The sequence below is a fragment of the Ammospiza caudacuta genome, chromosome 1 (genome assembly GCF_027887145.1).
Source record: "Ammospiza caudacuta isolate bAmmCau1 chromosome 1, bAmmCau1.pri, whole genome shotgun sequence".
Classification (NCBI taxonomy): Eukaryota; Metazoa; Chordata; class Aves; order Passeriformes; family Passerellidae; genus Ammospiza; species Ammospiza caudacuta.
In genome coordinates this window covers 116228788-116355090 of record NC_080593.1, presented here as the reverse complement: position 1 = coordinate 116355090, position 126303 = coordinate 116228788, and the positions used below count along the sequence as shown (strand labels likewise).

The 126303-nt window shown below is 40.4% G+C and overlaps 4 protein-coding genes across 5 annotated transcripts; 3 read left to right on the top strand and 1 right to left on the bottom strand.

Annotated features, from left to right (window-relative positions):
• Window positions 1–27173: 27173 nt before the first annotated feature.
• LOC131558751 (short-chain dehydrogenase/reductase family 16C member 6-like) lies at window positions 27174–38025 on the top strand. 2 transcript variants are annotated; one of them, XM_058806770.1, is made up of 8 exons: window positions 27174–27277; window positions 30629–30972; window positions 33521–33652; window positions 34623–34722; window positions 35505–35649; window positions 36200–36325; window positions 36897–37024; window positions 37333–38025. In XM_058806770.1, the coding sequence occupies exons 2-7, from the start codon at window positions 30652–30654 to the stop codon at window positions 36988–36990; spliced, it is 918 nt and encodes a 305-aa protein (XP_058662753.1). In that variant the 5' UTR covers window positions 27174–27277; window positions 30629–30651; the 3' UTR covers window positions 36991–37024; window positions 37333–38025. The 2 variants fall into 2 exon arrangements, with proteins under 2 accessions (XP_058662753.1, XP_058662744.1); XM_058806761.1 differs by having other exon boundaries at window positions 36897–38025.
• Window positions 38026–56541: 18516 nt separating this feature from the next.
• Window positions 56542–62005, bottom strand: CHCHD7 (coiled-coil-helix-coiled-coil-helix domain containing 7). The gene is made up of 4 exons (XM_058806728.1): window positions 61763–62005; window positions 58966–59043; window positions 58295–58393; window positions 56542–57554 (listed from the first exon to the last, which is right to left on the bottom strand). Exons 2-4 carry the CDS (start codon window positions 59017–59019, stop codon window positions 57453–57455), a joined length of 255 nt encoding a protein of 84 aa, XP_058662711.1. The 5' UTR covers window positions 59020–59043; window positions 61763–62005; the 3' UTR covers window positions 56542–57452.
• A 181-nt stretch (window positions 62006–62186) lies between these two features.
• PLAG1 (PLAG1 zinc finger) lies at window positions 62187–110220 on the top strand. The gene is made up of 4 exons (XM_058817125.1): window positions 62187–62312; window positions 103478–103577; window positions 107336–107694; window positions 108291–110220. The coding sequence occupies exons 3-4, from the start codon at window positions 107453–107455 to the stop codon at window positions 109552–109554; spliced, it is 1506 nt and encodes a 501-aa protein (XP_058673108.1). The 5' UTR covers window positions 62187–62312; window positions 103478–103577; window positions 107336–107452; the 3' UTR covers window positions 109555–110220.
• A 12939-nt stretch (window positions 110221–123159) lies between these two features.
• Window positions 123160–125487, top strand: MOS (MOS proto-oncogene, serine/threonine kinase). Its single transcript, XM_058814898.1, has one exon. It carries the CDS (start codon window positions 123171–123173, stop codon window positions 124218–124220), a length of 1050 nt encoding a protein of 349 aa, XP_058670881.1. The 5' UTR covers window positions 123160–123170; the 3' UTR covers window positions 124221–125487.
• Window positions 125488–126303: the final 816 nt, after the last annotated feature.

Sequence of the window (126303 nt, the reverse complement as noted above, 5' to 3'; positions counted from 1 at the left end):
TATATACGCGGCTGTGAAGAGTGTTAGATTACTGCCTTCAAACAATAGGCCATGAAAATATTTGAATACAAACAAGATTACAATTAAGTGAAGAATTAATTTATTTTTTTTTAAAAGAGAGATGCTTTTATAGAGCAGGTATAATTTCTTTCCTCTCTAAAATCTAGTTTTCTCAATAGATTCAAGTGTAAAATGAATTTAAAAAAAAAGTCATAAGAAATAAATTATGGCCTTGAAGTTTCCTGGCTTTAGCCAAACTTAATTTATTTTGAACAAGTATTCTAAAAATGTCTTTTTTCCCTAATTACTTGTAGCTTCTTTAATTACAGTGGGGTACAAATAAATCACAAAAAGAATTCCTTGCATTTTGGTATTCGACTGCAAATTCTGTATCGTTGTGTGGACATATGTACAAATTTAAGCACGCAGTCAAATAACACACACACTGAATTCACATTTAAATCCATAGAATGATAATTCCTCTCACAGAGTATTCTGGATGCTTAAAAGTAACTGAACACAATCCCAATGCAATGCACAGTTCATCCCAGAATAAAGAAACAGTGTCCCAGAAAACTTCTGAAATATATTTGCAGTTTCTTGGTATTTTGTGGATCTCTGAAAAGAGTAGCAGTGGATGTCTGGAGAAAATGGTCCTTGTAAAATCAAAATCTTGCCTCTGTGAAGGGCAGCAGACACGTTTTCACCTGCACCTGCCTTTTGCTAACATGCCTCTCAGCTGCTCCATCCCAAACTTAGTCCCACACCTGAAGAGGCTGGGAAGCCAAGACAAACATGCAAACACAGTGCTTTGCATCAGCATGGGATGGTGGCTCCAAGCACATGAGGCAACTGAAGGCTTCATAATGAGACCTGCTGAGGAAGAACAAGAACATACAAAGCATAAAATATATCCAGTAGTGGCTCTGGAAGTTACAAGGAGTCTAAATGAAAGTAAGCTTCAATTAATATTGGGTAGACATAAATATATAATTTTTTAAAGAAAATGTGGTGTCATTTATTATTGGTGTTTGCTCAGTACTGTCTGCAGTGGTCAAAATTACCCATGACCTCTAAAAAGTGTCCCTTTAGAGGTAAAGTTCATATTTAATTATATGTTATGGAAAATGAAACATGGAAATTAATTTACTCCATGTCTTCCATGAAACTTTGACACTAACCTCTTCCACAGGTTTCCAAGATGCTGGTTCCACTGCAAGTATTAATGTATTTTAGTGCATGTCACTAAAATGCCTTACAATTGAAGTGTTAGGTATTTTAAGGTTTGCTGAATTCTCAAGAGGTATTGATGAAGGAAGATGAATTCTCATAAAGGCAGAACAAAAATAGATGGGCACTACCTTCATTTAGTTTTATTGCTCTATCAGTATTTGGTTTTGCACTTTCCTATCAGTATGATAATCAGGTTCTTAGCTTGTGTGTTTATGTGTTTGTTAAGCCAGCCTAAGAGCTCTCGTCATGGATAGGAAATCTGTAAGCTTAACAAAAATTTGGCAGCTGGCAGAGGGAGTACAAGGTGGAGTTCATGGGTTAGGAGTCTGAGGCTGAGCACAGAGAACTCAGGGTATTTTTGCAGGGTCTGGGCCTCAATCTTTAAAACTTAAATAAGAGAAAAATACCAGTTCTGTGTGTCACGTCCCATGACAGTATTGCAAATGTTCAAGTAGCAGAACCAAACGCATTTGAAGAAAAGAGTGTGCTTACTTCCTCAATGCCATTTACATGTTGCCCAAAAAAGCAGGTATCAAGGTTGCACCAAAAAAACCCAAAACTTACAGCATGGGAATTAGGCTGTGAGCAACTGTCTGCTCAGTTTTGCAAGAGTTCTTTATACCTCACTAGCATGGCATTGGAAAGTCATTCCAAAATACATTAAGCAGCATGACTTCCTGCTTGCTGCATGCTGTTTGTTCTCTCCTCTTCTTCCCAAGGGAAGATGCTTGGGCAGTGAAGTCTCGTCTATTTGGTACAGTTGGTTTGATTATAAACAATTATGTTGCCTCAGTATTTTTCCTAGAAGTCAAATAAATATCCCTTGAACTTTAATTGGGAGGTCAGGTTTGTGACTGTCCTTAAATCCCAGGATATTAATTTCACTGTCTCAGAGTGGTCTCCAAGAACATTCTGTCTCCTAGACAGACAACTTTTATGACAGCATTTACCCCTACTGAGGTGGAGATAGGGAGCAAAGGGAACAGTCTGCATGGACAGATAAATGCAGTTGTCAACACCAAGCTCTAGACACTTTTTTGGCCATTGTGGAAAAACCCCACGGCGATGAGAAGAACCATCTTCTTGTGGGGAGGGATTGTAGACAGTTGAGGACAGGTCTGATGATACACTCAAAATAAACAAAATGGCTGAGGGTTTTTTATTGTAGGTGAATTGTTCTAAGTGTTGAAAGCCTGGTGACCAAACACATCAGACTCCTGTAGTCCAGCCAGGAAGCAAGTGAAGCATGAATAACTGAGTAACGTGTCATCGTCTGCCAGCATGGGATGGGATCTTCTGGCCAATCAAAGCTTATAGAAAGCATTACTCATGGGCAATGCTATGTCCAAACTTAGCACAATCAAGGAATGCAAAAGGACTTCTAAATTATAGATTCAGCTGATCAATCACAGATGTGCAGCGACTAACTCCAAAGTAGACTGCACTCTTCAGAACGGCTTTCCTCACATCATGATTCTTGCATGGGTTCGGTTTCACACAGATGTTTTTCATCCTTGGGCTGACTTTGTCCAACTACAGAGCCGACAAGGCAGAAACAGCAGCACGGTTGTATGGAGTAAGGAACAGAGCGGTATCTCATCTACCTTTTTCTAGTGCTTGTGTTTATGTCACCTGATGAGCTTCACTTGATGATAAAAAGACCCAAGAGACATCCCTCTTGAAAACCACATGTGAGCAGCCTGACAGTATCTAACAATTATTTATCAGTGCAAGCCTGCAGAAAGGAGTCAAAGCAATTTATTACATTCTCCAGCATCCTTCCCTTTCAGAGGAAACAACTCATTTTCATGGCTGACCATCTTGAGTACTGATATGGAAAGGATATGAGAGGGTGTGAACATGCTAGCTCTCTCTCAGTAGTCCTTTCTCTTCATGTTCATGACATGTAGCCACTCAAGATCAATGGCTCTGCAGGTCAGTGTCCAGACCTGAGATCAAGTAACCTTATTTCTTCTGCAGAATAACCCACTTTCTTCTGCTTGTGGGAACTCACTGGGGGCTGAGATGTCATCCACACCTTAGCTCTGTAATGCCTGACATTTCATTTTCTTTAGCTAATTGACCACAATGAAGACTGAAGGTTTAGTATTTAAATATGAGTCTGTCAGTATTTCCTTTTCCTAATTCTTTTCCAGTCATGACAGTCCTTTACTTTCTTATTCACACCACAGAACAAACTAGTGCTTAGTCAAAAGAGACTTTCTGTAGTATTGTTTTATGTGTTTCAAATCTTCATTGCAATGGAGTAGGAAAAAAGCAATAAATCTCTTTGGGTAGTTGCCTCTGCATAAGGACTCGGGAAATTGCTGATGCTAAAATATAAGTTCCATCAGCAATATTTCTTGATGGAGGAAATTGTGAATGGTAGATGTGCAATGTATACATTGCTGCAACTTTATCAGAAGATCATTAAAGCAGTGCAAACAACCTAAGTCAATTATATATTCCAATATCTTTTTTCTGAATGGTTTCAGGTGTCCATTTCCACTCATATCATTCAATGTATCTCTATCTATATTTAGTAGATCTGTTTTCTGCAAATGACTGACATCAGAAATAGAGAATAAATGTAGAATTTAATACACTTTAGGAAAGCCACTGCATTTGCTTCTCAAGTAACCAAGAAGCCTACAAACAAGGGAGAAAAATATAACAGTGTATATAGATTCAAAAAGACATTTGACAAGATTTTTAAAAATTACCCTGACAAAGGCTAGCAGGAAAACCCCTTGTGCTATTACAGTTGATCAAAAAAAAAAAAAAAAAATAGGAGTAAATGCCAAGTGCCACAAAGTGCAGGGAGTTCTGATCCAAAGTGTTCATCATATCCGAAATGACCACAAAAAGGTGTGACTCAGAAGGAGACATGGTGTGCTGCTGATGTGGTTATTCAGCATCATGAGGCCTGAAAATGAACCACAGAAAAGCCTCAGGAGATTGAGTGACTAAGTACAAATAATACCAGAGGAAATCACTTTTATGTAAACAAATGTAAAATGACACATGAAAACACAATCCTAACTTTGCAAACAAATCTAATTATGGTCCCAACTTGACTATTACTACTAGAGAGGTTTTATAGATAGAATACACGTTTACGTAAAAATATCACAAATAAGATGCCACAGTTTTTAAATAAAGATTTTTTATTAAAAACTCAGGAAAATGACATGAACTATTAGGAAATGAATACTGAAAAAGACAAAAAATGTCATTATGCCACTGGATAAATTCAATTATATGCATTATGAATACCAAGACCATGACTGAAAGGGCATATCAGAAATGAAAAGGTAGAGAAAAACCTAGCAAGGGTAATTTTGACCTGCAAAGTGCCTTTGTATAAGGAAGAGATAAAATAGAGTAGGATTAACAAACCTGGTGAGCAGACAGCTGAAGAATATAAGAGGTCAAGAAATCAAGGGTGGCATGAAAACAGTGACTAGAGAATCTGTACTGAAACATCTGGGAAACATCAAATCATACTAGCAACAAAATCCACTGTAGATACAAATGTGTAAACTGTTACCATTTCTTTTCATCAGAAGAACAGCTGCAAGCTCTTAAATAATGTCAGACACTAGATGAGCAGTTCTTATGGTACTTGAATTTACTAGCCACATTTCAATGATTGAACATCTGACTGAATCTTCTTTATGTCTAGTGAGACACCTGAGAAGCCTCAATCTCTTATTTGATTCCTCGCAGATACATAAAATCTCTGACATTTTTATGTTGCAAAAAATAATAAGTAGGATATCTACTCACTGAAGTCTAAAAACCTAAATTATTTTCTCAAAGTGGGTTGGCCTCAGTGAATGATTCCTGGCCTGTACTGTCCTTCTAACCATGACCATGCACAGTTTAGGGGAGGGCTGACTGATAAGGACAAAAGCCACTAAAAGTGGATGAAGACAAAAACCAAGGATATGATGCATCTTCTCACAATCCCAAGGGAGCTAGGGAAGTCTGTGGTGACTGATCACTTCTTTCTTGTGACTCATGGGCCACTTGCTGCAGAACATTTTTAAAAACTCACAGTACAGAGGTGCTCTCTATTCTTATGGAGCACACATCTGCAAATAACCTGGGATGAGGACTGTAGGTGCATCATAGATATTTCTGTTATAAATTTGTGCCATATAGACATATATCGACAGCCAAAGAATGATAGCAGAGATTCTGTGTAACCATTGTACAATTCAGAGCTGTGTGAATGATGTCACTGTGTTTGGAATAATTCCTAAATCACATGAAAAATACTCATGGGCTGTACTAAGCACAATTGAACTTTGCCAGATTTGATTTCAGGCAGGCAGAATTATCTTTTTCATAAGACTTATCACAGAATCATAAGCACATCAGCTGGAAGGTTTCTCTGGGGGTTTCTAACCCAGCTTTCCACTCAACACTACAGGGTAGTTTCTATTTGAAAATTGGAAAGAGATTTCTCCATCTCCCTGGACTCACTCTAGGGCTACACTACCAGTGTAGTAAAGTTTTCTCTAGTGTCCATCCTGAACATCCCAGGCCAAAGTCTTGTGGTTATTGTACTTTATTATTAGATGTGCAAAACAACTTCCCACAATTTGCTGGCAATGATCTTCCCAGTGTAGCTACTATGCAACTGGCTTTATTGTGCACCAGAACACAGTGTTTGTCCAAATTTGACTTCTATTTGTCCATTGTAACACCCACGTAATTAAAAAAGGACAGTTTGCTTTTTCCACCACATATTCAAACAATGAATACAATCCAGCAGTGGTCTCCAACAGCATCACTAAAACCAGAACCTCTGAAGTTAATTTTCTTGGGAGGATAAGATCAGTCATATACTGTTTTAGGCCACATATATATATGTGTGTGTCACGCACATCAAAGTGCATGGCAAGATAGAATTACATCAGACATATTTAACAGTTTTATTTCTATTCTAGTATCCCTGTAAGACTTTTAAGATGGGTAATCCAAAAACACATATTATTATAATGTGTGTCATAAATTAATTAGAATCTACTTATGCATGGCATTCTTCCTTAAATTAAGAAAACAATACTTCAACCTCAACATTCATCTTTTAAATGCATAACCTGTTTTGGAATGAGTTTCTGTGGTTTATGCAAGAAAGTTGGCCAAATAAATACTAGTTTTATGAAAAAATAATTATGCCAATGGCATGTGGAAAAAGAGTAATCCTAATTAAACAAAAGCTTATTTTTGCAAAGTACATTTTGGGAAGTTGATACCCGGGAAAAGCTTTTGATTCCATCAGCACTTAATTTTTTTTGTAAAACCGACTGCATATCAGAGCCAACACATTACAGGTGATATCAAACACTACTCAACAACAACAAAAAATCTTATTTCATGAAAAGGCTTCATATTCAACATGCAAATGTTATATTTCAGTGCTGAAAATTATGTCTCAACTAAAACATGAATAATTTTGAGATACAATGAATCAAATGCAAACACTAAAAGTAGAAGAAAACTGCCATGACTGGAGTTCTTACCTGCAACAATAATTTAAGATATTTTAGATAGTAAACCTTCCTCCACAAGCGTCTGCATTACTTTTATTCAATACTACTTGCAGTTTCAAGGTGCAGTTCCCAAGTTTCAGAAGACTTTCTATGGAATATATTAATCCAGCACTACTACTGTCTTTTCAAACAAAGAATGAATTTACCACATAAGCTGTGGGATGTGGGATATTCTCAAACTGTACAAATTGCTGGTCTCCTTATAAGATATCAGACAGTTGTTCCCTGACATGACAATGTGTGCTTCATCTAACTCAGACAGACAAAAGCCACACAGTTGATATTGTGAGTATATTTGATTATACTGTATGAGGCAGTGATGACATTATCACACTGATAATTTTGTTCCGGAAAATGCCAAGTAACACATATGATGAAAGCTAGACTTGGTCTTTGCAGACCAGTGAAAGATCAGCATATTGCTTTCAGCAGGGAAGAAGACAGAAGAATTTGAATACATAATCCATTCACTAGAAACTGGAAACTTTTCTGAAGAAAAAATAGTGCACAAAAGATCAGCAACATACTGAAGCCAGAAAAAAAATTGAATACATCCCTGCAATTCAGAAGCCAAGCTTACCAACCATAAATCTGCTGCTGGAAAACCACACAGCAGACTTTCAGCCTTGACAGTGCTTGTCCCTGATTCTAATGTTTCAGCATCAGCAAGCACAGGACACTGCTCTGATACTCTGGGTGGCAAATGGAGTCTCTCCCTTATCATTTGTCCTGAGAGTATTTGTTTTACTCAGACTTCTCTACTCATCGATATAGTCATGTCTGTAACACGCCTGTGTTGTTGTATTCAAGTTGTGAAATAAGCTCTTGAGCTCTGTATTCTTCACTTCTATTTAGTTACAAAACAACCAGAAACAGAAATCATAACAACTGGGGCCAAAATTGTCCAGGTTCTTACTGGAAAACCAGGTTGATCTCTTGCCCTGTCCTAATGGATGGAAAGTCCTCTTGCTTAATGGAGGTTTTCACATCTGACTGACCTGTGCATACAGGCTGAAAGGAGGCGATGCACTGTGCTCCCTCCAGTGCCATCACCTGCAGCAATCTCACCAGGTAGGCCTCGGCCAACCCTGTCAGGAAGGCTGGAATTTCTCATTTTCCACAAAGTTCAGTTCTATTTCTTTTCTAAATTCCATCACCTTATTTGTCTTGACATGTTCAGCAATGGGGCAGCCTGGAAGTTAACTTCCTTTTCATTCCACTCAAAACCATTTTTCTCAAAACCCACAAAGCCTGCTTCTGCTTCACCCTCTGACATACCAAAGCTCATCTCTCACACCCCTGATTCCTTTAAAACCTGGTGTTACCATAAGACATTTATAATAATTAGTTGCTATAGATTGTATTGATACAGGTGGTAGCACTGTGAATTTTGCACTGAAATCAGTGGCCAAATTTCTATGCATTCTTTAGTCATTCATGCTTTTCCATACCAACAGAAGTAAGGGCTGTGGAAAGTAAAAGAAATGGAGATGTGCCTAAAAGATAGGGATCTTCTGGTGATGGCATTCCGTCTTCCAAAAACAGTTTACTTTTTGACAGATTTTTGCAAGTGCAGAAAAGATCAAACATCAAGAATCTTCAGCTTGTACAAATCTTTCAGCCTTTCCATCAGACTACACTTATACCAAGTTCTGCCAAAGGCATTGCTGAAAGTGTGTCAGTTATTCATACTGCCTTGACTGCAAGGATATTTCTAGGGTGCAAAGACTTTCCTGGACTGATGAACTTGCTCACAAACAGTGTTACCCTAAAGCCAAAGAATAAATACTAAATTTGAGAAAAGAAAATCATTTAACAGAATTAGATAAGAGCAACACCTTTTTACAAAGCCTAAGAAGTACTAGCATGCCAATTTTACCACCACCTTCCTCCCAAAGCAACTTTGCTTTGCATTGCCACTAACAAATCCAGATAGTACGTTCATTGTAACGAATAAGTTAAAAGAAATAACATGGGTATTTAATGCTCATAATTTCCAACATCACACTCAAGAGATAAAAATGCACTTTTTTGTTTGTTTGTTTGTTTTTGGTTTTAAGAGCAAGATAGTTTTCCTGCTTTGCTTTGGGCTCCTGCCAACAGAATCTGCAGCTTTTCCAGCATTTGCTCTGCTAATTCAATAACAACCAGTAGGTGGCCTCAGTGTATAATCTATTTCTTTTCTCTTTTTCCAGTGATTTCTCCTGCTTTTTTCATTGCAACAATTTTATCTCAGTTAGAATCTCCTGTGTTTATCCCTTATTTTCCTCGAGGCTTAGAGAAACATTTACTTTAGAGAATATGAATATTATCCAGGTCCAGACAGACATATGACCTGAAAAATACAGCAGTCTTTAGAGTCTCAAGCTCTGGATCTTTCAAAGAGTGATTGCTGAGTCTCGTGGTTCTTCTGCATCTCCACCTTCAGAACATAACTGACTTCTGGGAATCAGTCAGCCCCCAACTATGAACAAGGATATCACCTACATATGTCATCCTATGGGAATGCCCTTTCAGGTAAAGAAAGGGAAGATCTTCTGATACAAAAAACGTGAAATGAATTCTTAGCTGGATTGAACATCTTAATTATCTTATTTATTGCATTTAAGTATTTAAGACATATGAAATTCATTTATCTACCCATTATCACAAAATAGGAAATATTGAGCTCTGACAGTTAGTGGGGTCGCTTCTACAATATTTTACACAAGTTTCTGTATTCAGTCTGCCTTGCTAAACAGCCTACAGATAAGACCAGTTGACATTTTCACTGTGACTTCCTACACCGAAAAAAGTGCCATGCCTTTGTGAAAAATATTTATCAATTAAGTATATTTGTCTGTGATGGAGTCCCCAAATTTTTTGACCTGATTTTTGTCGTCAATTGATATGTAAACTCAGTCTTTGGCAATTGCCAGTAAGCTAGTAAGACAGACAGTCCTATAGTTTCCTTACCATAATGGGGCCTGAAACCAATTTGGCGGAGATCAAGGAAATACGAAGCCTCCAAATATTTCCGGAATTGCCTCACTATAAACTTTTCCAAAAAGGCAGATTGAAATGTGCTATAATAGATGTGCCTGTCTGCATCAAGAAGGAGATATTTTTAGATTTGTAACAAGAGCTTCCTATGGAGAAGTTGATGGTCCTATCATACCCTAACACCACTTTCAGCTAAGCTTGTGGCCTTTGTTGCCCAACAATGTGACTCCAGTACTGTCTTCACTTAAGGCTTCATTCATATGGGGCACTAAGGAAAATATCTGCTCAAGAAAAGTAACCAGACAATGTATATAAGTGAGGCTTTATCCATTTTCGTTTAGAAGAAGGGCAGTTTAATTTTTTTAGTAGGCTAAATATGGCGACGTATGTTACAATGACTGAGAACATCCACAGAGGAGTTTAGTGCAACTTAGCATATGTGCAGTAATTTATTTCATTTTAACATTCCAAAGTGTCCAAGTGTAGGCAAGCCCTGAGAAAACAACATTAGCCAAAATGAAAACCTGGGTTTGCATTTGTTCCCTCCATAGCCTGCTCTGCTACCATGGAGACAGACAGCTCTGTCACATCTAGTAATCTCATCTTCAAAGAAAAAAAAACATTCTTGGTGAAAGAGCCTGCAAAGCTATATTATTGGTCCTAAATGTGATCTTGCACCCTTCACTGAAATCCCACTTCATCACAAAAGAAAACAGAACTATTCTCTGCCACCCTTGTTTTCCTCTCATCTCTTTCTCTCAACTGTAATCAGAGCTCCCAAATTTTTCCATGGGCAGCACTACTAATTGGCCCTGCACAACACCCTGCATGACCCCAGCAATACCAACACAGCACCCCGTCCAATCTCTCATACCCTTTCCTAACCCTTCCAATTCTTCCCCATCAAGGCAGGACCCTGCCACACCTTCAGTCAACCCTTGCATGCCTACCTGAGGCTATCTGGCTCACACCCTTGATGTGTGCTCTCCATAGCTCCTGCTAGTTTGGCTGGGGACTGAGAGCACCCTGCTCAGACAGCACTGCAGGGCTGGCCAAGCATTGGCTGCCTCTGAGCAGGCAATGACTCAATTCTTCCTACAGTTCTCTCCGTTCAAATCTCTTCTCTCCTACAATTCTTCACAAGAAGTATGGAAATGAAACTTCTATGCCATTCTGCCAAATGTTCCTAATGATATACTGGCAGAGACATCTTGGTTAGTAATGTGGCGTTGTGGTCAGAAACCACCCTCATGAGACGTGGGTTCTGGGGTCTCAACACATACTAAAAACCAAGTTTCACTGCGCTCCCTACAAAGGGACCCCACTCCTCATTTCTTAGTCTGTTAACAGAAACATGAAAGAGCCTATTAAAACTAAAATTCAGAAAGGTGTTGGGAGCTTAGACAATGGTTGTATATTGGCATACTGATGTTTTTTAGCACTGAAGAAAGAACTGACTAGGTATTGTAGTTCTCAAGAAAACACTGAAATAAAGAAATTAAAAGTACATTCAAGTGCTTGGGGATAATTGTAGTTTGGGGGGTATATTCTGAATACCAAACATAATTTTGCAGGAACTCCAACTATTTCTAAGGAGAGAAGTAACACATGGAAGTTATTTTCATGTTAGCTGGAGAGACATCGAAGGAAATGCAAATTTAACCCTCAGACTGGGAAGGGCAAAACTGCAGCACATTCCACTTTCATGAGACTTAAATAAGTCTCTTCACTACAGACAAATAAAGCTCTTACAAATTAAGCAAATCACAGATCTCAGCTCTGCTCCTTCCAGAAGCCACTGCCAGAAAATCTTGACCTCTTATTTCTTTTAACCATGTGGTTATACATGATTTGGGTGACAATAGCAATCACAAGCTCTTTGTTAACATACCAGCACTGTGCATAAAATACTGAGGAGTCAATGACCTGGGCTCATCTTCTGCCCAAGGCACTGATATATCCAGATCAACAGAGTGATTTAACTGCTGCAATGCAATCACTATTTTAATCAGATCTTGGTATAAATTCACTAAGCTGAATATAAAAAGAGTCTCAGCCTTTTCTTTTCGAAGAAAAATAGTGAAGCTAATGACACCATTATAAAGAGGCACCTGCAGGCACATAGGATACCTCAGGTAACCCAGAACTCCTGAACCCCAACTGACATTTATGGCGCGTCCAGCAACATAAAACGTGAAATGGAAAGCATCAACTTTTCACATGCTTGCATTGCCACCTACAAGACTTCAACAGGAATTAAAGTGTGAGCTGGGAATGCTGTCTGTCATAAATCTGGTGTCTTTGGGGGGAAAGCGAGCAGGTAAGTAGAAAGGAGAAGGATGTCCCCAGTATGCTGAAGAGATTTGGCAGTTGAATTTTTTTGTTTGTTTGTTTCTCTCAATGGCCCTAAGATATTTTAGCTATTGTGAAGTATGAGCATTAGCCCTCTTCTCCTATAGAGTGGTGTACAGGAAGAGGAAGGCTAAGAATAAGGTCATATACCAACCATGCTCTGTGTTCATTGTCACTCAGATTTTTGAAGATAAGCAATAATGAGTTAAGATGTATGCCAAAATCACCTAAATTCTTCTCTCTTTGAGCATCTGTAGTTTAATTAACATTAATATATTTTGCCTGTGAAGGTACCATTCTAGAATTGAGGCTCTGATACTGATTCCATCCCATTGCTAAATCTAAGCACATGTCTACATAAGACATATTAAACCAAGCATCCCACACAGCTGTGCACTCAAGCTTTTAGTTGTGTGCCCAGAATTAACCCTGTTAAATTTGATAAACTGGTATTTTGTTCTCAGCCACACTAACCCTTACACAATGTTATCCTTTCACAGGCCTACCATGGACCCCTACAACACACATGGACCCTGTTTATCAGAAGCCCTGACAAGAACACAGGAATTCACCACTGATGCATGCTATAAAACTTGGTTCTGGCCATTCTGGATTGCTTAAGGAATCCTGGGAATCTCTCTTGTCTTCTTTTGATCACATAAATGGGGTGGATCATAGAATCATAAAATAGTTTGGGTTGGAAGGGGCTTTTAAAAGTCACCTAGTCCAGCTCCCCTGCAATGAGCAGGGACATCTTCAACTAGATCAGGTTCTCAAAGTCCCATCCTACCTGAAAGTTTCCAGGGACTGGGCATCTACCACCTCCTCTGGGCAACCTGTATCAGTGTTTCATCATCCTCATCTCAAAAAATTTCTTCCTTATATCTATTTTTAATGTACCCTCCTTCCATTTAAAATGTTTGCACCTCTTTCTATCACAACAGGCCCAGCTAAGAAGCTTGTCCCCATTTATTTTACAAATGCTACTTAAGTATTCAAAGTCTGCAGTATGGTCTCCCTGGAACCTTCTCTTCTCCAGGTTGAACAACCCCAACTCTCTCAGCCTTTCCTCAGAAGGAGATGTTCCCTCGTTCTAATCAACTTTGTGATCATCAATTGGACAGGGTCCTCAAGGGAGCCTTCATCCTATATCCTGTACTGAAGGATGAATCATCTCATGTCCAATTACAGCTTTCTCAAACCGTTCCAGCTAATCCCCTAATCCCTCAAATCAGCATCTTCTAAAGATGGGGATAGCATCAGGCAACTCCAAGTGATTATCATCTGTTCAGTGAGGAAGAGCTAAGGTTATATTAGCATCTACCTTGATTCCACATTCCAGTTTTCAGGGATCAGAATGTTATTGAACTGCACATCCTACAAGAGCATGAGACATTACAAAACAATGTTGACAATGTGGTAACACATTTTCTGCAGTGAAACCCGTAGGACTATTGAGCTAATGGCCAAGCTTTTTAAATCACAAGGTCAACCACTTCTTCCTCACCCCCTCTATGCAATCCTCTCTTCTGTCATGTGGTAATCAGGTTCAGAAAAATTAAAGACATCTTATCACTCAAGAGTCTTTGATGCAGTGTTGGCCCTGTTCTTCTGGTTTAAGAGCTTATGAATGGTGTTATAGTGAGCTGTAAACTCAGTCATAAGCCTAACAAGCTTGCATTTTATCTATGCAAACTATCCTGTAGAGTACAAACAATGTATACTTTCTTTCCACAAAAATAAATATTATTATGATTATTTATGCTTTAAAAATATGTGAAACTGATGTGGAATAGTGGAAAATGACATCCTGCAACGATTGTGTTCATTTTAGTTTTGACCTGCAAGTGTGATTTTAAGTGTTGCAAGATAGACAAAGCAAAACCTGGACATAGACAAACTTGAAAAGTTCATGAGGTAAATAAATCTATCTACTGATGATACAAAGTTATCTTATCTGTACGAGGCAACATACTGACTGTTTAAAATATAAAGTGGCCTTTTGACTTCTTCCTATAGTGAGCTTCAGTTCATATTCTACTTTTGAGCCGTCTCATCTCTGGTGTTCATTCAACTCCAGATCTTTCAGGCCTTGAGAGATGGTCATCAACAACTGAAACTGGAGTGAGGTCTTACCTAACCTTACACAGCAGGATGGCAATCATTCCTGCTCCGTTCCACATGTGTGTAATTGCTCAAATATGAAAGCCCAGGACTTCCTTATTACAATTGTCCTATTTTTCTTCGTAATAAATCAAATTAAGGTGTCATTTTATTATGTATCAAATATCTTGGTGTGTACCTTTTACTGTGGTTGCTACATGTCCTAAACAAATGAAGGAATGCAACATTACAGCTTCACAAGAGCTGGCAGGACACACAAGAAGAAATTAAAAAGTTCACAGGATACAGTGATAAAGAAGGAGACACAAAATGAAAGTAGAAATTTGCTTCAAGGACTTTCTACAAAGGGACACCAGCGAAAAGAAGATTAGAACAGTGAGAAAAATACTGGCTCCACTGGAAGGACTGACTAGTGCAGGAATTAGATCTGAAAACCAGGCACCACTGGTTTGAACTCAGCTGTTCAGGACAGTCAACTGTTGGCTCAACTGGTCAAGAGTCACATGCCCTACATTGCACACATTTTTCGCTTAAGATTCCATGATCATAGAGATTTAGCAGTAATATTAAAATTACACACAGAGGAAATTTCTCTACACAAGCATAAATAGATCTACTTTAAAATGAGATTGTTTTGAGAATCATATTAACCTATTTAACCTGAAACCTCTGTACTGCACCAAACTTTGTACATGCAATAGTCGAGTAATATCCAGAAACATCTGATGGCTATCACCTCTTCAAACATCTACTAGGTCTGAATTATGACATTCAGGAAATAATTACTTTTTTAAATTATAGGGCTATCAGGAAATAATGTTGAGTATTATAAAATTTTCTATGGAGCATGTTAAATAATTCAGAGGAAAAATTAGAAAGATCATCTCATTTCAAAGTGGTTACAGTTCAATTTTCCACATATGAAGTAAGCTTGCCAAACATGAAAGAAGTTTACAGGAAAGCAAATGAAATAAACCCTAGCAGGTTTCATTTTCTATCACACCTTAACACCATGATGGCAGAATAAATATCTGGCAGAAAAAGAAACACAGACCTCTTCCTGTAAAAGAAACAAAACCAACCAACCAAACACTCAAAGAAAATGAGCAACCCACTGAGTGAATTGTTCTTGAGCACTTTGCCTCCCAACCAAATTTCATTTGTAATTCATTACATGCAGAAGCAGTTCTATGGTAGTAGATACAGCAAAAACTGAATTGATAAAGAAGTGGAAAACAAACCTCAGCAAATTGTGGAGGTGCACCTAAATATTTGAACATTTAGCAAGATCTAGAAAGTATTTAAGTCAGACATTATTTGTATGGGTTTGGAAAGAGTTCTGCCTGTGGCCAAGGTACTCCTATAATTTCTTGTGAGAGAAACTTTGCATTTTACAGTAATCTTTTAGTAAGTTACAATGGATAGCTTAGTTCATGCTTGGCATTATTCAGGCCAGAACCTTCCCAGTGCCAAGGAAAAGAAGTCAAGCAGCCCAGGTGCCAGCATAACACGGCTGCTCCCCACTAGCTCCAGTCCCAGCCCAGGCAGCAGAACCTCTCTTATACTGCATTTCTAACATTCCCATGTGCTTCGCTATCCTGGCCTTGACTACTGTTGCTTCACCTCAGAGAAGAGGCTTCTCTGAGGGAGCAGCTCGAGCAGCTTCTCCTGTCCCTGCTTTCCAGAGCTAACACAGAATGAAGACAGAAACAGATCCCGTGAGTCATTAACAATGCATTCTCCATTCTTACATCCCTTTTGCTTAAGAGGGTCTCTAGCTTTGCTGTATTGGGAACTGATCTGCTAGCAGCCTCTCATAATCTTCTGCACATTTCTGTGTCTTGATAGTCAAGTGTCTGGGCAACCTCCTCTGTGGAAGTCTTTTCTTAGACTTCTGAAGTTAATGAAACATGGATATTATTTTAATGTTGCAATTTGCATGTGAAGGATTGATTTTTAAGATTTAAAGAGATAAAAACAAAATTGAAGAGAATAGTTAAGGGTAGAAAGAACAAAATAGTGGTCAGCTGGCTGAGTAGGAAGTACTGTATAATTTTAGGGGTGTTTAAGTTAAAAATGCACAAAAAGGGAGCGGTGAGAAGAGCTAAGAATCTGGCCATAAAAAGGTGTGTGTATGACACCCATCCAAATGTCAAAGAGGTGATACTTGGGAGACTGATAAGATTACAACATGTAGTAATTATGGGTTGGCTAAGGCCCTCCTCAGGGTAACTAGATAGGATTCTCATAAAGGAGAGCACGTGATCTGCTTCTGATCCCAAAAGAGTTGAGGAGAGCACACCACCGCCAAAAGAAAGGCTGTGGGGAAGACAAGGCGAGCCAGTAATTGTGGATGACTTGAGCTTTTAGCATCACGGACATGCAAAAAAGAGATTCCAGACCTGGTGACATGGAGAAGCAGGTCGGGTTGAAACACAGCCTGTAACACTGAAACCTGCCACAACTGAAACATGAGCACAGGGTACAAAACCGCTCGCATGTAAGCACCAAGGCGTGTTTCCTGTTATGAGTAGAAAAGTTGCTCATTTTTTAAAAGGTTGCAGAGTTCACAGGTTGGGCTAGCTGCTGCAAGGGTGGAGTTCTGTTTGTTGTTTTATTCACCTGTCCTTTTCATTAACTACCCGTTGTTGATGGTTGGGGAATGCCCATTTTGACCAGTGGCACCGTGCTGCTTCCTGGAGGATGGCACCCGGACGGTGAAGAGGAGGAGATATTGGAGTTGGCATGCTCATGACATCAAGGCTAGCATGCAAATGAAGAACTTCCTCACCAAACCTAGCAAAAAAACCCTAAAAACAACAAGCCAACACGGAATTGACGGATCAAAGTGATGTCTAGATGTGAGGAACAGAATCCAATAGCTGCTAACACCCTTTTTACCCCTCACCCTAACTTAAAGAAGTTGGCTGGACAGAGGAGGTCGAACATCAATCCAAAACAGCGGCAATCTCCTGATGCTCTGGTGAGGATGGAACCCCCAGCTCTGCCCACAGACCTGTGGACAAAACTGCGGTTTTCATCCTCCTCCGTGCCACTTTTGGGAGCAGCAGTGGCGTAAGCCCGACCCGTGCGACCCGCGGGTTCTTCCCACTCGGGCTGGTTATTAATAAAGGCATTGAAAAGGAAAAAAGATCTTCTGCCCTATTTATTTCGTTTCCCCACCCATGGAAACATCGTTACAGGGGCACACCTAAGCTCGAGGCTCAGAGAAAACGTTTCGAGAGCCGCGTTGTTGTATCAGGTGCCTATTGCTCTTTCAGCCCTCGTTGCTTAAGTGCCACCATTGCGGCAACGAGGCCCAACGCCCTGAGGGACGAGGCCGCGCCGGGCGTTCGATCCGGCAGGTGCCATTTTGAGCCACCTCAGGCTCGATCCGCTCCCGCGGCCCCCGTGGGGCTCCCCCACGGCCGTCCCCCAGTCCAGGAGGCTGCGAGCGGAGGCACGGCGGGGACCTGCGCTCCGGCTCCGCCACGGCCGCCCCCGGGCCCCGCAGGCCGGGCCGCCCCCGCCCGCACTACATTTCCCGGCAGCGCGGGGCGGGGGCCGGCTGGGCCCGGCTGGGGCTGCTGGGAGGGCCGGTGCCTCGCCTGCTGGCTTTCCGGAGCGTCAGCAAGGGAAGGGTTGTTGGGGGGTTTTTAGTGTAGGTGCAAGCCGAAAGGGGAAAGCTCCGCAGCCTAAAAAAAGCATCGCCGCTTCCTCAGTTCGCAGCGGGAGCGGTAACGGCAGCGCCAGTCAGTGGGGGCGGCGGGGAGCGGGCTCCAGCCGCTTCCCAGGTGGTTCTACGAGGGAAGCGGTTCCTTCCTCCGGAGGGCTGTGGCGCTTCAGAGGTCGGGTTTGGAAATCATTTATTTAATTTATGGTTTCTGTAATCACTTCGCAGGCATCCTGGAGACCAACAGCTCTTGGGGGATCGTGTTGGCTCCGGGCTGGGACTATTTGTGGGTGTTGGTTCCAAATGCAGAGTCAGGCGCTGTGAGGCTGTAGCTGTACACCACTGTACACCTTGGTAGGAAAAACCAGGAATGTGAGGTTGCCATCTGGGCCATCTCTTTGGCCGTACCTTCCTGACCAATGTTTTGTTTCCCAGTGTTACGCCAGATGAAGTTACGTATGAAGTTACATAAACATGCAAAACAAAACTCTACCTACCAGTATTTGGGAGTGCACACAAACAAATGCAGATGTGAAAATAAGAACAGAATCGTTAAAGCTCAGGCTTGGTTTTGGTTGCTTCTAAGTGAAAACTAGTGCCCAAGCTGGCCTGTGCATTTTCTTTGCTTAGCAGATTGACAGATCACTGCTTTTCTTCAATAACTATAAGTGACCTGTCAAAAAAAAGAAAAACAAAAAAAACCAAGAGGTCTTTATTGAACATGATGGAAAGTATTTTCCCACCTTCCTTACTAACCTTCCCTTCCTAATATATTTTTCAATCTCAGTTTTCAGATGTCTAGAAATTTTCCAGTGGAGCTACATGTCCCCATAAGGAAAATTTAAGCCCAGTGGAAAGTTTACTTTTTAAGTTACTGTTGACATATGTTAGGCATGATCCACAGATAAAACAATCCATGGATCACAGCTTAAAATGCAACAGGTTGGCAGATGTATATTGTTTACCAATTTAGTGGTATCGTCAATCATTTATAGTTCTTCTCATTGCACAGTATAAATATTATGTGCCTATTCTCTAATACCTACAAGGGCAGGTAAGTGAGATAAAACCCCAAGACTTTAATTATAGTACATGACATACTAACATGGATGGACCAAAAACATGCACCTTACATATAAAAGGTCTTTTTCCCAAGGGAAAGTTCACAGGCATTATCTAGAGATCAAAAGGCATAAAAGCAACATTTCCATAATTATTCAGAAGCTGCTGTAATGCACAAGCATGTCAATTATATTTTCTCCATTTATCCATCAGAAGCATTAAATGCAAAACTGTTTTCTGTGGCTTAGGAAGCCCCTGAGTCTATATACACTGAGGGAGCCCTTGTTTGCTTTCCCTGTTCTTACACTGTTTGCCAAAGTACGTGCTGCTGGCTGCATGAGGAGTAAAATACAAGGTTAAAGAGATGTTTTGACTAACACAGTATGGCTCTTCTGCAGTGAACAGTGTTGCTGCCAGTGCTGTATAGGTATCAGACATATCAGATCTGGTGTGTAATTTAGCTTTCTGAAATGAAACACTTCTTTCTTGAAACTGCTGCTCTGAGCAATAAGACTGTTCTCCACAATCACTTTGCAAAGTGTCCAATACTTATTACATACATACATAAAAGACTGTTGAATCTCTGAAATGGGACTTCTAGTAGGCAATCATTAAAAACACTGGGTTTTAATACACTTTTTCTTGTGTATGTATTCATTTTATAATCAACCTGCATAAAATAATTACAACTTTTGTCATGAAAATCAGTCTGCTGTCCAGGACTAAGGGTGTAGAGGGAAAGGGCAGTTTCTTTCATTTACACCTCGAGGATGCCAGTCACTTGTTGTCACCTGCTTGTTTATTGTGAGAAACTGAATAAGCATTCAGTTCATCCACACTATTTGGGATGTTATATTCCTTTATCACACCTCTCCCCTCTCAATTCTTCCAGGCTGTTGAAATGTTTCTTAGGCAAAAACTATTGCACACTCTGAGAGCCTGTTCACTCTTTGGTACATCTTCCAAGTTGTTCTAGATCTTTTCTGATATGGGAGTAGAAAGCAGGGGAGTTAGTTCTCACTTAGCATGGAATATGTGGGTGCATGATGGATTGATCATGGTGTGATTATTGCTTTGTATTTCCATATCATTTCTTCCCTGAAAAACTATTACATCACTTTGCATGTTATTCTGATATATTTCCCAATGCTTTCCAAACTCTTTCCCTTCTTTAGAGACCATTGATTTGGGTTTAAAAAGCATATTTTGAAACAAAATCCAGTCAAAAACTAGGTGGTCTTGTGGTCTTGTTTTCTCCAAGTGTAATTTTCAGAGACAGGAAGGAGGTTGAGGAAGATAACGTTGGTGGAACTCTCCTTCAACCACAGGAAATTAAATGGGCAACAATAAAGCATTTTAAAAATGGCTTTCAGCTATGGAATTAACATGTTACAGATTTCAAGTCTAGTACAGAAAATTTCAGGAATTCAATTTCAGAAATTTCAGAAATTAAGGGAGCAATAGTGAGGAATACAGACCTTCAGAAAACATAAGGGACTTACTTTATATTCAGATATATGAGAAATGACACTGTGAGTGCTCAGATAATATCCTGCATTCAAATGGAAGAAAAATGGGCAAAAAAGTTCTGTCTCTGTAATACTGAGATGATTTCATAAGATTTCTGTGGGTGAGGTTCCACACTTAGCAAGTGATGTTTTGGGGAAAAAAAAAAAAATCACAAAATCAAAATTTCCCATAGCTATTCAGTCAGCTGTGGACAAAAGTTTTAATTTCTCAATTTCTAGTATAAAATACAGTGACAAGTAAAGGACTACAAACACAGTGATAAGTTTTTTTCCTTAGGTTAACTGAGAGTAAAGATCTCCTGGACAGGTTTCCTTTCTTCACAAAATTCTTTGAGACTTTTTCATCACACCATTTTGTGCTGCTGTGGCATCACATGCATCAGCCTTTTGCCACCTACCAACATGATTGATACTCAGTTTAATCCATCAATAGCTAGCTACTATAGGGATTACAATCAGAGCTGAAATGGGACAACAATGAATTTTAAAATAAGAATCTTACATATAATACTCAAAGATACAGAAGTTTATTGTAGGAAAAATGCATAAACAAATGCATCAGATGCATTTCAAACAAGTGTAGGCAGAGGGATATAACAAAATCCTCAAAGTGTAAATATAGTAATAAAATAAGACAAAATCTGCAACTTAAAAAGGGCTTGTGAAGTGTGATTAAAAGAGCTGGACAGGATTTTTCTATCTCCTTTAGGATTTGAAATATCTTTTTCCTTATTCTCTATAACTTTCTAACCTACAGAGTACTGCATAGGTCAATAGACTCATTAGTACTCAAGACCTCAAAGCACTGAATATAAATCATCTCCCTAGTTTAGATCAGAATTTTACTGCTGTTTGCACTGCATGTTGTGTCATGTGTACCATGCAGCATAAGTGTGTAGCACTGAGGCACGTCTAGAACCTGTGCAAATCAGGCCTGTACACTCTTAGCTTCTTTTGGGGAGTTGTTCAACTTAAATGTTAAGTGGACTATTAAGTGGATCATAGAAATCCAGATCTGCAGATGAGAGAGAGTGACATTTAAGTTTGAATCAAACCTGGCAAAGCAGAGGTGATTTAATCTCTGGTACCTCAGAAATCAGCTGGATCACTCCAAAAGCAGCAGGTTTGTAATAACTCTTTTGAAGTAACCAGGGAAACACAGTGAAACATTATCCAAGCCAGTACTCCTGTAAATGTACACACTTCATGCTCAATGTTCATGAATTTATACGTTCTCTGAGAAAATAATTTCACCAACATGTTTATGTGTGGATTTCCTCTGTAGCTGAAGACCCTAATAACTTAAAAATTGTAGAGAAAAGGGCAAGTTAAAATGCAAAAGAAAAAAGTGCTGTGATTTTGCATGTAGCAGAGACATGAGGTTAATGTCATTGCAACCAGCAGCTAAGTAAGATATCATGGACATAAAAGTTAGCAAAAAAATATAATCAATTTTTCTTTTCATAGCATTTATTTCCAATTTACAGGCCAACAATGCAGAGTTGGCCTGTAAATTGGAAAAAAAATCACTCTTTATTTTCTTCACAGACATTAGCAGCATTATCTCAGCTTTTGAGAAATACAGTCCAAGCCAAAATCAACCATCACAGGACATGGCAAGTATATTCTGGCAGTCACAAAGTTTTACTGAGGGACAGAGGTACTTTCTGTCTTATTGAGATGCACTTACATGAGAATAGGCAAAAATCCTTAATAGTTCCATCAGCTGATACTCTAGAAAGTATGGTACGGAGCTGAAAAACCCCATCTCCTTCAGGCCTACAAAAAACAAAGTAACAGAGGAGCAAAGGAGCAACTTTTCTTTTCATGGTAGCTTAGAGTGATACAGGTATGGAATGAAGCTGAACGCTCAGAATTAGTGGCCACATGTTACAGAGTGCATTAGAATAGACTAGAAACTCTGCACCTCATTCTCCCCAGGCTGTTAAATATCTAAAACAAGGCAAAAAGCAACAGAATTTAAAAAGAAGGAAAAGCAGAGAAATGAAGATTAGGTCTGGCCTAATAATGGTCTGAACCATTATTCATTTCCTTCTCCCCCTATCATTTATGTTCACTTCTAGCCCCTACCTGCATGTAAGGCTGCCCGGGCTTTCCATAAGGGCACAGATCTGCAAGCCCAGATGAGATATTCATGACTGCCACACTTGGGAGTCCTCCCTCCAGCACATGGAGGTTTAAATTAGTTCTTTGGTTACACCTTGCTGTTTCCATTCTGTGTTCTCCTCCAATCCCTACATATTCCTGTACTAGAACACACTCTCCAACCCACTGCTTTCCTGTATATTCAATTAATAAATTAAAACTTTGCTAACTTTTCTTTCTGTTATCTGGATATCAGCCTTGCTGCTTCATTTCCCAGACATCAAACCTTCTTTGGTGGTTTTGCTTCCCTGCTGTGTCTCTAATTTTTCCACATCAGAAACCTTGCATTAGTCTTTATTAGAAAGCATTTTTTCCAAGTCCCAAATGGTAGGAAACTGCCCCATTCTCTTTACTATTCAGCAAAAATTATTAATTACCTTTTTTTTTTCAACTTCTCCACTTAAATCCATCCTGACAGCCTGTACATCATAAATGATGTTTAGCCCAGACTCCTCCAGTAACTATTCAAAAATTATTTTTTCCCTGAAGAAAGCAGAAAAATCTCTTGTGGGACACTTCCTCCTACAGTACAGGCAGGTAAGTAAGGGTGCTAATAAGAACACACCATGGGCACACAGGGGAGCATGCAAAAGGTCTGAGCAAACAGCTACATAGCAGCAGTCTCTTGGCAGCTGCTTGTGGCAGCCAACAGATTACCTGTGTCATTGTGCATAAAGTTACAGCTTACACATTGGCAAATAAAATCCTAGTGTGGGATCAGAAAACATATGCTGCTAAACAAAGCTGATTTATATTTTATATTTATATTTTTATATTTAGAGCTGTCCAGCTCTTGGACACATAATAATATTTGATATTTAATATTTAAAATCTGAGCATATGTGGTAACATTTCTGCATCACACTAGAATGCACTTTTTTTTTTTATTCATCTCACTGTTCTGAATAGAGTGGGTTAACTCTGGAGATGGGAGGTTAGCCAACACTGCCTCATTACCAGACTCATGTAACAGGCATTCATGTGTGGTAAAGAACATAATTTCACACACACCCCTGTGTATAATACTACCTGTTGCCATGGTTAGAGGCAAGAGCACCCATACCACACTTTCTTATGGCATGAGAACCCCAGTTAAGTAGTCATATTTGGCAAGCTTTCACTCCTCTTGCCACACAATCCTCTGCACTGTGTGAGCATACAATAAATTTCACCACAGAGCTGGCCCATATCAACACATGCAAATAATGCTTAGGGAATTAAAAACAATCTATCAGGTCCTGACATTGGAAACACATCTTAACAGGCACTGAACTATGGGACCTGAGCATCCAGTGGCTAAGTCATGGTGATACTTAGTGCTGGCATGTTACTATTCCAATGAGAATTTGTCCCTCTCCTAATGTCTGAGGAACACCAAAGCTGCTGGTGTATTTGCTGTGTAGTTTGTAAATACTTTGAACAGATGTTAATGCAGCACATCTCAGCCCCTCACCCTCCCAAAACAGGACTTGGCACTTTTCCCAGATGAAATGAATAGGGCACCAGTGAGGAACAGTTTGTCACTTTTACAATTCCTCTATTTTTAAGTCTGCTAATACACAGAACTAGAATTCCATAAATCTCCATTAGACAGTAAAAATTACTCAAAGGAAATGCACATAGTAAATGAAAATTCAGAATGCCACTTAGTCTTATGTGTTCAGAATGATAATCCTTCCTCTTGACTGGAATCTCCTTTGCCCCAGCTGTTTGTCTTCTGCAGGAATAAAAAAGGAAAAGTCAATTTTGAGGAACTCAATTTTGAGGAACTCTGGCAAAGTGGTGTTTGTCCTGTTTACTTCAGAGGCAACACAGGACACATATGACTACTATGAGCAATGCACTAGGGTTTTTATGAAGACCACTCCTCTCCTAGAAGTTGCAATGTGTGACTGAGGACAAGTTTGTGTAGGCTGCAATTGCAGTGACATACCTACAATTGCTAAAGCAGCTCATACTGCCAATGAAAACTTAACCATAGAGTTACAGAATACACTGAGTTGGGAGGGACCCATCAGGATCATGAAGTCCAACTCTTGGCCCTGCACAGGACACCTCAAGAGTCACACCATGTGCCTGAGAACATTGTCCAAACTTGATTGCACCAAGCTTCTTGAGCTTTGTGCTGTGGCCGCTTCCCCAGGGAGCCTGTTCCAGTGCTCAGCCACCACCTGGGTGGAAAATCTTTTCCTGAGATCCAACCTAAAACTCTCCTGACTCAGATTCATGCTGTTTCCTTGAATCCTGATGAGAGTGAAGGGATCAGTATCTGCCCCTCTGCCCCTCCACTTCCCCTTGTGAAGATGTTGAAAAGTGCAATGAGGTCATTTTAGAATTCTACAGTAAGCATTCAAAGAAAGCAGAAAGATCAGACTGTTTACAAGCATGTTACAGTACTCCACTTCAACAGCTGGGGTACATGGGGGACAACTGATGCTTTAGTATCAAAATATTTATTGCATTTTGAGTGTTCTGATGGGAAAAAAAAAGAAATAATATGAGAGCTTTTAAGAGAATACGGCTCCAACAGCATGACAGGATATTCTTGTTTTTTACTCTAAAGTGAGGATGACTGTTCTAATCACCATGCAAATGCATTTATCCAGCTTAGACCAACCTTAACTCTCTATTTGCTTTATCCATGCTTCTTGTGACACATCTATAATCAAGATGAAGTGGTAGTGAAGTCAGGTGAATGTAATAAAACATCTACCACAGATTCACATAAACAGCACTCCGAGTGGTACTGGGTACACTGTTCCAGAAGAGGTGCCATTATCTACCCAACAACAGTTGCCAAGTGCTTTCCTGAAGTAAAGGAAGGCCAAAATACAATACAGCCCTCAGTAAAAAATGCTACAGACTAGTAGTACACTTATACAGCATAAGTACTACAGAGAAGCAGAAGTGACAGCACTTACAAAGCTCCTCAAACATGTTCTTATGACTTGACTGACCTTGGGTTCCTTTGAAGACATCCAGTGGGACGTTACACAAAACAAACAAACAACACCAGTCCCAGTTCTACACTCCTGGAATTCTGACAGCACTCAAAAATCAGTCCAAAAGTAACATGTGGCAAGAGGGTGACATCCTCATCTGATACAAATGAGCATAGTTCCATTTCTAGACTAGAATCAAGAGTAATGATTCCATCTGTGTATTCTCAGACACAAGACACTGAAAGATGAAATCTGACAGTCTTAAAAATAGTTTCTCTACAAACTAGTTTTAGTCTTTCATAATGTAGGCTAGTAAAGTGAAGCTGTCTGGTGAATTTTGTTTCAGCAAGTTTTATTCAGCACATTTCTTACATGCCCAAAATCTTCATACCAGGTGGGGAAAGGGGATGTGTCTTCCATCTTCTAGCCTCCAATGCCAATCATAAGGTCATTCTCAATGTTAAATACTATTAACTTCCAAGTATTAATGCAAAGCTCATATTTAAACACCTTTAAAATTAAATAACTGGGGTGGGTTTTTTACACTTTGTTGTTTTAAGTGAGCCACTTTAAAAAGAATTTTTTCTAAAAAGAAAGCAGCAGCAGCCACTGTCACTGTTTGACTATCATTATCCTCCTAAATATACTGCTTTAATACAATAATACTGGAAAGTAGGCATATTAGCAATCATGATAATGATTTGCCAAGCAAATGCCTTCAGTCATATTTTTTCTGGTGGAACTAAGTGTCCTCTCATCATACAAACTTTCTTTGAAGTTGTGAATGGTCAGCAACTCACAGTTCAGAGCTCTGCTGCCTAAGGATAAGCATATGGTTAAAAAAACCCTCCAAAACAATGCTGCCCTAAGGGACTTATGTAAATATATAGCAGAAGAGCATTTCACTGAATTAGCAAACCAAATACTCGTCTGGGTAGAGCCAGAACTCATTTTTTAAACTGAAGTGTCATTCATTCCCTCAAAAGGACACCACCCTGAAAGGGTCACACTCAGCCGGTGAAGCCACTTCCGTGCAGCATGGCTTCAAACAGGCTAGGTGACCTCTTTACATCAACCATGCCTTTAGGGGCAGGTTTCAGCACGGACTGATAACCACCTCATGTGTATAAATACTTTTTTAAAACAAACAAAAAACAACAACACAACAGAAAACAACCCACGGAAAGTGCGTGGGGAGTTAGGGCGTTGTCCCGAGGGCCTCCACCCGGCAAACTACTCCGTCCTTGGAGCTTTTGACCTACTCCGGTCTCAGGAAGAGCCCACAGGGCATAAGCGTCCCACGGCCGCCCGGGGCTGCAGCTCTCCTTCCCGGGGACGACCCCACAGCTCCGAGCCGGGCCCGCTCCCCCCGCCCGCTGAATCCCATCCCGGCGGCCGGCAGCCCCGGGCGGAGCGCGGACAGCGCCGCACGCCCAGCCCGGCCGAGCGGGCACCGGCCCTGCCCCGGGCATCCGCTCAGCCCCGCGCTGGGGCGGGCTGCCGGATAAAGGCAGGGCTGTCAGCGAAGGCAGGGCTGCCTGGCTCCGCCCCGCTCTGCTCCCTTCGCACCGCTCTCGCCCGCCCGCAGAGCCGCTGGGCCACGGTGGGCGGCGGTGGTTCCCTGTCTGTCCTCCAGGCCGGCAGGAGAAGGTACCTCCGGTGCTGGGGCGTTGTGGGCCGGGCGGGCGCTGGGAGACGGGACGGGACAGAACAGGACAGGGTATGCGGGCCGTATGTGGGAGGACCGAGGCCGTGGGCAGCCGGGCGCTACGGGGCAGTGGTGCGTCCTGGGCAGGCGGCCTGAGGGCGGTGAGCTGGGCACTGCTGCTTGTGGGCTTTCTTATGCTGCTGCTTGGGTTGGTAGGCGCGCTGTGCCAAGCCAGAGTAAGGTTATCCAGCATCCCCCGGGGGCTGAGGAATTTACTGCTGCGCTTGGGCAGCCTCAGCTACAGGACTGCTGTACTTCTGTGGGATCGCAGCTCTCCCGGTACAGTGAGAAAATTGCATCCTTGCCAAACGCCGCTCAGGTGATTGCGTGATCAACCTTTAGTCCTCCCACTAGCAAGGGTGGTGTGCGTTCAGCTGGCAGCCTCAGTCCTGGCTCTGATTCGGGAGCAGTGATGGTCTTTAAGACTCTCTCAGGTCTGCAAGAGCCTGTCGGTGGTGAGTGTTGGCATGTACCAACAAGCCTTTGCTGGCCAAATTATCTACACTCGAAGTCTGTCTGATAAAATGTGGCAGCAGTGCTCTGGCCACAGAAAGAAACAACTTTCCCAGGCATTGTCCTGGGGGAAAGTCTGTGAGAAGATCAAAGAAAAGAATGAGAAACAATTCTTACCTTCACTTGCTGCACGTGTTGTTGTGAACATGTGGAATGCGTTGTGGAGATTTGTTTAACAAAGGGTGGTTTCTTAATTAGCCAATGGTGATGGTGTTTGGATTGGTGCACCAGTTAGGTCCAGGTGTATCGTAACTGTCTATAAAAGCAATGGATTTCTTATTAATTAAATATATAATAAAGAGATTGATCAGCCTTCTGAGTGTCATGGAATCAATGCTAATTATTACCCAGCTGGGGGCCTGCAACCACAATAAAACGTAGAGCATCTGATAATTTCTCTACTGCATAAAAGCACTCCACACTTATGTCTCTGTGGACAGAGGCATACTAAAAAAACAATACAAGGTATCAGAAGTGATTTGAGATATGTGCCAAAGGCCCCCTTGGCAAATTAACTTGTAAATACACTCCTGCTCACTTTAGTTGACAAACCAAAATTGGCCAGGTGAGCGGCCAATTTAATTGTCTGTATGGATATGCTTGGTTACAGTAGCTGGTTTAATTAGCAATACTGATGCATTGAGTGAGATTGGAGGCCTAGTCAGATTTGTGTTAGGGGAGAGATGTGGCTGTGGAAGTTAAGCATCTTGTTGAAAGATGCAGAGTTGATCTTCTAATAGGAAGTCTCCTGTGATCTGCATGCATAAACAACTCTGCTTCGTTAAGTGATAGGCATACTTTTCTGCAAGATCTAATGTGCCTCTGACCTATATAAGCTTAATTCTTACTTGAAGAATTACTGTCATAAATTTTCAACTGAGTTCAAATTGTGTATTGCCTCTGAAGGCAATTGCCTCACTTGGTTTTCCATAGGGATTAACTTAAACATCTTTATCTATGCCAGAGATACCAGTCTCCTTGCATGCAAATGGAGGGTTTTATGTTAAGTGCATTAAATTAGTGCAATCAGGTTAAATTCAGAAGCTGAATTTATTTTAAAGACTTTTTTCTTCTGTTTTAGACTCAACAAAGAACTTGGGCTTCCAAAAGCTGGCACATTTTTATGTGCATTGAATTTAATAACATTTTTCTTTTATAACTCTATTTTTGCTTAGAACTGTAATGTCTGTATAAATAAGAGAGCCTGTTATAGGAAATGCTAATATTGGCTCTAGAAAAATGTTTCAGTGCTGTTTTGTTATTTGTTTCACTTCTTACTGGAGTTACTGCCTCTGCACCCATTTTGTCACATTTTAATGAGACTGAAGAATAGAAAGTACTCAACAGGAAGCATTCACCCCCTGCCTTTGCCAGAAAGAACTTGTTTCCTACCCACTACATCTGTGGCAAATGTTTTTTTTCTGTTACCAGAACAGTTTTAAGATGTTCCAATGTTTCTACCAGAAAACTTTCTGAAATAACTAGCTCTGCTCTAGCAGAGGCCTGTTTCTTTTCAAGACCGGCCCATGTAGAAAACCTGAGGCTCATAGTAACACGTGTATGTTCACATGCTCAATTTCATGAACTTTGCTCAGAGTAGCAGAGACCCAAGTTACTTATCTCCTGGCACTTGTCAAACATGATTACCTATACACATGGATAGCAACGTTAACTAGGAGATGTAATCAGGCTGGGTATGTCTAAAGGTTGCTAAAGATGCTAAATGTCTAAAAGTGCTAAAGGTTGAAGTGTAGGTGCCAGCATGCTCTATCTTTAGCTGAGAAAGAAGATGTTATTGCTTCACAATGTTGTTAGTCAAAGATTAAAACCTGTTTTTAAGCAAGGATTAATTTCTTGCACAGCTGTTGTATGCTGGAAAATGAAATAACATTCCTCCAAGGATTTAAGGCCTGCTTGGTGTTGGCTTTACTGGGATGTGTACAGATTGTGATGTTAAACATGTACCTGAGATGGTATGATTCATGCCTATGGCATTTGCTTTATGAAGGGAGGTGAAGAGAAAAAACTCAACAGCTTTGCAGTGCATTGCCAAAGAGCTTTGTTCAACTGCAGAAGCAGGCTCTCCTCAATAATGGTACTACAGGTAGCTGAAAAGTCAGTAGTGACACACAGGTATTTACCTAGTGTGCTTTGGAGATTTACAAGCATATTGTCTTCTGAAGCTCCTTATACTCATGTTTTTTCAGCGTAATTGGGACTGTGACTTGTTCTGCATATAATTTCATGGTGACAGGGCGTGCCTATGAAGCAAAACATTGTGGTCCTAAAAGGAGAATTTTTCCTGACCTATAGCACTAGTGTGTGAGCACTGAAGTTCTTTAATTAAACCATAAGTTTTGATTTGTAGTTGTCATGCATTTCTGTTTGAGATGCTCAGTGGGCAGATTTTTATTAGTAGTAGTAGTATGTATTTATTTATTTTAAATTTTTGTCCACATTCTGTCAGAGCAGAGAATGAAACCTGTGGCATGAGGGATGGGGAATTTCTAAAGCAGATGAGGGCGGGTATTTCCTATTGCTGCTGAATGGTAAATGAATTGTATACTGCATCCTAGAGGAAAGTGGAAGCAACCTGGAGACAGAAACAGGACAAATGGATTACATATGCAGGTGTATGCCTGTATATTTCTTTGAAACAATACTCAAAAGCAGGGTGGAGAATATTTAGAATGGATCTGAAAATGTTTTTGCAATGTTGACGTTTGTGTTTTCTCTATGGTTTACCCTATCTGGTAAATGTTTTGGGTTTTTTTAATCAGATATCTGAAGAAATAGCCTGAAGATGAACTTCTTCCTGGAAACATTAAAAGTGATTGTACTTCTTGTTTACTACTTACTGGAGTCACTGGTGTTCTTGGTTGTTCCTGTACGGAAGAAGAATGTTAGTGGTGAAATCGTATTAATAACAGGAGCGGGAAGTGGCATTGGAAGACTCTTAGCGGTGAAGTTTGCCAGCCTTGGAGCCACGGTGGTCCTCTGGGACATTAATCAAGAGGGGCTCAAATGCACAGTAGGACTGCTCAAGGAAAAAGGAGCAGGAAGAGTACACTCTTATGTCTGTGACTGTAGCAAAAGACAGGATATCTACAGAGTAGCTGACCAGGTAAAGTATATTTGTGGCTTTGACATTATTCCAAGATGAGTGCAAGCATGGGTGTAAGATGCATGAGTAAGTTTTCTAGTGGATTCAAAGCAAGAGATTACAGTTAATTAATTCTGAATGTATTGCTTCCTATCTATTTCAAGAATTCTTGATTTTAGAGTTGACTTGTGTATCTCTATTCCTTAAAAAATAAAAAGAGCTGGCTCTTTTTTTCAGTAGCTCATTTTAGCTGAGTAGCTTCTTATTTATTCATTCAATGACCAAGCAGGCCCTTAATCGTGAAGTGCGGAAAATCAATTTATTGAAGCTAAAGCAGTATTTCAAGTTCTGGCAGCCTTTTACCAAAAGACCATACATTGTAAAAAGGATTAACTGCTTAGGCAATTTTCACATATTTCCATTGCTGTGAAGAGATTTTGGCAGACTTACTTTATCTGAATTAATAAATGTATCTTGATGTCTTAAATACTTTCATTTTTGAAGAGCTTTGTAAACATAGCATGTGGTTAAATAATTTGGGCAGACTAGCAGTGTTGCCAAAAGCTAATATTGTTAAACAGTTTCAAGTCTAAGAACCTGTTCTCATTCACTTAAAATTTGCTAATCTTAACTGTTGAACTAAGAGATTTCCGCAGTGTGTCTTGCTTGGGGATGATTTTTTTTAATAAAAAGTTCAGCTGTCTTCAGGAACATCTTTTGGTTGAAGTAATGTTTTATTGCTCTTTAAGAAGCTCTAGCTTTCTGTCTTTTTCTGTCTGTGCAAAAATGACTATGATAGGCTTTCTGATACATGAAGCTTGTGTATGAATTGCAGCTCATTAGAGGCTGGTGCTATTGGTTTTGTATTCCAGTAATGCTGATCAGCTTTGGTCCCCCTTGCAGCTGTTAGACCAGCTGAGCTGGACATCTGCTGTCCTTGCAGAGAAGTTGCATGTCTCTCCATAGGCCTGTAGCTGTGCTTCCTATTGAACTGGGAGAGCTGGAGGAGGAATATTGTAGTGTGAAGGATACTGGAATGAAGCAGATGAAAATTAACCTTTAGGTTTGAGAACTTGAATTGAGGGCTAACACTCTGGGCCCATGGAGAAAAGCAGTGGCTGAGCCATGCTGGTGAAACTTGAAAAAGAGAACTGAGTGTAGATTTGTGTGACATGGGTTCAGGATGATGCAAACAGAGCTTGCAGGAACAAAGAAGTTGCGGTAGGGTCCAGTGTGTGGTCCCTCACTTAAAACCTTTTGTCAGCAGTTCAGCAACTCAGATTCATTAATAATGCTCATGCTAATCTGCATGGTAGAAAACACTACCATTATTTCAGAAATGTCATGTCCTGCTGATGATGTAGAATTATCCAATCTTACCAGTTTCAAAAACACTTTAGTACAGGTGGTGCTTGGTGCCACTGCTTAATTCATGCAGCGTAGTAGACTTTGGTTCTTAGTGTTCATATCTTTGGGAGATATGACAGCATGGTTCCAGGTCCTTTTTCCTCTTCTGGTGATTCAGCTTTATGCAGGCTTGGAGTTTTGCAAGACTATGGTCTTGCAAACTAAATTTATGCTGGTAGGGCAGGATGTGTTTGAAAATTTTGCTCCTGATGAAACAGTTTTATAGCCAAAATGAAATGTATGTGGATCTTTAATATGTGCTTCATCAGCCACACAGAGACAGCATGAAAAAGTTACTTCAGTAGGAAGAAAACCAAAAGGCTCTTCGTGTATCATGTCATTGTTTCTTTCCTGTACCAACAGATGAAGGACAGCCTTTTGGCTATTAAAACCGATAGCTTAAAATTTATTTCTAATGTCTCTATTCCAGAAGTACCCAACTCCTAAAGCTTAGTTAAAAAAAATAGACAAGATTAGAGCAATTTTAAGGAATACGAGGAAGTTGAACTAGAATAAAGGATAGGTGATAAATTATTCTTTAATTCTTCGCTGTGTTACCCATTTCATTTTTCCCAGGTAGCTCAGATCAATGACTTGTATCTCAAATTCTGTTTTAAATACGTTCATTCTCCTTTGGAGAGCTGACATAATATCTTGCAATCAGCTGGCCTACACTTGTTCTCTCAAATGGGTCTGTTCATGAAGGCTCTCAGTCTGAAGCTAAAATGAAAACTGTACCTCCTCTTACTGAGTTTAATGTATATGTATTATTTCTTAGCCAACTTAATTTCTGGGGTAGAGCGTACCAGATTCTAGTCCAGAATTACTATTTAGTTTTAAGATGTGTTTACTGTAGAAAAATACTTGTTGTATTAGTTAAGCTTTCTCCATTGAAGACTTATCTGGAACATTTGTCCTCAGAAACAGAGGTGCTGAAAGCAAAGCTTGTGTGGAGCTGTTGAGCTCCACAAATCTGAAGAAAATCTGTTTGAGAGCTCACATTTAAAAAGGCATCAGGTGAGACTGCAAGAACCTGAGGTGTTTGGATCCATAACAAGTTCAACTTATTTAAATGTGTAATATTTCTGTTAAGTTTTCATCAATAATACTTGGGAAGAATGTCTGGATTTATTGCACATTCTCTTGATGCTTTTTGTTTTAGGTTAAAAAAGAAGTTGGTGATGTCAGCATCTTGATCAACAATGCTGGTGTTGTAGTTGGGAAGAGATTTCTTGATTCTCCAGATTCACTTGTAGAAAAAACCATGGAAGTGAACATAATGGCACACTTCTGGGTAAAACCTGTATTTTGCATATACATACTAAGACATCCTTTTAACATGTTTTCAATGTATTTTGCCTTTTAGAATTGAGGAAAACATATAGATGTCTTTGGAAGTTCAGTCAGAAATTAGACAAGAAAGTATTTATTTGCTCTGGAGTGGGTCAAATTTTTTTTAAAAGCGTGGAAGAATGGATTCTTTGGGAATCTCTAGTGTAGGCAGGTAGAAGCACTTCACATTTAGAAATTCTCTTAAGAACTGAAGTCCACCATCTGCTAAATTCTGAGGCTAGACATAAGTCAGTGTCTCATTATTAACTGACATGAAGCAGGCCCATGTTAATAGTGGCTGCCCTGAGAAATGTTCAGTTCTACTTCAGTTCTTCTGTTCTGTTAATGTTCTAGTTGTTCTGTGGCTGTGATAATTCCAGTAAGAAACACACACATTGTGATAATCCTCTTGATAATAAGTGAAGCTTTTGTCCAGAATGAGTAACCTGGTGTGCATTTTCTTCCTTTCAGTGAAGGCTGGTCACCTATATGGTGTTTCTATCATAAAGAATTGTATAAAAAATATTCAATCATGTGTCAGTTTATTTAGAAATAAATTTAATCATAAAGATGTAATGAATTTAATGGAAGGAAATCTTTGCCATTTCACAAAATTTGCAGTGAGCACTTAATTCTCATTTGAAAGAAACTTCATGACTAGATTAAGCCATATATTTAGCTTTCATCAAGTTACCATCTGTCTTGGGTAGTACAGGTAGGGTAGGAACTCGCCATTTAAATGGTTGAAGCTTGGAGTTCAAACAACATGCAGTTCAAGCTCCACATACATACACACATCTTTCCACAATGGAAGGGGAAAGCTTATTTAATCTGTTGGGAGAATTTCTCTAAAACCATCAACACCTTCAAAATATTGTGGCGTGTAACTTACTTAGTAAAATGTTACATTGCAGCCCTGATTTACTTTGCAGACTTACAAAGCCTTCCTCCCAGCAATGGTTGCCGCCAACCACGGACACTTGGTTAGCATAGCAAGCTGTGCAGGACTCTGTGGAACCAGTCAGGCTTCAGGTAGTGTATTGAAGAGGATTAAAGCTAATATTAATTGAAGTAATTAATTTTATTTTAAACTGTGCGGCCAATATCTATGGGGGGGAAAAAAACCTAACTTATTTTGAATTTTTGGATCTTTCCATAGAGTTAAAGCCAGTAGTCAGACTTTCAAAACAGCTGCCTTTAAACAGATCATTTCTTTGCAAAGCATTTTCCAGAAGCTCAGCAGTGCTGTGAAACAAATTTTTCTGCCAAGGCAGAAGGATCTAGAAGCCATATAGAGCTTTGGAAGCTGAGAATCTCAGTGTTGTTAAAATTTACTTGCAGGTTTCTGATAGGAGAGAGGCCACATTAGATTTAGAGGGAGCTCAGAAGGCATTTCTGGAATATGTATACAAAGAGGGCAGAATATGAAATAAGGTGACATAGCAGTAAAAGAAATCTAGCTCCAAGAGAGTTTCAAGTTGAAACCACATTAGAGAGTCTTGAAAATGTGAGTTTGAGGCATAACAAGTGAGTGCATGGATTTAAAGAAAAAATGGTAGAAAAACAATTTCATTTACCATTGTTCGTAGAGAGTGAGAAAATGGTAGCAGAGATGTCATGAGAAACTCTGTTTGCCAGTCTAGAACAACAGTTGATTTAGGAGAGGAAAGAAGAGGAATGAATCAGATCAAAAGCAAATTTTAACCTAATCCTGAAAACCATTCCTATTCTGATGTGAAGTGGTTTAGTATTAGACAATAAAGTTTAATTTTTAAATTTAAATATTTAACTGCAATTAATGTTTTATTTTACAGATTACTGTGCAAGTAAATTTGCAGCAGTTGGTTTTGCAGAGTCAATTGATATAGAGATGAGAAGTCTGAGAAAGACTGGTGTTAAAACCACAATTGTGTGTCCTTACGTCATAAACACGGGAATGTTTGATGGTGTTAAATCCAAGTAAGTAAACTCTTGTGAGGTTTTTATGAAAGTTGCATTTTTAGCATGTTATAAATCCTTATTTCCTTTATAAAAATCATGAGCCAGGCTTTTTTCTGCTTGTATTGTTTTTAAGACTTCAGATGGGTGTTATCCAGTGACTGGGCAACTCAAACGGCCTAGGTACTTTACTATTCATTTAAGCTGAAATGTGAAACGTAATTGGTGTCCTTTCCTTTGCAGAAGCCAAATGCTCCATTTGTCCTCTCTGGTTTCTAAACCCCCATTCTCCTCCTGAAATTGATGATATAGCTTTGCTCAGTATGCATGTATAATGACAAAGTTTGGGAGCCAAATACAAGTCTGGTGTGTCCTAATGGTTTTGTCTTATGAGAGGTCATACAGGGGAGAAATAATCATGTCCACTCACTCTAACATACTGAAGATTCTGTTGTTCTTAGGACTTGTGGTATTTATTTCTTTTTTTAGTTGAATAACTGTAAAATTGAGATTTCTTTGAAGAAAATGTGAATCCAAAGCAATTTGTATGATAGCAATAAATATTTTTCAGGTGGCCACGTTTAATTGCTAATCTGGATCCAGAGTACGTGGCCGAGAGGATAGTCAGTGCTGTTCGGCAGAACCAAGAAGTTGTGCTTATGCCACGCATCGCTTATCTTTTACTTTTTTTAAAAAGGTAAGTTATATTTCTTTTCCCATCTCTCTTTTCTGTTTGGGGATTCTTAAAGTATAAAAGAAGTTTCTACTTGCTGGTTTGAATTTTCATTAAGTTATGCACATTTTTGGAAGGGTTTTGTTTGTTTGTGTCTGTGGGTTCAGTCTACCCTTGGGCCATAGAACAATGGCAGAAATGTCTAACTGTGCCTTTCTGACTCCACTGGGGGGCAGTTTTACTGGGGGCTGTAGAGACCACCTGCTTCTCCATAACTGCAGTCAGAGAATTATCGGTTGGAAAAGACCTCAAAGATCACCGAGTTCAACTGTAAATCCATCTGGTGTCTTGCTGTAGCATTTGGGCACTTTTGACTCTGTTGCAAGCCAGGCTGGAATACTGATCTGTCTATAACTCAGGTTGCCAAATGAGTGTAAAAGATATTTTGAGAGGACCAGTGGGTCTGTATTCTAAAGAGTATACTGCCTAATACTACCAGTTTTAGCCAGGTTAAACTAATTCTGTGATAAAACTGCACAACTCTTCTGATATCTCTTTGTTTCTTCTTGTCTTCTTCCATGTCCCTACCTTACAGCTTCCTACCAGTGAAAGCAACAGTTCTCCTTTTAGACTACTTTGGACTCGATGATATGATGAATACCTTCAAAGGTCGACCAAAGAAGGAGTGAAAAAGCACAAAATTCAGAGACCAGCAGCTCTAAAGTGGGTGTTGAAGTTAGTTAAAGGTGGTGGTGGGAAAAGTTTGCTTCACTAACAGCTGTGAACTTTGGGTGCCTCATTTCTCAATAGTAACAAGATTTTTAAGAGTTGCTTTTTAACTGGCTCTTAATCAACAGTTTTCATCTGAAGTATTGTTTTTGAATTGTTTTCTTTTCACCTCATTATGAAAATACATTAATTGAACTTATTTGCCTTGGTTTATAACACCTTAAAAGGGGTCCTGCATTACAAACCAATAACTGGCAACTCTGGGGGGAAGAAAAGACCAAGAAACCACATGTATTTAGCAGGTATTCAGAAAAGCCTGTAGTGGATCTGACTTCTTGCTGCCATTCAGTGAACCATGAGGATGAGCTGTACTGCTGGTGCCATTACCATTCCCTGGTAAGCTGAAGAATTCACGAATTTCCTCAAACAACAGATTGTAACTCTTACAAATGGAAGTTTTGGGAGATTAAAAATACACACTGTGTTGGTGAAAAAAAACAGTTACATTTATTAATTTTTGGAGGTGTGATCTCTCAACTCACAGATGACAATGGATGTTGGGACAGGGATAGGGAAGGATATGTAAATTAAGATAAACTAAGCAATTGTGCTGCTAATCTACTTTGTGCCTAATTTATTTTAAAAGCTAATACTATGACTGCAACTTTGTAACAGAAGTCTTTGTATCTTTTAAGTACAGTATTTTAAGAACTATTTTAAATTGTCACCTCCTAAAAAGAATAAATTTGTATTTATAAAGCATGAGACTGCCAGTCTAGGTGGGCTGTTCAATGTCTCATCAAAAGAGACAATGAACTACTAAAAGCAAGGGTGTTGTGTTGTATAATAGGGGTTTCTCTTGGGATTGTTTCAGAAAAGAATGATGTTGACAGAACTGAATGGTATCATTACAGCCATCCTTTGATGTTTTGCTTCTCTGGGTTGGGTGACAGACTGCCTTGTGTCTACAGAGACTTGGTTTACTTTCCCTTTACTCTTAGGACTGTCCATTTATTTTGAGCATATGCTGTGGAGGTGTTGTCCTTTTTGACAATGGATGCTTAGAAAGCTACTTTGACTTTTTGTAATCCAAAACAAGAAAAAGGAAGCTTATGTGTACATCACTTCTGTACATGCTAAGTCCACTTCATCTCACAGTTCTCTGCTAGCAATTGATATAGTAATTGGAACAGTATGGAGAAAAGGGGGACTTTTTTAATGGGGAGTCTTTTTTTTCTTTCAATGATGGCCTACAAACTATCTTAATTTCCCTTGACTATACAAATAGTAAGGTTTATTAGCAGAGAAAGGTTCACATAGAGCTACTTTACTACTCTACTGATGAGCAAGAAACACAGAGTAAAACAAGTGTGTTAAAAATCACCTTACCTTTATGATGGATTTATGAGAGCTAGAGTTCAGAGTGATGAACAAAAGATTTGTTTCAATCTCCTTTCAGATCTTCAGCTTCTCTTCCTCAAAATTTTTACTCATTTTACAGTACACCTCAGGAAACAGAAGTTAACCAAGTAAAAGAGATTGTCTCAATGTGCAATCCGTGCACACATTGCAGTGTTCACAAATTCTACCACTAATGACTATGTGGTGTATCTGTGTCTTCAGCCTCCTCACCTTTTTATACTAACAGAACATACTTTTCCCTCCTGAAGCAAAGGGGAAAAGTGAGCTCTGCATATGAACACTATGAGTATCAAACTCCAGCTCTAGTGAGAGCAAGTAGCTTTTCATTTTTAGTGTCTTTGTGAACACCTTCTCTTGAGGAAAATTAGAAGCAGTAAGTCTGGCAGTAGGATTTGGGGATTTTCAGCAGGTTCATGTTTGCCAAAGCCCTAGGAGAATTTTACCTGAAAATCTGTGCCAGATAAATACATCTCCATGGAATTTTCCCACAGAATCAGTAGAAAGGACCTGTGCTCAATTAAGTTTTGTGTATCTCTAAGGTTGGAAACTCTACAACCTCTCTGGGTAACCTGTTCTAGTGTTTTTTCACACTCTGTTTAAAAATGGATAAATGAAAATTATGTGTAAATTCAATGTACTTTATTTCATGTCCTTTCAGAGGATACCACTAAGAGTCCGAGTTTGCATTTCACACCTTCCTTTTAGGTACTTATACACATTGGGGCTCAACCTTCTCTCAAGACTAAGCAGTCCCAGAAATCTCACCCTCTCCTTGTATGGCAGGTGCTCCAGTATCTTAGTTATCTTTGCAGCCCTTCACTGGGCTCACTGCGTATATGCAAAAACTAGTTACGAGCATATTCATCTCTCTCAGAGACCAATTTCTGTACTAGACTGAGCATGCATAATATGTCATACAGAGCTTCAGTAGAAAATCTCTGCTTGCTAGCTGTCCTAGTAGGAGTACACAAATAATGGCTTTTACATAAATGTGCTGCTACCACATTAAATATTGTGGTCACTGGTAAATTACATCAGGTACCTGGAGGATAACAGCCTGTCCTGTGGTGGTTTTTATCTCCTATGATGGCATGACAGATGTGGAGTTGTATCCTGGAGGTCAAACAGCACACATCCTTCCCCTGTGTTCAGGAGGTTGCTTGGAGTGAGTGTTTGGATCTTCTTATATCTGAGATGTAAATGTCTTAAGATAAAAGGTGGCTTACTTCCAGCATAACAATGATCTTGACTGATTACTTTCCTAATGCCAAAAAAGAGTCTTTCCGTCTGCTCTCAACAAGAAAACTCATGGAAGGATCACTGTGGCAGCCAAACAAGAAGATAAAACTTAAAAAGGAGGAGCATTTCATTTGTGACATCATAATGTCTGACTGCTGGACAATATATCAGGCAGCTCCCACAAAAGAATTGTTGGTTTCATGGCCACTGCCTGAAATTTTAAATAGTCTCTCCCAAAGAATGACTGTCCCAAATTTGACTGGGATGGCTGCATTAGCCTAATAATAATGTTTATGGTGATCCAAAAGCAATCCATAGTATTTTATGGCCTGCTATATTTCTATTTCATGTGGGATCATATTCCTGTGGTAGCAGAAATCATGCTGTCCCCTAATGCTTCAAAATACAGAGAACATAGTGCCAAGAAAAATTAACTTGATTAAATCCTCTGAACAAGATTGAGAAGGAAGGCAAACAAAAAACCAGCAGCTGAGATACAAGCTCCATTATTATTTTATGAATTTGGAATTCATTCCCAGAAGCTGTGTGCACCTGCCTGGAATCTGGTGTTCATGGTGGTCTGTTGTCATTTTAGGAAGGAGCCAAGCAGGTACCTCTTCTCTGGTAACTTTGTTCGGTTGTTCTTCCAAAGACACCAGTGTGCACTGCATAGTTTGCTGAGCAGCTGTTCAAAGCCATAGGCTTTGTAAAATAAGCATTTCAGCAAAATAACTTGGCTTCTCTCACTGACTTTTTCTTTGCTGTGGCAATCAAGAGAAATTATTTTGGATCCACAGTTCCCAGATATTCTAGGAAAATGCAGGATTCCTGCCCCTCAGGTGATACTTTAATACATGTTATCAATGCCTCAGTGTGTGGGGCAGCACTACAAGCAGGGATTTTTGTCCACTCACTGCATTACACACTTTCTCTCTAGTCTTGTGTGTCTCCAGCTTGATGATATTTTCTCTGCCTTTCAAAGCCTCCAAGCTAACAGCCTGAGGTTCTGTGAGAACCTCATAGATAGCCTGTGGCCTATGGCTGAAGAAAACATAGCTCTGCCTAGGGAAGAGAAGTGGAAAAAAATCCCACCTTCTTCCTTTGCCCTTGGCAATAGCACACTAGGGAGATGAGTGCCCTCAGGATTGCAACAGAGATGTTCAAGACAAATATGTGACAAGGACAGAAGTTCTATGCCAAGGTGCTCTGTGTTGTTGCAGCTCCTGGGTAGTTACTGCTTGATTAAAACAAACCTTGGCTCTTGGTACAGCTGTGTTGAGAAATTTCACACCTTATCCAAGGTCAGGCATAACTACATCTAAGGAAACATTATTCTGTAGGACTTGTAGTGGAGTAGTCTTCCACAATCCCTGCCCCAGACGGATGAACCCTAAGACATTGTTACACTTTTGTCTCCCCACCTCTTGGGGTCCAGAGGCAGCAACCCCAGCTTTGGCACAGAAAGAAGAATCAACAGAGCCAGAGCATGAGCAGTAGCAGCAACCCTGTCAGCACATGCCACCAACAACAATTACAGAGGTCCTTGCTGAACAAGTTTGGCCTGTTAGTACCATGAACTTCATGCCTAGAAGGTGCCATAGTCTAGGCTACCTGGGTGATGGTGCAGTCCCCCTGGGCAGGTATCTGTATCATCTCTGTTAACTGTATTGCTGTAAAGGCAGCTTGCTCAGAGATTAATGCAAGGTGATATATGATAGCTGAGGAATCTCTTGAGCACATGGTCTTTAATGCTTGTTCCCCAGAAATGGGAATTCTTGTTGGAAGGTTAACATGGAAGGTCTTCTCTATATTAATTCTAGAAAACACACTTTGCATTATTCATTGTCTGTGTATTTCTGTCATGATAATGATGATTTACCCTGAAGCACACTCACACAATGCACCATGCACAGCTAATAAAGCTACAAAACTGATTTGAATCATGCTACAGCTATTGCAGAATGTCCTACCTGTGTTTTGGGGAGCTTCTAACAAATTAAGAGAAAGCTGTCAATTCCAAGTAATCACATCAAGGGTGTTGTATCAAGAAGGAGCAAATATCACTAGAATAGCCAGGTGAAGTGCTTGTTTGCAGTGTTTCCTTCAGCAAGTATGTAATTTCTACCCTCTGGTATTTAGTTGGTCTCTAACAGAGGATGGGAGTAATTGTCAATGTGCCTAGTTGAAATTTCTGTGTTAAAATTTCCTCAAAAAAGGAATACCAAGTTAATCCCACCAAAAAGAAAATAAAAGTACTTGAAGCAGGCAGAGCCTGCTGTAGCAATTATCTCCACCAGCAGCAAGAGGCAGAAATCTGTTTCCAACCTTGCTCCTGAGCCAAGGGCTTGGAAGACAGCTCTGAAACTAGTTTATTCAACCTTTATTTTTTCCACGTTGACAATGAAATGTCTGACTGCCCTCTTTCATGCTTTTTAGATCCAGATATTTTTATCTGCAATGACATTTATTACAACATTTTAGGGATTATGGATTGGTCCTTAGCATTCAGATAATTGAAAAAACGAAGTATCTTTCTTTTAATTTGTGTATGATTGTAACTCTGCCTGTCTAAATGGGTCAGGTTTTCAGCTCCCATTCAAAGGGGAGAGAGCACTTAAACAATCGCTTCGCATTCAAGAAGTAATGTCCTGACATCTGCTTTTTCCTAGATTTGGAATGAGGCAGCTAGATTTGTTGGAAAATAACCACAGTATCCAAAATGGAAAACCCCCTTAGAAAAGAAGACTGGAGGAGGGATAAAAAAACTGAGGAACTTTAATTCTCCAGTTCAAATGAGAATCCACTAAATATATGGAAAATGCAAGAAAAGAGGGAAGGTTGATATTGGTGATATTGTTGATGAGTAATTAGTTGGTACATGGTCTCAATAGGGGTAGGTTTGCATTGTGTCTCACAAGCAAGGTATTTTGTAAAAAGGATAAGCACTTCAGAAGAGTGGAATATAGGATATATATGAACATATCTATATATGCACACTTCAGTTATACATATATGAAGTATAATGTTTAGATTTTGTTTTGATTCTGCATGCACAGAGGTATAAAGAGGCAGACAGGAAGGTTTCCAAGCCTATCCCCTTTTAAAAGTATTTTCAACTAGTTTTTACAATTTAGTATACTGTAGCAGGTTTGAGATTTACATCTGAAGCCAGGTAGTGACTTGTCTGTCAGATGAAATAATCTCTTATCACAAGTATTTTATGGAGTAGCACCCCTGACTGCTAGGAACCTAGACTAAGGAGACAGTGGCATATTCACAGCATTTATTTTTATTCAGCCAGCCACAAGCCTAGCCATTTTAACATCTTTTTTCAGAACATGGCATGTAAACAATAGATTTTTCACATCCACAGGAAGAGCTGTTGCATTATTTCCAGTGTGAAGGCCTGTCCTGTATTATTCTTTTCTATGTATATGCTTTTTTGTTTTGTTGTATTACAGCAGAAAAAGCCACAAAGACATACCCAGAGTATCTACCTGTGTTCTTCACCTGAGTTATAGATTGATTTGTTTGGGGTTTTTTCTTTTTAATAGTGTTGTCTTAAAATCCAGAAAGTAGCAGTAGAAGTCCAAGGAGATCAAGAGAACAAGCTAAGGGATAACTTCAGGATTCATACCAATTCTTTTTCTGAGGGTTTTGAAGGAGACAGAGTAGTGCAATAAATTATGCCTTTGCAACCAAATACAAATTCTCATGACTATGTTGAAGCATGTGAGCTTGCCACTCTGAAATCCAGGAAATCACCCCAAGGAAATCTACAATGTCCATTCTTACATTCCTGCATGTAAACCATTAAAGCTTCTGTGGTGGTTAATGAAGTTCAGGATTCATTAGGGCTTCACCCCTGTGTATTCCATTAAAACAGTTTCGGGAGACATTCTGCCAGAGGACTGGTCTCTGGATTTTATACACCTACTAATATTTTTAGGATATTTTCACATTAATAGATGCAATAATCTTTTAAACTGTAAACCAAATATAATCTGAATAAAGAATGAATTGAGGAAGGGACTTAGAAAATGTGGTAACTAAAATAGTCTTTTCCAGAGACTGGGGTCAAAGAGTGCTAAAATCTTGTATTTTTTCCTAAATGGGAAAATAAGTATCCTTTTTCTTTCCCCATTGTAAGCAGGCAAGAATTTTTTACTTTTTTTGGGATGCATTGATATCTGCGAATTAGGGGCAGAATGGCCCTGCATCTTTCATCAAGCAAATAGTCAGGGCACTGCGTCAGTAGTGACTTAGTAGCACTTCAACATTTCTGGAAATTCCTTGGCTTTTATCCTGTTGCCACTCCCTAGCTGGACTGTAATGAGACTTGGATGGAAAATTTTAAGAACCTTTGTATTTTGCCTGCATGGAGAAAGGACTGCTATAAACTGACTACTGTTACCTTGGATATTTTTAGAGATTAGCAGAGTTGATTGATTGTAACTAGACTATAGTCTCTTAACAAAAGTAATTGTCTTAGAAGAAAAAGATAAATACCTATAAACTTGCACACACATATGTGTTAACTTTAGATTACAGTTAACATAATGTAAATAGTTAGCTTCAGTGGTATGGAGACTTCCAACATTAAAGTGGCTGATGGTTTGAAAAGAAATTGAGGTAGAAAGACAAAACAAAGGCAAATCACAGTCAGTACAATGCTGATAATAATTGTTTGTAGTTAAGATTTGTGTATGCTCTGATGCAGCTGAGAACACAGAATTTAGCAGTGGCTTTCCACTGAGGCTGGAATGGGATTAGAGTGGGCAGCACTTGGGGAGTGTGCACCCTTGCATTTGCTTTTCTGCATATATATGGATATTTGCGTTCTGCATGAGGTGATGTTTTGGATCACTAGTTCTGTGTAAGAACCTCAAATAGCACCAAGTCCAATGTCTGCTATTCCAGACAATAGACTATTTTTTAACATTACTAATGTGGAATCCTCATAGGAAAATACATGAAGGAATGCCTTTGATTAAACCCTTATCTGTTTTTCAAACAATATGCTCATCATAAGACTAGTTTGAAGGCTTATTGAGAGATTATATGAGCAAACCTGGTTTATATTGGGATTCTGCCACATCCTTGGATCTTCCCCCACAAAATATTAATAACATCAGACTTGTTCCAAAAATAAGAATTTATAGAGATTGACTTGTTTGTTTACCTTGGTCCTGAACCCTCTGGCTTTGCCACAATGAGAAGTTACACAGATATGTAACTTCAAATAGTCCTTTTTTGGCTCTGTTTTCTCCACCCTACATGACAGGGAATTTACCCATCATTGTGCAGTCGTTGGTTTGAAAGAGGGTTTTGGCTCAGAAGATGCTGACAAAGATGATGATACGAAATACCTGTTGGGAAAGAGTGACTGGGGTAACCATCTAAACAGGAGTCATGACACTGCTGTTCTCCACATGCTGGTTCTTCCTTAGGGCCACAAGAGAGCCTTGGGGATGATGTCCTCACAATGTCTGCTCATCAGCAGGGGCAGTTGGTGCTGCTGTTGCTGAGAACAGGCTGCTGGCATATACACTACTACTGTACACTGTACACTACTACTGCCTGTCCAGGCTGGGCAGAGTGGCTGGAAACCAGCCTGGTGGAAAATGACCTGGAGGTGCTGGGCAACAGCATCTGACCATAAGCCAGCGTGTGTCCAGGTGGCCAAGGAGGCCAGTGGCATCCTGTATCAGCAATAGTGTGGCCAGCAGGAGCAGGGCAGGGATTGTCCCCATGTACCCAGCACTGGTGAGGCCACACCTTGAGTCCTGTGTTCAGTTCTCGGCCCCTCAGATCAGGAGGGACATTTGGGTTCTGGAGCATTTCCAGAGGAAGGCAACAAAGCTGGTGAAGGGTCTGGAGCACAAGTCTGGTGAGGAGTGGCTGAGGAAGCTGGGGCTGTTTAGCCTGGAGAAAAGGAGGCTCTGGTGGGGCCTTATTACTCTCTGCAATTACCTGAAAGGAGCAAGGTGGGGAGTTGGCCTCTTCTCCCAGGTAACAAATGTCAGGATGAGAGCACACAGCCTTAAGCTGTGCCAGGGGAGATTCAGGCTGAACATCAGGAGGAACTTTTTCATAGAAGGGATTGTTAAGCATTGAATGTCCAGGGAGGTGATAGAGTCACCATCCCTGGCAGTGTTTAAAGAAAGACTGGATGTGACAGTACCATGGTCTAGTTGACATAGTGGTGTTTGGTCATAGGTTGGATTCAGTGACCTCAGGGGTCTTTTTCAAGCTAAAAGATTCTTTGACTATTAAGGTGAAGAAGATACCAACACTGAATAAAATAGTCAAAAAGGCGGATTGTTCGCGTAAGTTAAAAATTATTGTAATAAACTAACATTGGTTTGTATCATCTCTCAAACAGTCTCACTTGTAAAAGACATTTAGACTTGCCACATAGTGACAATAAGTTTTCCATGTTTTTCTCCCAAGCAGCTGCTTGGACATGTAGGGACGTAGAGCCTGGCAGCTTTCCATGTGTTTTTTAGTTTTCCTTTTCTCCACCACCACCAATCCAGTAATTTGAAGTAGCAAGATTTCAGAAGGATTTACCTCTGAAATAGACCTCAGACCCCATATATTTTTCTGGAACAATCTCCCTGGTTGGAATATTCCCTTATTTTCAGGTCACCAATAGGAAAACAGTGAAACATCCCTTAGGAGCATTTCTCCAGTTACTTTGTACATGAGCCATTCACCAGCTGGTTGTCTCATGAAGACAGCTTTTGAGCAATGCCTATGAAAATCCCTATCATGAATAAACAGTTGCACAAGGAAGTTTTTTAGCAAGCAAGATTTCAATAGGCATTTCTGAAATCACAGTAGTATCTGTGCAGCCTCTGCTAGCAGCAAATCAAGATGTGCCAGCACAAAAGTTCTCCCAGCTGCAGAGGATTATTTTCTTGCCAGTCTGCCTTGACAGTTCACTGTTGCTTGAGGAACTGCAGCCAAGCCAACACTTTCAGCACTTCAGCAGGTGATTCACCAGCAGCTGAGTCATCCCTGTCCAAAGCTAGCACATGCAAAACCCAGGGAGGGGTGGGCGGCTGGGGAAGGGAAGCACAATGAACCTTTCTCCACTAATTCATGCCATCTGGGAATGACAGCCCATAGGCCTGCAGCTTTGTTTGCCAAACATTGTTTACAATTTTTATTATGAAGTCCATAGGGAGGGAGACTTAATTTTATTTAACAGTTCATCATCATTACACAAACCGTTGTTCTGGGTTTAGCTTCAGAAAACAGGAAGCAATATTCATGATTAGTTAGTCAGACTTCTTTTTTTTGCAGGCTTTTGTTGTTAAACAATTAGATGGGAAAATTGGAATTGAAGTCACTGACATGCAGCTAGAGTATTTTGGTGTTAGAGGTCTCTCTGGTGAGCCACAGAGGATGTGAGCTGTTGCAGTCTTGACTCATCACTTTGGTTGGTGGTAACCCAGGCTTACATGGGAGGTCACTTGGCTCAAATGTCCACAGCTGAACAGAAGGGCAGCAATCACAAATGGTTATCTGTAAGCAGATGCTGCTTTGTGCCTGAGGCTCATGGGTCCTAGTGCTTGCATGATCACTTTGTTTAAGTGTGAAATTATGTACGACCAGTCACAGCTCCCCTTTAAGCTGCTTTGTTAGCAAATGAGAGCAGTCCAGTGAAGAACCCAGCAAGTGTAAAAACTAGTTGAAGGCTGAAGATGAGTTGTTCCTAGGCAATGGGACAGGGTAAAGGGAGCAATGGTGAGCTGTTATACCCCTCAGCCCTTCAATTTATCTCACCTTACAATGTTTTTTCTTCTAATCATGGGCACCACTTAAAAAAAAAAAACCCAAACTAGTAATTATTAGTTGCTTTCCATGTTCTGCAATGAACAATTGAAACACCAAACTTTGCAACATTGTACACAGTGAGTTATTCATTAACAGCAAAGAAAAAACAAATTCACAGACTGTGTAATGCTTTAGAACACTTGGCTACAGTCAAGATAAGTCCCAATAGTCACTTTGATCTGTAGTTTCCACAGAACAAGAGCATTTACTGCACTTCCATTTTCTGCCATCAAGGGTAGAGGTGAAAAAAGTGAACACACTTGTCTTCTCAAAGGCAAACTTTGGGTTTACCTCAGGACAAGAAAACTGGACTAGAGCTAGGCTCCAGCTTCCCAAAAAAAAGCTGTTTCTAAGGGAAAATGAGTAGAGGCAAAATACTCCTATATCTTCTTTTTTTGCACCAACTTCTCCAGATGGCAGGAGGGACTTGAATTTACCATGTGTTGCAACTCCTTAAGGAACCTGGATGAAAGTGTAAGAACATGAGGAGTGGGATTAAACTATTGGTATAGGTACAAACTACCCATCTTGATAATACGAGTAAGAGAAGGCCTATTTGGAAATAACATTAGCTGCCATTACTTGCATTTTTTTTTTTTTTTGGCCCAGCTGGCAGAATATGGTCTTTATGAGGAATTTAGAAGCTCTTTTTCTGCTTGCAGTTAACTAAATCTTAACTGTCCTCCATAGCAGGGAAAAATTCAAGGCAGATGCATAAGAAGCACCAAGCTACTAACAAACACCTTTATTTTTTCTCTCAAGAATTAGGGACTTTTAGTACCTGAGGAAAAAAGGTACTAGTAATATGATCTGCATAAATACCATTAATAGTTTAAGAAAAATGTATATGAGGAAAACTTTGTTTATATTACCCTTATTTGTAGTACAGGAACTCTTTATTATGTCCTGCTGTTCCTGAGCAGCTATCGTTCTCCCAGTGTCAAAGAGAGCTTACTAGACTGCCAGAATGACAGTTTCATACCTTATTATGAAGGCAGGTCCTTATCATGGCTTTTCTCAGAGCAAGGCATCCAAAAGCCCTGTGTTTCACCACCCACGATACTACTTTATTACTTCTACACTTGTTACATTATCCAGCATATGCTGACTACTGTTTGGTTAGGTAGGGTCTCTTGTGACATTATGTGAAATAATCTGGCAAACCAATATTAGATGTCACTACTTCAGCTATTGGAATGGGGGGTTGAGGTGGGAAAGGCTATGACCTTCATTTGTTTCTTTGAATAAGTCATTTTAAGGTCATTTGGATAAATACTGTTGGAGTCAACACTATCTGTGAGCTACCTGACAGGCCACCCGTTAGGCAAAATCCAAAGCACATGATCCTTAATCCAAGATCCTCTGTGAAGAAAAGCATATCCCAAATACCATACATATCTTCCAGCAGAGAAAAAAGATAGAGGGAGGCAACTTCTGATGGAAGAAGAATTACTTTTTCTGCAATAATCTCTTTTTGGAGAAATCACAATTAATTATAAAACATGGCCAACTTCTGTGCTACTTGGGGATACAGAGAGATAACTTGTTGTCCAGATGTTGAAATCTGTATTGAATATGGACTTTTGAAAGAACTCTGCATATGCCAACACATTCACAACCCACAGAAGGGTTTATGCATGTGAAGGTAGCACAGTGAATGGTACCTCTTGTTAGAAACCCCAGAAATAATTATGAGACTGGAAGCAGAGTCCTGGGATGGCTTCTGCTATTCTGGCAATTTCCTACTGTAGCCTCTCTCTGGTGTTTATCACTGATGAAATGAAAAGCAGCAAACAGGCTACCAAACAGCTCAGCTTTCTTTGGTTTTCATATCAAGTGATTTTTTTGGGATGGGTTGTGTAGCAATGTGTCGTGTCCCTTCCTTAAGGATGCAGAGAAGGAGCATCTCTGCAGCAAGAGCTGCCCTCTTCCAGCAGGAAACTTCCCAATACCACCGTGCCTTCCCCTCACAAACACTGCCTGTACCAGAGCTTGGTAAGCAGCAAATTATACTGCACTAATAAACAGAAAATTCTCAACAAAGTACCTGATTTGGTTCCATCTAGTTTGATGAAGAGGTTTATCAAGTCAATTTCCTTACCTAGAGATTTGCTGAGTATGTTCCTGCAATGTCACATGTTGAATGTCCTTCTAAAGACTTGTGCAAGAACATCTGTGAACCTCCTGTGTCAGGCACATCTCATCAATGGTATTAGTCCCTTACTGAACAGCAAATGTGTTTTTTTTGGGTTGGTGCAGAGTCTAGCAATGTGAAAGCTGAACTGGAAATAAATAATGAGGAAAAGCTTGCCCAAAGAATAATTTTCTACAAGTAAACAGCAATTCTAGAGCCAAGAAAGGATATGAACAAAACCAAATTAATCAAATGTATCAATATTTTAAGTTAGCAAATTGCTCTGATTTTAGAAACAGTGTCAGCTTCTTGGGGCTTTACAGAGACCAATTGGTAGCAATAGACAGCAACCAATGACCTCACCAGCACAATGAAAAATGAGCAGCCTGCATTTCCAGACCTGTACAGAACTGGGCTGATCTGTACCCATTTGGGTCAGAGAACGAGATTTCCCCGACTCAAGGAGCAGCTGCCTGTTTGCTAACATCCAGCTTTAGAGCAGCTTTTCTGGCAGGCTGATTTCCTGCAGCTGCCAAACTGGAGGAGAAAGAGATACTGATGCTTTCTACCAACTCCTGGCTGGAAATTTTCCTCAACTACAGAAAACCAAAGCATTTCATGAACTCTTCTTGTCTCACAGTGACACTAAAAGAACTGAAGTGTTATTTATTATTGTAATTGATTGTCAGGGTTTTGAACATTAAAATTTAAAGGACAGAAATCTGAAAGCTGCTTTTGATGCAGATGTAAGTAAAGACCTACCAGTGAGCCTTTTCAGTGGTTTTCTGCTCCTCATACACATATGCTTGCAGCACCCAATTGCAGTGTGAGCACATCTATGACAAAGTAGATGAGCACACTGTAAAGACTATTTAGACTGCCTGGCTGAAGGTGCTAGGAGACCATGGATCCTTCTAGGTTCTATCTACTTCTAGCTGCTTGCTACCTCATAAAGCACAGCAGAGAGAAAACAGTCCAGGACATTCCTGGAGTGTGGAAGAAAACTTCCTAACAGAGCTGATGAAGGAGCCAATTAGGGAGGACACTCTATTTGTGCACAGAAAAGGACTGCTGGAAACCATCTGGGGCATGCAGTCATGAAATGAGTTTTTCATTCTCAGGAAGGGAGCAGGTGGAGGGGCAGGAAGGAGATGTGTCGAGCAGAACTGCCACACTGGACAGATTTTGGGCTGTTTAGGAGCCTGGTTGATACCACTGCTTCAGAAGCAGTCCTGAGGGGAAAACAAGTCCAGGTAGGCTAGGCATTCTTCAAGAAGGGTCTAGAGCACAAGTTTTAAGAGAAGCAGCTAATGGAACTGGGGTTGTTTAGCCAGGAGAAAAGGATGCTCAGTGGGGGACGCCATTGCTCTCCGCAACAACCTGAAAGCAGCTTGTAATGAGGTGAGTCAGTTTCTTCTCCCAAGTAACAAACAAGAGGAAAAGGCCTCATGTTTTGCCAGGGGAAGCTTTAGATTGGAGACTTGGAAAATTTTCTTCACCAAAAGGGTTGTGAACCATTGGAAGAGGCTGCCCAGAGGAGCGGTGGAGTCACCATTCCTGGAGCTATTGGAAAGATGTGTAGATGTGCCCAGGGACAGGGTTTGATGATGGACTGGGTAGTGCCTGGGTAACAGCTGGACCCAGTCTTACAGCTCTGAGTTTTAGAATCACAGTCCCTGGGTGCTCACAGCTTTGAACAGCTAAGCCTTTTTTCAAGCACAGAAAGCCTCTTCTGACTTGTGAGAGCAGCTGTGACTTCAGCATTTGCTTCCTGTATTTTGCTGCTTACTCAGACACCCTACATTGTCCCTTCCAGCCAGGGAAGGGATACAAGAGAGGTGCTCAGAGGTCCAGCTGGGCTGCAGAACAATGCTTATTCCTTTTTCCCTCTGATGTCTATCAGGCAGCTGGATACATGCCCCAGGGTAGAGGCCTGTGTTGGCACTGATGCTGGGGATCACAGAGGCACCTGCTGGAGGGAGGAAGAAGGGACATGGAACAGCAGTTACTGAAGGGAATGACTGTAAAGATGGCCATTCAAACAATGGACGAAAAATAAATTTCCTTCTGTTCACCTACACCCTAGCAGACTTCACAGTCAATCCTCAAGGCTGATGAAATATTTTTTCCATAAATCTCAGTAGTGTGGAGGTAGGAACAAGCAGTCCATCAGCACTGGCAGTACCAAAGTGCAAGGCAGAACATGAAGCACCAGAGACTTCTGGGATCAAAGTTTCCATCATCCATAGGCTTTTGATGTCTACACACAACAGTCAACACATACAGAACCCTCAAGACCTGTTCATTTTCAATCTGAAAGTCAAAGGGGTTTCTCCAACATCTTGAACCGTCACCTTTAAGAACCACTTTAGTTTACCTGTCACATAGATAAATACCGAAACACAACATTTTTTGGCTTATCAGGAACATCCATTCAAATTCATACAGCATCAGGAAAAATATAGGCAGAGAGTACTCAAAACTGATATTGCAGGATATGGTAAATTCAGTGTACACCCTACCTAAGGATTTATCTTGTTAGCTTCATTCCATCCTTTTGTAACCTATAGATTGAAGCAAGAACTGTATGACTGACATATTTCAATGCAGCAACTTCATTCAATTCCACTATTTAATAAAAACAGGAGAAAATACCACCCTGTTTGTAATGTGCAATCACATTTGCTGACAACTTCAACAGCTGCAGGCAACTCTGCAGACAAGGACTGCTCACGGAACCACATTTCAGGGAAACAAAAATTTGAGATACATGTGTGACACAGAAAATATTACCAGCAGGCTATTTCCACAAAAACACTGCAAAATTTTTTTTTGCCAAAACAATTGCAATATTTTATCATAAATTAAAAATTTTTAGATTCTTCAAAGTTAGGTGTGAGCTGATGGCCCCTACTGTCCCTACACTATTTCTATTAGTGTAAATTTGTCTTAGAGCTGTGAATTGCTTATAGAAATGAGGTATTGACTGAATATATTATTTTGAGCATAATCTTTTTTTGTCATTACACATGACTTTGTTACAATTGTTTTCCATTTTGACAGACACTAGCTCAATTTTGTTCTATGCAGAATTCTATTGCGTTCTGCCAGTCACTTGATATCAGGAAGTGTTTGCAGTGCACAGCAGTTTATTGAAGTAAAATAGGTAAAGACATATCTCAAGGGTAGTGGGACTTGTAAGAACAAGTAATGATTGAGGATCTTCAGAATCATTCCTCCAAAAAAGGATTTTGAGATAGGACTCATCAAGGTAGAAACCCAAAGAATATAGAAAAATTACTTACAATCTGATGGTTTGAGTTACTACATATGGTATCATATATGTCATAAAGCAATTAAGTTTAAGTGATCCACTGTATTTAGTTAATATAAATGCAGTACTTCTGTTTTCTTCTTCCTATCAAACAAGTTGCAATAAAAGTTAAAATATTCTGAAATAGCCAGCTTGCTTTATTTTTTTGCTACTTTAATACTTACAGAACTATTTCTTCCAGTTGCCTGAGATTCTTCCAAGAAAACAAAAACCTGCAATGGTGTTTTTCCACACAGTAATTATTTCATGGCTATTTTGGAAGACCAACTTTAAAGATGTAGATACTTTAAACATGAGTTAAGGGCTGTCTCCAAATGCATTAGAACAGCATAACATTTTGTACTATAAATTTACCTTATCTGTTCTGCAAAAGTATTACCAAAAGCTCCTCTATGCACATTTTCTTCATCACTTGAGTGCAGAAGTTTCATTACAAGATCATGAAAGACTTGGAGCAGCAGCAGATTCAACTCCCTGCCTTTCAAAAGCTTCAGCTAAATCCAAAGAAATTTTCAGGATTCTAGAGCTAGATAACTTGGATTCAATGATTCTTGTGGGTCCTTTCCAAATCAGGATACTCTGCAATTCCGTGAATTTCCTTTGAATATCTTCAAGAGCACAGACTCATCCCAATTGTGGTAGCAGAAAACTCTGAGCCAGACAAGGCCTTGCACTGTAGAGTAACAGAAAAAATGAGAAGGCAAAACTGAACAGATGGGAATCAGGATATTCACCTAGACCTGGGAGAAAGCCTACAGCTGCTGTTCAGTGCCTAGCTGTGATCAAATAACCACACTGAAAAAATCTATCAAGGACCATATTCTCGGGCTTCTCAGGCTGCACAGAAATCCTCTATTTCCCAGCAATGATTTAGACTTCTGTCCTCCTTTTCTGTTTATAGTGTTGAGACAGGATCAATCTTTCCTTTCTATTGGATGAATTCTGCTACCTCTGTGGGAAGAGACCAAAAAGCTTGAAAGAGCTAGTAGTGGGTGGAGTGTTCTATTTTCAGTCTGTTGTGCAACAGCACCATCCAGCTGTCAAACAAAAAAATTATCAAACATTAACGCCACTATCCAGATTTGGTCCTTGTACACAAGAAAAATGAGTAATTACACATGCTTAAAACCAAAACCCAACCCACAGGTCCCTTTCCCTGTTTCTTAATGAATTATAATGATCCACTGTGTTACACTTTCTGGGTTAACATACAAGAGTGTGCTTTAGGGAAATTAATAATGCAGCCCAGGTTTTGGGGTTTTTTTTGGTCCAGTAAGAGTGGCAGGCTGCAGCTTACCTCTGTTTCATGAAGTGTGGAATGTAAGCTCTCAGGTATGAGGAAAAGACCATTATCTTTGGCTCACAACCAAAGGTAGTTAATCACACTACAAAAATTAATGGAAAAATCTCAACTCGTAAGACCCTATGTTTAAGCTATCACACTTTACCACTCGAGCTTCAGCAGTGAAAGCAAGAACAGCAACCTCAAGTGAGGGATAAAAATAATAAAAACTCATACTCAAGTAACAGATCACTCCTGAGAGACATTACGACATGAGAAAGAAAACGCCTTGCTCCCTCAAGATTTTTTATAAACTTGTGTTATTTAACAGTAAGGAAAATAGAATGGAAATAAATTACATTCCCTACAACAGATTACTGATTACCTGAATTAAATCAACAAGGTCACTGCTTAAATTGCTCTCAGTTCTACACTAAACTAATTTTTGTTGTAACATGCACAGGGAGCTTACCATGTACATCCACTGATGATCAGAAGTCTAATGTTAGACTGCTGTTCCTGCATTCCATGTGCCTTAGCCCATCCTGTGATCCCACATTCTGGCACTGACACCTGAAAGCAGTAATGTATCTCCTTCGCTGATTTTTTGAAGACCAGTGCTAGTTCTTTACAAACACTTTACAAAGCAGCACAGGCCACCTATCAATGCCAAAAGATAGGCCAGCTATCCTTTAAAAGAAAATAACATTAGTGGAAGCTTCCTGAGCAAATATTGTCAGGGAAAAAAAAAAAAAAAAAACAACTTATAAGTGCATTATAAGCACTGCTACATACTATACTTATAAGCATTTCTACATGCAAAGAAGACCTGAAGGGAAATCCTGGGATAAATGAGGTAATGTTAAGGAACTTGAGCTTATGCAAAGAAGAATGGGCATACCCACCTCAAGAATAAGATGATGTTTTTCTTGCACATAAAATATACTGTAGATTTTAACATAAGACCAGAATTTAAGAGCACAGCAACAGAAAAATAGCAAGCACTAGAATAGTAGTTAAAGCCATAGGAGCAAAGAACATGTCCCAAGATACAGCAGAGGTGGCAAATGACAAACCTGTGCCAAGTAGGAGAGAAGGTGCCCTTAGACACATCAAGGGAGGCAAAAGCCAGAAAGGCAGCAAAGGCAGAAGAGTCTGAAGAGACACAGCCCTAAGGAAGAGAACAACAGCTCCCCAAAATCTGCAGATGAACAAGAAGATCAAAGAGAGGCACAGTTAATGAGGAAGTATTATGGCTAAGTTTAATGAAAGCAAGTTCTTTCACTATTAAAGAGAGCAGAGAACACACAACCTTCAAAAAGAGCTCTATTAGAAAGTCACTGCAAGACTATACCATTACATCAAAGATGAAAGAAAGGTACTAGAAAAAAACTGCAATGAGAAGAGACCAAAATGTTAAAATCAGTCAAATAAGAACTGGTGTCAAATGGGCAAAAAAAAAGTGGAAAGATTGGTATGTAGGAGGGTATTAAAAGATAGCAAGGATGTGGCAGCAAAGAGCAAGCCCTTGAAAGTATATTCAGCTCCACACACAGGGAAACAAAAACAAACAACAATAAAAACCTCCAAAAAAAACCAAAAAACCCCCCCAAAAAACTCCCACCAAAAAACAACCAACCAAAGACAACAACAAAAAACCCCAACTACAAAAAGAAGAAAATGTCAAAGTTTGCACTTTAGGTGAAGAGAAAGTAATTTGAAATAAAGAATCTTATGGTCTTGATGGAAGAAAGTACATTTTCCTTGCCAGGAACCGACAAGAGAAACTTGTGACATGTTTGAAGGCTGTACAGCTTTGCTCAGAGTACTGCATACTCAAAAGGCATAGAGTTACACACTCATTCCAACAGAGAGGGTAGGATTAATCAATTTCAAAACTCAAATGTAAACAGAGAGCAGAAAGGAAGAGCAAAAGCAGATCTTGTGGAATTGCTAGTCAGATCAAACAACAAGAAAATCACAGCAAGCAAAGAAACAGGCCTACAGTGGAAAGAAACAAGACAAGCCAGACAGGAGAAACAGAAAGCCATGGAGTCTTTCCAAAAAGTCTAAATAGAGAGACAACACTTTTACACTATCCTTCATGAGGTCAGTCAGAGTTCTGCCAAGTTGATCCCAGTATGAACTAAAGGATTTCACATGGAACCTGAGCTCATGACAGTAGTTTTTCTGTTTTATCACAGGATACAAGCTTTTAAGCCAGGACACCAGAAGATAAAAGGTAAAAAACACTATTTCACCTAGACAGCAACATGTTTAAATTTATTACTTGTTCAATTTAGCTAAAGAATCAACCTTATTTATGATTAGAGTACCTGTTTAAACTGAGCTTTGTAATCTCATATGAGTAAGCATTTCCAAACCCCAGGTTTCAGCTGTCCAGAGTCTTAGATAGATGTGCTATAGTTAAACCTGCCATGTCACTCAGAGGATCTGTTTACATGTCTGCAAGTCCCCCCGCCTGCCCGCCACCAAAGTATCTATTTACTATCCACAGAAATTACTATGCAGCTCAGACCTGAGGAGTTCAATTTTATCTTCACCCATCTCTCTAACCTTCTAACTAGCACAGCTTGCAGATCTGACTTACTGCAAGCTTCTGCTGTCACTGACAAGTGCAGTGGCAGACCCAATGACAAGCTTGTTGGACTTAGGATTTTAGTTCATGAACAGTCTTATTTAAACTGGGGATACAGAATTCAACATTCATACATGGTAAATCCATACTATTGAGCAGAACAGCTGAGTGCAAGAAACACATTGCATGTACCAGCTTCTCAACCTGCTCCAGTCTTAGAACTTAGAACCACACTGCAATGCTCACCAACCCATCTTTTCAAACAGGCTTTCTTCAAGTCCCGTTAATTTTATATTTAGCATTTCACAGCAAGGTAGCTTCTACTTCCAAAAGTTTCTACACAAGTTGAATTGAGACCCGTATCTTCCAATAAAAGAGGCCAGGTTCCTATGACAGGAAGTAGGAACAAACCCAGGAAATTCTATCCTAGAAAGCTCCCACATTTCAAAATTTAAGATCTTATTTTAATCCAACATATGGCAACTGTAAAATCCGGTTCATAAAATGGTAACTTGCTGCTGCCAAGTCTTCATATGTATTGTGACAACAGTCAATTCAGATTTCTAGTCAGTAGGGCTTCCCCATTGATTCCAAGATTTTCTTTCTTTCTTCTGCTGAGGGCATCTCTGGTTTCACACCACTTCTCTTCCTTTGCATCATAATGCCGTGCTGAAAATAGAACAAAGTGACCATGAGAACAGATTTCCCTGAGCTCTGAATGAACAAGATTTTTAATAGAAAAATGCTTTCTATATTAACTCAGGTACTCTAAAAGCCTGATTAGCTGATAACTAAATGTACTAGTAGTTAGTTCAAGATATCTGATAGTTTACCTTGCTGCTTCAGAATAGAGTGCAATCAGTATTCCCATTACTCTATGCCAGACCAATGCATAATTGTCTGTAAACAGTTTTTTTTTTGTAGTTTGCACAAGTATTTAAAGGCTAAGCTAAAACCTCTTTACTTCAATGGCATAAGGAAACAGCAGAAAACAGTTTAACTGCACGTAGATCCTCATGGTATTTCTCCACCACCAAATAAGCTTTATATCAGGTTAAAGTAACCATGATCCAAGCCAGTGGGAAACCAGATAACCTTACCTTGCCTCAGTATTTTTTCACCGCATCAGTTTAAAAGAAATTATTACTAGAAATATGTGACTCAAGTTCTAAGGAAAACATCAGGTATTGCAAGAACACTGACTCACAATCTAAGAGAGTAAACCCAGAACAATCAAGTGAAGTACTTTGATGTGCATATGCTTAAGTCTTACAGCAATGCATACTGGGCTGGTACGTTACCATAAAAACATTCTTAGCTGAGTTTGAAGGGTTCAGAAAGCAGGATGTCAGAAGTAACATACATAAAGCAAAGCAGAGAGTAAAATTTAGAAAGTTTACTGTGCTTACCCAGAATTTTCTGCAGTTTTTGTACTTCAAAAAGTAATCAGTACACATATCCTTGTTATAGTTGTTGTCATTCATACATTTTGTAGTGGCATCTGTTTCCTTTAATAGGGGAAAATATACTTCAGAGCTGAGGGAAGTTACTGTACTAAGTGTTTAAATATTTTAACAAGTCCCAGAATATCTATGAAGATAGGAGTGAGCTCTTCAGATGAAAGAACACCATCAAAGAGAGCAAAGTAACACCTATTACAAAGGATCACCAGTACTTCCAAGCAGTGATTTAATTTGTAGATAACAGAGTGCTGTCTGTACTCTTCAGACAGTAAGTGCAGAGGCCACAGAATATTTGTTTACAATGATGCTTGGTATAATTCACAAAATGCTTTTAAAAAATAACCAAGCTTGTCAAACCAGGATTTCAGGCTCTGGTTTTAGGGACAGAAAAGAGACTGCCAGCAGTTGTATTACTCCTATTTATAGGGAATTAACTTGTTATTTCACACTTACTATAATGGAAGATTTTCAGCCCTTCCCACCTTCAGACTCTTAAGAAACTTCTAATGCAAAGTGCTAGAATGCCAGTGTTCTACCCACAAAACAGTCCCCTAGAAAGTGCATTATTTAACACTGAAATGTACAGACAGAAATCAAACTCAATTTGATCATCTTACCGCTAGACATGGATTTATATCCTGATCTCTAAGCTTTTTTGCATGCCTGGACATTCTAGAAAGACACTTGTACCTTGGCTAGAAAGGAAAAAAAAAAACAGGTTAAGTATCTACTTTTAACAGTAACTCAGGAATTAAGTCTGAATTTCAGGATGTAATAAAGGCCTTCTAGCAACACACAGTTTTGTTATCTTAAAGAAAAAACTAAACAAAACCCAACCTTCTTTTGCGAAGTGTTATTTTGAAAGCAGTAACAGCAAGACAACACCAGCAAGTTTAGCCCAGCACCAAGACTGCTCACTCCCTGATAAATTCCTGCAGAGAATGGAGCCACTGCAGCAGCTCACACACCAGCCTGTGTCTCATGGAGGAAGTGACCACGTGTAGGAGAAACAGCTCCATAGAAGCTGTTCACAGCCAACACACTGTAGACACTTCAATTAATAGTGTGTGGGAGGAATGTACAAGTAAACTTTTCCAGATTTGTCCCTACTCCTTAGCTGGATCACATCTGCATCGTCACTGAGCTTTCCCAGGTACAACAAGTGCCCACTATCTCCTGTGTTGCTACAGCAAATATTGAATAGAAAAAGAACTGGTTTCACCGCAAGGTGGGACCAGACCCACTTACACTGTGTATGAACGCTTGAATCACATTTCTTACCATTTAGTAGTTTGACACTGACTCTGAAGCTTGAGAGACACAGTTCAGTGCCAAGACTCTACACTGATCCAAGATGATGACATCAAGATGAACAGCAGACCCTCTTTCCCTTTACAGCTCCCTATACATTGCTTCCAGCACACATATGGCAATACAGGTATGTGTTCCAAACAAATACTAAATCTAACAAAAAATAATGTTGACCAGATGACTGCTTGAATCAATGCAATCAGAAACACAGAGAGCAAATTAAAGTACTGCTAATGAAGGACACAACTTAATATTGTTTTTTATTTTCTCAAAAAAAAAAATCAGTGTTAATTCTTAACTTAGACCTGTTTTTGTGCACATTCGGGAATGATAAGTGCAAGTCTGCAGGAAAAAGCCTGTTTTGCTTGATACCAGATTAAAAGGAAATTCAAATACTGCTCTTTGTAGCTCATAGAAAACCATGTTTTAGACAGGTTTTCTTCTTTGGGTAAGAGTAAACTATTTCCAGTAAACATGCCCTAGGTTTTACAAGCTGTGCACGTATACCTTCCTGGTACTTGGAGTTATCTCTGCTTTCCATATGATCATCTTCTGCAAATGGGCCTTTTAATTAACAACATTGGGGAAATGCTTTCACTTCCTTTTGAGAACTATGCAGTGCTTAAGTTAATTTAACAAGCCAGGCAAATTTTCTCCTTTGTGATGGGAGGAAGTGCATTTTTGATCAGGCATTTCCACCTCAAATGGAAACACAAGCATGTACACTAGCATCATCACAGACTTAAGAAACGAGGAGAGAAGGGAGAAGTAGGATGCAAAAGCAGCATACCACAATGCCTCACCTAACTCACCACAATAGATACAAGATTTTTAGCTGTTTGCATGTGTCTGGTTTCTAACTCTGCATTTCATTGCTATTGCCGCCTAAGCAGCCTCAAGGTGTACATTGTCTGCTTCAGTCTACATACTCTGACTTCAGACTTACTCTCCGAAAGAATACTTGGGAGTCATAGGATGGGCCGTCATAATCAGTGTTCCTTACACAAACTGCACTTGACGCTTTCAGCTTGATTACACTACCAGAGTCTGCAACCGCGTCCGTTCTAAGGAACAATGCACACAACCCATTAAACACCTACTTAACGAATAAGCAGTTCAGGTTCTAATGAAGATTCACAGCTCGGAGCAGTCAAATGCTCAAACATTCTTAGTACAACCCAAAAGGTCTGATAGCTCCTGCGCGTGTTACTCTCTCTCCTTCTCCGAAGTACTTCAGACTTTAAACATTATCAGCTGGAAGGGCAGGCGGGTCACGCCGAAATGCGGCTGTGTGACCGAATGAGCAGTTGGGCAGGAAGCGAGCTTCCCCCTCCTCCCAGGTTCTGCACATGTACGGGCTTCCCTTCCTGCTTTCAGATTACAGGTCAGAGCCCAACCACAACCGAAGGCTTGTCTATGCCACAGCTCCTAATTATGCTTTAACACATTAACAGCTGTAAACCGTACCACAGAGAACCAGGGCTGCTGCTGGCACTCTTTAACCCTGGGGCTTTTTCAGTTCATAAACAATCAGGGCACTTCGCTACAGGCTCCCGCCCATGGAAAAGCCTTTGGTCTGCTTTAAATGCATACATATAGACACAAAATCGCTAATTATGCCGCAATGTAGACCAGCTCATTAAAACTCGGAACCCTGGAGCCAAGGCCGTACTAAAATTCCTACGGCACTTTGGGCTGTTACGGCGGCGGAGGCAGGAGGAGGCAGCCGGCGGTCCCTGACGCTCAGCACCGCGGAGCTGCCGCCTTGCCCAGCTCAGCTTCCCGGAGAAGGCCGGGAGCCGTTCAGGTGCGGAGGCGATGTCGGTGCCCCCCGCCCGGTCGCTGCCTCCCGCCGGCGGCGGAGCGGCCGGAGGCGCCCGGCGACCCCTTCCCCCGCCCCGGCCCGTTCCTCGCGGCCGCTCCCGTCGCTTCCCCTCGGCACCACCTGCCGCCAGGGAGCGGTGCCCGGGCCGCGCCGCCGCCGGGCCCGAGCGGGGCTGCCCCGGCCCGCGGGCGGCGAAGGTCGAGCGAGACTTTTCTGCGCCGGCCGGGAAGGGCAAGCGGCGGGCGGGCACAGCGCGGGTCGCCGCCGGCGGCACTCACCTCCGTCCCCGGCCGTGTCCGCTGGAGCCCGGGGCGGGAGCGGGACAGCCCGTCTCCAATTCGAAAGACGTCAGCGGCTCGGGCAGCGCGCTTAAGTACGGGCGCAGCCTACCCCGCTCCCGGCCCCGCGGCTCCCCCCGGCCCCGCGCCGCCGCCGCCCACGCCCCGGCGGCTCTGAGTGGCACGGCCGGGCCGCCAATGGCGGCGGCGCCGCGCCCGCCCCGGCCGTGAGCGGCGCCTCCTTCCACCAACGGGGCGGGCGGCGCGGGCCGCAGGCGCCGGCGGCGGGGCGCGGCCGCGGCCCTGACTGACTGGGGGAGGCGTCCAACCCGCGGTGCGTGTGGGCGGCGGGCGGTGTGGGCGCGGCGTGTGCGGCAGGCTGGGCTGCACCGCAGCGCATACACTACAATGGCTGCTGGAAAGACGGGAAAGCAAACAATTTCCAGGCCCGCCGCGTCCAGCCTGAAATATGGGGAAAAAATTACAGAAAAATCGGAGAACACTGTAAAGGGTGGAAACGGGGCGCAGAGGGGATGCTGAGGCTCCCGCGGTGAGTCTGCTGCGGGTTTGGGGGGCAGGCGCCGGGGTTTAGCAGGGAAATATCAGGGTTATTTAAATTATGAAGGGGGAGGAGGAGAAGGAGGGGGGAGAGGAGAGAGGAGCAGCGAGCAGTGAGGAAAAGTTTGTGTTAACCATCCCTCCCTTCCATCCCTCTCCCCCCATCTCCCGCAGCCCCCCGCCGCCCCGCGTCGGACCCCCCCGGGGCGAAAAGCAGGGGAGGGGAGCCGAGGCGAGCGGTGCCCCCCCCCCACCCCCCTTCGGAGGGAGAAAGAGATGATTTTGAGAAAAACCTCTCTCAGGAGTTTCCTCCACTCCTCCCCTCCCTCCCCGCGGCGCTCTGCTGGTTCGCGAGGAGCGGGCGAGGCGGCGGGGCTGCCCGGGGGACGGCAGGAGGGCGCGGGGTGCCCGCCGCCGACCCCCGCGGCGGCCCGGGCCCGGGGCCGCGGGGCAGGGGCAGGGGCAGGAGCGGCGCGGCCGCCCCCTCCCCTCCTCGCCTCTCCGGAGCCTGTGCTGTGAATGCAGTGACAGCGGCGAGAGCGGCGAGAGAGGGAGCGGAAGACATTAGAGACCGCGGTGCCGAAAAATGAGGGAAAAAATTAATATAAATTCGCCCGCCGCCTCAAACCGGACAAATTTCGCACAGAAATTTCCCCCGTGGACCCGGCTATCCGTGGGGTGTCCCCCGGACCTGGCGGCTGCGTCTTTGGGGGGATCCAGAGTGACTTTGGGGCACTCGACCCCCCTTTCCCGTCGTTTTTTGGACAAAAGTTTTTTTTTTCGTAATAAAGAAACGAATTTGCCTGCTCTCCCCCTCCGAGTAGCCCAGGAGCTTTTCCCTTCCCCATCGGTGTGTGTTTAGAGAAAAGTGTGAACCCAAGTAAGTGCTGAGTCGTGTTGCATTGGGGAGGGGGGTTTGCTAACTGAAAGCAGGAGAGATCCGGAGAGAGAGAGAGAGAGAGCAGGGACAGCTTGTTGTCAGTATCATAAACAACCAAAATGGAGGGAGAACTGAGGCATATAACAAAATAAAAATCAGAAAAAAATGCCAAAAAATACCTAAAAATCGGGGCTGCTCCCCCTTTTCTTCCTCAAGGTAACAGTATAAAACCCGCGTCTTCCCGAGACCGTTTTAAGGTTTCAGGGAGCAAGGAGTTAATATTTATTATTTTTTTTTGTTGATGAATTCTTTGGAAAGGCAAAAGCCTCTTATAACTCGCCACCGACAATGAGAAAACGTGAAAATCCCTTTCAGGACAGAGAGGTAGGGGGAGATGATGGTGCAGAAAGTGTATAACTTGGGGGTAATGTGGAGTGATCCTAGATAAGATAAATGCTGGATGTGGTGCTTTATAACTTCCTTTTTTAATGCTTTTTGTGTGTGTGTGTTTTTGGGAGATTTGGGGAGATGGGGGCTCTTTTCTTTTCCTCTGTCTTTTTCTTTCCTTTTTTTTTTTTTTTTTTTTTTTCGGACCGGAATGTTATGCTTTTGTAGTGTCACTTTCCTGATCTAATTAGGATGTGTGAGGCAAAGAGTAAACCTTTCCGGTTTATAAAGTGCATTTTCGTTGCCTTTGAATTTCAAGTTTTCTTGGTGGCTCACTCCTCTATTTGAACTGGATTCTTGAGAGTGGTGTGGGATTGAGCTAATGCTCCATAGGGAGAGCAGAGAGGGCTCGGGGGCAGGGCACCTCTCCTGCGGGTGGTTGCTGATTTCCCTGGCACGCTCAGTTCACCTGTTTGTCCCCTACAAAGAATGTATTCTGCAGTCTCCTCGTTTTATTTATATGAAATAATGATGCCTCATCTCGCCTCACGTTGAAGTTAATGCGAAAGTGCTGCTGATGTTGGTTCCACGTGGGATCAGGGACATAGCAGGGCATTTTAAAGAGACAGCTTCTCTTTTCCTGGGGTTATCATCACCTCTGCAGCACCTCTGCCTCTAGCAGAGGGGTGCTTCGTTGTTTTTTTTTTTTAATGGAAAGGTATCAAATCGGCCCTAGTCTGATAAATTAGGGAAGGATAGCAGTGGGAAACGTGCAGAATCGTTGGGATCAAAGCAATTCTTTTGTGTGTAGCAGGTCTTCAGGGAAGTTTTCTTAGTGTGTCAATTAAAATGCTCTGTTTTGGAGAGTGTTTTTTGGATTGTATGCTGCAGAAACGGAATAGTCTCAGGTTGTATAATATTAAGATCTAGTGCTGTTCTGCTAGCTGCGAATTCTGTGGGAGGGGATGAATTCCCTGTGTGTAAGGCAATTTCACAGACATTTTGTGAAAGTTGTGAAGTGCATTATTTTTACTTTGAATACATTCAGTTTTGTTGGGACCATTTGAGTTTGTTCAAAAGTTTATTCTATGCCTAAATCTCCTAAACCATCCCCAAAGGTTTTGAAAATACTGAAAAATAACTGTAGGTTTTAATTGGCCAAAGAAGGGGCTCTTTACAAGTACACCTTAGGTGTGTAGTTAAAATATGACTTGGAAGAATTGCCTCTGGCTTTATTTAAAGAAAGAAAAGTCATTCTAACTGTGGTCTGGTGTCATGTATATGTGTGCATGAGTGTATGCATGCATGCTTTTAGCATGGGTTCTGGCTGATACTGTTTTTTTTTCTTAATTTTTAACTTGTAAATGTTTAACTGCGATGATGTGAAATGCTCTGCTTGTCTCTATTATCTCCTATGTATTTTAATTTTATTTTTGAATGTCCTATTTTAAAAAATTAGCATCGCCTCTTAACATGGCAATTTGATACCTTTATGAGGAGTTGCAATGTTGCCTTTACACTTGCTTTGGTTTTGGAGCCTTTGTACTTAGTTCTAGATTGAAAACTGAGTACAGGTATGTGCTTCTTGAGAGGGGAGATGGGCTGCTGGACTTGGATGGGGGCTATTGCAGCACATGTTTGCTGTGAAGCTGTGCAAGTTGAGCAGGAGCTGTGATAGCCCTCTGTGTTGAATAGCATGTGCTTGCAAATGATCTGTACCCTTTCTGCAAGGGTGACCAAAGAAACTTGTTGCCTAGGATAGCTTTGTGGTTAAAGATTTGGGCAGAAATCTCCAAGTTTTCCAGTGACTCACAGTTGTGAAAATTAAATCACATTAACTGCTCTTAAGTTAGAAAAAGGGTCATTAAGGAAGAAAAATTAATCATTTTGTATAAAGGAATGATATTGAATGTTTTTCCAAAACTGCCTTTTATGGTGTAGAGATCTTTTTTATAGTTAGTAAGAATTCAGACTTTAAAGTTCCTTTCTGAATATTTCTTAAACTGATCTATTATTTTTATTGACTGAAGTAACATTACCCTGGAATGCATAGAAATTTGATAAATTAATAGCAGTTCACCATATGTTGGTAATTTTAATGTACCAGGGTAGAGAGACAGATGGTACTAGATGTGCAGAACTAACTTAAATAAACTAGTTAATGGTACTGAGAACTCTTCAAATGCTGTTTCTGTGACCATCAGTGTGAAGTGCTTAACATGCCTCTACATTTTTACCTAATTTGGAGCTTTTTAATCATTAATATTTTAATGCTGAAAATAGGTATAGACACTGATAGTAACAATGTGAAAGAAGCAGTGTTGTGAAGTATCTTTCTTGACTTACACCTGTGTATTACAAAGTAAATTTGGTGTATCCAGCCATAGTACAAAATTCAGGATTTATGGTGGAGAAAGAGGAAAGGGTGTTCTCTCAGAATTTGATACTCTTCTAAACTGGATTTAATTTTAAGGTATAATCCAGATGGAGATAATAATAGCAGAAAAGAATGTTGTTTAGGATTGTTTTTTTACAAACTTACTCTTTTGTAGAAAACAGAATTCTTACAGTGAAGAAGTGTATTTTTAAAATAAAAATACAAAGTAACTTTCAAAGCTTCCTTGTTCTAAGAGTTAAGATAATCTTCTTTATTATGTATTGGTCTGATTCCATAGATTATACAGTTTGATTTTTTTCAAGATTTTCTAAAATTAAAGCACCTGAGGAAACAAATTCTATGGTCTGTTGTTGGTGAAATTAACCTACCTTTTCTAGGTAAACAGGAGAGGTGTAAATGTATTGAAATCCTTTTTAGAGACTCACCAATCCTATCCAGTAATGTTTAAAAATTAATAACTACAGTATTCTACAACAGTTCAAGCCAATACAGGAATCTAAAGTGACATGCATTCAGCTTTCCTTGAATGCTTACTTAGCTCAAATGTGTCTCTTGGTGTGTACTTTTAATTTAGTAATTATCCTGAAAATTAGTTTTCAATGTAGAACTTTTGAGATTTCAATTAAGAAACTTTTTAAAAGTTTATGTAGTTCCAAAAGGCACTGTGCACAAAGTGCAGCCACTTCTAATGGTTGTCCATCTCTGCAGCTGGTTAGTCAAAATGGTGCCCTAAAGTCTCCTCCTTTCAGAGTATTGCATGTGTTTTAAAATTAATGGGTTAAGGAGGGCACTACTCATGTTCTAAATAAACCACTGTTTGTAGCTGTTCAAGGTTATTTTGTAAAATAAATGTTTTTACTTCAGAGTCTAAACCATAAGTTTTTAAATTTTCTGTCTATAACCCCTTATGTTGCTAAAACCAGTTTTTGTGAACAAATACTTTTTGGTAGGGTTCTTGAACAAATTTAAATGTTTACCAAGCAGAAATATTCTGGAAAACATGAAATCTGTTCAAGTACTTAGACCATTCTCAAATCAGTGTAGACTTAAAAGGAGCTAGCAGTGACCACCACTGAAGTGATAGCGAATTTGCTTTCAAGGAGTTATTCTCCAAATTTCTGCTCCTAGTAAGGATTTAGCTTGCAGAGCTTTTGAAAGAAATGTGCAGCATTTATCCACTGAACTGCTAAGCATCTTTAACTGATTACCAAATGTTTAGGTAGCCTTAAAAAACTATTTAAAATAATTCAAATATTAGAACAAAGTAACACTTGTATTGATCAAACATAAAATGTTTAAATTTCTGAAGCATTGGAGTGGGTTTTTTTTGCAGTTATCTGGGCATTTGATAATAGACAATTGTGTATTTTCATCTAATCTAAAAAAACCCCACATCTAGAATTTAATTCAATTTATATTGATTTTTAAATTGTGTGATCTTGTAACTTGAATGTAAAACACTGATTAACTCTCAATATAATCACTTACACAGATGCTTTTTTTTTTTTTAGTTGTCAAGGGATATAGTGAACATTTTTCTGAAACTGCATAGATTGCAGTTACTAATTCATTTTAAATAAACAGTTGTCCACCAAATATCAAATGCAGAAGATCCTAATTGTATGCAAGTTCAGAAAACCTAATATTAAACAGAACTGGTCACCATTACTGCAGGTTAAGTTTTATTTTTATTTAGTTTGTGTTGTCAAAGTGTTTTCTATCTACATCTGTATCACTGTTCACCTGTTATTGTCTCATCTTAGGACAAATTGCAGAAATTCATAGAACTGGAGGGAGTTTTTTGACTTTTGCAAAGATACAGCATGCTTTTTAGAGTAGTTGTGTGCTCCCAGTTTTAAAGAATGGGGCCTTCTTATACGATGTATTAAAATTTTTAATATTTAAATGGACCCTCCCTGCATGTCTAGCAAACGGTTACTGCAGGATCATGGCATTGAAATTAGCCACCATATATGTCAGGGCTTTGAGGTGACTGTGTAAGTACATACCTGACTGTGAGGAGTGAGAAAGGATTTGTAATTATTCTCATGTGGAAGGAATAAATAATTTCTATTATATCCTTCTCTGTAGTCTTCTTCTCTCTCCTTTCTGGTTCATTGCCTGTCCAGAGTGTAGAGATACCTTGTCAAATACATTAAAATACATGGCCAGAGTGATGACCTGTTCTATTCATGACCAAATCTGGTGGTTTTTATACACTTATAGGGGAGCACAAAGGAAATAAAATGTGGCCCAATAGCTATTTGTTTAGAGGAAAGGAAAGAGAGGGAAAAAACCCACAGGTCTGAACTGTTATAAAACTAAAAAGTGAGATTAAAAAAACAAATGCAGAAAAGTGTGGCTGTAATGCATACAACAGTAAGTCAGAACTCTGAAGTAAAATACCTCAAATCAGATTTGAGAAAGTCAAGTGGGAATCAGGAAAGCAAAACCCAAGAATTGCCATCAGATGCAATTAAGAAATAACTATGTAAAGAAACTTGGAAAAATGCAAAAAGAGTCTGTTACAGTAAACTGAATTGCTATAATCTTCTTTTGCACTTAATGTGCTAAATTCCTCTCTCAAGGAAAATATCCCTAGAAATCAGATTAGAAAGTGTTTAAAGGGAATTATTTGTCAAAGTTGTTTTTTCACTTAAGTTAGGATAACTAATAATAATCTCTTCCATATTGCTGTAATAATACTTTATTTGATACAATTTAGCAATACAGATTGCATGTAGATTTACTTATGTATTCTGCAGGTAATTTACCAGTAGCCTGACACTGTGTATCTCTAACCCTAAAAGCTTTTCTTTATGGTTGTGAGTCACATCAGATTTGGCAGTCTGCAAGTGTAAAGTATTTCTTAGGAAATAAGATGTAGATTGCTGATTTTTACTTATGCGCATTTACTGTGAATTGCCAAATAACAAAAAAGGAGCGAGGCTGTCAGAAAACTTAGCTTACCTCTTCATGTATTGAGTATGTCCTTCTTTTTGTAGTGCATGAGTTTTCTAAAAAACCCTGCAAATCATCTGATTGTGAGTTAATGAGATCTCACTATACTGCGTGTTTGAGCAGCAGAAAGACCCTGTGTAGGCAAATGAGATTTTACTGTCTCAAGTGCTTGTCACTTGTAATAAAACTGTTTACTGTGGGGTGTATGTATTTATCATGAATGTTCCATTTACATGTGGGATAGATACAGACATGCACACATTTTTAGGAGACATTTAGGGACAATATCGTGTATTTGAATCAGTTGTGGAATAGGAATATTTTTTTTAAGAGATCATTTTGAAGGAAAGGCAGAATGAGAGATTCTGGCAGCTTGCTATTAAATTTCAATCAAGCCAGTATAGTTAGTAATAAAACATTTACAAGTTTGTAAATGTTAAGTTTCTTCAAACTCCTACTGTCACGTGTGGAATTTTCATTTATACTATTTTGCATTTACTGCAGCTGCCTACATGCAAGGCTTAGTAATGCTGCATTTATCACATGCAAGTATAGATAAAATATAAATATATAAAAGTAGCAATTGCCTGCAGCTGTTCTTATGTTTTCATAAGACAATACATTACAAAGGTGTAAATTTATGGTGTTAGCTGCCTGCTATCAGTTACTGGTGCTCTTCTCCTCACACGTACTTTAAGAAGAGTATTAAAGTAAAATAAAACAAATATAAAATAGTGTCAGAGTTTTGTGTTCTGTTTAAAAGTTAAACACAATATTGTTCAAGCTTATTTTGTTCACCGGAAGTTACTGTGATCAATACTTATATAATTTGTTTCACCTAGGACACTAGGAAATATTGAACCACCTAGCTTAGGAAGAGCTTAGACATAAATGCCAGTTATTTAAATCTTTAGGCTTTTTTTTCATCCGCGATTTGAAGTTTTCTTTTATTATTTTGAATACTAGGATTGTGTTCAGACTAAACCACTCCTAATTATGCCCCAGCACAAACATATTGCTTATGGCTATATTTTAATCAGTTTCAGAAAAAGTAATAAAAATATTATTGCATCTGTCAAAGGATGGTGTTGCTACATGCTATTTTAAATGGTGTTTAAGTACAGTTATAAGCATACCAGTACAATGAAATCAGCTCTATTCCTAAACAACAAAGTTACATTATTTTTTACTTAAAAAGTTAACTAAGAATCCTAATATGTTAATTATCCTAATTATTTAGGGTGGTTTTAGTATGTGTTGAAATTGCTTTAAAAAGTATACATGAAATATTTATATCAAACTTGTTTAATTTCTCATTACTTGTAAAATGTAATGTTTTCCCAGTTATAATTTTAAGGGGGTTTTTTTTGTCTTAGCTGCCTGAGTGTATCCTTTTCTTTTGGATACACTCTTTTCTGAACTCAGCACTTCTTTAACTTGTTTTAAACTCTTTTATTATCTCAGAATCTATTTGTGTCCCTTTAAGTTTAGCTATTGATAATTTTTGTACTACAAAAATTGTGCCAAGGAATACTGTGAAATTTACTTGAGCTGGTGATGCTACAAATAGAAAAATTGAGTGCAGAATAATACAGGAAACTTAATCATGATGGTGTTTGGGTGATAGCAATGGTCCCTAACTGGATGAATATTAAACTTACCTGTGAGGAAAAGATGCCAGGTCTTGTCAAATATGTCCTATCATTGTTTCTCATAAGAAATACTCAGACACACTTCTAGTGTCAATTTCTGTGGAAGGCACACAGAAATCTAGATTATACTTTCAGAAATGTTAAACTGTGAAATAAGTTTTTTGCGGGGGGGGGGGGGGGAATGGTTTTAGAGGTCTCCCCTTTATTATTTCACCTTTGAAACCTTGGCCACTTCAGGATATTTGAGAACAAGTAAGTTAAGTCCATATTGAAAAATACGTTTCAATTTCTAGTGCAGGTTTTATCTATGCATCATGTAAAACAAATTTCTTGCTCTTTACTATACTTAAATATTTGTACTGAAAGGAAAGTGCATTTAAGCAGTTTCTAACTACATTGATTGCTTGTCAGTTTGATTGGAGTAGCAAGATGCTTTCATTTGGGGAGGTTGGATGTGTGTTGTTATTTTCAGTTTTTCTATAGTTTGACTAATAAAACAACTAAACATAAAAAGAGACTGAATCTTTCTTCAGTCCTCAAGTTAGAAGACAGATGTGGTCAAAAAAGTGCTCTGGTGACTTAAATCACTGCCCCTCAGTCCTCTCAAAATATTTAAATCATATGAGTTTGTGATATCAGTCACATAGTCATGTTGCAACCTTGAAACTGATAATATATTCAGTTGTCTTGAAATGAACTCCATAATTCTTCATTAGCAGATAAAATTTCCTAAAGGTTTTGTCTGAATAGGAACTTGAGTATTGTGCTGCTTATTCCATTTTTCATCAGGAACCAAACAATAGAAAGTCTCTCAACTGTCAGCAAAGCCTCCAAGATTTAATGGATGCTCTGTCTGTTCTTGTCATAGTTTTAGGTGTTAAACTGTGGTTGAAGGTCAAATAATCCCTTCTGCTAAGCATCTGAATTTCATCATAAAGGAGGTAGCTTAGTATTTGAAGGTAGTTTTGGCGTGAAAGTTTCATGTAGGCAGCTTAACAAAAAAAGCTAAAAGGCAGGCAGAAATTAGCTGTCAGGTTGCAACTGCTTGGTAACTGTCCTGTGAAGTATACCTAAATCCCATTTCTTACTTTGGGATTGTAGTTTGAAGAAGAAAGAGCTTAACTTAGAGCAGTTAAGAACAGTTAGGAAAGAGCTTAACTGTTAGTTCTTCCCAAATATATATAACATTTCCCACCATTTTGGCTGACAACAGCCTCTGGAGAGGGACTTTTTGTGATGGTGTGTAGTGATAAGACAAGGAGTAAAACTGAGGGAAGGTAGGTTTGGGTTTGGCATTAGGAAGAAATTCTTTACTGTGAGGGTGGTAAGGCACCAGAACAGGTTGCCCAGAGAAGCCCTGTGTGTCCCATCCCTGGAAGTGTTCTGGGCCAGGTTTGGTGGGGCTTTGAGGAACCTGGTCTAGTGAAAGGTGTCCCTGCCCATGGAACTGGATGGTCTTTAAGGTACCTTCCAACTCAAACCATTTTACAATTCTGTAATATATCCAGACTTTTTGTAACTCAGGCCTTTGTAGGAAGGTTATGAGGTCTTCTGGACAAAGGTTATATTGCCTTTGTGAATTAACTTATGAATTAACTGTTACTGAGCAACTTTATAATTTTGTGATGTGATTTTGTCCTTGGGGGTACATCTGAGAGAGAATGTAGTCAAAATTACTTCACTCCCTGTGCATGGCATAGTTCTGACCCAAAGAGTGTGTGTTATGTCTTCTTGCTTTGAGTACTTTTAGACTGTTATAAGGGGGTAAAAAAATTAATCCTTTTTTTAACCTCTACTTTCTGCATTTGTCACTTGTTTAGGAAGTTGTTTCTTGATATATTTTTTTAGTATGTTGTGGCTGGCAAAGTTACTGAATGATCTGAACTATAGAATTTCTAAGTGGAAGAGGGACATGTTTTCCCATCTGATCTTGACCAAATTATTTGAAAGTTTCCTGTTCTTTTCAACAGTGCTTTGCTATAAATGAAAACAAATTAAATTAAACAGTTAGTAAAAATGCATGGCCCATGTTCCTCTTGCAAAGTTTATTAGAAGCTAGTTGGATGCTAATAATTCCTTTCACTGTGGATCTTTGAGATATGAAGCCTCTATTTAATGCTTTCCAATCACCATTTCCATCTGTCAAATTCTAGGTCAGTCATTAGTAAATGCATAGTAGTAACTGTATGGTCTGTAATGCCAACATACTGAGCCCATCTCAGAGTGGGAGATCTGTGCTAAAACTGAAGTGCTTCTCAGGGAGCAAGTGTATTTCCCCAAGATATTTTTTTTTGAGATTGTTTCAGGTGGCACTCATTGAAAGGGATGGTCTTTCAGGTTGGCAAGAAGCAAGCTGTTCAGGGTTTTCTCTAGTAAGTAAAACCCAGTATTTTTGTAGCTTCATTCAGAAGCTGGTGGTCATTGAGGGTACATCATGGAACAGTAGATTCATGTGCTTCTCTGCAGGGGATGCTCTTAATGATGGAACTACGGTGTCCTGAATGTAGAAGGAGCAGACCAGCAGTGAAGGATTGATTGCTTTCTGAAGTGTGAACAGGGAGATGCATAATTCTGGCTTTTACAAATAAATTAATTCTTTGGAATAAGATGCTTCCTGTACTTACTGGCATTTTAATTTTTTCCTGCAGTATCAGAAATGGACACTTCAGGATGATTTTTACAAGCCTGTCAACTTGAAAGGGCAATTAGTGTAACCACAAATGAAGTTAAAATGTTCAAAAAAATATTAAACTGTCTTGAAAGCAAAGAAAAATAACTACTGTACTAATCTGGGAATATTTTTCAGTGAAGCAAATAATACTTATGTGTCATGAGAGATTCATTTAGCAGTAGCTTGGATCCCTCAATAAAAGAATGTTGGTATATTAGCATATTTGTTAATATAATACATTATGTACATAATTTAGAAGAATATAGTTTTTGATAACAAAACCATCATAACTCTATCACAGAAAAAAATTACATTGTGTCTGCATACATCCATAACCTAGATATGCCTAGGTATTCAGAAGCTTCCATGGTGATTTCTGGGAGCTGTACAAACACGAGGCTCTTCTGCTACATTCAGACAGTGCATGATAAAGTGCTTGCTAAAGTTAGTGTTGGTTTGGGGGATTTGAATTCAGAATTAAAAATGATACATAGAAAGTGATACTGTGCTGACTTAGTAGCACAAAGTATTTTAGTCCAGTGTTGAAAGTACATATTATAAAATCTGTATGTGAGTGTTACATGGCTCTGGAATTAACTTTCTAGAAATATGGACATTACCTAGGAAAACAAGTATTTTGTTTTGTTAGAACGACAGTTTCCCTCTGGTGGATTTGACATTAATTGAATTCTGCTCTGTGATTTTTCTTTTTATTATTTGCACAAAATTGTGCTCAGTCCTTTTCCTCCAAAAAAATACAAATAGTATTGTATTCCTGCTGTGATAATTATGCATAACATCTCTGACTCAGCAGATCAAACGTTATGTTTACTGGAAAACAGAATTAACATTTTGTAATATTTTTAAGAACACTTAAAAACAGCTGTGTCAAAAGAGATTATGTTTTTAACATGCTAATCCACTGAGCCATCATACATCACTCTGTAGGCAATGTTTTTGTTCTAAGCAGCTACCTCTTACAAGAGCCCATCTGAGAGATGTCAGGATAGCCCAGAAATTTACCCATGAACTTGAGTTCTTAAGGAGAGAAACATCCTAAATAGAGTGCATGATACCTTCATTATCAAATTAAAGATATTTTTTCCAAGAACTGACAACATGTTTTGGCTTCCTCTAAGGAGTTCTGGCTGTTGGGGACAAATTGATAATTAAAACTGGCATATGCAAATTTTTTTTTTTGAGTGGGAGAGAGTAGTAATTCCTAATTTTGCTGGAGAATATTATATTGTGATAACCAAATTCCTGAACAGAGTACTGTACTGATTAGGGAAAAGACAAAGGAGTATGAGAATTTATGCCAGCTGGATTGGAGACTCTGAGATTCATCTGGATTAGTTGTTTCAATTGCTAATCTTGCCCCATGTTCCCCTGCCACTTTGTTTTCTGAAGTTGTCTTTTCAGTGTTTGTAATTGTATACTGTTGCTGAGTAAAGAGTCACACAGACGTGGGAAACAGCAGTACTGACTTGGCAGAAAACTCGGTGAAGTGGAAAAAATGCAACAGAAAAATAGAGTTCTGTCTTATCTTTTGACTTCAGAAATCTGAAGTGTTGCTTTTAAGGACAGTACATATATGTGTGGTAATCTGAAATTTACGTGTATGTTGACTGGCTCTGTATACACCAATGACTATAGGTAATAAATACCAATACAAGGAATTTGTTTGTATTTAGTTAAATTACTGTGCAAACTTTGCTGAAACAGCATGGAAGTAACAATTTTCATTTATTTTTTAAATGCTAATTCAGAATGGTACAACACCAGTGAAAAGTTTAGTTAGTTGCTACTATGTGATATTCTATTCTGGCTGGCTATGGAAGTCTATTTCATGTTATCTGACAGATTAGAATATTTAACTTGAAAATGTGCTACTGCCTGACTGGCAAGTTGGGACATTGCCTACTGTGATTTCCTACTGGCAAGAAGTATGTTTTAGAGGCAAGCTTGGCCATACTTGAAACTAACAGAGTTAGCTAAGGTTTGATACGCTGCTTTCTTCTTTAGGCCTGCTGAAACGTCTTTTGGAATTTGTGCCAGTGTGGTTTTGGACTGTAGAATGTGCAATGTGTGTAGAAGGACTGTAGAATGTAGAAGTGTGTTTCATACAGTGTAAGACTCCCTGGGTTTGGTTCTGCGGGGGTTTTGTTACTCTGGTGGCCAGTAAGCACGTATGGCCAGAGCACAACACATCATGGCTTTGATCTGCTCCCTGTATGCCCATCTGCAAAGAGCAGTGCTGTAAAGAGACACAGAGAGAGCATGGGAAAGGAGGTATTATGTGATGCAGGGAAAAATGAAACATCATCAGGCCTACCCTGCAATGTAGCAATAGTCCAAAGAACTGGCTCCTCACTGCTTTCCTGTAAGGCACTGCACCAAATAGCATGAGATAGTACTTCCTACATAACACTTAGGGATTATGTTAGTAAATAAAGTATTTTCCACAAGGAATTATATGTATTAGCAGGTGCTGCATGGAAGCAACTATGCCAGTCTTGAAGTAAATTGTTTTTAAATAGACTGTTGAATATGGTGGTGTTCCAAATAGTCACAGTTTAAAATACTGATAAGGAGGGAATTGTTGTAAAGTGTTTTGTTCCGAAGCTATATACTGAATTGTCCTGGCAGACAGAGTTCTTCATTCTTCCAGGGCTGGATTTTCACTGAACAATTAGATGCAGTTACCTACATTTGAACTGACTGCTGAAGTTATCCCAACAGGCGTGAGAGAGCGATAACACTGAAAACTGGTACATAAATCACTTCGTAGAGCTGGGTTGTTAACTGCATTACTAGGAAAATATGTTCTTTGACTCACTGATTTAAATATAAAAAACCTAAAAACAAATACCTAGAGAGTTTTGTATGTAGTTAGGATAGGGTATTACTCAATTTATATGTATGGCCAGTGCAGAAACAGAGAATGTCTCTAAATTCAGCAAGTGGTATGTGTTGCTCTAAAGGCAGCAAGTGACTCATGTGACTGTCTTAGCAGCTGGGCAGCAAGATTAGAGAGCTACTATGTACACATTCCCTTACTGAGGGGTCCAAACTATTGCTAAATGAAGTTGTATTACTGCCAGAAAGTGAATAACAGGCATAAGAAAATATAATAAATAAGTGTGTCATCAGGTTAGTGCAGTAGTTATTTCAGATAGTCATTAAATGAAGGGAAAAAAAAACCCAAATGCAGCTTTTCCAAGATTCATATTTAAAAGATGTTTGTCCTTTTTTCAGACTCTAACTTCGTATGAGATTACATGTGAAGTGTCCCTTTCAATTTTGATATTTGGAAAAGTCAACTTGAAATGACTGTTTCTGACACTGCAGGGAAAAAAAATGAGAATGTTAGTGAGTGAAGGATCTTATTCCAAAAACTCATTTATTTGTAAAAGTACTAAAAATATGCTTGTATCATGAAGTATTTTGATTTGAACTGAAATTGGCAAAGTGTGTACTTCTTGGTCACTTGCTAATTTGAAGACTTATTCATGATGTTATTCCTCATGTATTTCCTAATTGTAAGAATTTGTGAAGTTTGTTCCAAATTGTCTTTAAGTTTTCCTGGCATGCCAGTATGGATTAGTGGAATATGTATTCTTTTTATTTTTTCTTATTTTTCCCTAATCTAATTTTGGTTGGTTTTTTTTTTTTTTCTCAGATACTTGCTTTTCTTAAGAGTTGCTAAACATTTGTTAATGCTTTGTTCTTTAGACATAATGTGTTTACAGTTACACATTGAATTTCAACTATAATTTATGGATTTAAACTGAAATCTGTCACCCTGTCAAACTTATCTTCGGGATTAACCCTCAGGAGGACTCCTTTGAGTCTTGATGACCAGAGCACATACACTTGACTGTTGCAATCGAGTAAATTGATACAGAAATCAAGAAGATGTAAATATGAAGCTCCTTAGTGCTATTTTTAGTGTCAACTTTCAGACCATAATTATGTTTTAAAGATGAGAATGTATTTACCAAAGAGGAGCTTTTATATTTAAAAAGCCAAATCAGCCAAGAAGTCGAGCTCATGATAAATTCCTTACAGTAAAAGAGGACCAGAAGAATGTGTGTTCCTAGTTATCATCACTGTGTCCCAGTGTCCTTAACAAGGTTAAACTGTTTGTTATTTTGCTTCAGGTTTTCCAGATTTCTGCTTTCTCTGTTTTTCTGTGTAGCAATGACTTGTTTCTCATGTTGTTGTTCTTTCCTGTTTATTCCGAGTTTCTGCAGCTTTCCTCAACAACGGTTTTCAGTTATATGTCTAAGAAAAGATGGAGAGAGCATAAAATTAGATTGTTCAGAGTAGTCAGTGCATCTGAAAACTACCTTCTCTGGGTGGATGATCATTTTAATAATGCTTCCAAACACCTTCATCTGACCTTTTTATTTTTGCACATTTAGATTTCTTCTTAATCAAGTCTCTTATTGTTTAGTGTTTTGAAATCTTTGATTTATAAGAAAAGTTCACTTTAGGTTTTGTTTTGATTCATTGTTTCTGAATGTTTCATTACTACTTTTTTCATTTACCATTTTTCTGTACCAGATTTCTTTTGTATTCTGCTTTCAGTTTTCACTCCTAAATTACTCATCAGTTGCAAAAAAAAAAATGTTTCTGCACTTCTTAGTCTGATGATGGTCTGTGACACAGGATCACTAGGAAACAGGAATGTTTGTGTATTGTCAAGTAGTTTCTAGATAAAGCACTAGCAGATTGTGACTAAGGATCTACATACCTGCAAAATATATCGATCCTCTGACTACGTGAATGTTTCACTGGATTCTTGCATACTGTTCTTAACACATTCCTTGAGATGAACCATCTGAAATATCCATCTTCCAGCAGGGTTTCAGCTCCTGGGTTTTGCTGCCCTGTGTTGTGTGCCACAGCAGCTTCTCAGGCTCGGACTTCCTACCCCCGCCCCAATCACCGCCCCCACCACCCCTCCCCAGGGAAGAGCTCTGCCATACTGCAGTTGTGTTGAGCTCTTATCCTTTCTTCTGCAGCGTGCTTTGTTTTGTTAGAGCACCTTTGCACAGCTGGAAGAATTATATAAAATAAACAGCTGCCCCGAGAGGATTTTTGCATGAACTTGGACTTCGGCTTGTTTGTTTGTACCTTTCAGAATTACACCCAAAATTTCTTAGCCATAAGTTTGTGCTGCTCCACTGAACTAAAGAGGGAAGCATCTTCTCATAGATGCTAAGGAGGAAAATTCTTAATCCACCTCTAACCAAAAAGACAGAATTCTTTTTAATAAATGCAGTATTCAAATGTCCAAGGAGAAACAGCTGAACAAGATCAGACAAAAATATAGTGTATTTGTATGAGATTGCCTCTTGTAAGCAGTCATGCTTTCAGAAAGGAATAGGAAAGATTCTTTCTTGATATAGTCCTCCTCCCCCTGCTCAATCTTGCCATTCCATTCTTACGATCAGGAATTATCCTGTTGTTTGCTTCTTGGGGCTGTCAAAAAATCATGGATATTTTGAAGGAAGTTGAGATGCTGTTTCTGATGCTATTTGTATCCTTCCGGTGAGAGTTTCGCAGCATCAACTTGTGGTAGTGTGTGCCACCTGCCCAATATGCTTTTCTTTGGCAGGAAGGCCTACAAATGAGGAAAAAATGGTTTTGGGGAAGTTGGTAATTCTTTTTTTTTTTTTTTTTTTTTTTTTTTTTTTTTTTTAAAGCCTCAACCTGTGCTCTCTGACAGCATTTCTTAGGGCTAGAGTTGCTGTCTCACCTCTTTCTTGCACTGGGTAGCGGGGGGGGCTGGCAAGTTGTCTGGAAGCTGTAAGTTGATCAGAAGAGACTCTTTAGCTCTTCAGTTTCAGATGTGATCGTGGTATTTGATTCTCTAAAGAGCTGACAAGCTTCCTGGTGAGGAGAGAGAATTTTAGTAGCCAAAGCAAGAAATCTTGGTTCTGATGTTGGAGAGGGCAAGCCCTGTGGGGCAAGCTGAAACGTAAAGCATGGAAAGGTTTGGAGCCTAGATAACTGAAACACTCTTCTCCAGTAATTATAGATACTGTGGTCTTTCACAGGAGAGCAGTGGACAGGAAGAATGTTTGTTTCCAAGACCGGAGAAGAATAAATAGAACTAAAGGAGGCTTTAGGAGTTGTGCTGCTTTGTTAATGTCTTAAAAAAAACATAGCATCCATTTTTAGGATTCAGTGTACTAGAGGCTGAAAAGGAAAACGCAGCAGGCATCTGTCCTTCCCCTGACAAGCTAACAGTGTTGCTTGAAAGAGGAGAACTGAGACATGTGGAAAGGAAAGGGAAAAAAGCAGTTAGAGTACTTGCAGTTACATGTGTGCACACTGATTAATTTTGTGTGTTAATTTAACAGTATGGCACAACGGAGGCTCACAAAGCCAAATTATGTTCCTCTCAGTCATCACCATGGGCACTCCTATGCTATCCTGTTTTTCAGGCTGAGGATCTTTGAAGGAAAATACCCAGTGGGATGCTGGTTCTCAGAGCAGTATGTATCCCACAGATGGGAGTTCACAAGCCAGTTTTCTGGCTGGAAACTTATACATGGATCTTGACAATGGAACATATTTATACAGAGTTCTGGTATGCTCTCTAGCACGTTGGATGTTTTGCTTCAGGCTTTGGATTCTTTGAGAAAACCTGTCCTACAGCCACAGTCCCTGCCCTGGTGAAATGCTAAGCTGCTTGTACACTGTTGCTCACTCTTGTGATGGAGAGACACCTCTTGCCTCAACTGCATTATGATGCTTGCACTGTAAAGCACCTTGATTCCAAAGGAGGAGAGCCTGCAGTGCATGCACAGGATAAAATGTAGTGAGAATAAAGTAAATTACTCCGGTGAGGTTTTTTTTGTAATTGTTTTTTTAAGAATCAAATTTCTGTGGAATTTTTGGAAGAACCTGTTCTGAGATTACTAGGCAGCGTTTTTCAAAACCATTGTCTTCATAATCTGTTTAGAATACAGCTTTCACTTCAGCTTCAGGCACTAAGTATTTCTGCAAATCACTCGTTGTAGACACATGCCAAGGACTGGGAAAATTAATGACCTTCTCTGTAGCATTTAGTTTAAATGACACAGAGATCTCTAGTAGAATCTGAGACCTCTAGGACAGCATTCAATTATCTGACTCAAAACATTGATTTCTGAGTTACTAATGGGATTGTGGAATAAGTAATTAGAAAACTGCTTGAATTTGGGTGGAGTTCACAGGAATGACAGCTACACCACTATCCCTGTCTAATTTTAAATCTCCATCTCAAAGAAAGGTGTTCCAAGGAAAAGGAAAAGTAGGAAATGTGTGCCAGAATTTTTTGACACAAACAAAACTTTTTTTTCTATTAACCTTTATGTTTTAGAAATGCACTGTTTGGAATGAATAAAAACTGAAGAAACAAAACAGGGAAGCAGATACTAATTTGTAAAATTTCAGCCCAAACAATGGCAGTTTGGCAAAGTTTAAGGTTGGCTTAAATAGAGGAGTTTATCATATAATGGCAAGTGTTTGGCAGCATGGTGAAATGTGATCCCACTCATTCTACAAATAGTCAAATATACTGGATTTGAATTCACATTTGTACTTACTGACAGCAGCGCTGGTTCTTGTGCAGATTAACAGAGGAATTGTCCTGCTTCAAAATCAAGGGTGGCTAAAGAACTGTTACAGGAGGGCTTTGCAGCCTGATCAAGGTCTGATAGGACAGTACTTTTATTTAACCTGATAAATGCTGATCAGATTCTATGCTTGCATTTTATTCAGTAAGAATAATTATACTTGTATGTATATTAAAACCTGGTGCTCTGTTTCTGCCACTGGCAAAACCAAAGTTACTTTGTCATGAAAATTTAGGAGGAATAGGGGTGATACTCCCAGAGTATTCTCCTGATCTTCAGTAATCCACTTGTCAAAGGCTTCCTGAGCTAAGCAAAATGAGTTTGTATTTACTAACCTTTACTGGACTTTTTCCATAACTTTTTTATGTTATGTCTTGAGCTTTTGCAAAGTGTCTAAACGTGCTGTTGCAAGGAGTTAAACTGCAGATATGTTTAAAAGGCAGGTGCATTGCCTTCTCATACCTGTGTCCTTTTGTTTAATTTCACATCTCCAGCTATTTCATTGGAAAAGCTGCCAGTCTGTTCAGCTTTCTGTCTCTCCAGCCACTTCAGCTGAGGTGTACTTGCATGTTATTCATTTGCATCTCCCTTTTCTGCATCTGTATTGATTTCTCCAGAAACTCCACTTGCTTCTTGGAGCTTGACATCCTTTTCTAAACTATGTTGCTTCTTCACTGATATGTTTACTCTTGCGTCCTCCTACTCACACCCCAGTTGTTCATTGAAGTTAATGCTTTCTTGCCTGGTGTAGATGTCAGGCTTACTACAGTACCTCACTGCATATTGGGTTTTCTGTTCTAGGAAAGAAATCAGACAGGCAGCAGTCTGTGGTGTGTCTCCTCAATACAGTGCAAGAGCTACAATACAGTATGTAGCATGGCAAAGATACAGGACAAGGTGATAAATGAAAAAAGTAGTGAAACAGTTTCCATTCAAAGAAGGCCTAAGTTGGTTTAGACTTTTCAGCTCTGTAAGAGACTACAAAAGGGAGAGTACTGAAAACAGAGATTTCGTATCACAGACAAAATGATAAAGGAACAGTGAGTGGTATTGATGGGATAAAGGGTGAGCAAAATCACTAGCTAAGAGCAAAAAGAAGTAGTGGGAAATGGGCTCAGAACAAGCTAAAAGAGAGCTGTTGTTAATAAAATGTGAAATTAAGCTGTGGCACTCCTTGCCATGGGATGTTGTCAGTACAAAAGATTACATGGGCATGACAGAGAGCTGCCAAAATAGTGGAAAAGGTTGGGTATGAAATCTATATAGATCTAAGTCCCTAAATCACAGGTGGTGATACTTCCCCAAAATACTGGGCATTTGTCTTCCTCATGATCTGCTCTTGGCTGTTCCTGGAGCAAGGCTGCTGGGCTGCTGGACTTTTGCTCTGGCCTGCAAGGACCATCGTTGTGTTGCAGTGAGTATTCAGGGACCCCGAACCGGAACAAATCACCCAGAACTGGAACAAATCACCCTGGCTGAGCCAGATGCCTCGCTGTCACAGAAACCACGTCTGTCTCTGTGAACCTATATAGAGCCACTTGCAAACTAGTGAAGTTTTTTCCGTGTAAACTGAAAGCCAGTGTTGTGTTGTCTAGAAAGCCTTTTAATTTCCAGCCTAAACTTATTTTGATAAGCTTACACTTCCACTTCTTTGTTCCAGCTCTACTGACTGTCTCTTTGGTTTACTTATTAAGAACTTTAGTCTTTTTTTTCCCTTTGGTCAGATGTTTTGTTGTACTATCCCAGATAAGTTTTTTGTGAATATCTATTACCAGATTTATACATGGTGTTCCCAGTGAGATCTTGGTAGTCCACTCTGGTGGTGTCTTTGTATCCCTTCCTGCACTGAAAATACAGCTGCTTTTTTTGAATCATTATATTTTATTTCTTCTGAAACAGCTTTCTTTAGTGACTTTTACTAGCTGCTTATAGGAGGGTTATACTCAAATTTTTTCCTTCTCTGCTGCTTCCAACTAACAGTTCATCACTTCTCAGCAGAAACCACTGTCTCTGAGAGCATTACTCTGTTGTTTGTTGTTTCTTTTCATCCTCTTTCTGTCCTTAAGATTTGTTACAATTTTTCTTGTGTGTTGTTTCAGTCTGCACTGTACTTCTGCTACCTCCTATTTTCATATTTTCTGCATGTTTTTGTAGTGTTCACTTAAAGGCATAAAAAAATCCTAAATGGAAGTGTTGAATCAAAAAAGACTAAAGACCAATCTTGGCAGAAGTCCCTTGGCTAACATCCTTCCACCTTTTTCTGAAAGAAATCTGTTGTCATCTCCTCTTGATCAGCTGCTTTTCCTGTCATGCTATTCTTGAACTAACTCCTCTCTCCTCAGCTCAACAAATTACTGGTGGTAGTGTAGAATATTCCTTAGGAGTGAGACTAGAAGTGTTGTGCTTCTTTTGTATAAAGACTCTTTGTAATGTTGAAGAAAAACTGGGTGTTTGACATGGTTCATTGTTTAAAAATCACGTGACATTTTGTTTGATTTTTTTCTTACCTTCATGTTTTCATTCTTTCATTGAAAATGTGCTCCAAGCAAGAGGCCATGCTATCATCATTAGTTGTATGTCCAGATAACTTTTCTCCACCTTTCTCAATATTGAAATGAGGCAAAAAATTGTGTACTTGGATTTGATGCTCTGGTGAGACTGCTCCATCTCATCACAGCCTTGCTTCCTGTTAAATCAGAAGATAGTATTTCAGTATGAAAGGTAAGATTATATAAGAGTGGCAGATGCTTTTTTTTTTTTCCTAAATTCACCTGTCAGAAGGCCCTGTGTTGGTCTCTGTGGTCAACAGCCATCTATGGTGCAGAGGACTGTAAACTTCTACATTTTTTTCACTCTAGTAGGAGTAGCGAGTTCAAACAGTTTCCCAGTGCTCTTCCTGTTGTGATTGTAGATGTTTGGCAGACTTAGATTGCACCAAGTTTGTTCAAGGAGATCTATGCACTGCCAATAATAATATGAACTTGGTCATTTAGCACCTTTCATCACCTCTGCTAAGGTGAGAGCATCTTGCAGTGCTGTGATGCTCCATCAGTCTGCTGTGCTCAGTCTGTTCCATCAGGTGGGTTTTTCTTGGATGTTGGGTCTGCAGGACAGAGCTGGTGCCAAATCCCCATGTTCAGCAGGGTGCTGAAATTGCTGCTGTTCCTGACTCTGGATGGCTACTGAATACAGTTAGTACCAAGAGACCAAAGGAAATCTGTGCATGCTCTTGGGGCTAGAGATATGGGAATCCCAAACTGCTCATCCCTGTTCATGAGGTGGTTCTTCTCTGCTTCCTCTTGTGCTGGCACAAAGCCACTCCAAAGACTTAGACTGCATGGAAATGGTTGGAATTCTTCCTGTAGAGTTAATTTGACTGTTTTAGCTCTCTATGGTTAACTTGAATGTTTTAGCTCTCTGACCTGGCACAGAGTGTGGAAAGGAAAGGGGAAAGGAAAGGAAAGGGGAAAGGAAAGGAAAGGGGAAAGGAAAGGAAAGGGGAAAGGAAAGGAAAGGGGAAAGGAAAGGAAAGGGGAAAGGAAAGGAAAGGGGAAAGGAAAGGAAAGGGGAAAGGAAAGGAAAGGGGAAAGGAAAGGAAAGGAAAGGGGAAAGGAAAGGAAAGGGGAAAGGAAAGGAAAGGGGAAAGGAAAGGGGAAAGGAAAGGAAAGGGGAAAGGAAAGGAAAGAGGAAGGAAAGGAAAGGAAAGGAAAGGAAAGGAAAGGAAAGGAAAGGAAAGGAAAGGAAAGGAAAGGAAAGGAAAGGAAAGGAAAGGAAAGGAAAGGAAAGGAAAGGAAAGGAAAGGAAAGGAAAGGAAAAAGAAGCACTGAACTGTGTCAGTGTGGAGGCATGCTGAAAATAACTAAGTTCTGGGCAGACTAACAGAGTGCTGACGTGTGCTGTCTTCAGCATGACAGCTGGACAGATGTGTCCATCTCTGATCCCAAAGCATTAGCCAAGATGCTGTGCCAGAGCTGTTACCCCTGCCTCTGAGCTGCTCATGGATGAAAAGCTGAAAGCCCAGCTGCTTCTGCTGTACGCTCTGGCTTCCAGCAAGGACGTGGCTTGTGTCTGACCAGCTTGGCACCTTGGCTGGGCATGGTTGCCTCTGCCTATGCTTGACCCAGTAAACAAGGTGCTTGCTTAGGTGGAGCTACCTAATTCTGGCTGCTTTGCTTTTGGGATCTAATCCAGAGATGAGAAGGTAACTGCTGAAGTTGCTTGCCAAGGCAGCTATCAAATCTGATGACGGATCAGGCCTTGAGGTTAACTAACAGCAATTATCTTTACTGTAGCTATATCTATTCTGAGTGATTTTTTTTTCAGGGGTTTGTTTTGTTTTGTGTTGAGTTTTGTTTTGTTGTGAAAAGTTGATGCCTCAGAGTGCTGGTTCGTGTGTAATTCAAGGGAAATATCAGCCCTCATCTTGGCAAGTACAGTCTTTTGGGTACGAACCTCAAAGTTGTGGTGACAAGTAGGGTAGCAGTGAGAAATTAAAATGTAAATGTTTGATACATTCTTGTGTTTTCATTTGGGAAAGGCTCCTCCAAAAGCCCCCTCTGCTTTGGTAAGGAAGCAAATGATTTCAGAAAGAAACATCATCAGGCCATTGATTGTACCTGTTTTGGTAGTGAGTCTTTTTTCTCAGCCATTCATTTGCATAACCCTAGCTCTTTTTGACCGTTTTGTACCCTTTTCTTCAGCAGATGTTTCCCCCCAGCACTAGTCATGGTGGCAGCTTGTGCAAGGTGGCAGGACTGGGTGAGTTTGGGGAGAGGGATGGAAGCTGCAGGTCATAAATAAGTGTATTGTGTGTGGTTGACGGTATGTAGCAAGTGTGGTTTAGTACGATGAGCTTCCAGCTCTTCCTGCAGAAGGGGGTGCACACCTTCCTTTCCTCTGGCACATTTCTGTGAGGTGATAGGAGGCAGGAAAGAAATGTCATTTTTACGGCCGAGTTTCTGTGTGTCCCTTTTTCATGTGCTCTTACTGATAGAAGGCTTGGGTGGCTGCCCCACTGTCAGACTGTACTACCCAGTGTTAGCTGGTCATGAATCCCTGCTTCGTGTTCACAGGTATTGCTTTTTTCCTTGAAGACTGCTCATGCGGGCAGTTACAAACACTGATGGAATGAGCATGAGTCTCCAGATCTCTCTTTCCTCCCTCTGGTACTCAGATTTCAGTAAGTAGGGCATTTGCAGTTTGAAATTTGTAATTGTAACATTATCTGTTAGAAGTAAAGGGAAAAAAAAACTGCTAAAATAAGTAGCGTAGAACACACTAGATCTGCTTCAGATAAAGCTGTTATTATCATGTGCTATTAAACCAAGTGTTTTAAAGAATTAGTAGATACTATATTTTAAGAGATTGGTTAGTGGCAGGAAGTAAGGCTGCCAGTGAAATCTTTATTCTAGAGTCCAAATGCAAAGATCTCTTATTAAAATGTATCCAGTTGTTTAGCTTTTCTTAACAGAGGGTTCATAGGTCACAGAAACAAGTGCAGTATGAAATTTCATACTCAATAGTCACCTGCTTTTAAAGAAAAATAGTTGTATTCCATCATTTCAGAAGACAACAGCTACTGCTTTTTGCTGTCAACAGATGCCCCTGTGTGTTTACATTTATCTGTATCCTAAACTGTTTTGATTTTTGTTTTGTTATCTTTATTTTTAGCAGTAGAAGCCTTTACAGGCTCCAAAGGATTTCACTGGCTTTATTTCTAGACACTTTTCCCTAAGATAAGGTGACCATACCAGTGATGTGAAAAATCCTGTCTGCAGCATTGCCTTGCAGTTCATTAACTCTGCTGCTTTGCCTCTGCTTGGCTTTGCTTCACTTTTTAGGCTGCCTTCTCTTCACGGGATCCTTGTTTTGGGTTTTTTTTTAACCAACTTTTCATCTGCTACAGGTGAAGCAAAAAGAGAGCTTTCTTATAACTGTTTTATTAAGAGAGCCTTGTTGTTCCTACTCCACTGTAATTTGTCTTGGTTTCCTCTTCCTTAATCTCATTTTGCCCCTGTTTCCAAACCTCCTCACCTTCATGCTGATGACTCCTCTCTCCCTGATCTTGGGGTTTGGACGAAGCTGGGAGGCGTGGTTAGACGCCAGAAGCACTCGGTTATTACTTACACAGGGAAACTTCATCCTGTCTGACAAGCATGCTGTTCGTAGCCTTGAGTGATATACCTGGAGGGCACTGAGTTTCCACTCAGAATTTAAGTAGATTAGATTATGTATACATATTTGTTGTGACTTGGCGGCTATCCCAGTGCCCGAGGTTTTAAAACATACACTTTGCTATACTCGAGGCAAGCTCAACTGCATGTTTTAAAAGATGCTCTGGGGAGATGGGAGGCTGCTCTTTGGAGTCCACAAAGGTCTTATCCTCTCTAGATCTGTACAACACAGGAACTCTGACTACTGTTCTGTTTAGTCCTGTATTTTGTCTTGGTATTAGGTGCTATCAAATGCCTCAGGGGGTGGTATAACTGTAAGATACAGAGGAGATGATCCTCTCTTATTTAACTCTATGCTGATTTGTGTTTTGTCCTAGAGAAAGAGGGTTGCTATTATTTTTTCCTGAAGCCCTCTTGAAATGATATTATAATTTTGGATGATGCAGTTATCTATGCAAATCTTTTCTGTCTGACTGTAAGCTACCTTCTGGCAATTAATCTCACAGGCTAATACATTGCTGTTAAAAAACAAGTTGTGGCTGTTTATTTAAAATTTGCTATGCTGTGGCTTTATTGAGTCTCTATCCTAAGAACAGATGAAACCTGTTACTCTGAATCTGAACAAGTTATTCCACTGCCAATAATTTTAATAGTTTTATCTTGTTAAAAAAAAAAAATAAAAGAGAAAACCAAAACAACAAAGACACAAGCATAAAAATGCAGCCTCAAAATTCAGGTGCTGCAGATATGCTAAAGGGAACTGTGAAGTTAAAACAGCTGTATTTTATGAAATTCTGTTTGGTATGGCACTTTTCCTTATAAGGGCCAATGACCAATTGTTTTGATTATTTAGAAGGAAAAAATTCCATGAGAACTGTTACTGAAAATGACTAACTTGGCATTTGTGATCTGTCGCTCTCTTACAACATTTGATGCAATACTGAATTTTCGATAGCTGAAACATCCAGTTAGCTGCTCAGTGCTTCAGCTGTTCCTGTGTGACCTATTTGTTTCATTTTCTTGTAAATTGCTAATGATATCTGTAAATAAATACTCCTCCTTTTTGTAGTGATGTCTTCTTAATATCCAATCCTTTGTAAACAAAGAACAGCCTGTGCATCTGATAGAAATCTCCAAGACTCAGTTTGCGATGCACAGTGACCTACCCGCTTTGGCAGCAAGGAGCTGAAGTGATTCCTTGGGTTTTGCCACGAGAGCAGGGAAGCCTTGGAAGGAGGAGTGTGGCTCTGCAGCTGCTCATGGGCAGTGGAGGCTCTGAAAGAGCACGGTGGTTGGGGCTGCACTTTAGAAACAAGGAATGGATGGGTCTTGTTGGGAAAGGAGGGAAGACTTGACAGAGAGGTAGGCTGGATTTGGTTAAGTAGTTTTGTTTCTTTCTTTAAGCAAGGACTGGAAGTTGATCAAAATGTGTAAGCTGATATGCCTTAGCTGCTTATGTGAGAGAGATGGGACCAGCACTTAGCAGATCTGAAATGTGCATATCCACCTGACCCATTCCTTTGGTGTCTTAGTGGCTTATAGAAGATACTTGAATACAGTAATTACAAATCCATTTGTGTTATCTCTTAGAGTAATCTCTTAAAGGTAGAGGATGAGGAATGGGTTCATTGTGGGGGTTTTGTTGTTGTTTTTTTGGGGTTTTTTTACATTATTAAATTCTTCTTATATACTGAAAAATATTTTTCTCTAACAAACAGAAACTGCATGTAAAATTCACTGCATTTCCGTTCTTTACTTCTATTTTCCTTTTGTAAGTACGGAAACATAGAATTCACTCAAGCAGTCAATAGGTAGGATTGTCCCTTTGTGAACCTTAAAATGGATGAAGTGAGAAAGAATTTCCAGGCTGATGATTACTGAGAAATAATTAACAAATCCAATTCACTATGGCTTAGTCCCCAGTAGAATGTTACCTTGAATACAGTGCAGTTCCTCTTACAGCATCATGTGTCCGTGCTGAGCTGAATTCTCAATGTTGCATCACAAAGGAGTATTTACTGTAGTAAATACTTGTTGTGGTGAGCTGGGTTCCACTCAGGGTTTCTTTGGATTGTTTATAATGCGCTGGAGTTCTTATTTCTTCCCACTTGGCTCACTACACATGTTGTGCTTTACTCCAGGATCATTTTGAGTAGAGGTAGATGTTCCATACATGTTGGCAGGTAGGCAAGGGTGCTGTTTTTGTGGTGGAGGTTGTAAGAAAGTTGGTTATAATAATCTATTAGTTTTGAAGGGTCTGCTAAGGCTCTGGTGGCCTCCAATTCATATATGGCTGAGCCTGGATATGAATCGTAACGGGATGGGCAGGTACAGGTACACTCATAAATGAAGGAGAGAAAACACACCTGGACCTGGCCTCAGGAATGAACCAGCACAAGAGACCATAAAGGATATAACAGAAGACAAAGAAACTCAGCAGGATTCTTGATCAGTGCCCTCATACATGCTCAGGGCTGTGGTTTTGCAAGTGACATCGCCACCAAATCCAGAAGTGAATATTTCTTTTCTCTAATGGTACACAGTGCCACAACAGAGGCCTGAGGTAAATGAATTTTAAAAAAAAAACACAACAAACCAGCAAAAAAAAAAAAAAGTCAGTAGCCTCACCTATACCATAGTGTCCTCCTGGCCTGGGTCTGCTGCAAAGCACTGTGTCTCCTCAGCTGTGAACAATACCCAAGAAACAGCTACAGGATCCTGTGGAGGCTGGAGGAGGAAACTGATCCGGTAAGTATTGCATGCCCAATTGCAAAATAACTTCACAGGAGGGTTTAAACTACTTTTTCTGGAGCATCGCTCCATCACTCAGGTAGCAGCCTTTCCCTTGCAATTTAACTTAGCCATTCTCAAACTTATGTCAGACTCCTGTTTTATTTATTTTCTGTGAGCTCCTCATCCACACAGATGCACTGTCGCTTACTGACCATCTCTAAACTTCTGCACTCCAACTACTGTCCCTCCATCCTTTCATTTCTCTTACTCTGTCATCCAGAGTATCAACCTTTACTGTCCCCTACCCCTCTCCTTGGTCTTTGCTCAGCTAGCCTCGCCCTCTTACCAGTCCAGCTGTACAGAAGGACTTCTCAGAAACTTTCCTGTATCGGCTCCCTGATACCTCCCATGTCTTCTCCTTCCCCTTGTTCTCTGTGCTCTGTACCTTCCATGTAAAAGGCCCATTTCATGAGGAATAGCATCAAATTATCTTAGCTGCCCAGATCAGTTCTCCTCACTGTCCAAATCTTTGCAACTCTGTCCAGTACCTACCTTGCCCTGTTTGGAAAGCCTGGAGATCTCCAGAAGAGGAGTGCTGACCCTGCTCTTGGTGTTGATGTCACTGTGGAGCTCACTGCCTGCTCCCTGCCTTGGGGGCCCTGAGGCTGTGGGGAAGGCAGAAAGCAGCCCAGCCCAGTGAGACACAGCAAGGAGCTGCCTGTGCCAGCTGAGCTGAAGCCAAGGCATGGCTCACCTCCATGCTCCCTGGAGCTCTGCTTCTCGGGTTGGGTGCAAGGGGAGATAGTTTGAAGGCTGGAGGGAGTCATGTGCTCAGGGGGTGTGCACTGACATAGAGAATGGATGGTGTTGTATGGGACTGCTTCCTCCTGCTGCTGCCTGCACCCCTGCCTGTGTGACATCCTTCGGCTTAGCAAGTGCTGGTTTGCCTTCCTCCCAGTCAGTGACTGTCACATCTGTGCTGCTGACTCATGTTTTGTAGTTTGTCCAGTACCTGACTCCACAATTGCAAGAGCTCTCAATCACACTTTTGATACTTTTGCATGCTTTTTTCTTCACTCTTGTTCCCCTCAGTGAAATGTCATCTTCTCATCAGTTTTACTTCAAAGCTTTAATGATGTATGTCTTTGCTGTGCCAAGTCCCAGACATGATTCACACTTTTCTGCCTCCTTTCTCTACTGATTTAATCTGTCATTTCCTCCTCGCTAATCACAGCCTTCCCCAGCTTTGGTTATGCTGCCCCCCTGCTCTAGACCTTAGTCATGCTCAGAGTGTTTATTCATCCTAGAGCAGTCTCAAATACAAAGCTGTGCTGTTGCAGAATTTCATTTCTGTGCTCAGTCTTCACTCAAGGTGAAGTACACAAAGAATTTTGAACTTTGTGGCTATTCTGTATTTTCTGTGTGGTAAAATGAGCTTGTGTAGATCTAAAAGCTGCCACAGAAATTTCTTCACAGTGTATTTTACAGTAATCTTCAGGAGCCATAAAAGGAGTGAAAATAGTGTGCAAGAGGGGGGTTTGACACAAAAAGTGCCGGTAAAGGAGGCCTTGGGTTTTTGTTTTGGGGTCTGGTTTTTTTGCCCCTCTAAGGAAATGACACTAACAGTAACACTCGTGGATGAAACTTGTTGATAGGTAACCTTGCAGTTATCACAATTTGCCTGTTGTCTTTATAAATGAGGTCCTTAGGTCTCCCAGGAGAATTTGTTAGGGAGTGCTGTCCTTCAGCATAAGGACAGTGAGTTTCCCATGTATGCAGTTAAATATGTAATGCATACTAGTTTTTTCTTTAAAAACCAACAAACAACCAAAAGCAGAACCCTTTATACTCAAATTCCCTATCCAACAGTGTCTGACTATTTCAAGTTTTGAAACAATAGCAACCAACTTACCCCATTACGTATGTCTCAGAAAAACCTACAACAGCATGTAGTATGTGGAAGTAATTTGGAAAGCATCTTGCAGTTTTGAAGGGCACACGGTGAAAAGAGAAACTGGAAGAAAAGAATCTAAATGTTGTCATGAAGGAGGAAGCTAGTTAGCAGTACTAAAATAGGCTTGCTGTTGAGTGGGGTGACTAGTAAGATCTTTATTTTTTCTGATTTCTCTTAGCACATAAAAAAGCTGCAGCCCATAGGAAGAGGGAATTAATAGCTAAAAGATAGCCATCAGATTTCAGAAGATAAACAAAAGGTGGATCTGAACCTTGAAATTGTCAGCTCAGCAAAGGCAGAATGGTGAAAGGAGGGTTTCCTGGAGAAGCCCCAGAAGATTGTGATGGATTATGCATTTCTGGAAGGGGACAAGAAACAGGCAGTGCAAAGGTGCTAAACCTAAACAGTTCTAACAAAATGCTGGTCAAGCATTTTATCTTCAACACCCTGCAAAACATAGAAGGTATTTCAGATTGAGACCTCTATGTCAGTTGAGCTGAAATGTTTCCTGACTACTCTGATTTTATGTATACCATCTAGAGAAGCACTCTGTGCAAGACTTGCTTCGTTTTTAAGGTTATTATTTTTCACTGAAAAAAATTCACCATCAGCTAAATCAGTAAATAAATCATCTCTCTAGACACCTGTTTGAAAAATGAATTGAACACATAACTATTGTAAAATTCATCTCTTCATAACTTTTTAAAAATAAAATTAAACTAAACATACCTTTTTAATTGCAAATTTTTTTGCTAGCCTAGAACTCCTTTCCCACAGCGTGAAAGGAGCCCAAGCGTCTTGTTGGAGAGCACTTTTGAGGAAGACATTCTCTGGGATTCACAAAAGCATCTCTATTTCATGTTTCCATCTGCCCTCCAGAATTTTTTCCCATAACATGCATGAAACATTGATGCATACCATACAGTCACAAGACTATTTTTATTCCATCTTTTTTGTCACCATCTTCCTTCCACCTTTCTGGAAGCCTGCCCTACTAGCAGTTTGCAGCTGTTCGAGGCAAAGTCTTGCATGTGTTTTTCTCACATCACTTAATATAGGCTTGAAATCAGGGAAGCAGAGTCTACTAAATTGTTTTTAAAAAAAGAGAGTTTGTAAGTGGCCTGGTGTCTTAGACTGTGGAGAATAAAATTTACATTTCAGGAAATCCGGGTCTTTCATCATAGATCAGCGAGTGTTGGTGAATGCTTACTGTGGTAAACTGTGTCCAGCAAGACTGAGCAAGTCTTAGGCCAGTGTGTTTGGAGGTGGAGCTGGGACAGAGGAGGGGAACATGTATGCATTTCACAACCTGTTTCTGTGACAGCAGGGACCCCTATCCCTGTCCCTTGACATGACATGGAGAAATCTTGTGCTACTGTCAGCCTTCCTGGCTTGCTTGTCCTGCCAATAATCTGATGATTATCTTATGATTTAATGGTAAAGTTGTTTGGTGACCACATCATTAGGACATTTCATCAGGCTGACAGGAGCTCCCAAAATGGTTTTCTGTTGGTGGAGCTCCAGGACAAAATCTATGTGGACTTCTAGCAGATTTTGGCTTTGCTGGCTGAACCTGATCCAGTTGTTGCTTCTGGTCACCTGAATCCAAATATTGTAATCTGGGTGGCTCTTCTGGATACTAACTGCCTGCCTTATCTCCCACTGCAGTGTTCAGTTGTGTAGCTCTAAATTATGCATGACTGCTTTTAGTTGTTCACTAATCTGGCTTCAAATCTCAGAATTCTTATGCATTGAGTTGTGCATCCCAAATTGCATTGCATAGCATCACAGTGCTCTGGAGCAGAATGCTCAACATGCCAAATGGGAAATGGGAACAAATGCAGAGCTATGTACTTACCTTGTTCACAAGGATGCTCTGGTAGCAACAGGGCTTGTGGGGGCTCTGAGTAGTCACTCAGTCAGAGTAAGCTATTTAGGTGTGTACTAACAGCATTGCACAAAGCTGGTACATGAACAGAGTCAGAAATACATTTGGTGTCTGTGCTGTGCAGTTTCAGAAAGGCTCACTGGTTGCAGCTTTGAAAAGGGATTTTGGCATTACCTTAAGTATTCTGCATTTTCAGCTAACCTTCCCTAAGGATTTTGTGTTTTAGCTCATAAGGTCATTGATAGCATCATCCAGCATCACAGCTGTAGCAGTAGTAGCAAAAGCAGTCATGGCTGGATGAGCACTTCCTATTTACTGTAAAGCTACAATAATCTGTGAAGTATTTTCTTTTCAGATAGAGCACCAGTTCCTTGACCGTAGGTTGTATTAGAAGTGACTGCTTGGAAATAGGTCATTCTTTCTTGTTGCCTTTCTTGAGGCAGGGATAAGAGGTAGGGGAAAGAGAGGAACCATGATCATCAGCATTTCAGTTGGAATAGCTCCAATAAATAATGTGGTTAAAAGAAATCCAAGGTTACAAAAAAACAGTGCTAAACCCTGTCACAGGTTTTGCCCTCAGGCAATGTTGTTTTCACAGTGTGACTCTGGGCAGGACTGGGCTTTTGCTACAGGCTCTGCACTACTGCATGGTCGCCACCTATACCCAGGATGTGGTGTTATGTAGTGGGGAGACTACCCTGTCTCTCAGTCACTTTATATCTGTCCTGCATGAGTTGTGGTTTTGTTCCAGAATTGATCTTCTCAACCATCTAATGTAGCATCATGAGAGAAATCAGCTCCTGCGGAAAGCCTTGTCCTAGCACTGTCCTTGCAGCTTCTATGAGGTTGAGATTTTTTTCAACCCCTAACTTGTCCCTCTTATTTGAGCTTGTGTTAACTAGTAGGACTAGAGCAACAGTAACCCTCTTACTTGGATGATAGCTGAAACTGTTAAAAACATCTTTAGTTATGATTTGTTAGGTAACTGTCTCAAAAAGCAAAACTTAACAGATATCCAATCTATTTGTGCTCTGCTACCTAATTACATTGTCCAAATGGTACATGTTTGAGTATTCAGGTTCAGAAAAATCTTCTGAAATGCAAGTATGGAAAATCATGGTTTCAGGGGTAGTCTGGGCCAGGCAGGCCTGTACCAGGCAAATCTGAAATCTTCATTTGGTTGGTAGATGCTATAATAAAGCATAGCATTGGTGGCCAGCTGCATAGGAATGATAATTTGAGAAGAGTCAAAGAAGTATTTGTGAGGAAGTCCTGTCTTGGGCAATTGGAGTTTTTGGGAGGATCAGCAAGAAGTAAAGATGTTCTGGTTCAAAAATCAAAGTGAAGTTTATAAAAAAGACTTTTTAAGGAAACTAAGATGATGTAAGGGGGAGGTCTTTGCATAAGTAAATTACAGTCTAAGAGGTACAGTCAAAAGGTAGAGGGCCAATTCTCAGTTAAAGGGGGGTCCCAGTTAATTTCCACAGAGATCTGTGGAGCATGTTCATGAATGGGATCACTAAGGAGATGAGCAGTTGGGTGAGCAACTTTGCCGTGAAGAACAGAGCTAGCTGTGGAGAACAGTGGAAGGACATTTAAGTGCTGAGGACTATGCAACAAAATGGGTGATAAGATTCAGTGTAGATAAATTATGACGATAACTAAGAAGGATAACTGGGCAGAACAATCCCTTTTTTTATATATTGGATTAAGAGTTTGTGCTGAGTATTACCATTGAGGAGTAAGATTTGGGAATTGTGATTGGTGATCATGTGAGATCATGAACTCATTGGTGACCCAAACACAGTCCAAGTATTAGAGTAAAAAAGTACAGAATAAATTTTGAGAATGTCATTACAAGAGTGAATGTTCGAGTTGCTTCCAAGTTGTGTGTATTTCTGGAGCCTTCAAAGGTGTATTAGAACTAGAAGAAGCTTAGAGAAGATCAGTAAGAATGATGAGCTACATACGTGGCTTCCATTAAAGAACATTTCTGTAAGTTGGAACTTTGGTCTGGGGAAGTAATTAGTTGAGGGCAATGTTGTGGATATGTGCAGAGCAAGGAAGATGAATACTGACCACTGCCTTTCAAAACAAAAGCATGCTCAGTTAGGAGGGAAGGCACATTCAGTGCCTTCAAAAATTAGAGGTTCTCCATGAAATCAGTGGTGGAGAGATCTATGGGATGACTTGTTAAACGTGTTGTGGATATTGTAAAAAATTATGTGGTTTCCAGGAGAATCGTGGACTATTGCTTGGAAGGGTGATGTGCTCAAAGTTGCTAAACACAAACCACGTATGGTTCAGAAAGTCCCTGACATCAAAGGAGTGGGGGGTCTGAAGAGAACCAGAGAAATATCACACATCTGTGACCTGTCCTGTACTTTTGGCTATTACTGAAGATAGAACACTGGCCTAGATGTAGCACTAATCTTGCCCTCACACCCACACTCATTTGGAGATGTCTTGTGGCAAAGGAAAATACTTTTCCTTAAAAATATCAAATTGGTTCCTGACCATATTAGTGTATAATCTCATGCACCTTTAGGTTGTGTGTTCATGCTTGCATGTGCATCCACAGGATTTCCTTTGCATTTTATTATAAAAATAGTGTGGAGATTAAACAGTAACCAAAGCTTGTTTTCACAAAAGCATCATTACTTCAAAAATGGGTCCAGATTATTCATGAGGAAGAGGGGTGGTGGTGGTGGTGGTGGTGATGGTGTGATTCCAAAACACACAAAAACACTTCCACAGGTTTTAAAAATTCTAACAGTAATCACACTAACAGCGTTATTTGTATCACAGTCTCTCCGAAGTTTTTAGAAAAACATCTATGCAGTACCGTGGAGATTCTTAAAAAGTCCATAAAACCACAATCATCAGATGGGTTAGCTCTAGGCAGCTCTTGTTTCCTTTAATTTAGTATATAACCAGGAATCCTTTGGAACATTTAGTAACCAAAACTGAGCTCTCAAGATTTAAAGTGGACCTAAGTAATCTGAAACATGGAAAGCCCACAAAGCGATGCTGGATGCCATTGTGATTTTTTTTTTCTTTAAATTACAGACTATTAGGTCATGCTAAAATAAACATTAGTAAGTTCATGTTCTACTTTTCCAGAAACTTAAGGGGAAAAAAAAGGACAAGCATGATAGAATTTTTTCTTCTATATTCTGAAAAAAGTTATGTAATCCTTTTTCTAGTGTAGCATATTATAAGAATGAGTTGCTTTCTAAAATTAAAAAGCTACTTGTCCAAATTTCATGACTGTAGTATAGCTCTCAGAATTGCATAGAATTATGACAATGAAAAGAAACATTAAACTTAATAGTCATATCTATATAAATACCTATTTTTCTATGATGGTTACTGTCCCACAGGAATCTAGTGGGTTTTTTCCTCCAAGTGCTTGCTTTATTAATTAGTAAAAGATATGTATATTTAACAGATGTTTACTACTGAAATCCCTGTGTTTGCTACCCACAAGAGAAGAAATACATTCAATAATTTTAGTGCATTTGTTTCCATTGCTACCCAGATTTCAGACTGGTTTGAAGGGGTTGAGATTTTTTTTCTTGCTCTACTGCCTGCACTTTCTGTAGGTTTCTCTGTTTTGTGGGTGTTAAAAAAAAAACCAAAACAGCAAAGCCTTAAATAAAATCTAGTATTGATGAATCTTGCATTTTTCTGTCTTCTGTATTATATTCTTTGCAGCATAATCATCATTCTGCACACAGTAGATATTAGTAATGTGCTGTCACTAACAGTAGACTACAATGGTTGCCTGGTTTTAGTTTCAGTGGTTATGTTGTTTCATTGTGTTCTAGATGTTAGGCTGTTTCCCTCAGGGGGGAACTCTTATGTGTTATTATCTCTAAGTCATTCTTATGTTTATATCTAAGATCGCTGGAGAGATATTTTCACTGTTTTGCCCACATCATCCCATTTTCCTGTAGCAGCTTTTGCAGGCAGTTCTCCTGCTGCATGCCTGGATTTGGGGATTTGGTTGTGTCCTTCTGCAGCCTGTGCATGCTCTCATTGCTGTCCTACCGTGCTCCCTCAGCCACCCCTCTGCACTGTAGGCTAGAGCTTGAATCCTTGGAGCAGGATTTCCCTGAATTGAGCTGTGTGCTATAAGCAGGTCCTGAAGTTCAAGATAAAATAAATAAAGCCTTTTATGTATTTTTTAAAAACCCACACAGCAAAACTATCTGTTCTTTTGTGATGAGTTTGCATGTGTGTGCGTGCTGCCTTTACGAGAAGCACCGCTGTACCACAGGGCCAGTGCCTGCATCTTTGAATGGTTCTTTGCAGTTGTCAGAAAATGCAGATGGCCAGGTGGCATCACCCACCTCTCAATGCCATCTTGTCCCACCGGGGCCTCACTGTTGGACCCCTTTGTTTTTCACATTGTCTGTCAGCTTATGAGAGAAGAGGAGCTGTAAAAGCGTGGTGATTCCCAGCTGCTCTCAGGTAGGGTACCTGCCAGCTCTCCCCCCTCACTGCTTGCCATCCAAAAGGCCACAGTGCCAGATACAGGGCTCTGGGGGCCAAGATCTGTCCCTCCTGCCATTTGGCAGTGCCTTATTTTTGGACAATTTTGCCAGGTGTCTGCACATGTTGCTTGCTGTTCAGATCTTTTCCAAATTACACAAAAAAGCAGACAGAAAATTAAATTTCACTTTGTGAAAGTCCAGGTGTGAGCCTCTCCTGGCCTACTCAGACTTCATGGTCAAGCTCACTTTCTGTTGTCTCACCCAAGCAATGCCCATTCTTCCTTTCTGCCCTCCAGCATCAGTGCCTCACCTTGAGTTTCCAGATGTAGGAGCACAGAGAGACCTTCATTGCCCCTTTCCCTCTCTACCCCTATTCAGCCAAGACCAGATGGGAGAGGATCAGCATCTTCCTGCCAAAGCCAGGATTCTCTTTCTAAGTATGAGCAAAGGTAGAAGGCTCCCTCAGCTGTCTCTTTTTAGAAGTGACATGCTGTTCAAATAAATGCAGATCAAATGGCCTGCCAAGCACAAGCAGGGAGGTAGACCCCTGAATCAGTCAGAAGACTTGATTTTAATTCAACTGGAGAAAGGCACCCTAAAAAGGTTGAAGCATCAATACTTCAACATCTTTGCATGGATTTTTCTTACCTGCTTGACCGTTTCCGTTGGTGGGATCAGCTTCTCCATCTGAGATCCTCCCTTGTAGAAAGTTAATTCTAAGAGGGAGAATTCTCTCTAATTCTCTCTCTGAAAGTCATAGGTGGGAAGTTGGATCTTCTGCTGCCTGCAGCTACTCTGAGTTGAAGTGTCTGCTGCAAAAAATCAAGTGTTTTTCTATGGAGCCAGTCAGACCTCCTGCTCTCTCTGAGGCCTGTTCAAGTGTGCAGTAGGCACGTTGGTCCTTGTTGATCCAGGAAGGGTGTCTGAGCCTTGCAGGGCAGCAGGTCCCAGCATGCTGTCCTGGAGCAGTGCAGGCACTCTGCCACTTCTACCCTCAGCCCCTTCCAGCAGCTAAATCAGCAGGAGGATTGAATCTGCTTCCCCACAAAATGGAACTGCCTAGTGAGAGGCTTGTGTGTAAGCTCACAGCACAGGGAAAGCCAGAGATGCCTACATGGTGCTCCTTCTTTTTGTCACCTTAATGTAGGGCTACATTCTTTCATCTTCAGGAGCTCTGGCAACATTTGTGCCATTTTAAGAGCTCCAGCTGAAAGGGGATGGGGTTTGTAGTTGGAGTCATAGAACAGTTTGGGTTGGAAGGGACTTTAAAGATCATCTAGTACCAGCCCTCATGCCATGGGCAGGGACATCTTCCATTAGACCAAGCTGCTCAAAGCTCCATCCAGCCTGTCCCCTTGAACACTTCCAAGGATGGGGCATCCACAGCTTCTCTGGGAAACCTGTTCCAGTGACTGCCTCTCTACAAATGGAGGTGCTGTCTGATAATCATTTTGGCTCTTCTGAGCCACAGTGATGAGATCAGCTGTCTCTTGCTGATGATATCACCAACTCAGCTCCCCCAGCTGTCCCTGATTGCTCCAACAGAGCAGATTTCATTTGTCAGTACTTTTTAGTCAGGTGACTGCCTGTCAGTGCTTTTTAAACTATTAGTCACCTGGTACAGAAAAGAGGAAAAATCATTACTTATGCTACAGTAATGGTGGCTCTTATGGTACATGGGCAATAGAGGCACCAGAAGTTATCTATTGTCCTTTACTCTGAATGGGTCTTTACTGTTGGCAAACCTGAGAGAGGTTGGACTGGGGCATCGTGAGATTAGTTTGCTCCATTACCACCCTGAGCAGCAGCAACTCCTTGCTTTGGGTTGCGTTTGTTCATCCTCTTTTCTTCCTCAACTAGGATGCCGGTCAGTGTTTCAGCTTTCCAAACCTCACACCACAACTGCAGCTAGGACATCAACTCTTGCCCATGTATTGCTCTCCCATGCCCCTGCTCCCCTTCATCAACCACAGCAAACCTTGCCAGCTCAAGTCACATCAGCACCCAAACCCCTGAGGTGGCAGCAGTGGTGTGGGAGCAGCAGGGCAGAGGGAGGTTGCCAGAGCAGCGCGTTGGCAGCAGTGGTGCAGGCCATTGGGTTTGTGCCACGGTGTGAGCGAAGGGCAGAGCTGGGAGCTGCCCCTGCTGCTGGCCGTGCTAGGTGGGGCAGTGGTGGCACTGCTGGGGACTCCTTGGCCTTGTGCAGAGCTGAGGTGGTTCACAGGCACAGCCTGGATGGACATTACTGACTTCAGAGGACTTGGTCCTGTCCGTGTGAGTACGTGCTCACCTGGGATCTGTGCGGACAGCACTGCTTAAAGAATCACAGTTCCGTAGGGTAAGTAACCGCTTTCCATTTTGTTTCCTTAAAGAAATATTTGAAGCCCACGATGACTCTAATGCTGTTAACTCCTTACTGAGTTCTACCATTAATATGATTCTAATATTTCTAGGACCATTCCTTTGGTTTAAAACTGATTGATTTCAGGAATTGAAGCTAGATTTGCTGTTTTGTATAAAAGGTGAAATGACAAATACTGTGTTCTCAGTACTGTGTTCTCATTATTGCTTTTATTTTGAAAGAAAATAACCATGAAACTGTTGTTTTCCTTTACTGTGCTTGAACCCTCTCAAGTATGAAACGCAAGTTAGGAGCAGGATTATTAGTTATATTTCTGTATTGTCTTCATTATCCTTTCAGTTGAGATTCCAAATGTTGTAAAATATTTTCAAGTGTAACTATCAGATTTTTGAATAGGAACTGTGAATTTGGGGGAAAAAGTGCTACTCTTTTTAATAATAAAAAGGAATATATTATTTTATATTTTATATTATTTATCTTCCACCTAAGGGTTTTGGGACACTTTTTTTTAGTTGAAATTGAAATATTATCTAACCTGCAATTATCAGGATGTTTGGAGACTTAGCAAAATTAGTGCTTCACAAATTATGGAAGATCTGTAAATTGTAAGAATTCTAAGAATTCTGACAAATTAGAGAAGTTGTGTTTTGTTATACCCAAGTGTTATACCCATGTGCTTTGGGCACATGCATGTGACAATGCATTTTGTAGTGTGATGCATCTCTGCTTCATGTGGAGAATACTTTGAACTTTGTTATTCATTAAAAATTCTTCCTACCTCATCTGGGTGAAAAGCTTAGTAACGCTATGACTATAAGCAGTTACAAGGAGAGTGGTACATCTTTGTCCAGTATTATGCCTCAGACATTTTTTAACACCAAAAGCTTCTGAGAAAGGTGGTCTAGAAATCAGCATTGTCATGGGCAACTTTTGTCTTCTGTGCATAAGGAAAAGTCTTTTATCCAATAGCATGCTTATTGTTGTAAAATAGGAATTATTTTACCTTTTCACTTAATCCTGTCAAATGGAGTAAATGTTTTCATTATTCATGCAAACGTAGCCCTTTTTGTGTGTACATTGTTGAGCTCTTTACATAATAAAGGCCCTGTAGAAATTGAGATCCCACTAATTGTCGGTGTAGCATTGCCCTCACCTGGATCCACTGCATTGTGATTTTGCTGAATTTGTAAGGTAATGAATGAATGAATGAATGAGAGTACCTCACTGTCCTCCTTCATTCTCCTCAGCATTTTAGCTACATCATGTGTTTATCTTGTTTATTTACTTGTTCCAGCTGCTTCATTTTCCCCTGATTCCATAGTCCTTCCATGTCTCTAGTGGCCTGTCCCTGAGGTCATCTGCTTTTTGCTAGAGTGACTTTAGATGTGTGGTGAGCATTGAGGACTATAAACATTTAAGAGAAAATGTTAAATGCCACTGAGAGGACTTGATAATATTTTAACAGGATTTGTTGGAGTCTTTTTTCCAAACAGGAAATAGTCTGTAAATGTGAATAGTGAAGGAGCTAAGTCCATGAGGACTTAGTCCATTACATCTATGTGTCTGTCTTTAATATTGTCTACCTAACAATAGTAGTACATTAGTAGAAACACTTGACAATAGTAGTACCTCAGTAGAAATATCTGGGGAATGAAACTTTTCCTTTGTGATGGTGGAAGATGTTGATATGGGCATTGCAGGGGAATGGAGTTATAAGGGTCTTGCTGGGAGAGGAGGTAAGGAGTCATCATCATTTTCTCCCTTAAACAAGATGATTTGGGAACCCCAAAAAGTGGAGGTGAGAGTTGTGCTCATTAGTTGAAAACAGAGCTTTGTATTTGAGTACTGGAGCTGTTTCTGCCTCCTGCCTGTATGTACAAAGCCCCACATAAATGTTCCTCAGCCATCAGAGAGCTTCAGTCGGTTGTTCTGAAGCACTTCTGACATCAGTAGGTGTTTAGGGACACTTGTTTGCTCACATTCACACCCACCAACACAGGATGCTGGGGCTGTGTAGAGCTGAACTCGGTATCAAAAGGAGGAATGATTTCTGGAATGAATGGAAAGCCAGAAGGGAAAATGTTTTGTGTGGGGGGAAGAAACATTACATTACTACAGGGCTTCTGCCAAACAGCTTCAGCCTGCTGTGGGGTATGTATAGGGCTCTGCCCTTACACATCTGGAAGAACTGGACAGGATTAACCTCCCCATTACAATGAGGCAGTGAACATGTTTTCTGTGTATAGCTGTGTCATCCAGGAGGCCGCCTAGCAAGACAAGGAATACCTGCTGCAAATTTACAAAAGGATGATGGCAGGGGAAAGGGAGATACAAGGGAAATTCCAAAAAGGCCCTCTTGGTTTGCTCAGGCGTACCTAGACTTGTCCTCCTTTAAGATTTACCTGTAGCATGTTCATCATTAAAAGGTTTTATTATTTTTTTAAAATTAATTTTATTTTCCTTTGCAGGTCACCTTTTAAGCTGCTATTTCCTGTATAATTAAGCAGAATGAAGGCATTAGGTTCTAGTAAATTTGGGCCTAATCCAGAATCTTCTCTTATTCAGTCCTTTCTGAGTAAGAAACTCAAGTCTGGGCCCAGCATTTCACATGTTTTGCTGTTACATCTAAATTATTTGTGGTCTGTGGATTTTTACTTTTTTTAACTACATGAAAACTCCTTTGCTTTTGTCTAATTTTATCTCTTTATGTGTCATTGTCCAGCATAGCGTTAGTTGAAATTATGTAAGTATACTGCAAATTGAAGTGCATAATTGTTACTGATAATGCAAGAATGATTCCTACAGTTTATAATTAACAGTATATAATGTTCTGTGCATGGGTTGGATCTGTCCCTTTTAACTTTTCCTTTGTGATTCTTTCCAATCCCTGGTCTTGCCGCATCAGAGCCTTTATGAATGCGCTGATTTCGCTGGAGTCTAGTCCATTGTTCCTTTTGTTTTTCAGACCAGTAAAAATGGGAAGTACTGGATTCTGGTTTCCTCCAAGAAGAGTCAGCGGAACTGGTTAAGACCAAAATCTGAGGACTTTAGTGGGCAAACATCAGGTGTGCATTGAGCAAAGGCTGCTTTAATCCTCTTTAAGTATATGCTTCTTTAAAAATAGTATTATATATGAGCTTTTGTGTAATGTGTTTGTTATATTTGATACTGCATATAATCATTCATCCTGCAGTTGTGAAAGCACCAGTAAGAATGTGGATTTTAAGTGATAATATGTTGAGACACAAGCAGGCAGTAGTACTCATAAAATTCTTTCAGCTGGTCTTTGGAAAATTTAATATTTGAGGATCAGTGTTTTTTTAAAGTTTTATCTCCATTGCTCAGTCTATATATCCACATCCAAAAAAAGGAAAAAAAAGTGGTTATTTGCTACTCAGAGATCAATACTGACATTCTTAATTGCCTCACCCATTGAGAAGTGATACTGAGATAATAGTGCATACGTGTTCTTTGATAGAACTCTGTCATTATGAAAGATTGGATCCACACTATATTTGTTCTAGTGATGCATTTTTAAGGACACTTAGACACACAGTTCAAAGTCAGCTTAATTAGTTTTGATCATAGAGGAGCAAAACCCAAATTGTTCATCCCTGTGAATGTTCTGACTGGTACAGCAGCTAGGTTACCTGAAATTTTGGAGAAAACAACAGTGATCTTATATTGGCCTGAATATAGGATGGTCTCCAGCCTGAGGTGTGATCTTTGCATTGAGAAAAGGAGTGAGAATTTGTCAGATGTTAATTTGTTAAGCTTAATATGCTGTTTCATAACAAAGGCTGCTATTGACATCACATCAGATTCACCCTTCTGCATGGCCTCATATCCTGTAACTTCCCAGCTTGTTGCACCTTCAGTTCCTTCCCACCCACCCCAGTGTTACCAGCTCACCCCTATCCTCATGTCCTTAGATATTCCCAATGCCTATGCAGCACTCCCTGAGCCTACCTAGCCCCACACCCCCATCCTGATTCTGTGCACTCTCCCTCCCTGAGGTGGCTCATCCTCCTTCCCTGTATCTTCCCTGCTGTCCCTGCTTCTCTTGTCACTGTCTGGGCACAGACTCCACTTGCTGCTGAGCTGAAGCAGTGCCACTCTTATGCAGCAGACTGTGGAGGCTGTTTCCTTGCCTTTTCTGCTAATCCTGCCTTCCCTGTCTCAGGCTAGGAATGGATTTGGCAGGGGGGCCAGAGGGGCTGGATCCCTTGTACCCCATTGGGGCTGGAGGTGTGCCCTGGCCATGCAGTGAGGGCTGTGACTGCTGTGCTCTCAGCTCTGTGTGGTGCGTCTCATGCAGGTGCCTGTGTGGTATAAAAGTACCCTGTGCAAGTGTAGGTCAGGTTGGATTTTTCTTCTCCTCCCTGAACTTCATTTGTCAAGAGAGATTAAACTAAAACAAAATTTTGTTCTACATTCAGGCCAATATGCACTGAAGACCAGTGTGCTCATTAACAGAAGAACAAAATTAATTTTATTAATGTATTCTGATTAAAGCCTATATTTAAAAAAACCTTTCAATCCACAGATATATCACAACTTTGATGTGAATCAGACTCTCCTTTTGATTACATTGGTGGCTTCATTGAAGTCTTTGGAACTGATCCTCATTTACTTTTATCGAAGAAAATTATTTCTCTTACATCTCCAAACAACTGTTCTTTTGAACTAGAATTAGTGAACTAGATTGTTGATTATGAGACAGAAAATAAAATTAAGCTGATACTTTGAAAACCTGTGCATTTTCCCACTCATGGAACTGATGTCTCCAGGCTTCATCCCACGAGTGGGAATGAGTTTGAGACAAATCTGAAATCAAGAGAGTCCTTAAAGAAATGCCTTTTCTCTCATGAAGTATCTTTAAAAGAAGTTAGTGTTTCCTTAGGAAGTTTAAGGGAATAAAGTGGTCTTGCAAAACTGCTAGGTTAAAGGAGGTAGCATAGTTTAACCTGTCATTCAAGGACTTCAGGGTTGAAAGGAAGCAGATTTCCATCTTGCTGTACCAGTACTTCTCTCCTCCTCTAAAGACAAGGGAAAATGGGAAGAAAGGAGGAAAAGGCTTAGACATAGACATACTCTGTATACACATTTCAAATGGAGGTCTCAAGTCTGAGGATTTCTTATAATGCAGACATTAAAGAGGCACTTCGGCTTCCTTTCCCTGCTTCTCCTGTCCTGTCATGCATTGAGGGAAACACAGGCTTTCCTTCCTTCTCGCTTTCTTCCAGGACCATGCTGGGGCACTTGCAAGGACCGTGTAGTTTCCCCCCGGCACACCTGGGCGCTGCTCTCCACTTCTCTCTGGAGCAATTGCTGCCTCCATCTCTGCTGAGCCCCAGCAGGGGTGAGAGGACAGCTAGGGCCAGGGCTCCCTCACTGCCAGCAGGGAAGAGCCCAGTTTGTTTTCCAGGGAGGTGGCGTTGGGCTGGAGCAGCTGCAGCCTGGTGGTGCCTGCCCGGCTCCAGCTGCCCAGCCCCACCTGTCCCAGCAGCTGCGGCCTTCCCGGCCCTGCTGCCAGGGCTGAGGCGCTGCCCGGCCCCGGTGCCGCCCGGCCCGGCCCAGCTCGGCTGCCTCCTGTACAGCTGCCGCGGCAGGGACCGGAGGGGACAGCAGCTGCCAGCCATGACACCAGGGCTGGGGGTTGGTGCTGGCACTTTCAAGGGAGAAAGGCTAAATTTTGGAGCTTTCCAGCCCTCAAAAATGCTTGCATTGAGTGCTGTCTTGCTGTCCTCCTTGTCCCTGCTGCTGCAGACCTCACGCTCCACCCTTCCCACTCTGGGTAGCACAGGATTTTGGTATCTATAGTAGCAGTTGTGCTCCAAGGATGAAGTGAAGCTGTCAGCAAGCCCTGACTATGGAGGGCTGTTGAGTGCCCTGTGGTGCCAGGTGCCCTGTTGCCACTATATGATACCAGATGACAAATTTAAAACTTCTCACCCACAAGTCAGACACGAGGATCACGTCATGCACTTCCTGACAGTGAAAGCCTCCTGTTTAGTTGACATTTTGCTATGCCACAGGGGCAGGACTTGGAGCCTCCATCCTGAGCTAACCTGAGTCTGAATGCTTACAGCCTTCGTGTCTCACAGGGTAGCATGAGAAGGCTGGGGGTCTCCAGCGCTGGGCTGATAAAACCCTGATCTGTCTAATCTAACCCTAATCCATGGGACTTCTGTCATTCATAGATCAAGTCTCTGTTAGTAGAGGGTGAGTGAGTTTACAGGAGAATTTCACCTGGTGTTAGGCATCATTGGCAGTGCATGCATTTTCCCAGCGTAGATGTGTAGATGTGCAGTAATCACAGGGAGGGAGGTACATCCAATCGGGAACATGAGCTTTGCCCTCCATAGTGTCTGCATGGGTACTGCTGTGTTTTCTGTAGGTTTTCAAACATTTTGAGGCTTACAGGCTTTGATAGTTGTGTGTGTGTGGGGAGGGGGGGATGTCTGTGCAAACACCAGAGGCGTGGCTGTAAATCCTTTGAAATCAGAAGCTGCCAAAAGGTGCCTGGGTAGGTAGGCCTTTGCCTGATGCCTCCCTTGATCTGACAGAAACTCTGCTCTTCTCCATCAGTGCTTGAGGGGAAAGTTGTGAGGTGTGATCTCAGGGCATATGTGGATCTGTTCATCCTGAGCAATGCATTTTAAGAGTTGAAGCAAATAGTATAAAGAAACCTGTAGGTATTACGTTAGACCAGCTGAACCTAACTTTATTTTTAAGTTTTATTCAGAAGCATCACATAGCAAGTAAACTTCAAAATCTAAGTTTAGTTACAAACTAGTTGTTTCTTATTTTTTTTTTCCAGTCCCCTTTTGCTTTCTTTTACGACCACATGAAACTTGAGAAGCCATCTAAAGCTAAATCATTTAGTGGAGTTGGGCAATTCCCAAGTGTCCAACAAGAAGGCCTGGTTTAGGCTGCGATGGCCACTGTCATTCCTGGTGATTTGTCAGAAGTAAGAGATACCCAGAAAGTCCCTTCAGGGAAACGTAAGCGTGGTGAAACCAAACCAAGAAAAAACTTTCCTTGCCAACTGTGTGACAAGGCCTTTAACAGTGTTGAGAAATTAAAGGTTCACTCATACTCTCACACAGGAGAGAGGCCCTACAAGTGCACACAACAAGACTGCACCAAGGCCTTTGTTTCTAAGTACAAATTACTAAGGTATTAAACTCTATTTATCTTTCAGATTATATTATCTATTTTATGTTGGCCGTGTTAAGCCGTGTAAAAGTATTTATTTCTGTACGCCTTCAGCTGATTGCAGAGAGGATGTGTTAATTAAAGTAGCTATTGGATTGTTTCTAGAATTCTAAATTACCTAAGTTTGCAAGCTAATGTCTTTGATTTTGTTTCTTAATTTGTTTTCTGCTTTTGTTTTCCGTTTGTTTGTTTTTGTTTTGTTTTGTTTTGTTTTTAATGAGCGTAGAATTTTCATTTGTATAAGGAATTGTCACAAGAAAAAGAGTATGGACTGAAAGTTCTTTGGCTATGGACTTTTACACGAGTACTTTCATACTTGCCCATATACCCCTGTTACCGTAGCTAAGACCCACCAAAACTAAAGTGTCAATTTAAGAGAAATGGCTCGCGGTTTGCTATATTTAAATTTGTCAAACTGTCTTTGTAGTGTCATGCTTTCAGTTAAAAAGGTTCTGTTGCAAAGCAGCCCTTAGCGTAGTATATAGCTGCCATTAAAAAATGAGCTCATGTGTTTTTTGATCAAAATAATTACTTACAGAATATATCTGTGTTTAAAGGCATATGGCTACTCATTCTCCTGAGAAAACCCACAAGTGTAATTATTGTGAGAAAATGTTTCACCGAAAAGATCACCTAAAGAATCACCTACATACACACAATCCCAACAAAGAGGCCTTTAAGTGTGAAGAATGTGGAAAGAACTACAATACCAAGCTTGGGTTCAAACGTCACCTGGCTTTGCATGCTGCAACAAGTGGTGACCTCACCTGTAAGGTATGTTTGCAGACTTTTGAAAGCACAGGAGTGCTGCTGGAGCACCTAAAAACTCATGCAGGCAAGTCATCGGGTGGAGTGAAGGAGAAAAAGCACCAGTGTGAACACTGTGACCGTCGGTTCTACACCCGAAAGGATGTCCGCAGACACATGGTAGTGCACACTGGAAGAAAGGACTTCCTCTGTCAGTACTGTGCACAGAGATTCGGGCGCAAGGATCACCTCACGCGCCACATGAAGAAAAGTCACAACCAGGAACTTCTGAAGGTCAAAACAGAGCCAATGGACCTTCTAGATCCCTTTACCTGCAATGTTTCTGTGCCTATTAAGGATGAGCTGCTTCCAGTGATGTCTTTACCTTCCAGTGAACTGACATCAAAGCCATTTACAAACACTTTGCAATTAAATCTCTACAACACTCAGATTCAGTCCATGCAGAGTTCTGCATCTGCACACCAAATGGTTGCCACATCGTTACCATTGGGAATGCCTTGTCCAATAGATATGGAGTCTGTCCACCCTTCTCACCAGCTATCGTTGAAATACCCACTCGGTACTACCTCATACTCAATTTCTATGCCTGAAAAAGAACAGCCATTGAAAGGGGAAATAGAAAGTTACCTAATGGAGTTGCAAAGTGGTATGCCTTCTTCATCCCAGGATTCTCAAGCATCTTCATCAAAACTAGGGCTGGATCCACAAGTAGGGCCACTAGATGATGGGTCTGGGGAAGTTTCCCTTTCCAAGGGCTCCGTTCCTATTAGTGAACCTCTAAATGCCCCATCATTGGACTTTTCTCAGCTGTTCAACTTCATACCTGTAAATGGCCCTCCCTATAATCCTTCTGTTTCAGTGGGAAACCTCGGGATGAGTTATACGCAAGAGGAGGCACATTCTTCTATGACTCAACTCCCACCACAAACCCAGGATCCACAAGATCCTAGCAATAGTATAGGTCTTGGGTCTCTGCACTCATTGTCAGCAGCTTTCACAAGCAGTCTAAGCACAACCACCACCCTACCACGATTTCATCAAGCTTTCCAATAGGATGTACAAAGCTGGCTTGTTAACTGTCTATTTGTAGAAATGCCTTAGGTGACCATTTTTAACTTAGTGCCTACTATAAGACATTATGAATTCTCTGCTTTTGTACAGTACCAATCTCATGAAGCCAGTAAGAAATTTAAATTAACTTTTTTAAAATGTTTTGAAAGTGTTTATTCTCAGCTGTGTTTACTTTGGTTTGTTGTTTTTTTTAAACAGTCTCATTGTATTGTTTTCATTTTCACTGCCAATTTACACATTTAAAATGTTCAGTAGAAAGTCATCCCAAGCAAACTCACAACACTCATCCCGTTTTTAAAACTTTTTCAACCATATCAGCTAGTCTGTTTTATTAATGTCAATGGTAGAACTGCCACTTTTACCTTTTAATATATTCTACTATTTGCAAATAATCCATTTAAAATATGTATCACAAGGATTCCTGAGATTTGGGGAAAAAAATCTGCATTCTGTTTCCAAACAAATCCTCTTCCCAAATAGTGACACATCTGACCTGTTCTATAATGACAAATCTAAATTTTTAAAATTAATATAGAATTCAGATTTTTCTGAAAACTTGTGTGTGTATATATAGAAGTCATATATACACATGTACATATATATAGCATTTTGACTTGTATTGAAGTCATTATAAAAGTTGTTAAGAATTTTGCCATTTTCTGGCTTAAATTTTGGTGGCCTGTTATGGATAACAGAAGAAAAAAAAATTAGTGTAATTCTCTAAAATTATGGCTGAACAGAATTTCGACAGAGAATATCTGCTTGCCTAAATGACAGATGTTTCAAGTTGAATTTGAAACTGTTGTTGTGCTTTCGTGACTCTGGTATAGGGAAACAGGCAAAATTAATGGCTGATCTTGAAATATAAAAGTGTTGTAACGTAGTAATGCAGAATATTTTGTCGCAGTTTTTGTTTGAATTCTTAACTTGCTGTTTTTGTCTCTTCAGTAGCATAGAGAGAGTACTGCATAGGAACCTTCCAGTAGTGTGTTCATGTTTGTAGGCGTCAGTCTTCTCCCCGCTGCCACCGCCAAAGGGTGGATCAAGTCCAGCCAGAAAGTGTGTACCTATTTTCAGTTCAAAACTAGTGTGCAGTCAGAAAGTGAATGTAAATTTGCAACTACCAGTTTGTTTTGTTTTGTTTTGTTTTTATTGGAGTGATCTTTTCAGTTGTGTTACATGGTGTGTTATGTCCTCCTAAGCAACAAGTTAGATGTTAATCACACTTTCTACACCTGGGTACTTGGTTAGGGACTTTTTGCCCATTGCCAAGATTTAAAGACAGGACTCTTAGGAGTGAAGTAAAAGCATATTGCTTACACCACTTTTACCTAATGCAATATATATTCTATTCCCCAACCCCTAATAACCAAAAGAGGAAAAAAAAAAAACCCTAAAAAAACAACCAACCCTGTGATGCATAAAAGCAAACTAGATTTGCTGTAATTCAACAATAACATTATTTTCCTTGTCATTTTTGTACAAGGAATTAAAAATGGAACTCAAGTACATTAGTATCTCTCAAACTATGAATAATGAGAATTCATACAAGGTTTTAAGTGGTTAAACTAAATATACTTCACAGAAACAAAAGTTGCTCCCATTTAAGGAGCTCATGCTCCGGATGTTTTATCAGTAGCTCCTACTGGTTTTTTTAATGCTAGGAGCAATATGCAGGTGTAGTTTTACTATTTTATACATATGTGTATTTAAATTTTATTACTGAAAAATAACACTTTTATAAATGTGTTTGTGTTCCAAAGGCATTAAAATAAGGATGTATTAATAAGGAAAATACCTTTTGAAATTCTGCAAACTACTCCTAGATTTTGGTTTTAGGAGCAGGTTATCTCAAAGTGGGCGTTTAGCTCTGCTTCACGACTGCTTCCTCTGGTTTCTGTGAAACAGATTGCTCGCTTGCTTACATCTTTAGTTGAATGATTTGTTCAATATTGCTTTTTTTCCATTCACCTTTCTAAAGGAAAGAAAAACACAGATGAACAGAGCACAAGCTGAATGCAACCGAATGTAGTTCTAGTTTACATGAACTACTGTAACGCATCTAAGAAAAACTTGGATTTATTCTCAATCCTTTTAATCTGAGATGAAGATAAATGGACTTAATTCCTGCAGTGGGTTATGTCCCGTGTGGAACCGAGCATCTGCAACTCTCCCTGCCGCAGAGGAAAGCTGCAGGTGCTTGGCATCCTGCAGCTGGCCCAGCAGCGTGGCCAGGCAGCGCTGCCCTCCCTGGGCAGCCTGTGACACACAAATTTCTCGTCTGGAGCCACTTGTTATCGGCACCAGCTGCTGAAAGACCTTGTGAAAACCAAAACCCACAGACACTTTGCCAACGCCCGTTTCTTAGTGCGTAGCCAGAACCCTTACTACCTTGTTTGTGCCTTAGCTTCCTGAAAAGGGATTGACATTTCACTTGGTGTTAGATATACATTTCACTTGAGAAATAGAGACCTCAGACAAGATATTGAACCTCATTCAGTCAGGGTTTCAGTGGGTGGCTGCACCCAGAGTGTTTGCAGCTGAACTAGGATGTAGGGTAACATGGAAGCAGACTGACCCTTAAAGCAATACCAACACCACCAGAGTGCTTTTGAGCATCACTTAGGCAGTCATTATTGGCCACTACTAAACCATCAGTTTTTAAAACCCGTTTTCTTGATTTCCCGTGGATTCTTGGTGGGAGGGGGGAGGGCTGGCTGATCATGCACCACTCTTTGTGCAACTTCTAAACTTCTAGTAAGGTTGTTTTGTTGTTGTTGTTTTTTTTTTAAATATATATATTTTTGTGTACTTGTTGCTTGTGCTTTATTTAGTAGTAAATTGTGGAATAGAGTGATTTATTGTTAATTTGGCAGTAGCGGTTTTTAAAAACCATATACTGACTGAAACATGAGCCAGAGCTGATTGCTTTATTAAGCTAATAATGAATGTTAAGAGTACATATTTTCAGGATCATTTGCCTAGTGAGCTAAACTTGTATTATAGGCCAATATTTTTTAAAATAAAGCTTGGTCAACCTCTATGTTACACATATTACAAGATATAGCACTTTCAAAAAAGAAAACCTAAACCTTTTAAGAAAATTTCTTACAGGTTATGCTTTTTATTATAAAACCTTTTATTATAATTTGTTTCAAGTGCCATTAGATTACATATATGTAGGCCTTTGGTATAATGCTTTGTGTACAAAATGGTAGACATTGTAATTTTAAACAGGTACATTTTTACAGTGTTTTCTTATCAATTTGCTATATTGCACAGAACCAGTGTGTCTTTCTTAAGGGTTTTACAATGGTTTTTACTAGGTTTACATGTTTCAAACTACACTGTCTTCTACTGCCATTTTAAATACCAGTCAAAAACAATTAGGAGTTTGTCCTCACCGTTTGCAAACTGTCTTCTGGAGTTCTTGATGGTAAACTTTGTCAAAAATATTTAACATGCAGTATTTGATACATTTTTTTTTATCACATCCTATCGCTATGCTGCTGTCTGAAGTTAACTTTGGGCCTGATCCTGCATCCGTAAATGCTATGGGGATCCTGCATCCTTTGTTATGTCTGTCTCATACACTGGTTTAGCAGCTTCTCCTGTATTCTTCTCAGTCTATAGATAAGCCTCTGAAATATATGTACTTATCTGGTATGTAGTAAACCATTATAGGCTTAGCTGCCCGTCCTGCTTCCCCCCAGTGTACAGTTTAAACCACAGCTTACTTAGCATCATGCTCAACTTACAAGTAATGCCACAGTAGTTCAAAATGTGTTTGGGTAGTCCCAAAGCTTTTATGCAATAAGGGTGTCTTACTTTTGTTGGAAGGCAGTGTCTTTTGATAACAGTTATCTAGCCCTGGAAGTGACACAGAACTATTGCTAATCATATGTAAACACTTTTCAGTATAAGCTTCAGTGGTACAGTTGACCCAGAGTGAATGTTTATCTCCTCAGAAACACTCCTGCAATATTGTTATATTGGATCATGCTGCTAATGTAACTTGGGATACAACTCCTCTCATGGTGCTACAAACCTCCCTGTCTCATTCAGATGTATTTTTACCCATAGAAAAAAAAGGACTATACTAGACCTATAGTTGTATGATATATTTTTATACTGTGACTTAATTTGTCATTAATGAATTTTTGTGCAACACCACAATGTATTCATATGCACTTGCAAAAGTAAAATTTTGGACATGCAAATTTAAACGCTGACAAGCCCAGCTCTTGTTCACAAAAATAGGTGACTGCTAGTTAATGTTAAATGTGGGCTTTTTATATGGTGTGGAGTGAAGAACATACTATATGTTACTAAAAGCCTTAGACAAAAACTGGGAAGAGTATATTGGTGAATGATGTCACACCCAAACCTGACTCGGATTGCTGAAATGATATTTTTAGCTATAATTGTTTGGACTTGGAAAAATTGTTTGGACTTGTATGCTAAAATGTTTTTAATGATAAAAGTTTTGAGTCGGAAAAAAATAGAGAAAAAAAAAGAACACAGAAAACCCTGCATTCCAGACTGAATTTGTATATGTTTCTTGCATTTAAAATTTGCTATCCTGTGATATGGGAAATTGAGTTGCTTATCATGTATATGTACTTTAAAATGTATTCACAAACTACTGTTGTATTTGTATAAAATATAGACAAAAAGATTGCATATATATTTTTGTGTATAAGCTCTGTAAAATAGCAATCACGTTATGAAGCTGCAGCAGAACTTCATTTTAAACATTCACATCCAAAGAAACAGACTATTTATTGTCCACATACCCTGATTATAAAATATACCTTGCTGCTATTAAACAATAGTGCTGCAGCTTCTTGTGGCCTACAGTGTTATGTTTGCTGTACAAAAATATGTGAACTCCACAAAATATATCAATAAAATTACAGAATGGTTTTAGTTAATGAATAACTTATGCCTGGCATTTCAATAGATAATCTTGATCTGCATGTTTGGGATTGCAAGAAGTAATTACAGAGTCCATCCAGTTTTGCTGGGAATAGTTTGCAAAGGCATAACTGTCTTTATAATTTATGGCTGGTAAAATGTCATTTTTTCAGAAAATCTTAAGGCATAAATATCTGTGTTTCATGATTTCACCAAGGAACAAATGGGATGATACTACTGTGTCTGTGACAAGACAGACCTGAACTGAAGGAAGCAGTTGAGTTTGCCATCAAATTGTGCTTTGAAACACTGTGAGACACTGGAAGGTAAGTATGGGGTGTCCATAGTGGGACCATTCCTTTGGGACACGTAGGTGATTTCCCATCATTTCAGATCCATGCAAGTCTCATACATTGTTTGTTGTAGTTTGCAGGACAAACTTTGAGGGTGTGCCATGTGCTAGACACAGTATGTTGGATGCCTCTCTGCAGTATTTCCAGGAGAAACTCAGTTGCTTTGATGCCATAGATGATCCCATAGATGATCCCATAGATGTCTGTCTGGCCTGGCAGTGACTTCTGAAGAAGCCAGGCTGATGCCTGGGGAAGAGGTGCCTCACAGCCAGACAAGCAGCCTGCACACAACTGCAGAGAGTTACCTCTGCTCATTCCACAGGTGTTCCCCAGCATAGACTGTTGGCCAGGAAAGTAAAAGAGTAGCATTTCACATTTCTTTGCTTTTTGGAACATGTTTTGTTAACATCTTTAGCACTGTCTGGGTTTCCCTGCTTTTGAGTTCCTTTCTTTCTCAAATCTTGGCTTTTTAGGTTCCTTGCTGTAACCCAGCTGGAGAGAAATGATTGTTAGAGTTGGTGGTTTTCACCTTCTCCACATGCAGACATCTTTCCTTTCTTGTGATCCCTACCCCACTCCTCTGAGCTGACTTATCACTTCTGTGCCACAGGTTTCTAACTTGTTTGAGAGGGTTGGCCTTGTTATTTTGAGAGTCAAAAGCTCAACACATGCTCTATGATATGAAGTACTCTGCAAAACAATTTATAACCACCCACAGACACATACCCCCCACACACACCCTCAAGAGAAAACCACCCCATTCACTGTGTTGCTGTACTAGTTGGTCTCACCCACTGTAACTGATTTAATATGCCCTCTGATTAATAAGCAGATTAATAATTGATTTATTAAAAACTGATTAAATTAAAATCAGATTAAAAACTGATTTAATAAGCAGATAGCCTCTAGAAATTCCATCAGCCTCTGCAGTAATTGGAATGGGATTGCACAGATGTCATCTGTGTGTTATATAGAGATCTCTTGATGCAGTCGCTCCAGAATTTCCTTGTTAAATTCAGAGTCACAGACATCTTCCCTTCTGTCTCTCCTGTAACCACTTCTTTCCAAAACTTGCATAAGAAGGTACAGAAAATGGTTCTGCAGTATCCTCTGTAGCTGGTCTCACTGTCCTCCAGGAGTAGAAGAGGAAGGTTGGTTTAGTTTTCCCCTTCACTTTTCCTCATTCTTTACACCTTCTTTTTCTTTCCGCGTACAAGCATGTCCTAGAGTGAAAACTGGTTTTTGACAGAGAAATAGAACTGATACAGAGCTACTGCTGGATGAGCAAGAACTGAGCAGCTACATGCTGTTGGTTTCCCTGCCTTGCAAATCAAAACATTCTATAAAACCGGATAGAAATTAAGTTTTCCAAAGTGGCAGCTGCTGTAGTTGGCACAGCAAGGATTGGCGATCACACACAGGCAGCAAGCAGGACAGCAAGATAAACTCTGTTACAAAATTGAGTCTGTACTTAATAGTTCAAGAAGCATTTTGGAAGATTAACTGGTGCTTATCAGTGTAAGCTGAGGCCTTTAGCAAATAAACAGCAACACTGTATTTGTTTTGAACAACGCCGGAGATAATGGTATTAAAAATGACAAACCTCAGCAGTAGTGTGAAGTTTCAAGTTCCTGCTCGTGTGTTATATCCCAGGTAATTCAGTATGAAAGTTCTCTTCTCCTAATAAAGATGTAACACTTTGCCTGGTATTTTTATCTTTCTATACATTTATTTATTGATTTATTGATCTGCATGTCCTCAAGTAATGAACATTTTCAGAGAAATAAGTATTTGTAAAAAATATAATGAACAATCCTATTCTTCATTGTCATTGTCATCACTCAGCCTTTTTACATTTGGGGATATTTGTATCACAAGATCACCAGCTACAGAGCTGGTTTGCCTGAGAGGTGACTGAAAAGACATCAGCTGCCAGCTGAGTTTTCTGAGAACAAGCCATGGTAATGCCTGCTGTGGCTGAGCTGGAAATCATTTTAATTGATCCCTTGATATTTTACCTGTGGGGCTGATTCTCATTGTTGCACTGAACTGCCACGTACAAAGAATGGTTTAGTGTCACTTTCATGTGTCAGATCTCTGTTTGATGTGTGCTAAGTAGTGCAGAAAACCTGAAAAGTCACAGTTCCTAAAAATCAGTACATTGCTTGAACTCTGGTGAATATTTTGTGTGCACGTGTATGTGTGCATGCACGTATGCATGGGAAAGTAATCCAAGCTGGAACAGTTGCTAAATTAACTTCAGGTTTTTTTCATTTTGGTTTCCTCCAAAATGTTTAAGTCTAAAGTGTTTGTGTTTTACAAATCCAAAGTGAATCATATTGTTTATTAAGGTATCCCCAAGTTAGCACAGTGTGTGGCTTCCCAGGCAGGCCAGCAGAGCTTCTTCCAAGTACTTGATTAATCTATGAGAGACAGCAGTTTATCTAAAGGGTGCACAGACTCCAGTGAGGAAGGTGTTTGTCAGCTCTCCTTGTGTAGTCCTAGATACAATTTCAGCAGAAAAGCTCTATAGGCTGTGCCTCTGAAATTAGGCTCAACTCTGGCTTACTGGCTTTTGTGTTAAATTGTTACACACACGTGGTCATGGGTAAATTCTTAAAGTTCCTTCACAAGTACTTATATTGAAAATAAAAATAAAATACCGACTTTGGTTAGGGTTTAGGGGCATACCATAAGTGGGTAACATCTGAGCTGTAACATAAGACTATCAAATATCAAACATTCATGACAAATAAACACAGACTAAAGTCCCAAACTTTCTTAAGTCTCACCTGAAAATTGTCTCATTTTATTTTGTCAGTGTTTGACTCCTTACACCAGTGAAGTATTACAGGGTTGCCCCATACTTTATATGCTCTGTTCGTCTTGGGCTGAATTCAGCAGAGTTTTTACAGGAAGCTTCTGCTTACTCACTGAAAGCCTTGCAACAATGTATTTGAATTGTATGACCCATTTTAATGTCGGGCTTAAAACCTTTTGATTTATGGCACCTCTGAGAATTTGCTATGCCCCACCAGAGTACCCAGGCCACCATTTCAGAGCCACCAAATTTAGCTGATTCTCTTCCCTCTTCCACCCTACAACCCTCCAAAGAGGTGGTGTTTGCAGGGAGCCACCACATTTGTCATGGCAGTGTATTTAACACACATCCCAGAGCTGGGTGTGATCTGTTGTTAGTGGGGTTGTGCAAGCTGCTGGGAGAGACTCACCCCTTTAGGCATCAGTCTAGGCATCAGCATTAAATCCATGTACCTGGCAATCAGCAGCCTCCAGTGCTCAGCTTAGCTCTGACATTACCCCCCTGGGTCCTTTGCTGTACATGATTAATTTTGCTCATTAAGCATTGAAGTTGTTTCCTAGTCCTTAAGCTACAAGTCTTAAATTCCACCACTATATTTGGCATGTCCCTGTACCCAGCAAAGTCAGCTTTGCTCCAGGGGCAAGACTGCAAAACCAGTCTTGGACAATTTGGCTGAAAATACTGCACAAGGTGCCTGCCACGTGACAGCAGTCAACCTGCCAGGATAGGTATTGGTCTTTGCCTGGCCAGAAAATTCTGCTGTGGGTGAGAGCCTGCAGTTTACATTTCATTGTCTCTATCCCTAAGTTTGGATTCTTTTAGCTTGTCACAAGGTGCTCGTTTGAAATTGTAGTATTAATCTGCAGCAGCAGGACTCAGATTGTTATCCCTGGTTCACCTTGGTCACTGAGCCCCCTGTAAATTAGCTGTGAAACCTCACCTGCCTTCCCAGTGCCTCCAGTTAAAACCTCAGTGTGTTCAGGTAAGAAGAGCCTTTGCTTCATGCTCTTGAACACATGGAGTAACCTTAGTGTGAAGGAAAAAAAGCATCAAACAGCTGCTTGGCAATGTGTGTTTGAAACTTGATCTTATTATTTATAAACTGGGGTTTAACCTTTTAAAATGTTTATTATTATTATGTCTCAGCAGTAAAACGGCATCACAGTTCTTGCAGATGTACTTTTTCCTTGCATTTGGGTTTACCTTTCATTGCTTTAATGAAAACTTGCTTGTTTGTGGTTCCAAGGTGTCATTTGTCTCACCAAAACAGCCAAACTCTGAAACATGAACTGGATTCTTTTCTGGCTTGTTCTTGTAGTGAAAAAAAAAAAAAAAAAAAAAACCAAAAAAAAAAAAACAAGTTGTTAATCAGTGGTAATCAGTGGCCTATCTTCAGAGCAAGCCTCTGTAGGGACTGGCTCCAGACAATGCGATCATGTACACCTGTGCAATTGATCATATCAGAATTCCTTTCAGGCAACTCTGAATATCATTTGAGGTCTATGAGGTGTGGTTGGAAGCAACACTTGGACTATGAAACTCTGTGCATGAGGAGAATGTAGGTTCATATTCAAATCCTAAACTGAGATCAGAGGGACTAACAGTAGAAGAAGAAAAAATAAAACTTGGTTTCAAACAGAGAAGAAAACCTCTCAGAAGTCACTAAGCCACCGGCTATGGAACTGTCTTCCTTTGAGTGGGACTGTAATTTAAGTACTGAAGAGCTGCACTTGGCTCCTTTAGCAAGGTTACAAAGTAACCTATTAGAAACACAATGCTACCTCTGTATTGTAAGGCAGTTCTTAGAAGCCTCTGGATAGCCAAGCCTTCAAGGGATTGTTACATAGTACAACCACCAAATGTACAAATAAATTAATCATTGAGGAATATGTATATATATATATAAAACTATATACTCCTAAACTCTCTGAAGTCAGTTCCGATCCCCAGCCCTGTTCCTCTCCTGTTTTAGACAAAACTGGCTATTAAGCACAAGAGTGATGCACCTTGATGAAAACAAAGCTGGTGTTTGGTACGTGCCCTGTGTTGTGCTGGGTTACATCCATGCCTGCCCTTTAAGGCCCTTGGTATCAGGGCTGATTCCTCCTGTGCAGTGACCAAACAAACAGCAGTGGGGTAACTAAGAGCAATGGCAAACAAAGGGTTTCTATATTCCTGATATGCAAGTGAAATAAGAATGGGGGAAGCAAGTGAGATTCTGTATTCCTTCTTATCCAGAAGCACAGACTAGATGGGGCAGCTGGTGCAGCACTGGGTGCACAGGTATGTTGTACTTGCAGAAATGCAACACACAAGCTTGGAACAAACCCATTGATGCTGATTTTATTGTAGCTGTGACATATTGGAGCCCACGGAACACAGACTGTGTGCTTTCCCCCTGTCCCTTGTAAAAACTCCTATTGCACTCTGTACTGATGACTTCTGGCTCCTACAGCTTCCTTTTCCCTCATGGAAAAGGCAGTGCCATGGGAGCAGTGTGGTTGGAGGCTGCTGGGGGTTGCCCTGGGGAAGGGGCAGTGTGTCCCCAGCAGCCCTGCTCCCCTCTGCAGGTGGCTCCCCAGCCTGCAGTAAAGCCAGAGCTAAATGGGGCCAAGAAGCTTGACATGGACATCCTGCAGCAATTGTGGCTCCTGGGAAGTCACTGGGCCAAATCATCAATGGATTACAGGAAAATGGTGTTCACTAAGAATAAAAGCCTGCTTGCATTTAAATCAATCATATTCACACTGAAAGACTCTGGATGTTCCCTTCCTCCAGTCCTCAGCCGTAAGATTGAGGCAGGACAGTAGGTTACATTGGGGCACTTTACACCCCAGAGAATGCCCCTCTTCCTGTTCAAAAATTCAGTGTATTCTCCAAAAACAATACAACAATGTCTACAATGGCAGGGCAAAACAGAAAGATTTCTGACAAAAAAGGGTAACAAGAAAATTACCTGAAATGGCAGCAAAAGGACAGCTGACAGATGTGGACGTGGAATTTGAAAATAATAATATGGAAGGTCTGATACAGCCTTTTGAATGAGATTTCAGTCAAAGAAATTTGGAAACAGGCCTAATCCTGTCTATTTTATGAACATAGATTTTATTACTGTCTTATGGCATTCACAATCATCAGAAAGGCTGCTATAGTTGTCAGCTTAACAGGTCTGTGCTCAGTCTTTTCATCCACACATCCTTCTACCTGTGCCTCTCCACATTCATCTTTCCCTTTGAACTTCACTGCCACCATAACCTGGTGAAAACAGGCTTGGAGAATTTAGAGCAGAAATGTCTTTCTGGTGCTTTTATATGCTGTATGGCACAGAAGCCTGTTGAAGAGCTGGAGCCCTACTAGCACTCAGAAAACAGGCATAAAAATCTTTCCTCTCTTATGTAGCTTCATCCCCTTTCTGCAGCTTTTCATTTCCACCACAACTTAGCTGCCTAGAAGACATTCTCTGCAAACATTGGAAATGAGGACTTCATATACAGGCTTAACACCTTAGTACTACTCAAGAAAGGAAAGTTAATACCTGTTGTCTCCATGGCTTATTTCACTGCATATTTAAAACCACACTAAAGATCCTCTGGTCCTCCCCCGCCCCCAAAACATCCCTGAGTAACTGATGATGAGCCAGAGAAGTGCCCCAAAGCGGGGGTAGCAGTAGGATATTACTTGGCTGGCTCATGCTGTACAAAGGGCTGTGGCAGCACCTGGTGGGTCCTGGGCCCTCTTGCACTGCCACAGTCCCTTCTGGGAGGGGGCAGGAAGGAGGAGCCTTGTGTTGTCAGTCCCATCTGCAGGAACTGTCCCACCCTCGGAGGTCTCTCGGCATCCCTTAGTCCTTGCACTCTCACTTGTTACCAAGTCCTATTAGCACCTGTTCATCTAGGTCTTCCCCAGCCTGTTCATACTGCCAGATGATAACCCAAATTCTCCATTCCCACTCAGCTGTGGTCCAAGTTCGTTTGCCTGTGAATTGCTGCTGCAAATTTCTCCTGATTGTCCTAAATGTCAGTACTAGGGAAGATCTGCATCACTGATTCACTGAGGAGTGATGTCTTTGAGACTCCCTGGTACCGCTGATCTTGAGTTCAGGGAGGGTCAGGAAATCACTTTGGGACATCAGGTTTGTGTGTTAGGGTGAAAAACTGAACCCATCTCAAGGAGGAGAACACTGCTTGCACATGGTCTGGGTACTCTTGTAACCCCCTCTCAGCAGCCTGCTATCTACATTATACACATCCAGATTTAAAAAAAAAAAAAAAAAAAAACAAAAAAAACAAAAAAACAAAAAAACAAAAAAAAAAACAAAAAAAAAAACCAAAAAAAACCCCCAAGAACAAAACACCAAAAAAACCCCACCAACAAAAATGAAAAGAAAACACCAGGACTGCCTGCAGTCAGTGCTGCCCAAAAAGAAACCCTGGAGAAAGAGGCACTGTCAGTCTGAAGTCCCATGGCAGAATCTGTACTGAAAAATCTGAAGAGTGAGGAGGTAGGAAATGGCTTCCAAGCTTTCCAAAATATTTGTCATCATGTACAGAAAGATACTGGAATATTCAAAAATCCTCAACTGTATAGGTCCCATAAGGGTGCTCTGCTGTCTGGGCAGTACAGCTGGTACCAAGCACTATGGCAGTTAGCACAAGCACTGCAAATATGTGAGAGGGTCAAAATTCAAAAGAGCCCTTTAAAAACCACATGGACCACTAACACAAAATTATGTTTCTTTGATTTCTGCCAGAACAGCTCTGTAAATTGAGCAATAATTTTTCTAAGAAGGATCCAGAAATAAAATACACACCTGTAGTATACTGCATGGGGTGTGATGGGAAGATGACAAAATACTTATGTGTAATTCTAGTTACTGTATCCAAAGGATGATACACAACAATAATTTGTCTTTATGCTGCTATTAAGGTTGCAGTACTGCATGGGCAAAGCTGAGCACCCAAACTAGTCCTGTTGTCCCAGTTATGTTTAAGTGGTAGGGTCCTACAAACACAGTTTTATATTTATGCCTGCCACGGCATCATCAAACATTAGCACTCACCACTTCAGCTGCTTTCACTGAGAAAGACTGAGCTGTTTAATGCACCTGATGCTGATCATTCCTGCCGGGAGCCATGGTGAAATGCAATCACCTCTCACTGCTTTATTTATTCCTGGGGCATTTTGCTAGAGGCATTCAATGGGCAGAACATGTTTCTTTTTCTTTTGAGATTAGAAATGATGTGAAATACTTATGAGTTAATAATTTTTTAGCTTTAAATCTGTTTGCCTTGATTTTCTAGAGATTTGCTTCAGGGCTGGAGAAGAATGTTTCCAGGTGAACCTGATTTGTTTCTGACAGTTGGGACAGATGCAGTTCATTTGGGGGAGGGAGGGAAAACAGTGAAGGGAGGATAAAAGGCTTTGGAAGGTGGTTTGGAGTCCTTTCTATCAGGGAAGCTTTGTAGTCTTCTGTCTTAGTAGCTGCCTGTTGTTTTCTCCTTCATATTATGCCATCACCTATTCCTCTTAATTGTTTTCTTTCTTTTGAGTATTCCCCCTCTGCAAATTTGCGCCCCTGCAGCAGCCCTTTAGTTATCCCTGGCAAAGACAGCAAAAGCTTTTTGGGGGGAGCTTCCTCAGCCAGGACTCGCCGCTTGCCCTCACGCCTGTCCTGGTGCTCCATTGACTGGGAGCAGCTCTGCCTCCTGCAGCCCTTGGGGTCTGGGGGCTTTGGCTCTGTCTACAAAGCCACCTACCATGGTGCAACAGTGGCTGTGAAGCAGGTGAAGAAGAGCAGCAAAAACCGGCTGGCGTCGCGGCAGAGCTTCTGGGCTGAGCTGAATGTGGCCCAGCTCCAACACAACAATGTGGTACGTGTGGTGGCTGCCAGCACCTGTGCCCCAGCCAGCGACAACAGCCTGGGCACCATCATCATGGAGTATGTGGGTAACATCACTCTGCACCATGTCATTTATGGCACTGGGGATGCATGGAGACAGGGGGAGGATGAGGAAGAAGGATGTGGAGGGAAGGCCCTGAGCATGGAAGAGACTGTGTGCTATTCTTGTGACATCACGACAGGCTTAGCCTTTCTGCACTCACAGGACATTGTACACTTGGACCTGAAGCCTGCAAATGTTTTCATCACTGAGCAGGGAGTCTGCAAGATTGGAGACTTTGGGTGCTCCCAGAAACTGGAGAAGGGCTCGTCCCAGAGCGCCCGCGCTTGCCAGCAAGGGGGCACGTACACCCACCGTGCCCCTGAGCTCCTCAAGGGGGAGAGGGTCACTGCCAAGGCAGACATCTACTCGTTTGCCATCACCCTGTGGCAGATGGTGACGCGGGAGCAGCCGTACCTGGGCGAGCGGCAGCACGTGCTCTACGCCGTGGTCGCCTACACCCTGCGCCCGTCGCTGGCTGCCCCGGAGTTCCACGAGTCCCCCGTGGGCCGGGCCCTGCACAGCATCATCAGCTGCTGCTGGAAGGCCAACGCAGAGGAGCGTCTGCGCGCAGACCAGCTGCTCCCCAGCCTCAGGGCCCTCAGGCAGCGCCTCTAGGAAAACTCAGCACTCTTTATATTCCTTCTGTTGACTTTTCTTTCTCTCTGGCCTTCCTCTGAACATAATTAATTCTGCCACTGTGTGATCTAAAAGTTTTGTTGCTGTTTTTTATACTGGAAAAAAATACCCCGAACTGTTTTGATATAGGAAAATTAAAAATAAAGAGATTTAATGAAACTGTGGGGTTTTACCCTGGAAGGGGATAGTGGCAAAGATGATGTTGGCAGACATGGTTTTTTCTGGTTGATGTGTTGTGTGCTGCCTTGCTCACTAGGAACTGTGATGTGCAGAAAAATTGTTGGTTGTAATTAAGTGAAGTAAAAACAAGGGTCTGCTTTTGCCAGGTTCTTTATACATAATACCTTTTGGTATTTTTAAAATGTCAAATATGAGTAGTTCTTGACACCAGCTAGGGTAGTGCACTTCAGCTTTTCCTCTTCACTAACCAAGGAATGAGTATGTATTACAAATCAGTTAATACAGAAAAATAAATACAGGGTGTCAGTGGTCTATTTAACTTGTTCTTAGATGTACCTAATTTCAGTAAGTATGCTGCTTCTGATATGGAAAATGTGAACTACTCACATACTCCTTGAAATAAAGAACCTTTTTGTCAGTCTAAGGCTACTAAGAGTAAGAAGTTGCATTAACAACTTGTCCTTTTATAAGACTTCCCTGCTACCAGGTGTGTCAGTAGCAACTTGCTAGTTGGAACACTGTAAATTTTGAAGCATTATAAGAAGATTTTGTGCAGAATAGAGTTTAAAAAAAGGTGGGGGGAAGAATGGTAAAGTGAGGATTACTTTGCTTTATAACACATGGCTCAGTGTTGGACAAGATACTGGAAGTACTGAAAAGGAAGTTTGCTTGCAGCAGTAATAATGTTCCTCTGCTGGTGCTCAAAGCATACACTATTGAACTATCCTGTGCACTGTTATGTCTTATCTGCTATCTTTCCTAATCTGGTTGTAGTGTGTCTGGGAAAGGAAGTGCTGTAGGCAACGCTAAGACAAAAAGCTCTCATCCCTGACTTATCAGAACTGATAATTGTACATCTGCACCCTTATCTGGAGCTGCCTCCTGTAGCTGATGTTGCCATTTCTGCTCAAAGCCTCTGCTGCTTTTTAAGACAGGAGAAAGAGTGATGTTTCAGTCAAATTGTTTTTCTTCTTTACCCTCCCTCCCCCCTGCTTCCATTCTGGAAAAAAAAAATCCCAAAGGAATGGAGCCAGTTTCCTGATTTCTGACACACATCTGTTCTTAGCCCCGTGAAATCCTGGAAATGAGCAACTATGTGAATTTGAGATGATTCTGTAGGTCTTTATGGTATTTGGGTTGGTAATTGAAATTAATGGTTTATAAAGCATATCTGAGCTTAACTATTTCTTGGTCTTCTGTCCTCCTTAAGTGGAAATAGAAAATGCTGTCTGGAATAAAAAGCCCTGAAGTAAATTCTGGGAAAAGTTTCCTGTGTTTCTCTGTCAAAATAATTATGCTATAGAACCAGAACTTTTTGTGTGTGTGTATTGTGTAACTTATTTAATAAAGAAGTTGTTTTATAGAAGTTATGATAATAAGTCAGTTACCTTTTGAAATGATTAGCTGAGGGCATGCAAGATAAATTTTTAGATAAAGCCATTGACGTGCCTTACCTCAATATCAAGCAATAAAAATGTTTCTGCAGCTTTGAAAAGAATAAAGAATTGAATTAATTTTTTCTAGTAGTTCCTAAATGCTTGTGTTGTGTTTATTTTGCCAATCTAGGAAGCTTGCTGCTTATACTGCTAGAAACCTGTGATTTTTTTCCTTAATGATACTTTAGCATCAACAAGTGCTACTTGAGCCTCTGTGAAAAATCAAGCACCCTTCAAATTCTCTGTTGTACTTGACAGAAGGATACTGAAGGGCCAAGGTCTACTCTTGAAGTATAATCAGCTCTGCAGATGTTTCTGTCAATTTTATGGGGTTCTCTTTTGATAGTGTGAGAGAGAACTCTGCACAGCACTCAAGATGTAGGCACACCATACTCTGCTGCCATAATGATGGTCTCTGTTTTATTAACTTCAAAGGTTAGTTTTGT

Coding starts and splice junctions, on each gene's coding strand:
- MOS (XM_058814898.1), top strand. CDS start 123,171: ATGCCATCACCTATTCCTCTTAATTGTTTTCTTTCTTTTGAGTATTCC.
- CHCHD7 (XM_058806728.1), bottom strand. CDS start 59,019: ATGTCCAGGCATGCAAAAAAGCTTAGAGATCAGGATATAAATCCATGT. Junction 58,394..58,965: donor ATATAAATCCATGTCTAGCG/GTAAGATGATCA, acceptor CCCCTATTAAAG/GAAACAGATGCCACTACAAA. Junction 57,555..58,294: donor AAAACTGCAGAAAATTCTGG/GTAAGCACAGTA, acceptor TTCTATTTTCAG/CACGGCATTATGATGCAAAG.
- PLAG1 (XM_058817125.1), top strand. CDS start 107,453: ATGGCCACTGTCATTCCTGGTGATTTGTCAGAAGTAAGAGATACCCAG. Junction 107,695..108,290: donor TCTAAGTACAAATTACTAAG/GTATTAAACTCT, acceptor CTGTGTTTAAAG/GCATATGGCTACTCATTCTC.
- LOC131558751 (XM_058806770.1), top strand. CDS start 30,652: ATGAACTTCTTCCTGGAAACATTAAAAGTGATTGTACTTCTTGTTTAC. Junction 33,653..34,622: donor ACATAATGGCACACTTCTGG/GTAAAACCTGTA, acceptor TTTACTTTGCAG/ACTTACAAAGCCTTCCTCCC. Junction 34,723..35,504: donor TGGAACCAGTCAGGCTTCAG/GTAGTGTATTGA, acceptor TTTATTTTACAG/ATTACTGTGCAAGTAAATTT.